We start from the raw sequence: 121,896 nt of genomic DNA, 5'->3' as shown, positions 1-121,896 counted from the left end.
TGCTAGCATGCACGTGACACCCAGCTCTCTCTTTTCCATGTGATTCCAAGGAGTCAAGGGAAACCCTTAACCGGTGTCTGGATGTGGGCTAACCACCTGAGAACTGAACCAGAAAAGAGCTATTTTGCTCAGTATGAAGTCTGGGGATAGCAAGTTCTTCTGTCTTGATGTAGGGTAGCACTCCCTGGTCTGTCATTTGGGAATGCTTCTGGGCCTGGCTTTGCTCATGGATATTCAAGTGGCAGCTGTGGCCATGGTGCTTTTGCTTAGCTTTGGCTGAGAGCACTGGGTCAGAAAGGTCTGGCTACGGTTACATATGCTTTGGTTACAGCCAGATTAAAAGTATTGCAATGCAGTCATAGGTGCGTCATAGAATCATAGGGTTGGAAGGGGCCATCGACAAGACCATCGAGTCCAACCCCCTGCTCCATGGAGGAAGCCTGATTCCCACGCAGTCTTCCATCCAAATACTAACCAGGGCTGACCCTGCTTAGCTTCTGCAATCAGACAAGATCAGGCACATCTGTCAACGTGGGGCTTCCCTTGTAGAGTGTTTGGGAATTATAACTGGTGCTAAACGCTGCTGGCAATTCAGAGCATATAATTCCAATACTTTCCCAGTGCACCAATATACTGGGTTTTGGTTAGCTTTCACGCCCAGTTCTAGTTGCTGGTTATCCTTTTAAAGCTTTTATCTGTCTTGGGCCCAGGGTATATGAAGGACAGCTTACTTCCATATGATACTATCAGAGGGCACTCTGTTCCACATCCTGCCATTAGCTGAAGTGTGTGGTGGGTACACAGTGGTACCTGAACTTTGGAATTCTTCCCTTCTTTTTAGTGGATTAAGATTGTTCTTTTTACATCAGGCCTTCTATAATTATTTGTTTTGCTTCTACCCCCTGCTCCTTAATTGCTATTTTTAATTATTGCTTTGTAATTCAATTGTTTTTATCTATATTTTAATTCTTTTGTGTGGTGCTTTGAGGGCCTCTGGGACAGGTAGAAACAGGTGACATATCCATTAAGACTGAGCACCACTGTACATAGCATATGAAGTGGTTCTCTAAAGGGCTGCCAGATTTTGCTGGAAGGGTGCCAGGGTGGTATTTCTTCACATAGGGGGTGGGAGTGATTTTGCAACACTCCGTGAATAGAAGCTGTAGGGCAGAGTCCTAGGTGCTCCTGAACAATGAGCACATGGTCAAACATGGCACGTGGGGGTAGCGGTGGCAGTACTGGTCCCATCTTCTCTACCTAAGTTATGCCTTGGCCAGGCACCTGTGCCATTAACAATTCTATGTCAAGTAAAAATTCAGATGGCTAGGCTTTTCCTGGCATGCTGATGCAGTGATGGAAATTCAACGGGTGGATATTTTCTAAATGTCTTGAAACTGCAGAGCATGGAAGGAATCCTCTGTGCTTCGGCCACCCTGCATTGGATAGGCGGTCACCTCCGACCTCAGAGGAAGTTGGAGGCGACCGTCTATCTCAATAGGATTGTGCCCTAAAAGACGCAGAAGCCCTCCCAGGGAAAAAAAAAGAAAAAGCAATAACTGATGATAGCACTTTGCACATTGCAAATACCCCCATCCTGATACCTCCAGTACCAGAGGCAGTATGTTGGGACAGATAGGCCTCTGGTCTGATGCAGCACAGCTCTTCTTATGTTCTTATCCTGGTGCACACGTTCTTGGAAGAAAGTTATACCGAACTCTAAAACGCTACTTTATGTAAGTTAGGATCAAGGTATTATAAACAGTATGACACGCCTAAATCATAGGTTGGAGCAAGTGGGCTCACATGTTGGTTTTAAAGATGTGGGATGCTGCAGAAATCTAGTTCATAATTTATGGAAGCTCAACAGAACAGCACTCAGTGGAAGGACACCCAAGCTTTACTTATACAGTTGTAATAGCATTCAAGTGAAGGTACATGTGGTAATTCATCAGAAGCAAAGAAATAACAAAGGTTTGTTCACTTTATAAAGGAAAGGTTTTTATTTTTATTGTTTTCCGTTTGTGATGATTACAAACTCATCTAAAAAAGCAAAACTGACTTTAAAATATCAATATACATTTTCTTTATCTAAAAAGCAAAACACATAAAACTGCAAAATACAAACATTTACTTTATACACAAAAAAACTAATTTTCAGGGCTGAAGAACACTCCAGGTCCTTATTCCTATACAAATAATCCTGTCTGAAACAATAAGGATGACAAACAGGTTTTAAAATGTCTTTTAAAAAATTACTTTAAAAATCATTTTTAAAAGGAGGACAATTTGGTGCCCTCTTAAATCCATGTGCCTACTCATTACAAACAGTAGTCACAACTGTGAATTTAAATAATAATTCAAAAATGCTCACTGTTTTCAGTAGAATAAAGAGGTCTCATTTTATAACCATAAAGCCCCTGGAACTGCATTCCTTTCAAAACTGCAACAGCACAATACAGCAACAACACAACAATGTCCTATTACAACAGTGAATGTATCAGAGCATTGTACTGACTGCCTGGGGTGGGTGAGGAGACATGCTGATCAACAATCTCAGGCAGCCCTTTGGCTCCCTACCATCCAAACTTCTTCTCTCTTAAAGTAGGTCTCTCTCGCACACTCACACAGGCACAGTCAGTGCTGCTGAAATGTCAACTTCTCCAATGCTTTCCTGCAGCTGATCATTAGTTGGTCACTTGGGAGCTCATCAGGCATACCGCTTCTCCAGAGAGCGCTTTTAAACTAACTTGTCTGGCTGTCCAAAGTCAGCTGCATCTTGCGCGCCATCTTGCTTCCAAACCTATCTGAGCTAGAAGAGTCCCTCCACCCCCATCTCTGCTCCTGTCCCCAGCAAAACAAGGTTAAGGCTGCAGTCCTAAAACATACTTACTAGAAAGTCAGTTCCATTGAACCTGATGTGTCTTACTTGCAAGTAAACATGTTTAGGCTGCCGGCCTATGTTGCTGGTGAAATCTTTGAGCCAAACCTCTTCTAAGTAGGTAGAGGTAAAGTACATCTTGGAACTTGGAGAGGTAAACATGCATGTTTTTAGAAAATAGGAGAGAGAATTTTTTTCTTTTCCCACATTTTGTTCTATAAAGATGTTGTGTTTCTCTTCTAAAAAACTAAATTGTTTCGTAATCCTAATTTTCAGATCTAGTCCTAAAGGTCTCAACAGAATTCCCGGGATTGGCAAGCAAAGTGAATGGCCACATTGTATGTTGGGGGCGGGGGTGGTTCTACCTTTCAGTAAACAGCCAGATCCACAACTTCATTTATGCTACAGGACCTGCCTGGACTTGTGTGGAGTTGGTACCACTGGAGTCAGTGAGGCATAACTGGCTTAAATCAAGGTACTTTGGCTTAGCTGAATTGCAGACTAAAGCTGTCAGAAGTTTTAAATGGGAGTAAGGAGTTAGAGACAGGTGGAATACACTAATGCCTGGTCACAGATGGAACTGTAAAACCAGCACGTGCTGGTCTAAAATTACATTCTTCCTGCCAAGTGATTGGTACAATTAGGACTTGCACTCTGGACTTAAGCAGACAAATAGAAGACTGCAGAGGTCGTGTCCCGGTGACTTCAAAACTCTCCTTGCTGCCACTGATGATCAATACTCCTTAATGCAAGGCTTCGAATTCTACCCATTTAGCTCTGGCCAGATTTTAGGAAGGTTCACAGACTGCTGTCTGAACTGAATATTTGGCCAATTGTGTTGCTAGAGCAGGGGTGTTCCTGGATTTCAACCTGGACTTCGTTCCAACTTGCCTCCAGTCCAATCAGATGGCATCTGAGTTTCAGTCTCTCCTATAGGACAATTTGCCCAATCCTTTTATGCTACTGCGCAGTTCTTGGAAAAATCAAGCAAGACAAGGTAGCTCAGCTTCAGAATATATATAAAGTGTTTTCTTCCCTATCTTTTCCTGTAGAGAAGAAAAGCTACTTTTGATTTGGGGTTGATTCAGTATTAATAGAAAATATTAAATAGAAGTGATGCCTCAGTGGGGATATGATTGTCTTTGAAAGCATGATTGATCTTCTCACCAGTTTCATCAGCCAACATGCTTTACTCAGTACAGCATGGAAATCACATTTGATTTTTATTAGGTCTTTAGCATGTAGCAACCATAGACTTAAAGGCTACAGTTGGAAAGGGGTTGTTAATTAAAAGCTTTGAGTTCAAGTTCTCCCGCTAAAGCAAGCTGTGAAAACATTCTTGCTTCTTTAAATTGTTTCCTGGTAAAAATTGGGAGTAGGAAATATTATGCAGACCTATGCATGTTTCCTCAGAAGCACGCCCCACTGAATGTGATGGTACTTAACTTCCAGGTAAACATGGTTAGGATCACAGTGTAAACACCCCCACCTGGTGAAATATTCTTTATGCAAACCAAAGCTTCACCAGCTACTTCGCTTCTCTCCAGGCCTGCCTCAACAGTTGCCCAGCTGTTGCTGCTCAAATAACAAATGGTCCAGGTTGTCAGTCGGTACTCACAGGATCGGTACTCTGAGTCCTCTTTTGCCTTGTGGGTTCAGTTGTACCAGATTTGGAGCCAGGAAATAATTTGGGAAGTAGGTGCAGTACTATTGGTTATGCTGTAGCTAAGCAATACCAACTAATACGATCATGGCTAATGATGAATAGATGTTGACAGTTTGGAAGATTTCATTAAGAGAAGGACACAAGTTTCTAGATAACTCCAGAATCTGCTTTGGCCAGAATGAGATCTGAAAATGCTGGCTGCAGAGTGCAGAAACATGTATGCCCAACTGATTTTAACTGGGCATTAGCATGCATTCCTTGTTCCTATCATAACATTTCTGGACTTCATTGAAATCCAGAACACAGTTTACAGAACATGCCACTTTGCAGAATCCACAAACCATTAAAGTTACACTCTCATTCTCTCCCCTGCCCCCCGCCAGCCCTTTTTGGAAATGCGATTATTTCTTTGAACAAACATTTAGGCTATTCCACCCTCCCACACCCCACATCTCCCCATCTCCAAACCAGTTCACCAACGGTTAGTCACAATACTGAATATTTAACTTTAGTTACAAATGACAGATAAAATAGGCCGCAAAGTTCTACAAAGTAAATTAGAAAAAAATCAGTATTTTTGCAATCATAAATAAGTAGAAAATACAAACAGTTGTTTACAACTTTCCCCTACCCACCCCCACCCCTTTCCCTTTCATTTGGCAGAATCTACTGTTGACATTCAGATTTACCACATTCCATTAATCAGAAGTTTTGTGATGTGGACATGTGCTCTTTGCAACAGAAAACCTAGGCATGATGGACTGAGTCTTGTTGTGTTAAATGATAATGTAATCTAGGCTTTACTTCTTTCTGTTAAACTAATCAGCGAGAATACCTATTAAGGCAGGGGTGGGCAACTTGTGCCCCTCCAGATGTTTTAGCCTTCAGCTCCCACCAGCCCTAGCAGCATAGCATGGTGAGGGATCCTGGGAGTGGTGTCCCAGAAGTTTTGGTCTACAAGTTATCCACCCCTGTTTTAAGGTCACTCTGTACATGCCTTTTTTAAAAAAAACCCTCTTTCACCTCAGTGTGGAAGTAACTGATTCAAATGGCACAGCTTAGCCTCAAAATGGGCTGGGTACTGTTTTTCTTTAGCTGGAACTGTTAACGATGCAGGACTAATTCCTTCTGGTTTGTTCTGGAAATTCATCCTCCCACAATACGTGCTTAAGAGTATCCCCCCAGTTGATAGCTTCATCTGGCTCAGCGGCTGCTCTTGAAATCCTGAACTCATTTCTTTAACAAAATATTACACCGTCTTTAGTGTAATATGCACCAGGAAAGTCAAGGGAATTAACAGTTAAACAGCCTCTGACCTAACTCATCATTGCCTTTCAGTATATGAGTGACTGAAAGTCTGACCTGTGATTCACTGAGTTAAATGAGAATCCCTCATTGGATAGCAATGGAGTTGGGCTAGAGGTGCCTTCCAGGCCTCACAGAATTTAAGGAAGATCATAGCTTCCCCTTGGCTTTCTTACTTTTTCCTGATTAATCTTTTCACGGACCGTTATACAGCAAGAAGATAACCATTTCTAAAGGGGCAGGATTTGATGATGACGCCATGTAGTCATCATATATTCTGGAAGTATTTGATTTAGAGCTCTCATAATAGGATGGTAACTGGAAAATGAAAGCATCCTGACCTCAGCCACTTGCGTTTACTGAAATCTCCTTTCCCTCACAAAAAATAAATCACAGACTCCACCTACAAAAAAACATTAGCTATACAAGACACTTGAAATAGCTGCGCTTTGGTCCTTTTTTATTTAAAGTTGTTCTTTCCATTTTATATAAAAACTAACATGACTCTGAGCAAGCATGTGCATAACCAATGTGCAGTGGCCATTGAGAGCGTAGGTCACACGTAGTTTAAGGTGTGTGTTTTTAATGCATTTAGGAATGTTTTTAAATACTGGCTAGGTTCCAGTTTAAACTACAATATCTGTCACTGACAGACTAAACTGGCTATAATTATATAGGTAAAGGCTTTGCTGCCATTTCTGGCTTGTAATCCTGCCCGTATTATATTTACTGCCAATAATAACTTAAAAGGGGGCATTCCCCCAAAGATCAATGCCCATATGGAAGGGGCTAGAGTCTTTATGCAACACCAAATGTGGAGGATAATAAAAACCAGGGCTTGGTTGAATTTGAGGTGAGTTTTCCAGAAGCAAATCCTTGTATCTGAAGAAAGCGGGAAAGTTCTTAATATTTAGTTGGCCGATGAAAATCTTGTTCAGGTGTTTCAAGCCTCATCCAAACTAAAAAGCCTTTTGTAGCTGACTTCATCTCCTTATGCTTCCTCATCTCAGACTGATACATATGATGACTCTGCTTATGCCTGCGAAGTTCAGGAGCTAAGTCTATATACTGCGTCTCTCTCTCTCTCTCATCTGAATGCCTTCCGAATATTCCTGCAGCAGAAGCTTCACCGGCAGTGGTTCTAGTGGCCAGTGTCTGACTCTGAACTGATCGATATGCAACTTATTTGACTTTTACGATACAAGCCCAACACTCCTTTTTGTGTCCTGATAACGATAAATGTTGGCAAATTTGTGATTTTAAACAAACTTCAGAATTGCACAGCACTTTTGCAGCATCCCTGTAAATGCAGCATTTATATATGCTCTTTGACTTCAGCTTAATATTCTAAGAAAATTCAAGTCAAAAAGCAGTTCATTTGTTGAGTACAGCCCATGAAAAGTGGACCACTTCCTACATTATGCTGCTCAGTCACTTGAGTGATCTGTCAAGTCACTCTCATGTTTCAGTGTAATGTAAGAAGGGTTCAGGCACATGCTGCTTCTCAGAGAAACCCTTCTACAGTGTCAACAGTAGATCAACTCAACTGTACTCATGACTGTCTACATATAAACTCTTCTCATGTTACCCTATTAGACACAGCATCTACTTAGGAGAGGATTCCTTTGATGAAGGGAGTAGCCCCCAGCCTGCCCCTGAGAGGGTACTATCTATGTCTCGCAAGCAAGCATGATTCCGCCTCTCTCTTACAGACCGTTCACACAAGCACTGTACTCAGAAATGGCTGTTGCTTGGATTGTTCCCTCGGTTCCAAACTGCTCCTAATCCCTACCTAACCCATATTGCAGCTTTTCCAATTATACACACAAATATATTCTCACATGGACCAGAGCAAACATAAAAGCATGTACCCTTTCCTGTTTTAATTCTCCCTACTTCAACCAGAGGAAGTTTCTTAAAATAACATATGCATTTTAAAAAAGCTAATTTCTCCAATGAGAGGTTTGCTTTTTCTAGGTTTTTGTTTTACCCTGTTCCCAACCACACCAGCACCTAAAGAAATCTGAGACTCATATATGCATATATTTATATATGTATATGTCAGTGCAATCCTATATATATTTACTCAGAAGCAACTCCCACTGTGTTCAATGGAGCATATTTCCAAGTAGGTGTGCATAGGATTGCTGCCTGTGTGTATTGCTGGCAAGAAAATCAACTCAAAGTGGTACAGTGTTATTATGAATAGGAGTTAGTTAGATACGTTGTGTGTGTGTGTGTGGGGGGGGGAATAGTAAATTCCTGCAGTGTGCCTAGTCTGATATGAAAGCTCTGCCTCTAAATAGAGCAAGAGGCATCCGCTGTGATTTACTTTACAAAATATTAAAAAATAAAAACCAAACACACAAAAAATAACTTTCTCTGTGAGAAATAAAAATAAATCCTAGTGCAAATATAAAGCTCTGTAAACCTGGTCCTATGAGAGATTCTATGGTTAGTAAACGGCAGTTTTAAAGCAGGCATCTTCCTCTCATAGAGAGAGCTCACATCATTGTCTCCACGATGATATGAGTTGGCTTGATCAGTTCACCGTTGGCCATTCCAGGAGGGCAGAATGGGGCAGCACTCTCTGTTTCTTTGTTCCACCGAGTAATCTCACGGGGGGCCGCCACTGCCTTCACTCTCTAGAGAGAAAATAAGATACATGGGGGTCAGAGGAAGCATTGAGGGAATTTGGTTACATTCATACTGCACATTGCTGCAAGTAATCCTAGCCTTCAGATATATACTGTTGGGGCGTGAGCTGGCAGTGTCTGACCAGGAAAGAGATTTGGAGGGTCTTGGTGGACAGTTCAATGGAAGTATTGAACTACTGCGCAGCAGCTGTGAAAAAGGTATTTTCCATGCAAGAAATCCTTAGGAAAGGGATCGATGGTAAAACAGCCAATACTGTGATGCTTTGCCACAAATCTATTCAGTGGTGCAGCCAGGGTTGGGCCTAGAGCCCAAAGTTCAGCTCCACCCACCCCAAATGACCTCCCACAGAACAGCAGATGATGAGGGCAGCAGGAAAAGGCTTTCTTTCTTAATACTTTAATATTTTAAAAATCATATTATAGTCTGGGGAGGCCAACTGGGCATTACAAGTGCTCATTTTATTATGTCTACTTTAAAATATATATTATCCTTTTCTAGAACAAAACTTTGCTTATTCCATAGTAAATGTGTTTTACCAGCAGGGGAAAAAATCCATTTTATTCCTGCAGTCATGATGGTGCCATGATTTAAGGGCATACAGAATGTGAAATTGCACATGCTCATATAATGTTGCTTTTATCGGGACTGGCAAACTGTCTTTTGTCTGCTTTTGCTCTAACATATTGGGACTGTAGAAACATGTAAAGCACGGAATGTGGGGGGCAGGGGGCAGAAATATGAATTGTGTACTTCACAACAGAAGTAATGTACATGGTTGTTTAAAGGGCCCCCCAAGACCATTAAGGCCAGGGTCTAAAATTACCAAGCTGCACCAATTAATCTACAGTGTGACCAAACGTGGATAAACTGTATGCAGTTCTGGTCACTGTGTCTCAAAAAGGCTACCATAGAGTTAGAAAAAGTTTTGAAAAGGGAAACCAAAATGATCAAAGTGCATAACTAAACTACAGAATTCACTTCCTCAGGGTGGGATGATGGTTGCCAACTTGGATAGCTTTAAAAGGGGATTAGATAAATTCATGATGAAGCTGTCAATGGCTACTAATCATGTTTACCATACACTACCTCCAGGAACAGAGGCAGCATGCCTCCGAATACCAGTTGTTGAGGAACAACAGCAGGAGCCGGCCATTACCCTCATGTCCATCTGGTTGGCTATTATGAGGAACTAGCTGGGACTTTGGTTAGATCCAGCATGGCTCTTATAACGTAGTCATACTTCTGATCACAAACAAATGTTTGTTCACATGACCAGTTGAGGCAGGATCATTATCAAGAGACCTATCCAACCACTAAGGGGTCCTGGCTTGAGCCCACAGCCCACTTACTGCCCACAAGACTGCTGGTGGGCTGGGAACAGAAAGCCGATTTCATTCCTGGAAGACAGCGTAATACGTAAAGAACAAGGAGACTCAGAAGAACGGCTCCCAGGAAAGGTTAACCCAAGTAAGCTTTCCTTGACTCAAAGGTGCTGATGAGTAAGTTTTCCACTAGGTGGCCCTCTAACTCAGCACGGCACCAGATGCACTCAGCTCCTTCTACATAGCACGTAACACAGCAGGGATGATCAGCTCTTGTGTGCAGCGGACTCATGGGAACGAGGGATGGATGGAGGGAAAAGACTGCACATGCTACATGGGGACCTTCATTTATTTATTAACGGGCAGAGCAATTCTATGGCCCCTAGGCAGAATCTGGGGGACCACTGGATAGTTCAGATTCCTGGATCCGAGGCCAGAGATAGCGCTCCGACCTCGGACCAGGAGTCCAAACACTCCTCCCCCTTGTAGCTGGTGCAGAGAGAACTGCACCAGCTGCCTCTTTGAGGTAGCAAAAGCAACCTCGGAGGGAAGAGAAAGGGGGTGTGCCGGTGGGAGGGGAGGGGACAGCTCACACCGTATCCCCAGGCCCCTTCAGCCTCCTTCCCTCCCCCATGCTTCAGCTAGACAGGCAAAAAAGCCTGTCTAGCGAAAATACAGAGTGGGAGGAGCGCGAAGGTGAGGATCTCTGAGGCTGTGCCTCCTGCACCGCTTTGGATGGGCGTAAGCCTCCACGTTCGGAGGCTTATGGCCATCCCCATAGGATTGTTCCCTAATTCCTTCAATTTATGAGTCACCCTATAGCAGAAGTTCTCAGGGCAACGTACACAGCAAAAGCAAAAATAAAAACCACACAATAAAACATTAAAAAGTATTGTTTTTAAACGCAGGAACAGACATTTAGCATTCCAGAGGTAAATAACTGAGCAGTGAAAAACATGGAGAAGATGATTTTCAATGCAGCCTTAAACATATTGCAAATAACGCAAGTAGCCTGGGAGAATAGAAAGGTATTTGCCTGGTGCCGAAAAGTCAGCACAGTAGGCACCAGGCAGACCTTTCTGGGGAGGGCATTTCACACGCTTGGGGCTACCTCAGAAAAAGCCTCTTCACGAGTAGCCACCCACTGAAACACAGTGGCTGGGGGCACTTGGACCTGTGGGTCTTTCATATCTTTATTCTACTGGTAGACACGGAAAACTTGAAATCTGATTATCAGAACCATGCTGTATAGGATTGATGGATTGATTGATTTTCTTAATCGCCCACCTGGCCGGTTACCCGGCCACTGTGCGTGATGTACAATGGTACAATTTAAAACAGTAAAAATTACACATTAATACATTATTTAAAAATACCCAAACCCACCCCAAATGCCTGCCTGAATAACCAAGTTTTCAGTGCATGGCAGAAGTACAACAGTTAGACTAAGGACAGCTTCCATTGAAATTATTTGTACTCAGGCAGAGAGACCATAGTGCAAGATAAATATGTGCTGGATCTATAATAAAGGGTAAATAGGTGGAATATTCGCCTCTGGCCCTTTTAGAAATACATGCAGATGGGAACCCTATATCCTTGCCTAGTTATTGTTCCTTTGCATTTTGATGCTAAGATACTAAATGCTTGCACACTTTCTATGTATTGCACTCATGTATTTCGTACCTGGGTATCTCCACACCGGAAGACAGTGTTGCATCAGAAGCCATTTTAAGAAATAGGGTAAGAGGTAAGCAGACTACACTTGTCTGTTGCTTAGAACATTGGTCCAACTAATGGATCAGGAACCAAAACTGGACTGCAGCCTGACTTAAGGTGGCTTGCGACAGTAGCACTACCACCATCCAAATATATGATAAAAATTAAAAAGCGTGTTTGGGACAAGAGTGCTCCCAGATCTGAAAAGATGAGATCTACTGACTTAGAAGAATCACCTGGGATAAAGGCCTTTATAGCTAAGTTCCTCTGTTTGTTTCCTATCACTTGGATTTCTAACTTCACCTCATTATGGCAGGTTTCCAACTGTCCAGTTACTGAATTTATTGTGCACCAGCAATCTTCTCCAGAATATAATAAAAATGGCCAATGACATATCTTGTTTAATGGCACTGAACCTTATTCTGCTCAACAGAGGAACTCACCTACATCCAGTTTCAGGGCCTTGTGAATTATCTGAAATATACACTGTGCCTGTGAAATAGCCTCATCCCTTGAAACATCTTTTTCAGGTGTAGGAACCCCACATGTGCAGTGGAAGAACCTCGGTGCCTGCAGCAAATCACTGAAGTTCAGGCCAGGAAAACAGCCAGTGCAAACCAGTGATTATTCTTAAGCATTTCCAGGCTTCATGGTTGTTTTTTTTACATACCTCAAGCAGAGAGCCATCTGACTGTATAATGCGGATGACCATAACCAAAGGGATGCAGATCATAGAAGAGAGGGCAAGAATCCAGCCCAGGCCGATTGCCCATTCAGGGTATATGTACACCTTGTTGTAGGTCAGTGGTGTATATTTGACCAAAGAAAAGATAAAGCACCCCTGTGCCAGGAAAGGAAAGGAAAGGGAACAAAACAAAACAAGAAAAGGACAGCTTCAATTCATGTTAGATTACTTTCGCAAACTATTTACTGCATGTATTTACAGTATCAGTGTACAATTTACAAAAAGAAAATTGAAGTTGACTATAGATAATTTCTCCTAGAGTTGAATTTTTGGTGTACTTTGCACCTTTCACCTACCTAAATCTGCACAGAGTCTCTCTCTCTCCCCCCGCCCCCCCACGGTGTGTGTACAAGAGGTTGTGGAATGAGACAGAACTGAATTTTTAAGGTTTGGAGCTATTGAACCAGAGCTTTCTCCACCTTCTAATATATAAGCCCTTTTTGGATTGAACAAACCAGATCTCATTTCATCCTTTCAATTCTGTACACCCCCGTACCACTTCCTCTGCCCCTCAAGCCACACTGGTAGAGATAAATGTGTGCATATTCATACAGTGTAGAACTTCTCTATTATGCAAGCCTAGAGACTTTCTGAGAATTACGCTGTGAAAACTTTAAACCAGCAGGAGGTACTCCAGTTTTGTTCTCCAGGTTTTTCTCCCATTCAAGTAAAAAAAGTGTTGCCTTTTGTTGTAGCCACTGCAAACAGCGATGATGTGGAATAAATTGTGAAAACCTAACTTCCAGTGCTTCCACTTTTGCATCATGTCACATGCCACACAATCCTATGCATATTTTCTCAAGAGGTGAGTCCCACTGTGTTCAATGGGGCTTTGCTTCTGGGTAACTATGCAGAGAATAGCATAGGGAAGAGCAGAGGGTATTTCCAAGTAGCGCCAGAAAGAGTGAAGCGGTTGGGCCAAAGCCGAAAGGACACTCAGCTGTGGATGTGTCTGGTGGTGAAAAGAAAATCCGATGCTGTAAAGAACAATATTGTTTAGGAACCTGGAATGTCAGATCAATGAATCAAGGTAAGCTGGAGGTGGTCAAACATGAGATGGCAAGATTGAACATCGACATTGTGGGAATCAGCGAACTAAAATGGACAGGCATGGGCGAATTTAATTCAGGTGACCATCATATCTACTACTGTGGGCAAGAATCCCTTAGAAGAAATGGAGTAGCACTCATAGTCAACAAAAGGGTGGGAAAAGCAGTACTGGGGTACAATCTTAAAAACGATAGAATGATCTCAGTACGAATCCAAGGCAAACCATTCAACATCACAGTAATTCAAGTCTATGCCCCAACCACTGAGGCCGAAGAAGCTGAGGTTGATGGGTTCTATGAAGACCTACAACACCTTCTAGAACTAACACCAAAAAAAGATGTCCTCTTCATGATAGGGGATTGGAAGGCTAAAGTAGGAAGTCAAGAAATCACCGGGATAACAGGCGGGCATGGCCTTGGTGTACAAAATGAAGCAGGACAAAAGCTAATAGAGTTTTGCCAAGAGAACACGCTGATCATAGCAAACACTCTTTTCCAACAGCACAAGAGGCGACTCTACACATGGACATCACTAGATGGTCAATATCGAAATCAGATTGATTATGTCCTTTGCAGCCAAAGATGGAGAAGCTCTATACAGTCAGTCAAAACAAGACCTGGAGATGACTGTGGCTCAGATCATGAGCTTCTTGTTGCAAAATTTCGGCTTAAATTGAAGAACATCGGGAAAACCACTAAACCATTCAGGTATGACCTAAATCATATCCCTGATGAATATACAGTGGAGGTGAGGAATAGATATAAGGTATTAGACCTGATAGACAGAGTGCCTGAGGAACTATGGACAGAGGTCCGTAACACTGTTCAGGAGGCAGCAACTCAATCCATCCCAAAGAAAAAGAAATGCAAGAAAGCCAAGTGGCTGTCTGAGGAGGCTTTACAAGTAGCTGAGGAAAGAAGGGAAGCGAAAAACAAGGGAGAAAGGGGAAGATATATCCACCTGAATGCAGAGTTCCAGAGAATAGCAAGGAGAGACAAGAAGGCCTTCTTAAATGAACAATGCAAAGAAATCGAGGAAAACAACAGAATGGGAAAGACTAGAGATCTCTTCAAGAAAATCGGAGATCTCAAGGGAACGTTTTGTGCAAAGACGGGCATGATAAAGGACAAAGAAGGCAGGGACCTAACAGAAGCAGATGAGATTAAGAAGAGGTGGCAAGAATACACAGAAGAACTATACAGGAAAGAACTTAATGTCCCTGATAGCCATGATAGTGCGGTCACTGAACTTGAGCCGGACATCCTCGAGAGTGAAGTCAAGTGGGCCTTAGGAAGCATTAGTAACAACAAAGCTAGCGGAGATGACAGTATTCCAGCCGAGCTATTTAAAATCCTAAAAGGTGATGCTGTTAAAGTGCTGCATTCAATATGTCAACAAATTTGGAACACTCAACAATGGCCGCAAGACTGGAAAAGGTCAGTTTACATTCCAATTCCAAAGAAGGGCAACGCCAAAGAGTGTTCAAACTACCGCACAATTGCGCTCATTTCACATGCCAGCAAGGTGATGCTTAAAATTCTACAAGCTAGGCTTCAGCAGTATGCGAACCGAGAACTACCGGAAGTACAAGCTGGGTTTCGAAGAGGCAGAGGAACTAGAGATCCAATCGCCAACATTCACTGGATCATGGAGAAAGCAAGAGAATTCCAGAAAAACGTCTATTTCTGCTTCATTGACTACGCTAAAGCCTTTGATTGTGTGGATCACAACAAACTCTGGCAAATTCTTAAAGTGATGGGAGTACCAGACCACCTTACCTGTCTCCTGAGAAACCTGTATGAGGGTCAAGAAGCAACAGTAAGAACCAGACATGGAACAACCGAGTGGTTCAAAATTGGGAAAGGAGTACGACAAGGCTGCATATTGTCACCCTGCTTATTTAACTTATATGCAGAGTACATCATGAGAAACGCCGGGTTGGATGAATCACAGGTCGGAATTAAGATTGCTGGGAGAATTATCAACAACCTCCGATATGCAGACGATACCACCCTAATGGCAGAAAGCGAAGAGGATCTCAAGAGCCTCTTGTTGAGGGTGAAAGAGGAGAGTGCAAAAGATGGTTTGAAACTCAACATTAAAAAAACGAAGATCATGGCATCTGGCCCCATCACTTCCTGGCATATAGAAGGGGAAGAAATGGAAGCAGTGACAGATTTTACTTTCTTGGGCTCCAAGATCACCGCAGACGGTGACTGTAGCCATGCAATTAAAAGACACTTGCTCCTGGGGAGGAAAGCTATGGCAAACCTAGACAGCATAGTAAGAAGCAGAGACATCACCTTGCCAACAAAGGTCCGTCTAATCAAAGCTATGGTTTTCCCAGTAGTAATGTATGGCTGTGAGAGCTGGACTATAAGGTAGGCTGAGCGCCGAAGAATTGATGCTTTCGAACTGTGGTGCTGGAGAAGACTCTTACGAGTCCCCTGGACTGCAAGGAGGTCAAATCAGTCCATCCTAAAGGAAATCAACCCTGAGTGCTCATTGGAAGGACAGATACTGAAGCTGAAGCTCAAATATTTTGGCCACCTAATGTGAAGAGAAAACTCTCTGGAAAAGACCCTGATGCTGGGAAAGACTGAAGGCAAAAGGAGAAGGGGACGGCAGAGGATGAGATGGCTAGATAGCATCACCGATGCAATGAATATGAACTTCAGCACACTCCGGGAGAGAGCGCAGGACAGGAAGGCCTGGCGTGCTATGGTCCATGGGGTCACGAAGAGTCGGACACGACTGAACGACTGAACAACAACAACTATGCATAGGTTTGCAACCTAGTCCAACTGCAAACACTGGCCCTCAGGCTGTTCACATTATGATACCTTTAACAATGTTTGCTTACGGCCCTCCACTGAAACAGTGCAAAAATAAAAACAGCACAGCCAGCAGAAAAGATGATAAAAACAACCAACCATTTCTAGGATCTCAACTACCACTAAAAGCATCTAGGGGTGCTGTGTGAATTCAAATGAAGATGCTCACAAAAGCAAGGGCTCCATTTGAATTCTCATGAGCCAGGCCTTGCCTGCAGCCTGCTTGCCTTACTGGTTCCCCAGCTTCGACCTTCCCAAGGGCTTATCAGCTTACCCTTGAAGCACAGGAAAGCAGCAACCTCTACACAGGCCCTGGCAGGCTGTGTTTTCGCACTGGGGAATGGGACTAGAACTACCAGCCCCAGAATCCTGGGTGCGAGAATGATGCTATTCACATTATTTCTGCCAGGAAGCAGGCCTCCCTAAGGCCACGTCCCATCTCCAGCATGAAAACAAACCTGCACTGGGGCCTGGAGAACACACGCTGCCGCCTCTGCCTTCCTATGTCCTGAAAGTTAAGCTCTTGGGATAGGGGAAGGGTGGCAGAGCACTTTGCAAGTACACACATGTGAGCCTTTTGAAAGTGCTTGAACTGAGCGCTTGCAAAAGCTCACACCCTTTTGGGGTTAGCAATGGGGTGCTTGTACATCCCTATTGAGAACAGGACAGACTTTGCCTGGTTCCAAAAAGATAATGAACACCAGGCAAGCATTTCTGGGGATGGAGTTTCATAATTTAGGCACCAAGAGAGAAAAGCTCCTTTACTTCAAAAAGGAGGGTGGCCCAGAGAAAGGCCTCTGAAGACTCTTAATTGGCAGGCAGGATCATGTGGGAGACAGTGATCTTTTAGATGCCCCAGGCAATTTGGGGCTTTAGAACAGCCTTTTGATTTGGATCTACACACAACCTGGTAGCCAGTGAAGATCTTGTAAGCCTGGAGGAATGTGCTCACACATTACAGATACACATATTTAATCTCGTTGCTCAGTTCATGAAGCCATTTTTGGAGAAAAGAAGCAGCAAAATAGCTAAGCCTACAGAAGGTGCTAAGCCATGCTTTAGCCAAGATGTTTCAATACCCACCACGCAGAGAATCGGTGTGATTAGAATCCAGCTCCATTTCATCCAGGGCCCAGGCCTGTAACCAATCATATCTTCAATGGCATCGTAAAAATTTTCAGCGCCTAGAGTTCAAGCACAAGGGAAGAGTACTTTATTAGTCCGCATGCAGTGCAAAGTGTGTTTGAGGGAGTGAAAAACAGCCCGAAAAACCCACACTTTTCACTTTTTTACACTATGTTCTATGCTATTATTTCCCCCAATCTGCTTTGGGCAATTTTTTTTTTAAAGGGCTTCTTTCTCCACCACTATGTGATGCAGCTAATCAGAGGTTACATAGTAAAAGTGATGACATCACAGAGCCACAAACCAAATCGGATTCGGCTACATGGTGGTATCAGTGGAAGCTAACAAAGCCACAGTGCCCTCCCTCTGAAACTCCAATCCAGTTGCAATTGTATCAGAACGGGCACAGACAACATCTGCACTCAGATCACACACACATGTGCTTTCCAAGGTATCTCCAGGCTGACTGGTTTCACTGCCGCAGAGCAGTGTGGCAAAGGGGAATATTGGCCCAGTGGCTGAGACAATGGGGCTGTATTCACTTGCCACCAGCTTTCCTATCCTTTCAAATGCCCCCCCCCGAAAAGCTGCTTAAAGAGAGGGTGTACTTTCAGACAGCTACGAAAATGTTCCAAAAACTTGCCACCCGCCCAGTTTAGCTCAGCAGCTCTCACAATTACTACTGTGGAGTACAAACTCCCTATTTTAAGGCTGGGATCTAGACTAACTTTCTATGTAGAAAAATCAAGTCTGCTCTCCTAATTTAGGATAATTGTAACTTTCCTGTTCACTAGCTACGTCCCTCTACCTGTTCAGAAATAAATGGGATGTCGTGCATCTGTCATCTTGTAACATTGCTTAGCGAAGCTGGCTTGGAACTGCACTCATGTGCGGTGTCCAGCCTTCTAGCTATATCACATGAATGGGGAAAAGCTAGCAAGTGACATTCACTTTTGTGTTCTTCTGGGCTGTAGGTTCCTGTGTTGCCATGTTTGATCTCCCGCTAATTCATTAGGGTTTCACTGCGATTAGATATATGTACTGGAATGCTGTGTCCTTATATAGAGGAGTCTAGGATTGATCATCTCTTAATCCAGAAAGGGTATTGTTTCTGGAAGGTAACAGCCTATAGAGTGAGATTGGGCAACACTCAAACTAGATTTCCAGTAGCCTCCACCCTTTGGAGGGAACTATTCACATACAGCCACTATTTATCTCATAGATTTACATTCTGCTTTTAACAAAGTGGCTTACAAAATATCTAAAAACAATTTAAAAATAATCGCAGTCTAAAGCTCCTGGATGAATCCCTGGGTCTCGGCAAGCAACGTAAGGAAAACAGTCCTTGCCGCTTTGGCCCATACTCTAGCTCTCCCTCCCTCCCCTATCCCCCACTCCTGGCCACTGGGCTGGTCCCCAGGAGTGTCCTCTTGGAAGGCCCTGTAGTTTTCTTAAACATGAAAATTTACTCACCATAAACCCAGGCTACAGCAATGCATTCAAAGAATGCAACCCACAAAAGGCATACACCACTAGCTGCATAGTAGTCAAAGAGTTGAAACACATACATGCCACCCTGAAAAAGAGACAAGTTAAAAAAGAGTGCTATAAAAACAACAACAAAGAGTCCCATGACATCTAAAAAACTAACAATTTTATTATGGCATAAGCTTTCATGGACACTGTCCATTTCATCAGATGTATCATCAGATGAGTGCTATTAATACACAACCACCATGATCACACACACAAAAAGTGTGAAAAGCAAGCTGACCTTCATCACTATCCTTCTCAGCTATGAATAACTCTGCAGAAAATTACCCACGAACAAATATAACTGCCAATCAAGTCTTGGAAGTTGTAAATACACACTGTTGTTCTCTCCAGAACCTGCACTCATTTCTTATATAAAAGGCATTTTGAAAGAGACGGTGATTGACCAAAATTAAGCCACTCAGCTTAATCTACTCAAATGCTATAAAGTATTTGCTTCCTACAGGATGGCATTTTAGGATGAGAATGTATAGAAATATGATGAAAGAAAACAATTGGTCTTCAACAGAAATGGCTATAATGAGACCAATATAAGAAAGCTCACCAAGGAACTTCCTAATGTATGGGTTGACATATTTCTCCCTCTCAGCATGACTTTTTTCATGCACAATACTGATCTTCTAGAAGACTCTGCTATCAAACTTTAAATATGAGAAAGATTGCAATCTGGACATAACTTCCAGCATGTTTTACAGCTGACTAACTTTGCTTCATCTATATCTACAGCACAATAGAATACAATTCCTTTTAGACTGGAGTACAGTGTCTTTTAGACCAATAGCTTTGGGGAAATACAATGCTGGATAAAAGGGACACTACTAAGCTTAAAGTGACATGGCCCTCCATTAGCAGCACGTGGTGAATTCAAAGGAACAGAGGGTTTACGCACAGGGGTTCTCTCACTTGTTTTTGCACAGTAATCCTTTGAAGAACCTGACTATTTGTCCATCTAGCCCAGTACTGTCTGCTGTGGTTGGCAGGAGCTCCTCAGGGTCTCAGGGAGAGGAGATTTTTCATGTCACTAGATCTTTTTAATTGGAGATGCCAGGACCTGAACCTGAGACCTTCCCCATGCCATGCATGTGCTCTACCACTAAACTATGGTCCCTCCCTCTTGTATTGTGCAATTTGACCCCACGGAATGGATTCATGTTGAAAAACAAAGCAAAACAAAGCTGCCAGTCTTACTTACTTCAGTCACCATAGTTAGTCCTAGAAGATAGCTGAAGAAACATATTATAGCGATGAAGATTTCCCGTCGGTAACCCTTCCTTAGGAAGGATGGGTACAGATCAACTAAAGATGTGATCTGTCCTTCAACTTCAACAAACTGGAAGAGAAGAAAAGAAAAAAACCCGCACTGAACTAATGCTAGGCATGTGTTCCATTCTTTTCTTTTTTTAAGGCATCCTAGGAAATACTGCTGGTACTCTGAGAGGAGAGGTCTAATCCATTCACTTGTTTAACCTTTCAACTAGTCAAGGTCACAGCACATGGGTGGTGTTCAGTCTGGGCCTTGCTCTCAGGACACTTGTTGATTCCTCTCCCCCTGCACCCCCATTTTAAAAAATAAACCAGTTCTTTATTGTGCATGTAAGGCTCATGGACCAAAGGAGAAAGAAAATGGGTATATTGAAGAGGTGGTTGGGGTGTGATGCAGTGTTTTTCATGATGCAGACAGGCCAGATAAAAAGGCATGCTTCTTAGAAGGAAAAATATAATTCATACAGGCCTTAAAAGCTAAGGCTATGATCTTTCCCCATGCAAGCACAGCATCTGTGTACAGAGATATTCTCATCAGTCCCTCACCAGAGCACTGTTTCTCCTTTCTCCTATCCCTTTAGCATGCACGAGGGCAGTCCAGGGAATGGAAGATCAGTGCACACTACCTTTATTCCCACCCAGCCCTGCTAATTGTAATGTAGATCAGAGCAACTCCTGTTTCTCCATGCTAAAATTGTAATATGAATTAAGGCAAGATGTTCAATGCTGGGAAAAATGCATATGTGGGTCCTTTGTAAGACTAGTTGTTTTCATTGTAAACCATCAAAAAGGGATAAATAAACACTGAGACACATTAACCATCCTGTCCTTGCATTCCGCTAATGAACAACCATGTAATAATCTAAGTGCCAAGCAGAATAGCCATTGGGAAAGAATCACCTCATTAAGAAAGTAAAATATTTTTCATGTACCAAGTCAAAAGAAACCCAGAAAAGCCACTGCTGTGATTTCCTTTTTCTTTTCTAATTATGTTTGAACTACTGCAGTAAGCTGTAGGTAGCTCAGCCTTTGAGCATGGTCTAGAAATCTTAGTTCAGAATGCAGCAGCAAGATTGCCAACTGGGACTGGGTGGTACAAGCATACCATGCTAGTGCTCTGCCAACTTCACTGGCTACCAGTCCAATTCTGGACCCAATTCGAAGTGCTGGTTTTGACTTTTAAAGCCCTTCATGGCTTGGGACCTTTAAATCTTCTTCCGAGCCCCTTCTCTAGGTACCCATGCAAGTAAGGTGCAGCAGGCTAATGGAGAAGGGATGTTTTCAGTGGTGGCACCCTGGCTATAGAATGCCTTCCCCAGAGAGGTTCACCTGGCACCAACCTTGATGTCATTTGAGCACCAGCTGAAAACCTTTCTATTATCCCAGGGCTTTTCATCCATTCCCCTTCATCTTTGTGTTACACACACACACACACACACACACACACACACTATGTTTTATTATCTGTATTTGTCAGGACCGGCTCTCCCATGAGGTCTGGTGAAGCCCCTCCCTCAGGTGGTCGAGCAGGAGAAGCAGCGAACTACACCACTCCCTGCCTGCTGCTGCCCCTAGGAGGTACTCCTGAGACTCCTGCCAGCCACTCTCCCACAGTTGCATTTGCCACAGCGAGAGAGCAGCCGGTGGGGCTCTCCAGCGCAGCCTCCCTCTGGGGCGCCACATCAGCGGAAGAAGTGGCTAGTAACATCTCTTCAGAAAGGTGGCCAGGCCAAAATGGCTGTTTCTGAGGGGTCCTTCTGCAATTCCTACTAGGTAAGAGATGGCCTTTTCCATTATTCACCCATGCATGTTCATCACTTGATGATTACAATGTAGAGTGATGACTTGTATGTGTGAAAGAACCATCAAATATCTACCATTGCAGAAAATGGTTTAAAGGTAAAGGTAAAGGTGTCCCCACCCAGTCGTGTCCGTCTCTAGGGGGTGGTGCTCATCTCCATTTCTAAGCCGAAGAGCCAGCGCTGTCCGAAGACACTTCCGTGGTCATGTGGCCGGCATGACTGAACACCGAGATGCACGGAACGCTGTTACCTTTCCTGCCGAAGCGGTACCTATTTATCTACTTGCAATTTCTTGCTTTCGAACTGCTAGGTTGGCAGGAGCCGGGACTGAAGATGGGAGCTCACTCCATCACGCGGCACTCGGGTCTTGAACTGCTGTCCTGCTGACCTTCCGGTCTGCAGTTCAGCGTCTTAACCACTAAGCCACCACCGCCCTTAGAAAATGGTTTAGTATCCTCTTAAAAGAGGGGCGTGGAACCTCAAGCTCAGGGCCCAAATCTGGCCTGCATGGGGTCTCAATCTGGCCCTCCGACATTCCCCATATGGCCACACACCCTTTCCCTGCCCCCGCTTTCCTCCAACGACTGATAATTTAGTTTCCCAGATTTTGTGCCCCCCCTTCTATAAGGTTGAAATGCCACTAAGGGTTAGTTAATGGCAGTAAAAACTTTAAACTACAATATGCTGGTATTTTTGGCATTTGCCCCACCCCTGTTGCCTTCAGCCCTGCCCACCACTGGAATGCAGCCCCCAAGAGCTTCTCCAACATGGAATTCAGCCCTTATGCTGAATGACGTTCAAAGCCCCTGCCTTAAAACCTGTCTTTTTCAAAGAAGCCAGTGCCCACGCTCTGCTGCAAGTCACTAAGTGTGACATGTAAGCATGTGTGAAATGCTTCTATATGTAAGCAATATTCCATGGCCTATGTGTTGGATGACAACTCCTACAATCCCCAGCCAGCATGTCTAGGCCATGCTTGCTGGGGATGAAGAGAGTTGGAGTCTGGAGGGTGCCAGGTTAGGGAAGGCTGGCCTATGCATTCTCCTATTAGTTTATTAAAAATGGAACACAAGCAACTTTCGTTATACACATTAAGCGTCGTATTTGTTTCTGTGAATGACCAGTACCAAGCTCTGTATGGCTAACCTGTAAGCTACTTTATTAAAAATCCTCCCTTAACCTTGGGCCTTATATAAAAAAGTGTTGTTGTTATTCTTTTTTCTGTTGCAATGTAACTATAGTCCAGCTTGCTTCTAAGCTGCTCAAGCATTCCAAAATCCTACTTGACAGTGCTCCAAAAACAAACAAAACATTAAGTGCTCCAATTAGTTTTAATTATTCGACACAGTGAGAAATGACTTAAAATTACCAGGCAACCTTCAATTTACATAAGTACTTGGTTGCAGAACCACAGCTCTGAGCATGTTTTAACATTCAATTTGGAAGTGATTAAAAGTCACTCACTGGAGTTCAAAGATTAAGCGCTAAAGAGCCATTTAGAACAAATGGAATGCTTTGCCAATTTAAGAGATCAAGTGAGTAACAACCAGAGGGAAAATTCCACTAATCTCTGCTCATATGAGAGGTTTTGAATTCAGTAAAGTTTCTGCCCCTGTCAAGTAGATTTATGTAACGTGGAAGCTACTTTCACAGAGAATAAATAGAAACTGGTTAGTTTAACATTTTAAACCACCTCAAAAAATGCCCCCTAAAACCACAGTATGGCTGTGCAATTAGCAATTGTCAAGAAATTATTAACAGATTTCCTTGCGTCACACAAAGAAGTCGGGTGGGGGAAGCAAACCCACCATTTTCCCAGGGAACAACAATGTGTACTGCACAATTAGTCCAGCTATACAAAAATCAACATATCCATTGATTTGAATGAATGGCATGGTTTTCAAAGGTGCTGAACTCTGAAAGACCTTATGAAATTGAAAGGCAATACTGTGTGGTGCTCAGTCCCTTAGAAGCAAGCTCCAAAGGGTGACTTCATCTCTCCTTTAATTGGACACACAGGGTTATCTCCAATGTTAGTCTAACTTAAGTCCCATTCATTTCAACTGGCCTACTCTATGTAGGACTGACATTGGATAAAACCCAAAGCTGCTGCCTAACCTAATTAGCTGCAAAAAGGTGCATACGGTGACATTGATTAACGTACACCACAACCTATAGACTCCATAAAACACCATTTAATTGCAAGGGTCTGGATAAGAAAAGAGCAGTTTGAGGTTAACAGGCCTTATCTTGGCTCTTGCAATGTCCCCCTACAGTCCCCCCACTCTACTTTGGATTTTGCCCTCCTTCTGCTTTGGGTCTATCTATGTGCTGTGTCAGGCAAATATAGGGCTTAAAGGGAATAAAGGCAGGAAAGGGGCAAGGAGTATTAGAAACAAACAGGATGGTCTGCCTCCCTTCTGTCCGAACCAATAAGTTCTTCCTTTGGCCACTCTGGCCATGTCCTCAACAAACTGGTAGATTTGGAGAAAGAGGGTAAGGAGGATATATACACACACACACACACGTGTGTGTGTGTGTGTGATGTATATGTCCAGATAATGGTCCGGAAGCCCCTATGGTCTGGGTGAAACATGGACCTGACCTGCCTAGAAGATTGCCTCAGAACTTCATGTATACTGCTCTGAGCACTTTGAAGGAGGAATGGGATATCGCAACATTAAAAAAATATGTTTGTATGCAGGGGAGCGATGGTGAACGGGCTGGCACTGGCCTGCCAGGCTTCCCCAACTGGCCTGCTAAGGCCGAGCCAAAGCCTGTCCTCCTCTCTGAAGCCCAATCCTCGGAAAAGGCAAGGGGAGAAGCCAGCTCCATCACGAACTGCCTGTGTGAGCACAATCCATATGTAGCTTTGGCCCCACTCCACTTTTTGTTTCAGCCTCACCTACCACTGGAATGTGGCCCTTGAGGTGAAAAAGCGTCCCAATCTCTGATGTAGGGGATGCATAATTATAGGGAAGGAAGTACACATGAATTTGTGTTTTGAATGCATCACCAACTAACTTATAATTGGCAATGAGACTCCAAATTCTAACAACATTCTTTCATCCCAGATTCTGAAAACACACTTTTAATGAACTGCTGAGGTCCTTCGTGTGTTATAGCGATGGAATCCAGTTTTTGCCTCTCTTATTTTTTAAGCAGATTTGTGTACAAGTTGCCAAATATACTCTGCCCTTTAAGTCAATAAAAGGTATTTAATACTGTAGAACCGATGGAGGAACGCCATGTCAGGAGAGAGTTCATGAACAACATCCAGTCACCTTTCTTGATTATCCTTTCCCTGCTAGAGAGGTAAGCAACCCTTTCCTGCAACATTTATGATAGGTTTCATAGAATCATAGAATAGTAGGGTTGGAAGGGGCCTACAAGACCATCAAGTCTAGCCCCCTGCTCAATGCAGGAATCCAAGGCAGAGCATCCCTGGCAGATGGCTGTCCAGCCTCATCTTGAATGTCTCCAGTGTGGGAGAGCCCAGAGCAGCAAGTGCAACTGAAACAACTCTATTTATAATATAGGTTTTCTATCACACATTAGGGATGCCTTGTTTCTGACTATGATTACTCACCTGGCTATCCAGGCCAAGCAACAGAAGCATAATAAAAAAAAGAATAGCCCAAAAAGTTGGGAGTGGCATCATGGACACAGCTTTCGGATAGGCAATAAAGGCCAGGCCTGGACCTAGAGGAATAAAGAGAGAGAGAAAGGAAGGGGGGAAAGGGAGAAGATGAAGTAAATAAGCAGCTCATTCTTAATGCAAGACCCCCTCCTCCCCAGTACGGATGCCTGGTTCCATTCAGATAAACCCAAACCCAACTGAAGATTCCACAGTGGAATTCACTCGGATCCTTTATCTGAGAAAGAAGCATGCATGGCTACAACAGGAACTCTAATAACATCCAAACGCCAATGCTTATCTGTTGTCAGCCTCACCATCTGCCTCAAGCATGCCAACAACAGGTCCAACTCTACACATATCATTTACAACGAGAGTTAAGAGGGAAGAGGGGCTATTGGGCTTCTGGAGTAAGTGAGATGTAATTATAGCATGACCAATTCCTGTGGTCTTTAAGGACAGAGAGGAAAAAGCTGTGCTCCAAATTTTCTCCTGGATTTTGAAACTCTCAGCCCATCCTTGGGCAAACAAAACCCACACCATACCTTCTAGGCAGCCTTCCCTAAACTGGTGCCATCCAGATATTTTGGACCAACTCCCATCAGCCCCAGAAAGCATGAGCAATGGCCAGGAATTCTGAGAGCTGTAGTCCAAAACATCTGGAGGGCATCCAGTTGGGGAAAGCTATTCTGAGGGTTTGGGCTTCTGTTCAGCAAGCCAGATGCTGAGCTGGTGTAAGCCTCCACAGTTCTGGCAAGGGTTCTACAAAATAGTATCTGCATACAGCAACAAAGGAAATGGCCTAACTGTTTCCATTGGAATAACGGATGATCTGAATAATCAGTCATCGGCCCTATCCTCTGGTAGGACTGGCACCCACATTATGCTAATGGCATACTGCTATTTGGCCATAAAAAATCCATTTGCAGCTAGCATAGTCACTCGACAGCCTTCGCTTATGCTACAAAGCAACAGCCTTTAATACTAAAAATATGTTGACCAAAACAAGACTAATGCTCCTCAACTAGGATTATTAATAGCAAAGTCAGTAGTAGATTATCCCATATCTTCTCTACAGAGAAGCTCACTTCTACGGCGCATAACGTTCATACGCTGCAATGAGATAATTCTAATTTAATATCGGTGCCACTTACTGAAGTGCAATGAAGAGTTGTTAAGTTATTAGGAAGCTGAAAGATGCTATTATTTATTTTGAAATGTTTGGGTAGTTTTGAACATAATGGGGAAATGTTGCATCAACACTTTTCATGCAAGCTTTTTGTTTAACAAAAGTACATTGGAGCGCTGGAATGTTCCAGAGTCACTTTGGTGGGTTTTTTTTTCTTCTACCTGTTACAAAATAGAGCAAGAGTATTCTCTCCAAGGATTAGCGCTTGGTCACTCACTGCAAATGCATTTGCTACCTTCAGTGTTCCCTTCGATTTAACAAAATGGGGAGGCGAAAGGGGGCAACAAAAATAAAAAGAAGCTAACACCCCAATCCTACAAGCATGGGCTTCAGCCCAGAGAAAGTGAGTTGTACATGTCCCACTGAAATTAATGGGACTTATGCTAGTTGTGATTAACCTGTCCCTCTGATTTCAAAGGAAATGAAGTCCAACTTATTTTCTCTGGACTGAAGCCATGGGATACAAGCCAGCTAATATTGTGCATGTTTAAGATGATGTTCTTGTAAAAGTGGATCTTATGTGCGTCATTCCCTTCTCTGATCCAACAACTGGGGCTTCATGAACAGAGCCCTTTCTAAAAAGCCAAAATTCCACCAATCAGTTCTTCAGGAAGGTAAGGAGGGAACTGAATCCAGGCCACAAAATTCTCCGGTCCTGCCAAACAATTTACTGTAAATATTTTAGCTTTTCAAAAAGACTCTACTTACATCCGCAGCTGCTTTGTGCATACAGTGTTGGATCAGAGTCATAAAGTAGTGTTATCTTGGGTTCATCTCTCATGTAACCCAATTTCTGCCAAGCTCTTTCACAAGGCCCATGCAACTCAATCTGATCAACTATCTTATTATTTATTTGTTTATTCATTCATAATGTTACCTAGGCCTGAAATCCTATCCACATATACTAGGAAGTAGGTCCTACTGAACTAAGTGGGAATGACTCCTAAGCTAATATACCTAGGATCAAGCTTTGTTACCATTTCATAAAAATTATCCTCAATGGAATGGATGAATAAGGCATGCAAAATTTACATCCAAAGCCTATGATTCCACACCAGATACACAGCAGAATCCTATGCATGCTTATTCAAGCAGAAGTAAACATTACTGGTTTGGATCCAAATTTAGTCATGCTTAGAGCAGACCTATTAAAAATAATAGGATTTGAGTTAGTTATGACTAACTTAAGTCCCATTGATTTCAATGGGTCTACTCTACGCATAGCTAAGACTGGATCCAATACTGTGTTCGGTACTGCTTACTCCCAAGTAAGTGTGCATAGGACTGCAGCCTTAACAATGCTCAAGCTGACTGAAATCAATAGAGTTAAGCGAGCTTAAATGTTTTGGATTGTAACCAAAATTATTTGGATTCCAAATATACAGGTTTATGTGCCAGGAGGTTAAGATAGGTTAATTCCCATTACCAGCTCCTTCATTTTTCTTCCTCTGCCTCGAAGAACATTATATTTTTAAAAATTAAGGAAAAATGCAAATCTCCACTGGTATTCCTTAGTACCATTAAAATGACACCATAAGAAGAAAAACCAATCCATTTGACAATATGGCATATAAATCACAGAGCTTGCTTCCCCCTGCCCTCCCGGTACCCACTTGGGTGGCCTTTATCTTCAGCTTTAGATGTTTGTTGTTAGGGTAGTCACAGCCTTTTACCGGCTTCACTCTCAATGCCGATTCACATATCTGGCCTTCTCAAGCTATGTTAGACTTCCCAAAGTGTGCACTCGCATGGAAAAATAAGATGTGTAACTTGGGCAATAATGGTTATGGCTAGCAGAAACCTTTGAGATTCCACAGGACACTTTTTACCAACTGTTGCAATCACTTGGGAGATACTGCTGCCAACCAGTCTTAGCACTACAGATTTCAGTCCGTTCGTATAGACAGCAATAAACTGAGCATCTGGCTTAGCATGCCTGAGCTTCAAAGGCATAACAACTTGAAGTTGCATCACTTGCTCAGGTGCTACAAGGACAGTCCAAAAGAATTTGCATGCTTTGTTCAAAAGTAACAGAGTTAGGGATATATTTTCCTTCCAGTACAAATGAAATTCTTTTTCAAGCACAATAAAAGAACAATTATCCCTATGTGTATGGGACAATCCACACTTGTTTCCTGCACATAGAAACGCACATAGCATACCACTCTGCAAGTGCGCAATTGGGGCCACTGATCTGAGGAATCCTTCATGTACTGGGAGGGTTGGAAGCCTGTGATGGGAGACTCAAGCTCTCTCTCCCACCCTCGCCCTGTTTCTAAGCATCCTTGTGACAAATGCCATCAGTTTCATCAAGGCTCTACGCTAAAATATACATGTTGCAATAAAAAGCAGACATTTTCTAGCATAGCTCTCATCTCTCAAGCAAACGTGGTGGGTCTATGGAGATTCCAGAAACCATGGCTATTAGGAATTTGAAGGAAAGGGAGAGTAACCACAGGGGTGGGTGGAGGTGTTTCTATCTTTACAAACTGTTTACATTTCATGTATTTTTAACTCAGTTTTGAGCGTTTCTTTTAAACTTAAGTCCATTTTATATTCCAGCACATTTTGAAAATATGTATTTTAAACTGTCACGCTCACTGAAATAAATTACACTTGGTTTCCTGAAATATTGTGTATTTTTCATTTTCAAAATCTCTCTCCCCTTTCGGTTGATTTAGTTTCTAGTACTTTGCTCACACACTAGGTGGCAGTGCCCACCATCACTGCCACCGACACCATCGTACCTGACTCTGCCACATCAGCAATGTCCACCCCTTGCTCTTGTGCCATGAAGCCCAGGACGGAAAAAATTGCGAAGCCAGACACAAAACTGGTACCACTGTTCAGGCATCCCAGCAGCAAACAGTCCCTAAGTCACACATATGTCATGGAGGAAGTTAATTAAAGAAAAAAATTGAACCCATGGTTCCCTACACATCAATTAGCTAACACACTAAAACCCCTTTGGTAGGAAACTTGCCTATAGCAGTTGTATTTATATTTATTGTAGCTCCCCAAGGAAGTCATTGCACCTAAGCAGATTGCATAGGAGAAGAAGATCTGTGTCCCAGCATCTATCCAGACCTAAAGAAAAGATGAAAGAAAGCCCATTAGAAGGTGGTATCTTGCACCAGCTCTGGCTATTATCTACTGCTAATCCAGACTATGCAACATAAGCATTTCTCCCCCAATATAACAACAAAAGAAGAGCATCTCTTCAAAATAACCTGTTCATGAACATTAGCAGTTGCTAGTAACATCACTCTGTTGCATTCAGCTCTACCACTCAATATAAATAATCGCAATATTTTGCCAACAAAAATGAGTAAAAACATTAACTGAAAAAAGGTCAACAAAACATTACATATATACAATCCCAGTTTCGTGCATCACCAGTTTGTAGACCCGAGCAGACTAATATACATGCAATATACTGTTTAATAATAATTTCACTGTTTTAGGACTCCCAGCCTTCTAAAAGGAAGTGGTGGATAGCGCTGTGATCCCCCCAACCTCTTGGTATGCTTTCTTGCCCATGGCCATGTACAATCATGTGCTCTAGTCTAGTCCATAGCCTAAAGCATCTGAAAGGGAGAAGCAGCTTTTTAGAATCCTCTTGTGCATCTCATACAACTTCAACATTGCTTTGAAAATGTTCCTGATGGATTGTGCCTAATGGCATTTTCATTTGTCTTATAACATGTACTGTCTGCATGTTATTGCTTATATCACAATCACTTTGTATTATTATATCTTACTGTTCTAAAATGTTTAATTGTTTTACGGTTTTATTGCTTTAAACTGTTGTGCTGCAGCTTGATAGCTTTTTAGCGAAATGGCAGTATCTGAATGTCAATAAATAAATTATACTGCTTATATCAGATCACCATATTCTTATTTGCATTTTTTTCATTAATGCTTTTCATTTCCCCATTAGAGCTTGTGGCTGACCAGATCATAAATGGTCATATAAATTGTAAGGAGCGGAAGTATGGTCTTATTTTTGTAGCCAGTACCATGGGGCGGGGGCAGCAGGGTAGAACTTACTAAGGGTGCTGCCTTCCAAGCAGTTGTGTAAAAGCAAGTTTCTCCAAAAAGTGTGAAAGGTTTTCATTATTTCCCAGTTTATTTTCTGTTACGGTCCTTTACTGCCCTCCCCAAGGGCGTCCATATAACATGGGCAGTTGCAATACTCACAAGTGCTTCTTACCGTTCTGTTTGCTGCTCCGTAACTTTGTTGCCTTTAAGAACTAAAGACTGAAGCAAAAATTATCTCCCTTATCTTGTCCACAGCCTAATATCAACAAAAAAGCTGAGATTCTACATTTGGACAGAGTCTACAAGCCTCAGAATCCTTCTGATATAAAAAGATATACACACACAGAAAATGCATTAACACATTAACAATAATAACCTTTTTTACAGGATGCGATGGGAAAAACAGAACCATGGAAGTAGTCTTCAATTAGGTTTTGATTGCTTACAGTTATGAAAAAATCTACTGTGCGATTGCCCCACTGCCCTCCTCAAGCTTTGTTCTACAATATAGGAAGAAAAATATCACAGCTTCCAGTTCCTAATAACCCACCTGTGGATCCGACAGGCGAGAGATGTCAGGGTAAAGATAAAACTTGATGCCCTCTGCAGCTCCAGGTAAAGTGACACCACGGATTAACAATACAAAAAGCATGACGAATGGGAATGTTGCTGTTATGTACACGACCTGGTAACAGAAAGGAAAATGTCAGTAAAAAGTCAGAACTTTAAATTGTTTACACCTGGAATTTGAGACTACAGTCAGATCCATCCCTATTTAATTCCCGTATTCCTGCTTGCTCTTCGCTTTCAGCAGCCAAGAGATCAGCAGGTTCCCTAAATGGCATCAACATGTATCCACCACGCTAGAGAAAGGAGACTGTCTGTTAAGGGCAAAGGTAAAGCTCTTTTCTGCTGACTTTAATTCTTGGCACCTTTCTCTTTAGAGTTGCCCCACGCTACCCCATGTTTTCCCTTGTAATTCTTTTTGGTTACTGCAAATCACTGGCCACCCTTGCTTGCATAGTCTCTCAGTGAAGAACTTTGAAGCTACTTGGGAATTGGTATGCACCTGAAGAAAATGAGACATAGGTTGTATCCAGTGGTGGCTTTGCACTTGCACGAGGCGGAACACCTGATTTCCACCAGTCCCCACTCCCGTTGCAGGCCCTCATGTTCCCAGAAAAGCTGCTCTTGAAAGTGGACAACACAGTGAGATGGCACAGACGGCTGCAGCCAGAGAGGCAAACATTGGGTGTCTTGCCTTGCACAAGCGGATGCTTAAAAAAGGGCTACCCGTGGATACAACCCATAAAATGTACCGAAGCTTTATTAAACTGTCAGACTTTATTAAACATAGACCTCCCTGATGGCGACTTGCTGCACCGTTTTGCAAGCTGACACACCTCATTCTCATTATACAGATGTCTGCAAACGGCATCCATCAAGCTATTGAAGCATTCAGCATCAAAGTATCATACATACGGAAGCAAATGAAACTGGAGCACTAAAGGTATTCCATGCTCACTTTTCCTTCTGAGATGTCTTATCTTCTATATATATAAAAGTCAAAAATTGTGAGTGGGTTTGTGGCTGGCTGCAGGGCCGTCTGTAACGCAGGGAATAAGGGGGAGCTGCCCTGGGTGTAATCACACTGCAGGGGCCCACTGAGCCTGTCATTTGGGCCCTACAGTTGCTGCCCCTTTTACTTCACATTCTCACTTGCCAGAGTGTATGACAGGAGTCACTGGGTTACATTATGACTTTGTTTATACTTTCCGTTACTAACAAGTACACCCTCTCAATCATGGTACAGGCCAGGTTTCTGATTTCAGCTATGAGTCATGTATTGGCCATCTTTCATTTTACTGGTCTCTCTCCCATTCACTCTGACTTCCTTCACCTTGGACTGGCTGGCTGCCGTTTGTTCCCTCCCCTTTACTCATGGTTTCTTTTCTGACTGTGCAGAGCTTTTAGTTTCTCTCCCCATTTCCTGCAATATCCAGCAAGGAAGCCTCTGTTGAACATTTTAATAGTGGTATGAGATTCAGTGTGGATTATATTGTAGTAGTGGTTACAGATTCAGTCTCTTGCATTTTTAGTAGTGTTTTTTATTCAATCTGCTCATTACAATTGTTGTGCTTTTTTTAATCAAGTCTGGTGGATTCAACTTTTCACCTTTCTTCTGGGGCCTCTCCAAGAAGCGTAAACCTACCTTAATGTGTTTCTAACAAATAGTGCCTATGACAAAATTACATTCTGGGCAACGCCGGGTATATCAGCTAGTATACTCTAAGCCTGATCAATGGAACATAATTTGAGGTAAAGTATGACATCACTTGTAGGAAAATCATGGAGTACTTCTAAGTGTCTGTTCAAATGGCCACGCCTCTCTCCCAATTTCATTAAACTCCATAACAGAGTGCATGTTGGAAGCAACTTGGAAATGAGTTGACTGAAGGGGCTAAACTGTGATCACTTTGGCACCACTATACTTTCAACAGATATGCTTGCTGAAGACAGCAAGCTTCGTTATGTGTTGAATCCCTTTGGACAACCCAGGTGCCACGAGGAACCCAAAACTCACTGGGGAGAACTTGGTCACCTGAACATACTCTGAGATGCAATAAGCCGAGCACATGGGAAGGTGATCACACTAGAAGACTGAACGAGAGAAGGAAATACGTGCGACTGTATTAGAAGTAAATGCCATCTCACTGCATGCAGGCATTGACAGAAAATGTCAGCAACCAGACTAAAAGGCACGAACATGAGAACAATTGTTAGAAAGAGCTCCAATATCACGGGGGCTGCAGACAAGCAAGCAGACAGGCCATTGTGGGTATGGTTTCTATCCTGCATTAACAATATTCACACTGTGAGCCCAAGTAGTATACAAAAAGTTCAAAAGTCCTTTTAGTGTCGTGTGTGAAAACACCAAAGGACAACTAGAACAGTAAACTGTAAGAGACACAAAACAGAGTAGAGGCTGTTGCTCTACCCTGACTTCTCATGAACCTTCAAAGACCTGATGCTACCCTGATTGTAAACTTCTGTGGCATCTAGAGCCAAGAGAGTTGGGCTAAGTTCTGGTATGATCCAGCAGAGCATAACATGTAGGGATGTCAGATGAATCTGTCTGTTGGGTAGTTTGCCAAGCTTTCAGCAGCTCGGTCCCCCGGACTTCAACTCACTTACCCGAAGCTGTCCTGACCCGATGCAGTTCGAGTCGGGCCAGCTCGTGGGCTTTCCAGGGTTTTTCCCCCCTTACAGCAACAATAAGTTTACACAAATTGCAGCCATAATATGCTTAATTTGTGCAAACTGCTCCCACAATTTTGTGCAAATTGTGGGTGCAATTTGCACCAATTAAGCATATTACAGCTGCAACTGGAATAAATTAGAGCCGAAATTTGCGTAAATGTCGCTTTAAGGGGGGGAAATCTGAGAAAACTTCCCCGATTCTGGGGAAAAGCCCATGACTCGGCTCGCAAATGCAAGCCAAACCGAGGGCTCCATGGAGATCCGGCGAACCAAAAAAAGGGCCGGATTTTCCTGCAATGGCCATCTCTATTTACACATATGTTCACCTGAAAGCAAGTAGAAGCACCATGTGATCAGGAATCCTGATAAAGAAGGTTTCCCAATTGCATGGAGTCTTCTACTTGTGTTCAAATGAACATGCATAGAAGAATAATTCCCCTTCGGACCTTCCTGCTCAGCAAGGGGAGGACAGAGGTGAGTGGGCAGGGGTAGGGGCAGTGCAACTCTCTGCCCCTCGCACACACTGCCTCTCGCACACACTGCCTTTCCCTCTTCAAGCATCATGTCTGAACAAGGCTAGAATGGCACAAGCAGACGCTTGTAAACAAGGATTCACTACAGAGTGGAATTGATGTGTGGCACTCAAATCTTATGTACTCCATAGCCAATAAGAAGCTGTTTTTTCAGATGGTAAAACATTGTCTCCAGCACAGAAAAAGGAGGAAATTGGGCATGATCCATTGAGAATGTCATAATACATATCAAATAAACAGAAGTCCATATTTAAATCCAATGGCACAAGAGATTATTCCGGCAGGATGGTACCCGTTGCTTTTCTCTGGCTGAATGTTCCCAAAAGCTGAGTGTGTGCATGTCCCCTGGGCATCTACATGATACCTACACAGCCAATCAAATTCTGATTTCACCTTTATTTCCTCCAAATAGGGTCAGATGTTTCCTCCTGGCAATTATAGCTCTGCTACTTTGTTTAATATAGTTTTGTTTTCATGAAATAGGTTTAGCCAGATAAAAGCTCCTGAGATACATCTTCTTGCCTTTTAAGTGAACCTCAGGAGAGTAACAGGCAGATATCAAAGCCTGCTGCACCACAACAACTCCTGCAGCCAGTCTGATTTGTAAATTCAATACACATAACTACATGTAATTTCATGTAATTTCCCCGCTTTCTTTGGAAAACCCATGGCATTCTCATTTTTAAAAATAATGTTATAGATAGCCTAGAAATTTCTCCTGAAGTTTTCTCCCCCAAATCTTCCATCCTTTTTAATTTAGTCCCTTTCCTGATGGCTACTAAGCATGGCTATTAAATTGTATTAACTACTATTATTTCCTTCTTGACGCCTAAGGTGAACACTGAATAATTCTATCCTTAATTGCTAATAAATTCCACTTCAAAACTAATCAGCTTTTTGACCCCATGATTATTGTTCCAATCCAGCATGTTATGCCAATGGGAATTAATTGGAAGATAAATATTTTCAGACAGTACTAACACTGAGCTATGGAAGCTACTTCATTGGGTAAAAAAATAAAAAAAAAGTTGTCCAGAAAATAAGGCAACACCATTCTTGTATTTGAGTGTTTTTTAAATCCATGATGAAATTAGAGCCAGGCAGGTAAGTATCAAAGCATCGTTGTAAATTTAGAATGACCCTAATTATTACACAACATATTCTTGAGCAATGGCATTGGAATTCTTATACTTCGTTCTTTTGCATGTGTTTAAAATGAATGGTGGTCTGGCTGTCAGTTGATAATAACTGGTAATAATTACTAGTTTGGTAAGGCTTGATCTTGTAGAAGTTGACCCTCTTGACAAAATGGAGACAAAGAGGGTTGTTCAGCAATAAAAAATAAAGGGAAAAAAATGAAGGACATGAACATTCTATGAGCCATGTACATTCAAAACTGTGACTTCAGGGAAACAACTACATACAGAAGCCACATTTTATACAGTTCTTGAACTTGCTCTGAAGTTTTCAGTGGGTCTAGCTGAAGAGTTCATAGAGGAAACTAAATAATAAATCCATTCCCAATCTTTGGATAAACAAGGAGTAAGTCGAGAGCTTTAAAATAATAATAGGGATATAACTCGTGCTAAGAAGTTAATTCAGTAATCTTAGGTTTAAGATTTGGTGTGGGTACAAAACTGCTGCTTAAAATTAAGTTTCTGAATTTCCTGTTTAGACACCTAGAGTGCAATCCTATGCATATTTGACAGAAAAAGTCCTACAACTCCCAGCATTCCCCAGCCAGCATGGGGAATGGCTAGGAAATGCTGAGAGTTGTAAGACATTTTTCTGTCTTAACATGCATAACTGAGTACCCTTTTAAAACCAGTTAAAACGTTAACTTCCAGTTGCCAGCTGATAAATCCCATCAAGGTAATTCATAAATATATTTTGATGTTTAATGAACCATTTAAATTCTTTTTAATGCAATGAATCTAATCGTTTAATTCCAGACAGAGATTACATTTTAAGATAACTATTATTACAAAAAGGGACACAGCAAGCACTTACTTTCCCAGTGGACTTCACACCTTTCCAAATGCAAAAGAAACATATCACCCAGACAAGAAGGAGACAAAGAGCCAGGTCCCACTTGACAACACCAGGCTCATCAATTCCTGAAGACAAGCTCAGTACGTTGTGCCTTAAAATGGTAAAAAGAAACAAAACAAGACAAAGATACAATAAGACAATTTAATCGATTACTTCTGAAGAACTAGTCTTTGAAAGCAGAATGATGGTATTCGCAACATTGCCTAAAGGGGACTGCTTAACCTGTTGAGTTCTTGCTAAAGTGTATGGTGTCATATCCAAACTGGATAAGTGGGTTAAATGGTATTAACTTGATTCACTATATAAATCTGTAATAATAATGATGATGACGATAAACTAAATGGGAAGGATCCATTGACATGAGTCAAGAATTATGATTCTAAACTTGTTAAAACTTTTCTCTTCATTCTGGGCACTTGAATTGCTCTCATTCCTCTACCTTTTTCCTCCCCTTCCCTCATGTGTCTCTTAGGCCTAGTTCTCAGGGCCAGACTATAAAAGATGGGCAATTCCATTATTTTCTGTTGTTGTTGTTAATAATGATGATGATGATGAAGATGAAAAGCAACTGCAGGAGGCTGAAATCAGGAGTAGATGAGCAACTGGTGGAAGACGTTACTTACCCCTTTCCCTTCCTGCTATAGATCTGCTCAAAATCACCTGCAAGTTGCTTTTCCCTTCATAAGGGGAGAAATATACAGTGTCCCCATAGCCTAGGAGTTACAATGGATGGGAAAGCAGCAACGAGAGAGCGGCCAAATGGCACAAAGGGAAAGGGGTGAGCAGCCACCTACCCCTCCTCAGCACAGAGGAGAACTGGATAGAGCCATCTCCCCTCCTCCCCACTAGTTCTTCACTCCCTATTTCAACCTTCATCAGCCCACTCGTTGTTTAAAAAAAGACACCAAAGTGACAAAGGAGACTGTCATGTGTAGTTTGGTCCACAGTGAAATGGTAAGGATCTATGTTTAAGCTGGGGAAATCACATGACTCAATGCTCCTCTATACAAAAATGTTATCTGAAGAGAGGAAGCTGATATGTCAAGACAGAAGATAACACTTTCCTCCTCGACATGTTGTTTTCTATATGGAAGGAACTGTTTTGTATGGAGAAGCATTCAATCAAGTGAGGCCCCATGTGCAGCCTGAAGTGGTACAGAGCCAGAAAATGTTTTTGCCACTTTAGTGAGAACAAGGCCTTAGACTGTAAGCCTAAGGACAGGGCCTATGTCTTAAAAAATAATAAACGGCCTAAACTACAAAAGATGTTTTATTATTATTATTAATTAGATTTCTATACTGCTCCATAGCTGACGCTCTCTGGGCGATTTACAAAAGTTAAAAGTTTAGGAATCATTGTCATCATCCTACTAGTATTTGTTGGAGCTAGGCTACTTGCAAGAATCAAGATCTGTAAGAAGACAATGAGAGTTAACTGCTCATGTTGAGTTAATACATCCCAACTCAATTTGAGTGAGATTTGAGTGAGATAATACAGTAGAGTTATGCAATGAACTTCTCCCTCAAGACTCAGGTCTCACTGCTGCCACAGATTAACATAGGGCAGGGCAACATATCCAAACGGGCCTAAAATAGATACATGGTTTGTTTTTATTTCAGAGTGTCTATTACACACTGGAATAGCAATCCAGTCATGAAAGCCCCACTGAAGCTAATGGTACTATTCTAATCCTACTCCAGAGTAAGAGGGTTGCGCACTGCAGCTACAGTTAAAAAAATAATTTAAAAAACAAAGTATTACTGATCATAGTAATTTCTGATGTGTGACAGAGATGTGTATGCACACCTCTTCCATCTTTACTATATATTGCTTCAAACTGTAAACACATTCTTTATTCTAAAATAATAATAACGAATAATAAAGATCAATTCAGTTGATTTAAAAAGCCAAATCTGGCACAAAGGGGAACTGGATATAGAATTACTTCTATATCAGCAACATGAACAATCTTCAGCTTCAGTAAGTAAACAAAACACAGAACTAGAGAGGAGTTGTGCAACTTTTAAAGGTATACTGTTTCAATTAAGATCAAGAGTTGTTTATAATAGCATGCATGACAACAAACTATCTTTGCTCAAGGTTCTCACTCCAGAGTAGGGAAGAGCAAACACATTTTGCTAATTTATGGCTGCCTTCAAGGGCATATGAGCCTAAAGCATATTTTGTTTAATTTTATTCTGCTTCCTTACATGTACATTATTTCTGCATGATTTCCCTGCATGAACCAGGTCTGCTGATTCCTAAGTACTTATAAGCTTTGGGTTGGTGGCAGGGAACAATCAAAGCCCTTATTTACTGGCAATTGTCCCCTACGTCTTACCCTTTCTGTTCTATGTTTGCAACCCTATACTATGAAATACAATCTTTACAACTGAGAAATTGAAGCATGTGATGTAATCCCAAGAGGTAATTCTCTGGAAATAAAGCCAGATTTGCTTATCCCCTATGACTGCTGCTCAAACAAGCATGAGATTTACACAGGCCATTAACTCAAATAACCTATAACGATGGCCTCCAATGCATAATCAGTAACTTTGTTAAGAAAGAGGACCTCACTAAGGGAGCAATCCTATGGCCACTAGTCAGCAGCTAGATGGCCATAGGATACATCGGGTTCTGGGAACTGACCTCAGAGCCCATGCTCCGAGGTCAGTTCCCAGAGAACCGACCTTCCCCCTGCCCCTGCCCCCCCCCCCCCCCCGCTGCCTCACAGGCAGCTCAGAACAGCCCCGGAACAGAACAGTTCGGAAGAGGAGTGCGGAGCAGTGAAAACGGGGCTTTCCTGGAGGCATTCCAGGGCAGGGAAAGCAGAAATGCCGATACAACACATCCTATGTGTTGTCCGGCAGCCACTTCCCCTGCTCCGCCTTCCCACGGCTAGACAGCCGAAATCAGCTGTCTAGCCGCAAATGTAGGGCGGGTGAAGCACGGAGGGGACAATCCCCTCCGCGCTTCTCCTGCCCTGCATTGGATAGGCAGTCGCCTCCAAGTTCGGCGGTGGCTGTCTATCCCAGTAGGATTGCGCCCTTAATGTGTGAAGGTGAGCATTTCAGTAAAGCCAACCATGCCTGAGATGTAGCCTCTTCAACAGGAACTACTGATAAGGCTGAATGGATATATCTCTCTTAGGTTTCAACACTCAACAAAGATTACTTGACTCACAAAGTAGGACAGTTGTCTTGTAAAGGTACCAAATTCAAGTGAATTTAACACATGATAAAGAGGCTTACATATTTGCAAGGTGGCATGTATTACCCCACAGATGTTAAAAAAGTTATGTAACATATTAACTAGCTCGAAGCAACGTACATAACTATAGGGTTCCTGAAAGTTTGTAAGATGCAAAGACCTTAGTTAAGTCCTCCCAGTGTAATAAGCGAACAATGCTTTTGTCACTGCTCCTCTATGTGTTGGACATTTCAAATAACATTAATTATCATGTGGTGTAGTGAAAGCTCAATATGATTTATGAATGCTGAATAGCTAGCTATTGCTAATGGCATATTTATAATACATATTCAAATAAATATAAGTTCATATCTAAATCCATTGGCACAAGAGATTATTCCAGCAGGATTGTATCCATTGCCTTTTCCTGTCTGAATGTTCCCCAAAGCTGAGCATGTGCATGTCTCCTGGGCATCTGCAGTAGACATACACAGCAAAATTCTGATTTGACTATCCCAGGCCTCAGTAAGACTAGGCAATGTTCTATAATTCCCCTTATAATTTCAGTTGGATCTGCTTTTTATCATCTATGATCTATGTTGGTCATCGGTCATAAAGTGCTGCAAACAACAATTAAATTTGCTTACTCCCAAAATTCTGTGACCGGAGAAGTGAAGTTAGTGGTATTCATTGACAACCAGAGTGTTTTGTTGTGTCTAAGAGTGTCTTCCATGCAGGCGTCTGTAGTCCACGTTTGGTGACAGAGAGACCAAGGCAGGACACTGGTAAAAGACTGGAATAGATAGTACAGTCCCCAAGCCAGGATGACGATGTAATACACATTCAAAAGCGACACAATCACGATGGAAGCATAACCTATTCCTGTTTTTAAAAAGAAAAAAGCAGAAGACAGGAACATATGAAATAATGCAGATAAGTAACAGCCTGTATTACAGACGCATAGGTAATCTTGTTACTTTAGGAACAGGTATATCTAGCGCTACAAATGCAGCAGCCTTCAGGTGTTGCACTTCACCTTCGTTGTCCCACTGAAGTAAGTATTAGGCTGGCCAAATGCAAAAGAGGGCAGGACTACTGCACCTCTAATAGCTGCCTGCTTGGGAAAGTCATGTAGAAAACAACTGTTTAGAGGTGCAGGAGCCATGCCCTCTTTTGCATCTGGCCGCTCCTGGCCATTTTGCACTCCTCAAAAAGTAGCTCTCCATGCTACATGGCAAACTGCTTTTGAAATGAGGGCGACCTTCCCAAGCAACTTATGATGTAGGATGGCAGGGGAGTCATTCTGCCACCCAGTGAAAGAATTAAAGAAGCCCACTGGGGAACCTCAAAGCCAAGATCATACCAAGTTTTTTCAATCCTGACTTGTATGCTGAAGACAGCCACTTGGCATTCAAACTGTAGGAATGCTTTAAATATATTTCTGATTATTAGGTACCAAATTTCAATCACAAGATGTGGCTATCTCAATCAAGCTCTGCTTGTGAGCTTCCCTGAGGCATCTGCTACTGGCAAACGCAGATAATGGGCAACAGCCTAAGCTAGCATGACAATTACGTATGGAATGGAATTCAGTGAAATATGCAGAGTTCCCTGGAATGCAGTTATAAAAGTATTCTACTTATGCTTCAGATTGAAGCCTATAGCATAACCCTATTCATATTTACTCAGAATGAAATTTCACTGCGTTCAGTGGGATTTACTCCCAAGAAAAGCATGGACAGGACTGCAGCCTCATGGCACAATCTGTAGCACTCATGGCACTCAGAAGAAAGCTCCACCAAGTCTAATGGGGCTAACTCCCAGGTAAGTGGGTATAAGATTGCAGCCTCACAGAACAATCCTATACATGTCTACTTAGAAATAAGCGTAACTGAATTCAGTAGGATTTACTCCCAGGTAAGTGTGTATAGGATCTGGCTGCAGCAATGGTAATAACAACAGCAACATTCCAGGTGAATAGACAACATGTTTGTGCAGGTATGACAAGGAGGTCAAAAGTTAAATGGAGAAGGTCAACAAAGAGAAAACTGTAATTTATGCACACATCTCTCTCTTGCTTCTGCAAAGGTCTCATGGCTGCTATTTGTAAAATAAGATAAATGTTTAACACCGATATCAATGTTTGACAATAAAAAAATCCCTGCCCTGTTTGTTTTCCAAACACAGGGTCACTTGCAAATGAGGTCATGTCCTCCACTGCTCAAAATGGCATGCAAGCAGCTAATGCAGTGCATACTGGTACAAGGCTTTAACTACCATCCCAATCATAGCCCCATTTACTTGGCAAGAAGTCCTCCAGATTTCAGTGGAGCTTGCTTCCAAATAAGTAGCTTGGGAGACAAAAAAAAAAAAAAGGTCTAAGCTGGCAATCCTCTTAATGAAACACCAAACTGCCCTGGAAGAACTTAATGACCTGTGAATGCACCTGTTCCTTAATAACCATTGCGCTGTCTTGGACCATGGCAGTGCACATTTTCCTGGTGCAATACCCAGCCAAGGCCTTTGAGAAACTGCTTCATGTTCATCAAAGGTCCACAGATTTAAAAGAAGGTAATCCAGGGAGTTCCTTGTGTTCTCAGAGGGGCTATTTAAAAGAACGGTAAATGCTAAAACTTCTATCGCAATCTCTTAGATTGTAGTACTGCTACTACAGTTGTGTGTGTGTGTGTGTGTGTGTGTGTGTGTGTGTATGTTTGAAGTATCAGCAGGGGTACCAAACACAAACTCTTGAGCTCATACCACCCCTCAGGTTAGCTCTTCTGACCCACTTTATCTCTGAGCTGAAGGGCAGAGGCAGAAGCATGTTGACTTGCTCTGCCCCTGCACCCAACTGGCGTTCCAAGCTCAGAGTGCCCTTCAGCCACAGACGGAAGCACGCATGCCTCCAGCTCCTGTCTCCAGCTCCAGCCTAAAAGGGACAGTTGGAAGCAAATAAGCTGGTCTCTGCCTGTAGCTCCAGCTTTTGGCTCATCTTGCTTGCCAGAGTCTGGGTCCCCTCTTACCATGGTGAAGGGGGTTAGAAGGGGGTTGTTATCAAACCCTGTGTACCCTATTTTAAAATTCTTTGATGCCTACACTTTGTAATCTAGGAAGTCCATCTTTCTCACCATTTTGCATCAAACTATAACATTAACATATAGGGAAGGATGGCTCTCCATATAGGGGAATAGATTTTAAATGTAGTCTGGTTAACTACAGAGAAGGATTTTGTAGGACTTCAGTGACTGTGCATGTTTAGTCTTCTGTTCAGGAATATTTGGTTGACATTAAAAACAGTAATGTTAATTCACGTGAGTAAGCACTTTACTGAATAGAGATGCAGAGGAACATAGCACTGAGCAGTAAGAACTGAAGAAACCAAGAAGATCTCTGGAACATCATGCCACATTACAGATAATAATTCAGTTTATGCACAGAAATAAAAATGATTCTTAATTCCTTTCAGAATCAATCATATTAGTTGACCCTTGCATTGCACTGTAAAATCCCTATCAGAGATGACAAGTAGGTTTGGCCCTCAGCGCAACAACACCCCTAAGACCAGTGCTTTACAGTCCTCCAGAAAGGTGTGTGGCAACCTTTCACTTAGATGGGAGAAAGTAAAGGGGTGTACCCAGGGACACTATTGGAGCTGAGGATAAAACCTCTTTCCTGCCCTGGCGACCCCAGTCACTGAGAATCCTGCCTGCTCTGTTTACATAGCCTTACCCCAAGGTCAGAACCTCACACAGTCTTGGGAACTAACTTGTATACAGAAAGAAGGCAAATAACTAACCGGTGAAAATAGGGCAGATCTTTTCCCAGCATGTAATTCCTCCTTCAGAGGTATATTGTCCTAGTGCCACCTCCAGGAAAAACACAGGAAGACCTCCTCCGAACAGAAAAATGAAATAAGGTATGAGAAAAGCACCTGTAGAAAAAACACAAAAGGGAGAGTAAAAATATTCTATGACAATGAAATAAAAAACAAGAGTAGCCACTGATGGTAGTAAATAAATCTCTAGGAAACGTCTCCCATGGCCTTCTATCAGCAGGTTCTGAAACTGTTACTTGACAGCAAAGATTAATAATGAGATTTTTAAATCTTACATAGAAACTTTAAATTTCTATTTTTTAAATAGAAATGTCCTGCTATTTTGAGGTTAAGAGATGGGAAACAGTAGCAAAGAGAATAGCTTCCTTTCACTTAATACTATAAGTTTAGATACAAGATTGATATCAATGTGTATAAATGCTTTTCTGTTTTGTAATATCTACATTTGTTATGATCTGGTATTTGACAAATGTATTGTAAATAACTGATGCATTTGTCTTTCAGATATTGTTATTATAATAATAATAAAAGTAAATGCCACTGTGCTTTAGTTATTAGTTAGTTAAGCTGTGCTTTCGTTCAATAACGCTTGAAACATGCAATCCTATGCACGTTTAGATAGAAAAAAGTCCTACAAATTCCAGCATTCCCTAGCCATTCCCCATGCTGGCTGAGGAATATTGGGAGTTGTAGGACTTCTTCCTGTCTAAGCATGCATAGGATTGTGCCCTAAATTGTTTTAAAAGCTTGATCACATTCACTTTCATAACAGCCCTGCTTCCCCATGCACCCCCAAAATTATGAATGCAATGACAATACTTACCTCCGCCATTTTTATAGCAGAGATATGGAAATCGCCAAACATTGCCTAATCCAATAAATCCTCCAGCCACAGACAACAGAAAGTCAATCTTGCTGGCCCACTTTTCACGTTGTGGTGGCTTCCCCTCTGCCTCATCCTCAGGCCGTGTCCCAGGGCTCTTGCCAGGGGAAGGTTTGAGAATGTCCTTGTGGAAATCTTTCAGACACTGCAGTTTCTCCTTTGTTGCCATGTTTTTGTTTTCTAGAAATAAATAAATTACAATATAGGTTTTATAAACAGGGTTACTTGATAGACTTCACTCAACAGCCACCTCTGCGCATGAACCACCTTGGCAAGCAAGTATGCAAAGTTGATAACTAAGCAATGTTTTCCTCAAAAACATCAACTTTTTCAAGCCGGTATAGAAATATACATGCACCGGAAGGATGCAGCTAATGGTTAGTCATATCTGACTCCACAAACGGTAAAAAAGAATACCAATGCCTCTTGAACACCTATGAAGGATCTTTTCACAGTATGAGTTTAGCATTTCAGGTTCCTGAACACTTTGGAAAGGCAGTCTTTATATCCTGATTCACTGCACTAACAGCGTTAGACTCACTAAGATACTTCATGGTAAAGAAGCTGCAGCACTTCTGTGGCTTTGAGTCTTAAGGAGTGTTAAAACAAGTGAAATGCAACACTGTCATGTACTGTGACATTTTCTTTTCACGGCAGCAGAAACTAAAGGTGACGGGAGGCCTCGTGGGTCTCTTCCTCTGTATGGAAGAGATGTGGGAATCTTAAGCATCTGGTGTCCTGCCACTACTGTGCTTCAGTCCCTTGCCCTATCTCCCTCCTACAGCCAACTTTTAAATAGACTATGGAAGAAGGAGAAGAGAGTGGTACTCAAACACTCATTAGGTGTCTTCATTATGCTTATTCCTAAGCCTCCCTCAGAAAAGTAGCTGTGCATGAAGGGTAAGGATGCAGAATAGGTAAGGAGAGGGTAACAGGAGCAGGTGGAGTGGTAGAACTTCTGGGGGGAGGACAGGAGTATGTGCCCTGAGGGTGAATGGAGAGAAGGCAGTGAAGGTGCTTAAAGGTGTTAGGAGAAGCAGTGTATGTTGAGGGGGGTGGGTCGCAATGGAAATGGGAAATGCCTAGAACACACCTAGATATTCGGCATGCCCTTGAATGTCCTTCCCATTCTCAGTGTGCAATCCCAGATTTTCAAGTGCTCTGCGCTTACAGTTACGAACTTAGGGCCCAACTCTAGTTTAGGCATCTAGCAGATCCCTCCATGACTTTGTGGTCAGAGTTTTACAACAGCTGGCTGACCATGTAAATGGGAGCTGAACAGTGTAGAAAATCTGCCCTCTATTATTTCATCTTTTTCTTTTCCCTGTCCAAATGTCTGTTTCAAGTCTGTAATTGTTTCCAGAATCTTTGTATTTTTCATATGCTGAAATATTAGGGATTTACGAAGAGTTATCACAGACCATCTATTAAAAGTGAAATTTTCTCACATCGTGATTTATCCTAATGAGCGGAAGGATCTGAAGCAGCAGTTTCTTTCTCTCTTTCTATTTTTATAATCTTGGTACTGATTAAAAAAAACAACCCTGCATAAATAAACCTTTCTGCTCAGTTGAGTTTTGACATACACCCCCGCCTCACTTCACTGCCACTTCAAAATCTCACTTAGATTTCAAAATAAATAGGTCTGAGTCACTCTGATGCACAATAGAATCATATTCTTTGCCATAGCAATGGCTTATTAATTGATGAAACAGCCAGGGACAAGACTTGCTTTGTACAAACCCCACAACAAACCAAACCCTCAAAGGTCACCCTGGCTAATAAATACTGCTCCCAATGTAAGTTGTATGTATAAAATAAAATATGAATTGACTTCATATTCAAAATACTTTTATATACATTGAAGATAGTAAATAAAAAGAGAGGTAAGATAAACACACACACACTTCATGCAGAATCTTTCATGCACCAAAAGTACAGATACAATCAGTTCTTTACGTGGTAGCTGTGGAAGGTACACCAACTGGCTCTGGAGTGCAGAAGTAAATGTCCACACATTGCTGCAAGCAGGTACACATACCCTGCCCTAGGTTACGCTCAGTTCTGAAGAGTCATGCTCTTGCACTTCTGCAGACAGAGCACTCCATTAATCCATCAGTCGAACACACTGATTTTTTCCAACCACAGAAAGACCCCGCGCTGGATTGTGCGCATAGGAAATTATAGGACAGATTTGCCCTTATTTTTCCAGCTTGCAGAATGATCCTGTGTGAACAACCCCACCATATGTGGTAGAAGGCTGCTGGATGAGGCAATGACTTTAAGAGCTAGAATTTTAAAAACAGAACATTGATAAAATATAATATAGCTGGCAAACATTTAAACCTAACCTTAATGATAGAAGAATTAAATCCTTGCCTAGATCATCTGACCACACAAAAAATACATTAAGCCTCTTTATTTTTACAATTGTGTTTTATTCGTGAAAATGTCCTACGTTTTCATCGGGCTAATGCAAACTAGGACATTATTTCCAAGTTGCAACCATTTTCTATTTGGTTTTTGTATGTGTCGCTACAACCATACCTCATATTATAGTACTGGAAGTCTGGAATTAATTTGCTGCATTCTGATCTGTAAACAGATTTAGCTTGTATGGCAATGACCTGAAACTTCAGCTGACATTAGGTTAGCAGGAAATCTGTAACTGGAACATGTTTCTGAGAGAGATATGTATCGATGTACCCATGCAGATGAAAACCATTCCACAGGCCATACAGGTTAGCCAAGCTAAACTGGGGAAAACAATTATGAACTTGCCTTCGTTTCTCAGTGTCTTGGTTAAACATTTTAAAGCCAGAATTAAGACAAAGTTGAAAAGGTCTTAAACTTAATTACCTGGAGAATATTGAGGGAGGGGGAATTTAAACTAACCTGTTTGAATGTACCTGAAGAGAGCATATACAATAATCAACATGAATGCCAGATAGCAGCAGGTCAATTGGTAAGTCTGCCCAACTTGCCTTAACGGTTTGGTTCAATACGGTAACTATGATGTTACAAAATAGAACTGGTAGGCTGACATATTAGACAACCAACCTATCCAATACGTAATGCAATGTTAATTACAGCTACAGCAATGGAGGTGGAGAACAGGAAACTCGAACCTCTTCCTCAAAGGTTGCTTTCAAATATCAATAGAGCTGGATCCTTGTGTTCATTTTTTTTTAAACAAATGAAAGCAGAAATGCCATAGAATGCGATAATTATGGTTTTGACCATGTAAGGGGACAATCAGAAGAAATGTTCATCGGACAAAGGAGACTGATAAAAGCAGAGCCGGAAATATTATTTTAAGTCCTTGGACATTACTAGCATATTTTTTAAAAGGTGTCCAAGCAATTTGGCACCTGATTTTCCCCTCAGCCCTGGCTATAAGCCTTCACAAATCACCAGGCCAAGAGCTCCCAGCTCTCCAGTGATGCAAGTCTCTAAGCACCACACAACACCCACCCTTGATTTGCAGGAAACTGAGAAAAGTTTCTTTGGTTGCACTGAGCTTTAGAGTAGGCAGAAGCCTCTGCCTCATCTGTAGCCCAGTGTGGCATGAGACCTCCTGTAACAAACCCAACCTGTCCCCTCTCCTTTCTAGGTATGTCTTTGAACAAAGAAAATGCCCTGAGATGACCAAGCATCTACTGGTAGCAAAATCTGCGTTACTGCACATCCATGGATGACTCTCCTCCTTCAACACCCTCACCCCTCACGATTCATCCCTTAATAAGGTACATGCAGCAATCACATAAAGGATGCATGATCAGGTCTTCTCCGCTACTGATTGATCAGATTAAATTTCAATCTCTCTCTAGGAGTTCCGGCCCTTCAGATAAATAAAGCAGAGGAAGATTTGGTGGGGCACGCATATAATGGCTGGATACTGAGTCAAGCCAAAATTCTACTGGCCCATGCTGGGGTTAAAAAAGAAGCACTTCACAGTAACTTTGACACATTAAGATTAATGCCCAAATCTGGGTTAAATTAACAAAGTTAGCAGGGCCTTGGTTAAAAGTAGAACTGATTTCAGACTGTCTAGATAGTCTTTGCTTCTTGAATAACAGGGAACAGTTATTTGTTTGGCCATAGGCAGACATTATGAGCTGTTTTCACCAAGGAGTAAATGCTTTCAGACACTACAAAACTGACTGAGAGTACTGCTTAGAACAGGGTTAATTAACCCCTTATGTGATTGCTGTGTGATTTCATGATGTAACTAAAGAAGCTCTGGAGTCTTAAAACTGTTGACTGTTTTCAAGTGTTAAGATCTGAGGACTCTGGTGTTTTAGAAGTGTTTTTGTAGTTCATGGTACATATCACCCCATAATATTCACAGCAGGCAGTATCATAATTCTAGTTTATGACATAAATGACCTTCTTAAAATACAACCTTTTATTGCACTCATATCTCGAACTTTGCTCTGTGACCCACCCATGGTCATTACTAATTGCGGGAAATGCCAAGAGAAGATGAAAAGGAGGTGGTTTGAGGTACCCCAGTATTGAGGAAAATTCCAAGACAACAGTGTTTGTTTAATGAAAGGCATTGTCCTGAGCATTAATAGGATTTGTTTAATTTCCTGCATTTTTATTCAACCGAGTGAAATTACAATGCCTTGTAAGAGATAACCATCAACAAGCTAATATATATTTGGAAGGCATTTTCCATGTTAGAACTAGAGCTATTCTTTCAATATCAGTTAACAGAGAACAAAGTATCCCAAAGACAGAAACTCTGTATTTAAATATAACTTAAATTTATGGAGAATAAAATGACTGAGCAGTTCCACTTTTGAGGCACATGCCAACTTCTGGGAGACATATGTCTGCCTTATTTTCAGAAAACAAGGGCTTGGCCCAAAACATTAAGATAGCTGAACAATGAGTCAAAGCTACCATTTATAACAAATCTGAATGCAGCCAATTGAGTGTTCCTTCCAAAAGAAAAATGAAGGATTTCCAGGCCAAATCCTGTTGATGTTTTACTGGTAAGAATCCAAGTCAATCCCATAAAATTCAGAGCAGTTTTCCAAGCTTTTCAGTGATATTATATAGAGGAACTATTACATAATCAGTCTGATATCTCTTTGTCTCCCTTTGGCTCCCCAAACACACATTCTTAGTATTAAGACATCATCTCCATTTCCAGACTCTAGACAAACCATTCACTGACCAGCAGTGCCTCACTAAACTGTAAGTCATGTGCATGAAATGCTCTGTTAAATGGAAAATTTTGTTGACTTTAACTCAAAGTCAGTTCTGGTCTTCTGCTGAACTATTAGCACTCAGCTGAAAGAAAGCAAGTCCCGTGCATGGAAAAGCCACCTCCACCTCCATGTGAAATGCAATAGATTCCTTCCACTCAATAATTCCCTCCAACATTAAATGAATAATATTTCACTCCATAAACATTTTTGTGTGCAACTGAATTGATTTGAAGTTATGTGTACACTCAAAAAGAACTCAACCCTGATTTGCCCAGTGGGCTGGATGGTTAGCCATGAGTATACTAGATACTCAAAACATTTAGAGTTGCACTGAACTGAGAGTGGGAATAAACTGAGAGCTGGTGGAGATCACAGTGGAAGCCTGTGATAACAGGATGGAATGTTATGACTGAATCTGAAGGACTACAGTCCATACTCTTGGTCATGATTTTAACTGGAGGAACAGACAGCCCACATTGGTCTCATTTGGATGCAACTCTAAATTATGGCTTAGCATTACATGAAGAAGCCTCAGGCTCATGAGCTCCCACCTTCCTTCTCCTCCAGCATGGCCACAAGAAGATTTGAAATTTTCACTTTTATTTTCAATTAACTGCAGTTTAGTATTATGTCCAAACCCTAAACTGTGGTTAATCTTAACTATGGTTTATTCATAAACCAATGTTTCAAGTTGGCTTATTTCAGTAAACCATAGTTAAGTCTAACCACAATTTGTCCAGTTTCAGGCATAACACTAAACTGTGATTAGTTAAAAATGGAAACAAAAAGTTCCAATTTCCCCCGTGTGGTGATGCTGGAGGAGGAAGCACATGAGCCTGAGACTTATTCATGCAACACTAAAACACAATTTAGGGTTGAGGCTATTGTTTGCTTGTCGCTGTTTTGGGAAAAGTAGTGATCCAGAAATTCAGTAAAGTACTCTAAAACACACAGAAGAACCAGGATGGGAGGTCTTTAAGAAATCTGCTGGCAACCTGCTGTTCCCCCTAGTTAATTTTGGGAGCCACAGTTTTAAATCAAACATAGACATTTTAAAAATTGTATACACATTAGCAAATTTATTGAAGGACATACTCCTTTCTGATATATAATAAACTGATAAATCTTGTGGGTCTTGCTGCTCTGAAAGAGTTCTTCTTTTGTTTTTCTTACCTTGCTTATCTTAAAGTACCTTCTTGCCAAATTGCCACATGTAATATTATATTGTCTTCTGCTTATCAGTTTTATTTTTCACCGTCTGCAATGAACAGATGATATTACAAAGTACAAGTGAAGGACACTCTTGGGTTTTACTGCTCCTAGAGAGCAAAGGTGGCTCATGTCACCACCATTTCTCATGTGTGCACAAGCACTGACTTCAGAGGAAAGACTTATGAAGCTTTACTAGTTACCTCTTTCCCTATGTATCCAAGGAAATGCTGATATAAATTATCACACAACATGGGAACTAAGGGAATATTCACATTAGTTATAAGGAAATGTAAAGCTTTTACATCATAAAGAACAGAATGGCGGTGCACCCTACACCAGTATCTGAGATTAGCTAGGCATGGGTAGGATCCCTTGACTTTTGTGGCAGCCTTCCTCAACCTGGTGCCCTCCCGATGTTTTGAACTACAATTCCCAGAATTCCTGACCATTCACCATGGTTGCTGGGCTTATGGGAGTTGAAATCCAAAACACTGGGAGGGCACCAGATTGGGAAGGCTGCTCTATGGCTTGGAGTCAATATCATGCAAGAGAAAGTCTGCTTGCACAACTGGACTTCCCCATCATCTCCTCTCCCCTACAGCCCCCCATGTGTCTCCCAAATTTGCTCTGGAGCATCCCCCAATCCTACTTAGCAGATTTGGGGGGCACCTGGGGGGCACGGCGGGGGAAGGAAAATGCATTCTGCCAGTAGGCTCCCTTTCACTAGTGGAACAACACCATTGGATACAACCTTATGCTTGTGTACAAGTCATTAGAGAAGGGACTAAACTCAGTGTGGCATATCTTACAGAGAAATGTGATGTCTCTTGTGCTTGAATTGACCTAATCAAACCACCTCTTTTTATTTGGCTAGGTTCTCATCACATTTTCAGCTTCAGACATTACCTGGATGCTTCTAGGATCAGCCTCGCTAATAAATACTGCTGGATCCAACCATATGCTGAATGAATAAATGAATAACTGTGTTATAAATGAGGGGACAGCAGGAAAGAAGATTGTAAAGCAGTTTTCTGCAGCAAGTAGCAGAGTCAGATGACCCTATCTTGCTTACCATGGTTAGGCTGTGATTTGCCAAAAAGTACAAAACTTCAGAAAAACCCAGGATCTTAATCCAACTTCAAACTGTGGTTTAAAATCTTGGCTTGTTCCAAAGCTAATAACCATTTTCCCATTGCAGATGAAACAGGAAACTATAATTAATAAGAGACCTCCTGGTTTAATCATAGCTGCATGCAGACAAAAGGAGATATGGTTGTTCAAACGTGGCTCTCCACAGGTGTAGCCAAACATATTTGAGCATGAGATCACAAGAATTGCTCCTGAGCAATGGTGGTTGAATTAATTAGGGAGAAACAAAATTCATAACGTACTTCATTTATGTGTTATGCAACATTTGAAGTAACATGTTTTCCACCATGAAAAGAACAGCTCTATGAAGTATGAGTGCTTGGAATACATCCTCTATGAGACGTTGCCTCAGTAACAGGCATCTCTTAATCTTGGCTTCCCTTTCATTGCTCTCCAGAGCCAAAACAACAACACTGCTTAGGCAGTAGACCTGCATTGCTTCCATAAGCTAACAGGCCAGGAAAGCAATGATGGCAGACATTTATGGAATACAGATGAGGGGATGGAAGTTGTTACATCCTGCTGTATGTACTGGTAATTGAGCAATGGGAGAAATGGCCTGGTTAAAGGTTGTTTTTGTTCACAACAAACCAAATTCTAATCTCAATTAACACCCCTGGGGGTGAACTAGCTAAAAGCCTAATGACTGACAATAATCCAGAAAGGATCACCGGCTTCCTGCTGCTTTCCCTTGGTAAACTGCTGTTTTGATTATATCATCACTCCAGATGTAAAACTGCAAAATTTGACTTCACTGTGCAGCCAAACTTTCAGACAGCTTTTCTTAACTGCACCTGAAAAGGTGTAATTCATAGGACAAAAAAGGAGCAATAATGTGAACACATGCTCTTCTGTCCTCGTATTGCTCAGATCAAGATACAGCAGTACTGCAAGTAAATCCACCACAGTTACTAGTTCTAACATTATATTACTATGTGTCGTTGCCTACACATACTTATTATTCATTTATTCATTGAAATTGAGAAAAAGTACAAGATTTTATAAAGTTTTGGAGCCTGGCCACTTTGAGGCAACAGAAGATCAGGCAAGTGGCTATTTGCAACCCTGGATATAAAGAAGGCAGGCATTCACAAATGCTCTGTGTACATGATTCATGGCACTGCCAGGAGCCCATCTAAATGTCTTCTGTTTCTTTTTTATTTAAACTTATTACATTCCACCCTCTACCATCTACATCAGTGCAGGCCAAATTGATTTGGTCTTCAGGCACTTTCCCATCCCCTTCTAGAGCAGGTCTGGCAATGATGTCATGGCATATGATACTACTCAGAATTATTGTGTTTGCCCTGAAAAGCCCAGAGGGAAATCCCAGTGACCCATCCTCTCCTATCTCTGGATTAATAACAGCAGAAAGAAATAAGTAGGCATAAAAAGCCATAACTGTGCCCTGTTTCATTCTGAGCATATTAGATGACGGTTGCTTTAGACCAGGAGTGGGCAATGTGGCCCTCCAGATGTTTTAGCCTATGACTCCCATCAGCCCAGAATGATGAGGGACAATGGGAACTGTAGGCCAAAACATCTGGAGGGCCACAAGTTTCCCATCCCTGTTTTAGACATTAATTTCCCATTCTGTTCAGGCCACTTCTAGATATCTAGCAACTCTGCCTCTATGAAGAAACACCATCACACAGTGGTCTAGAATGGGATTCCACTGCACCACTGATAATACAATCACCCCCAAAACAGGAGATACGGCTGTAGCTCAGTGGCAAAGCACACATGCTTTGCCTGGGCTCCATTCCCTGACATTCTGGGGGATGGTCATGGCAAAGATCTCAAGTAGAAAGGCAGGCTTGTGGCAGGGAGACTCATCTGAGACTCTGGAGAGATGCTTCCAGTCAGAACAGACAACATGGTCTGAGTCAGGGCACAGCATCTTCAGAGATTCGTGACAATCAGGATCCATTGCCTCACCTACCACTCAAAACATGAGTCAGCAAGGCAAATTTCAGTGTCATGGTTTTTAAAAAATAAAGGTGCAGACCAGAGCTGCTGGGATAGTAAAACAACCAGTAACACCTAATGGCTGCATTCGTAAGGTGCCTGATAAAATCTTTTTTATGAACTCAGCTACAACCCACTTCCTTATATTTGAGCTTCTTTTTGAAAAAAAATAAAATAAAATTACTGAACAGAAACTAGATTTTATCGTGTTTGAAACAGGAAATGAAGTTCTACAGTGGTTAGCAGAATGATGGGAACACACGGTGAAAGACAAAGGGACCAGGATGTTTCTACAGAGAAAATGCTAGAAGTTGCATAAGCTTGCCAGTGAGGAAGTTTACACTGAATTGCTTGTTCTGTTTGGAGTGGCAAAACAACAGAAAGAAACACCCACACACCCAAAGAAGTATGACTATCATCTGTTGGCTTCTTGCTTTTCCTTGCCTTACACACTGATGGTGAAATGGCAGCAAGGAAGACAGAGGTGTTCTGAAAACCGATTAACTCAGTGGTTCTCCCTTCTATGTTCTTCCTTCCCCACTCATTGAAGGGCTGGTGTCATAATGCTAAGTGGGAAAGCCTAGAGTGAAAGACAATTTCTCGCCCTCCATGTCTGAATTCTCCTCTGTCGCTTTAGCAAGATGGTAAATTATGCTGGCTACTCCACCCCAGCTTTAATCCACTTTAAATCAGTAGTAGTCACACAGTGACTTTTGGAGTGGCATGTGACCTGCAACTAATTTGCTTGAGGCCCTTTCCCCTCTTATTTTCACTCTCAGCAACCACTTCCCCATCCCTACCTGACAACAGCATCAAGACTCACTTAAATAAGCCCAGAAAGTCCTGTAACTGCTGGCAAGTTAACTAGCACATGAAGATGCGGCTTGGGAGAGAGCATGTCTACACTGCACACCTAGAGGGTTTTGGCATGACCTTAATGTTAAACCCATTCCAAATAAATCCTAGGAATTACACTTCTATGAGAGGACTGGAGGTCTTAAACCGCTAGCATCTGCAAAACTACACTTGGAGAAAGCCATGATACTTAAGAAGGAAGCCAGGAAAACCCATTGGGATCAAAGGAGAGAAGTACTATTTGAGACCAGGAGAGACAAAAGATGAGTGGTGAGGAAGCTATTTGTAAGGCTGGGGAAGTGGGCAGGAGTTGACAGTGCCTGTGGAAAGGAAGGACAGCTGTAGCACAGAATAGGACAGCTATAAAATAGAATAGAAACACTGTAGTAGCAAAGAAGTTGATATAAAAAAGGCCTGTGGCTCCCCTCCCTCTCCCTCTCTCTCTGTGCATATGTGTGTACATTATATATACGTGTGTGTGTGTATGGATGAAATTAAGTGTGCCTGTCTGTGTATAAGATTAGAAAACATTTATTTTCTTACAGTTAAAAATGTATCTGTAGTCATAATACATTTCGATATGGCCATAGGCCTACTAGACATCTCCTACATCCAAACCACCTAGTGGATACAGCCGATTCAGTTGTTTCATATGAATCGCTGAATACTAGGCATGCAGTTGCATTGACTTGGAATCACACTGAATCCAGCTATCTTTAAGACCATTAAAATTAAAGTCTCCGTGGATAATTCCTAACCCTTTTCCTGAAGACTATGTGATTGTAAGTTAGTTTTTAAAAGAAGAAAAATATCTTCAGCATAGCATTGCCAACAAACCTTTGAAAATCAGATGCGACAAACAGCTGGGGTATGTGTGTGTGTTTGTTTTTTGCTTTAATCCTGTTGCAAAAAATCAGATAAATGCTTAGGAAAAATCAGATAAATGCTTAAAATAAGCATTTTGCTTCTCTGTGGAAACTAAACATGCAACCCAGTTCTGTATATCATGCTCTGTACATTAGAATGCACAACACTGGCAAATGGGAGAACTTATCCTACGCTATCGACAGAACTCCACTGAGGTTCATCTTGACAAACGGAAGAAAATATTTCAATTTCTTATCTTGTCTACCAGCTCCAGCTGATTTCAGATAAGGATTTTGATGCCATTATTTATATTTAGTTTGTGTTAATTGCACACAGGCATTTTGCACTCCAGAACCATGCAGAACCATACAATTAACTTGAAGAGCATACAAATCAACCAAATCCTAAAAAAGTAATAGATAGCAACGATTATGGTCAGTTGACTGTCAGTATATACAATTTGCATTTTGGATTCCTACTGTTTTGTCTTGGGCCAGAAAATGAAATTATGATCAAGTGGAAAATGTTTGCTCTTTCATAAGTGTAAAAAAAAACCCTATAGGGAAATGAGCTACAGAAACAAAATACTAGAATGAAGATAACCTTAAAAGGGTAAATTATAAAACTAAATGTGTATTTTTTCCAGTTTGCTTAAAAGACATGGAAAGAAGGCAAGGTGTTTCTGTTTGGGGCAGGGGGAGCGGGGGGAGACAGCAGTTTAAAGTCACCACCAATTTTGTGTATTTTGCTGCTGTTTTTAATGAAGTCAAAGATGCTTCCAATCAGAATTGGGAATTAAAAAATCTGCATTTTCATAGTATTCTCATCTGACTTCAGTGGAGTTAAACCAGATTTAAAACAAATGAATCTTATTCAGTATGAAATAACAATAAATTATTATAGTGTGTTTAAAACAGAACCACATTCTACAATACTGGATCGCCGCAGATAAAATAGATTAGTGATGGGAAAGATAAACATTAACTAAATAAAATGAAAGGGGGAGCACACTCTTTGTCATGTACTAAAAAAAGCACATTACAGATTTCTGAAATTTCAAACACTGAAACCAATAAATATCTATAAAAGGCTTTTTAAAGTTTGTCTACAACAAAGAGTGGAAATAACCTCCCATTCCATTATAAAGCCAATTGAGTGCTATATGACACCCAGACAAATGTAGCATTATGTTCTATGGTAACTTTTAAAGAAATCCAGCTGATTTGTATGTAAGCAGATATCTTGCTAGCTCTCATTTTTATCACATGTGTAATGATATTTAATATTTGTCCTCTGTTCATAATTTTCAGTCATTTTGATGAGGCGAGAATCTCAGCTTTCTGCTTTTAAAATAGGTTTACAGAACACTCAAAGTTTCGGGAATACAAGGAAAAAAGAATTTAAAGGCATGAAGAGGTTAAGCAAATTTCACAAGGTGTTTTTTTGTTTTTGTTATTTTTCTCCTTATTTCCAACTAATCTTTTGGAATTATCTGAACACGGGTTTTGGACTGAAATGTAGAATACTGAAATACTGTGTTTAGTTTCAAAATGATGAAGTACAGTTTTTCAGCAAAAAAAAAAAAGTGACTGAATGTAGCAGTTCTAACTGTAAGACTGAGAACTGGGTCACATAAATTCTATAGCAGGGTCAAATTATTCACCTTGCTCTTTTTCAGCAGTTTCGGGAAGATTTTAATTTTCTCTCTCTCTCTCTTCTTTTTAACAAAGCTTTGTTGATGCTTCCAATGGTGGCAAAGCTGCAATGAACAGCCTGTCAGCGTTCTTCAGTCCTATAAAATGCCCCAATAGAAACAATGCTGTAGCTGCACATCAATGGAGCAGCTGTTAAAATATCAGCTCTGAGCATCAGACAGCAAAGGACCTGCTAAAAACAAAATAATATTGTATGTAATGTAGTGATCACACAGCAATCCTAACCGCCTCAGGCAGTTATCCAAAAGGGATTAGGATGACGTGGATATAGCCTTCCACTGGTGGACCACAGCTTTGCCAATGGGGACATGCCTACCAGAGGCCTTCCGGTATGCCTATGGATACCTCCACAGGCATAAATCTACCACCAACAGTAGTAGGAGTTAGGCCTGAAATGGGGTGTTTCAGGAGCAGATCCGGCCTTGCTCACTGGGAAGGCCCGAGGATTTGGCCCTCCCTCTATAGAGGCAGAGGTTGGCATACCCAATTCCCCCACCACTGGATGAGGGGGGGAGGAGAAAAGACGACTTGGATCCATGCAAGGAACATAAGGGTGTAAGCCAATAGGGCTTTGGAAGAGGCCTCCCGCTCTAACTGGTTACAATTGCTCTGGCTTCTCCTCTCTGTAAGCTGTATTAAAGTCCGCCCCCCCTTCATCCCCAGTGACCAAAAACCAAGTCATTAATGGAAAGATGGGTTATCTCTGTTTTAGCTTGAAAAAAATAAAGAAATCTTTCTAACTCATAGAACGGTTTTGTCCACAGCTTACTAGGTGTTTATAGTGTAAGCCCTTCTTGCCAAAGGATCCCGCTCGAGGAGATATCCAAGTCAGCTTTAAGATCACAATTTCTGTCTGGTTCACTGGAAATCATTCTGCTAGGCCAAATAGGAGCAAGTTCCAAATGTCAAGTGTGACCTTTGTAGGAGAGGTCATTCACTTGGTTTTAAGCATGCTCATTTCATCATGTGCCTTCTGATTATGTTATGCTATTAGAATCCAGACACCCCCACATACATTCAAAGATCTCGGGGGGGGGGGGAGTTGTGAGGCCAGAAGGGCTAGCCCTGCACCTGCCACACTTGGTTGTTATATCCTGTGCCATCCATGCATTGGGGGCAGATGAAAAAGGGCACAAAGTGCATAATGACACAAACACAAAGAGCTCTCTTATATTCGGGGCGGGGGAAGATCCTGGACCAATCAAGATTCCCATTTGCGTGGAGGTCTATATATGTGCACAAGGGGGATCTGAACCCCCTTGCTCTGACAGATAAAACAGCTTTTTCCTATTCACTGTTTTTGTTTTAGTCATTTGTGGGGTTTGCTATCTTCTTGTGTCCCCACACATTTGTCCATTATGACAGGCGATTAATTTTTCAGAAGAGACTGTAGAATGGATGGCAATTTGTTAAAAAAAATAATTGTTAAAATTTAGTCAAGAAAATTATGTACTCTCTGCAGGAATATTTTTAAATAATGTGAGCAATCCAGAGGAAGTGACTCATTCTTTAAGACCCATTCAAATCTATCGGACCATGTGCGATCCAGACAAGCTTATTTGGATTGTACCCATTCTCTATATTACTAAACAGCTAGGAACACCAACACTCATTAGACTGGCAATAAAATTCTGAGAGCCAGCAATTCTGGATGCATTGATATGTCAGTGTGTACCAGAAGCACAGTGGATGACTGCCCATGGTGCAACTTTTCTGTTGATCAGTTGAGTACTGGCATTGCCAACATAGCACATTTTAGGAAAACAGAATAATATTTTAAATGCTTACGGATAACATTCCTAGAATTCTCAATGACATACGGATAAACACAAATGAGGCATCAAGCTCCATGTACCAACATGCCTCCCCCCATTTTGCAAGCATCCCACCTTCGCTGCACTCACCAGTTGGAACGTCTGTCCCCTCCTCAATGTGGATGGGCAGTGTTGGTTCCTCCATAGGGTGAGGCACTGATAGAAAGTAATGAATGATGGTAGTATTTGTCGCAAAATGATCACAGTAAGATGGTTCCTTCTTAGCATTACAGTTACAAATGAGATTGGTGATGGCAATGAGCAATCCACTTTTTCCCCAAAGGGTTCTATACTAAGAAATAACCACAATATTCCATATGCTTTACTGTATCTGGAGATACAAGCCTGACAAAAGTCAATCTCTGAGAATTCACTCTGTCTAAACAATCCAGTTCCATGATATTTGGGAAATGGGAGCACAACTACTTTTAGAAACATTTCTGTTCAAGGGCCTGCATTGCTTCCTCAAAATTAACATTGCCAAAGAGGATTTTATTTTGTCATGTAAAATAATAATAATAATCTGAAGAACTGGATACCTTTCCAAAATGACTGTACAAAACACAGACATTTTAACAAGCCTGATGTTTGACAATATTCCTGTTCAACTCTCTGGATCTCAGTTACCTCCCATCTTAAAATCCATGGTGTAGAAGTCAGAGTGCTAAGTCACATACATTAAAAAGATTATGAACAGAAAGAAATGTATCCATCAAAGGTGAGCCTTCAAAGGTTATGTGGAGACACAGAAAAGAAGCACCATTTTGACTTCCACTGATGCATGACAAAGCAGGCAGTAAAGGCCCACACTGTATGTACTGGATGCAGCCCAGGATTTGTACATAAATGGGATACATATGTGTACAAGTGGAGACCCATTATTTTTAATTTATTTTTGCAAAAGTAGTCCTACTTTTGTTCTTTTTTGTTGCACCCCACTCCCTTTTTCTGCATGTGGACGTGTGAAAAGAATTCACAGAGTTGTGGGGGAGGCTAGGCCAAGAGGAGGAAATTTGCTCTCCTGCTACCAGCATGTACATCCAAATACACAGTCAACTGCAGTTACTGCCCTTCTGCACTGCATTTGCTTTCTGAATTACTGACTTCGATGAGCATCCAAACGGACATCCCAATCCATTCAATAGTGTGCATTCAGTTGAAAGCTATGCACTGCAGATAGACAGCATCCCCACTTGGGTGTATATTTGGATGCATGTTCAATTTATACAGATAGTTCTTGATCCAGAAATGATGCATATGGCCGCCTGTTTCTGCCTATGTATCTCCTTAACTGAATTTGGGCTCTTGGCTCCACACAGCCATCCCTTGAATCACCCACTGGAGCCTCTCTATTCAAACTCAAAAGTGTCCTGCTCAAGTAGAGGGGCTGCAGGGGATTAGGCTTAGAGAATGCATACCTGAGCTAATTCTTCCCATCTCTAGTCCTTTGAACCACAAGGAGGCATTTCTCCTTGCATTTTAAAGGGTCTAAAAGGGAGGGGAGTGAGGCTCAGAGAAAGCACACCTCTTGGCATTCATTTCCTCAGGCCAATAGCTCCCCCCCCCCTGCACCCCCACCCTTTATAGTATAAGGGACATTCTGCCTTGCAGGTTAAAGAGTCCTTGCAGGCAGCAGGTTGGACCTGGAGAATGTGCTAATCAGGACATGGTATTTCCCATGGCATTCCTCTCCCACCCTTTCCAGCCACAATCCAGTTGTAAGGAGGGGGACATTCTGCCTTGTAGTTTTAAAGTAGCCTAAGGCTGGGATTGGGCTCAGAAAATAGATGTCTGGCTGGCCACTTGCCCCAGTGGCTGAGGGATCATTCCTACATGCTGCTCTAGGTTGCCAGCATTCCAAGGCAGCTTAGGACAGTGAGCATGGGCGGCCAGTCTCCAGTCAGTTTTTGAGGTTTGGAAGGGGCGGGGAGGGGGGTGTAGAGTGGGGGTTGGCTATTTTAAAAACCAAAACAATTTCCCTACATAACTCAGGGCTCCCCTGGTATGCAGGAATCCACTTCGGTCCTCTCCTTTCGTCAGATTTGTCGCCCAGCCACAAGTGGCATACCCCCATTTGGGCATGGGGATGGTGATGATTTTATATCTTTCATATATAAGGCAGTTTAGAAACTCATCTCTTGAGCACACAGAGGCCGTGCTCTTTCTGAGCTGGCACATCAGAACATCCAATGTGACCCAGGGACTGAGGTTCCATGTTATTTCTGCACCTGATTTCCTGAGGTTGCCAGTCCTGTTGGGGAAAGCCTGCTCAGAGAAGCTAGCACTTGCAGTGAAAGCAGTACAGAGATACATCTTATTGCTACTACCCTTGGCCAGAGGACAGCCTTTCTCTCTCTCTCTCTCTCTCTCTCTTTCTCATCCCCACAAGATGAGCCAGTTTTAGGATGGCTGGAGAAAGCGAGAGGAAAGAGCGATCCCCTCCTACCCACTCTTTTCCTTCCTCTTATACCCTCCATGCCCCTGTGCTTAGGAAAGAAGTAATGGGGCTGCCCCACGGCATACTGACTCAGTGGCAATGGTGGCTTGGAGGGCAGGTGCAAGGGAAGAAGGCAAATCCTTCCACACACACATGCCTAACCATCAACCAAATTGGAAGGGAACGGAATGCACAATCCGAGTGTTTCCAAGCGCCTGTGTTCTGGAGCGCTCCATCAGGTTACTGGGGAAGCCAACCAGGGTGGAAGCAGGTGTGAGAGGCTCTACAAGCAAACTAAGGCTAGTGGCTGCAGTGGTCAGGGTGGGAACTCCCCCCTCCCCCTTTCTACTGATATACATGTCATGATAGATACAAACAGATAAATAGGCAATGTATTGCTGAGTGTGTGTAGTCCACAGGGATCCACTGGCTCCCCATGTGGGATCCTTGACAACTGCTATGGATCACAGATTCTGGGCAGGGAACTGCGAGTGGTAGAAAGTCCTTTCCCCCCTCACCCTTCTGCCTTACAGCTCATCATCCAGCCCCTACCAGGACACATGTGGGTTGGAGCTGGGCTAGAGGAGAGGGTGCACACTCACTCCTCCATTGCCCAGTGGGGGCACCTGGTTTGATGATGAGCTGGGATTTGTGTTAGAGTCCCTCCTCCTCTATCTCAGAAACCATAATGCAAGCCGCTGCAGCAGAATGAGTCAGTGAAGGCCTGGTTCTCTAGGCCTGTTCCTCTTTCACTTGGAAGTGGCAGGATCTTATGGAGTTGCAGAGTGGGGCTGTCTTTCCCTACCACTCCAAATAGCTGGTACTACTAGGCAAAAAATGGAAGAGGTCTCCCAGTTCTCCCTTTTCTACCTGCTACCTAATTGACTTACTTTTCTGTGCGTTGCACTATTTTAACCTTAACCAATGCACTCACCTGCTATTATCACCATCGCTATCAGCTGTACCAGGCTGGGAAGACCCGGGATCAAGAAGTGGCAGCAAGTGGGTCAATTTGCACATTGCCTCCTCATGGAAACTCCTCGCCAAATGGTATCTGTTGGAAGCAGTGGGTCTCCAGAAGGTGGCACATGCAAATGAACTGAGCACCATAGTAGTAGGGAATGGCACAAAATAGGTTTCTGTACCCCAGTTCTGTAGTTTGGTTTAGTGGTCGATGTTGTAAGGTTGTTCCCCAAGCTGGTGCCCTCCAGATGTGTTGGACTATGACTGCCTGCTCTTTCCCATGCTGGCTAGGGATTATGGAAGTTGTAGTCCAACACATCTGGAGGGCACCAGGTTGGGAAGGACTGGACTGGACTATGGTATGGCTAACTCATACTTCCCAAGAAGCAGGGAACACCATCTCCTTCTCTGCCTGCACCACCATCATCCTTTGAGAGTAATGGGGGAACGGTCCCTGGCCCTTCCCTACCTCCTCTCACACCACAATGTTTTCCAGGTCTCCTCACATATTTCCCTATTTTAAAATGCAAAATAGCCTATTTCCTTTAGCCTGTTTTAAAATAGCTAAAGGAAAGGGAAGTTGCATATAGCGGGTGCACCTCACACTCCTTTCATTTTAAAAGCTCAGTTCTTCAGCTTTTTTATTCTAAAAGCTAATACTTCAGTGAAGAAACATTCACTACCACATAAGGTATTTGCTACATATGAACCAATTATTATGCCAAGATAATTATAGCTGGATGTTTAAAAAAAAATAAAATGAAAAGCACATTATTTTATTAGATGTCTGCCCAATGCTAATGTTCCAGGGCTTTCCATTAAGTTAGGCACAACGCACACACAGAATGTGATGTAAAACATACTCTGTACCACAAAATAATGGCATAATTTTCTTCTCCAAGCTGATTTTGCTTTCTCAAAATAATATTCTTAAAACTAAGTGAAGTCCTATCTTTTATTGAATTTACACATTTCATGTGTTATGGTCCACAAAACTGTGCAAATAGTTCAGTGTGCCCAAGGGGTCTTTGGTCTTGTGTTTCCCAAACAGCAGCCCTCCATGCTGCATGGTGAAAGTCTTTTGCACCTGAAGGGAAACTCAGAACCACTTTGTGATACGACATGTTTATTATTGTTTAAAGGACAGGGGAGGCCAAAATCCCAGTGGGTGCACCCAAACATACAGGCTCACTTAAAGGAGTTCTTTGCAACAGCCAAGGTTTGTAAGCAAGCCAAGTCTATGAGCACTGTGTAAAAAAAAAATCATGTCTTTCCCTCTTCCTTCCCCATTCCTTTTTCCTTTTGTGTCACTTAGATTGTAAAAAAGCAGGGACTGTCTTGTTTTATTTTATTGACCTGGGAGCTGCTCTGGGAGCTTTTCTGATTGAGGAGAAGGGTAGACATGCTTAAATAAATACATGTTTACCACAGCTGGATGCTCCATTTGCTCTACCTAAAATGCAAATGCAACATGAAACACTGCTGGAACTAGCTCTCTAGCACAACCTTGTGGTTGGACTCTTGCTAATTCACTCAGAATGAGTCACTGTTCCATCTACATGAATAGTTTGCTAGACCTCAAGCAGCACTGGGATGCCCTGCTGTGGCATATGGATCAGGAGACTGGCCGCTGTTGCTGGATTTGGGGTGGGGGCTGGTAGCCTTAAAGATAAGTATCAAGCCTGTTAACAAGTAATGCAAGAAATCATAGAAAGAGCCTGAAATATAAATACTACCTGAAGCCACGCACACACGCACGCACACGCGCGCACACAGAAACTTTGCAACTAGTAACTTGGATTATGTAGTAGAATCCAAGAAACACAAAGCACGTCTTACCACAGGACTGGCAGCAGGGAAAACTATGCTGAGCTCTTGCACTGATTTGTTCTATGGCCTTGAACGAATCACTTACATTGCAATTCAAAGCATGTTTACTCAGAAATAAGTCCCACTGAGTTCAATAAGACTTACTCTCTTGGATTGCAGCCTTACAGCACAAGCCAATACAGGTCTACTCACGAATATGTCCCACTGAGTTCAATGGGGCTTACAGATATATGGGTACAGGACTGCTGCCTTAATTGCTTTTCCTCACCTCCTCTTTCTAAAATGAGGGCAGTAGCACTTTACCTACATGGCAATATGAAACTGACAATTCATCAGTCTGTACACTCAAGTCAGAAGTTGCTGACTTCCTGTTGTTGTTGTTGTTGTTATTGTCAGTTATGGCTAGGCTGAGGCAAATAGTTGTGTCTCAGTTCTGTAAAATGCCAATCACAGGAACCTTACCTCACTTTCTTATTGAGACCATATGCAAGACAAAGCACTGATCCAGCAAGTGGTGATCTGTGCACACTTTTTGATGGCAAAGCACTCCACTGACAAAGGCAAGGAGAGGCTGTTGCAAATGGGAGCAGATATCCACATCCAGCAGTCCCAACTGCATATGCAGTTCTAACCCTTACCCAAAATCTGTAAGTGTAGCATCGTGGCCTATATGACAGGAAAAGATAGTACAGCATTTTGCCATCATAATAATATTAATAACAACAAAACATAACAAAAATGATAAGTTGCTGAGTATTTATCATCCCATAACTGTAGCTCCTTTTTTTTTTTTTACAAGCAGTTTATTCTCTTTCTATGAGCAGATGGTGAACATTTGAATTCTGAACATTCGGGTTGCACTGCTAATATTTTGCTATTTTCATTAACGAGCATAAATAACACTTACATGAAGAAGAGTCTCTCCAGAATGGATTTTCTCTTCCTGTTTCAGAAAAAGAAAAAAATAAAATAAAATAAAATGAACAAAATAAAAAATAAAAATAAGATGCTAACGGAGAAAAAAAATATATGAACATAATCCTTCCAGAGATAAGTAGGCCACAAACGTTTTAAAAACTCAAGATAGCACAGGCTCTGTTATCAGGCAACAGTTTCTCCCTAATTTTCCATTTTAATCTTTAATGCAATATGCTGTCATGATATTCTGGCAAACCACTTCTCAAAACTAAACAGATGACAAGGTAACATGTGTGAGTAAAAAATAAAGTTCTAACACCACTCTACCTAGAGCAAGAGAGTAAGCCTCCCTCCGCCCCCCCCCCCCCAGTTTATTGATAATTGTCTAGGATCCCCATTGAAAGGTCCTCAGTGGCTTACAGCAGGGACTCTGAGCTTTTCAGGCTTGATAACGAAAAGCTGGAAATCAGCTTAGGAACATCGGAAGCGGCCTTCTACCGGGTCAATTTGTCCATTTAGCTCAGTATTATCTGTTCTGACTGGCAGTGGCTCTTAAGAGCCTCAAGCAGAGGTCTTTCACATCACTGTGTGCCTGGTCCTTTTTAAACTAGAGATGCCAGGGACTGAACCTGGGACCATCTATATGCAAAGCTTGTGGTCTGCCACTGAGGTTTAGTTTTATCTTTTGCCCCACGCTCAAGCCTCACTTAAGATTTAGGGTGCAATCCTATGTATGTATAGACAGAAGAAAGTCCTACAACTTCCAGCATTTGTAGGAGTTGTAGGACTTTCTTTTGTCTGAACATGCATAGGATTGCGCTGTTAGAAGCTATTAGAGGTTCTGCTCTACCACAATGGGTGGATAGGTGAGGTAAGAAGGGTTTCTGGAGTCCAATTTAACTCCACAAGTGCAGTTTGAATACATTGTCTGACCCATTAACCTGCAATGTGATCCTGGGAGCAGGAAAAGTCTGTAATGATTACAAGGTAATTTACAAGTTAGCCCCTGTGGAGTAAATATTGTCTCACTTCCATTCCTCTACTGAAGGAAATGTTACAGGATTAGGACAAGGAGCTGGTCCAAGTATGAGAGGGCTGAGCGGAAGTCAGAAATTGGGATCAAAGACTGAGGACAACTGTGTTTCCTGAGGCACCAAATTTCTCTTTAAGTCTCCTGTGATCTGCAACTATGCCAGGAATCCATCACAATGTTCTCTGTCATTCCCAAGTTCTGCTACCAAGTTCTGCCTCATCTAGAACCACGAGTTCAAATTACCTATGGTCCAATCTTATGCACTCCTGTGTTGACAACATGGCACATAGTACAGTGCTCTAGGTTTGTGCCCTACCAGTGCAATCCCACAACAGATGGTGTTGCATGGTGGCCAGATCTGGCTGTACTGTCTGAGCACTCCAGTGTGTTACAGTGGTGTTTCACGTGGGAATTTGTGCTGCATTGGAACAGACGGGAGAAACAAGCAGCAACAAAGGGTCTTTTCTGTCTCAACACTCAGACTGAAAATAAGCTTCCTAGGTCTGTTCAGCTAGCTATACAGACTCTGCTGCCCTTACCAGGATAATGGTACTGAACCAGTGCAAGCCATTTCTGCAGCTACATAAGACTTAACTGCTAATTTCAATAGTGTATTCCAACTGTTATGTGCTAGCTACAGCATGGCTTGGATACATGCTGAATTGCTATAAAATAGGTTTTTACTAGATTTCAACAGAGTCCTGTATAGAAAACACCAAACCTTGAGTTAAAAATACACAATTTCGCTGTGCAAACTAGGCTAAAACTAAAATATTTTATACTGTTGCAAGTAACTGCGTGTGACTGAAAAACATACACTTCCTTTTTGCCAGGCTACAGGAATGGCTACACAGTTCTGAGAATATACAGTAACTTTAAATTCTGCGTCACCAGTTTAAACCTAGAATTGTTGAAATAAACTTGGCAGTGCGTATAAAACTAAAATAAGAATAGTTTTAACACAATGGTGACTCATAAAAGAGTCAACTAGGCTTTACTTCTTATTCTCTGGATATTTAAACTCTGGAACCAAACCTGTTTACAGTATTCTTATCTTTCCAAAAGCTACTCCTGTTTAAATATTTTGAACTCTAAGGAAATTGCAGCTCTCAGAACAACCTCTGGATTACTACCTATTAGACCAACCTACTGAATTAATAATAATTATAGTAAAATGGTGGTGGTGGTGATAATGTTGCTAAAACTAAAGTAAGAGCAATAATACAAAAAGAATACAATAATACAAAGATCCAGTATTGCTCCCTCTTGCGTACTAAACTATCTTGACTTAACTGAATTTTTAAATGTATAAAGTCAATGAAGCCTACACCAGAGAAGAATCCCCTCAACAACATGCAAGAGAGCGGAGACAATCTTGTTGTAGTCTGGCCAACCACTAGAGGACATGAGGCAGTTTCTTCCACTGAAATCAACAAGACAACACTCCTCATAACCAAAGCCACAAGTCAAGAAGAATTTAATTTTTGTACCCTAGTTTTATTCAAAGCTGCACTTAAGGCTACAACTTACATGAAGATAGCTGTCACTGTTTTTCAGATGGTTCTATTTCTCCAAATGTCATACCTGTTTTAGTACTTATTTGATATTTAAGTGTACTACATCCATTTAAAACAAACAGAAAAATTAACATGGTTAATAGCTGAAGCTCAATTCCCCAGAGCACTCTGTCATTTCAAATTCCAATCAATAGGTTATGCCACCTTTAACACTCTTGCTTCACTAAAGGAAGTGGCAGCTGCTATGTGTTGAACTTACCTTTAATACTTTCACGCCAAGAGAGTGCCACACCTGTGCATTGCACCTTGCATTAAGACTGTTTCACGCACTATGCAATGGCAAATGGAAGTTTAACACCATGTTAAACCACATCCAATTCAACGGTTCTTATACAAATGTATATGATAAAAATCAAATTTGTGAAACAGCCCAACTTAACACCAGAAAGTGAGTTTCTGTGTGATGAGACAATGGATTCTGCTTGAATAATTAGAGAAAGTCTTGTTTAGAGTAGGGAAAGGGCAGACATACAGTGCTTCTACAAAAAAAAGAGATTTGTTTCTGTCTTGCGCAAACTGCATGTACAAAGCAAGCTCACATTCACAGTGTCTACAATGCAAACAAACAATTCCTAGACTGAGGCAAGCTAATTCCATTTGGATGCAAAGAAACGGGTAAATGGATAGAGATGTCTGGATTTATGTGATTGGGCTTAAATTTGCCAAAAAGCAAAATTCTCAATCCCTGTTAAAAAAAGATTATTTACGCATGTTTCAGTTTGAAGTAGAGCTAGAAAAAGCAAGGAGAATAAGAATGGAATTGACCAATGCATAAATGTATCAGGAGGGGATGCACAGACATGTATGATGATTACACTATAGGTAGTACTTGATAGATATTTGCACATGGCCTTTAAAGCCTATTTTCGTAATGACTGCTTAACATACCTGGTGGCAAGGAAGCTGGTTAGCAGAGCTGGGGTATCTTGCTGCCAAAGCACTTTTGTATAGCCCAGTGGCTCTTGCTAGAACATCCCCACCCCTGCCACTATTCCGTGGTCTGCTTATTTCCACTCCTGGTGTGGTCAGTGGATGGAGTGCTGGGTATGAAGATATGGTACAGGTTCAAATAACTGCTGACATGATGCTGAGGTCTCCTGGCCAAATCATAACTCTTAGCCTAACCTATGCAGGTGGTTGAGAAGATAATGAAATGAGACAAGAGCTATAAATTCACTGCACAATTATGCAGGAATTATAAATGGGAGTTTTTGAGGAGTAACATTAGCTCTCTCATGTTTGTTGCAGTTACTTGAAAATATCACCTCTCTCTCTCTCTCACTCACACACACACACACACACACACACGTAGGTTAAAGAAACACAAGGGTGTGTGTGTGTGTGTGTGTGTGTGTTAACCAAGCCCAATCATTAGGCAGAGTGAGGCAGTCACCTCAGGCAACAGATGCTGGGAGGTGGCACCAAGATGTTGGAGGAGAAAGATGTATGCCACACAGCCTGCCCTGTTCCCCAAAGCTAGCCTGCTGCCCTCAGGTGTGGTGAAGGATGTGTCCCATTGCTAGTGTTGAAGAAAAAAACCCAACTATTGGTCCAGTTGGCTTTTGTTCATAGAATGGGAAGGGGCACAATCTTTGTCTTTGCCTCAGGCAGCCAAATGTCTTGTGCCAGCACTGGTTTTAATTTCCAACTCTTATAATATCAAGTATAAGCCAAGATCTAAAGATGAACCCCACATCACCCCTAGCATAGAGAAAGACTGAGTGCTTGTTGAAGTGCTCCAAATTCTCACAGAGCAACCTGGGATAGTAAGCAGATGTCTTTTATGGTCCTGATTAACTTGCAGGTGGGGTAGGAGTCAAGAAAAGAAAACCAGGCTCAGGGTGGATGCAACCTTCTCTACTCCTCCAATAGCAGAGCAGCACTTGGAGGGCTTCTGAATGAAGCTGTTACATCTCTGATCACCTTTGTGTTGGGATGCTCTCTGTGACTTGAATCTGCTCCGTCTAAAAATTAGTCTAAATACTGGGAATGTTATGTGGAAAGATGCTTATATAAATATGAGATAATGAAGCTCAGTGGTGGGTGCATCAGGCCTATCTCCCATTCCCAGCTGATTTTATCCTCCTTCCCCCCCTCCCCTTTCCTCATCCTCTGGGGTCAGGACCCTTGCCTCTATCCACTGCCTTATCTTTATCCTTACTTCTTGCCCCTGCTTCCTTCTTTTCTTCTGAGCCCATCACTGCTACAATGGTAGGTAGGGCAAAAAGGAATGTCTTAGTGACATCAACAGCCATTGTCTCAGAATTCTTTGCTCCATTCTATACATGCACAGGGAATTCTGATTTGAGGGTAGGGATTGGTGTAAAGGCTGCTGATGTCACAAAGTCACTGTTCTTAAGCAGGGAAAGCAGTCCGGTTCTATGTAGTTACTAGGGGAATGGGGCACTTAGGTGGCACTCTGTCCCTGCTCAAGATCACAGGTTACAGGAGGGGTGTGTGATGTCTGGTGAGAGTGGGTACTGTTGTAGAGCTGTTTCTTTTACAAAAATGTCAATAATAATAATTTTTTAAATGGTTGCTTTCTCTTCAACCAGCTCCGGCCACATGCAACAGGATTCTGCAATATTTGGATCTGGTCCATTGCCAATCCACCACAACACCATATGTGCCGAGTCAGTGAGTTCGATGGAGTATCTTATCTCATAACTTCAGAAGTCATGTGAGCAGCAGCAACTGAACGGCAGTCTAACGTATCAAACATTGGCAGCATTTTGAGCATTTCCATAGATTTGAATATCACTTTCATATTAATTTGCAGTCATTTCCCAAAACAATTCTTGCCATTTCAGCACTGTGTAATGGAAAAGTGTCTCATTCTCTTGAGATGTCCTGAATTTATGGTTTAATATGTTATATACAAGCTCAAACCCAGATCTATATTTGATCTACTGGCTATCAATTACTTTCCAGAGTCATATACCCTATGCCAATGAGAACAAGAATACTTTTATTCTTTTGGATATGTCAAGCAAGATTTTCAGACAGAGGGATTAGCGAGGTGTGGTGTTGGTATATGGGATGACCACACAATCCAGTTGGTCCTTGTGGGAAGCAGTTTGCAGTCATTAAAGCAGACTATGCAGATGTAGTTTCAACAGCAACAACCTCCACCCCCACCCTCAACTGGGCCTAACTCCCAATTACATAGATAACTGCATGCTATGAGCATACAGCAGGAGCAAATAGAGAGATGTCTTCAAGTATAGATCATTGTAGCAAACTGACACAGGTAGCTTGAACAAGCAAGCCAATCCATATGTTACAAGAGAAGATAATCATTTGCCTACCCCCAGGTTCACCAGCCAATCTGTCCGAGAGAGAGAGAGAGAGAGAGAGAGAGAGAGAGAGAGAGAGAGTTCATATTCCCAACTATAGTGGTCTGATCAGTTAGATCACTAAAACCAGCCTTTTTGTCAAAAACATCACAAGTCAAGTCCAAAGTGTGAGAGTGCCCATCTACTGCATTCTGCAGTACATATGCTGCTTCCGGTGGCTTAGGGTGATTTTGCCTCTAGCCTACTAATCCAGGGAGCAGGGTACAGATCTGGCTCCAACCATCCATGCAACAGGCAGACCTAACATTCCTATGGATCTCATCCACGAGTGCAACAAACTCCCGATGGCTTGTACACCTTGTGGCACCCATGATACAGGTTGGCCACCCACATATAAGCATGAAACAAACCCTATCTTAGCATTCTAGCATGTGGGCTCTACCCAACAAATGATCTCAAGTTATGGCAGTTTTTAGTGCCTCATAGGAAAGGAGGAAAATCTTGGGTGCCAAAACAAGGACTAAATCAAAAGTTACAGTGCCCACCCACCCCCACCCCCCCGGGTAAACAGCAGCATAGGATGTATGAATTTGATTGAAGAATGGTACACTGGGAAAGGGATAAACATCTACCTCCCTAGCACTGCTTCATCAATCAAACTGTTGGCCCCCCACAGCTGCATTTAATCAAAAACAAAAATAACAGAAGATCCAATCAGATTTCCCCTGTAATGTGAAGTTTGCCTCTGAACTTTCAGTGGGCCATATTTGAGATGCCCCTAGTGGTTTGGCAAACTGTCACTGAAATAACCCCCAGAAAGAGACTTCTGTCTCTTCCAAGCCCTACTAAAACAACAAGATTCTGACAGGCATATATCTCATTCCCCTATTTTTAACATTCTAATTAGGTGTTTCTTCATTTTTTCATTAATCACTTATTAGCCTCTTCTGCCCTAGCCCATTCTCCTTCTCCCATAAGAAAAGAGGGGGGGACCCCTAAATATACTTTATTCCATCATTTCAAAGAAACAGTATTAATATTCAGATGATATTACTGCAATGTAAATTACAGTTACTCCAACATATATTAGCATTAGCAAAGTTGCTCCAGCTTTGCATCAAAATATGTCCCCGATATCTCTAAAACCAAAGCTGCCCAGTTTACGATCAGCTTATAGACTAACACTTCCGGACATTTGTTCATTTCCTAATGCTCTATGCTGGCAATGCATACACTTAATATTCTTTAGACTGCACCCTACAACCACACACAGTTCTGCCCAATGCAGTGACGACCTTTCTTAAGCTAGCTGTGGCCTGATTTCCATGTTGGAATATACCAATGATGTAGTTCAAGGACAAAGCAACAACTTAAAAAGGTTATCTTCTCTCCATGCATTCAGTAAAATAATGTATTCGACTCATCTTACATTCTGCCCCTTACAGGACAGGATGTTGTTCATCAGACCTGCTTTTGATGGCTGGCAAAAGTTATGTCACTCTTGGGTGGCAATGCTATAAGATTAACTGCAGAAGAAAGTGGGAAAGGAAAATGAAAGACGGAGCCCTTGGCAAAATGAATAAAATGGGCGAAGGCTTGAAAAGCAAAAGGGAGCTACTGATTTTTTTAAAAAACCTATACAAGATATAGAAAGAAAAACTGGACTACTGCCCAATGATTTCTCTCTGCACAGTTCATTTACTAAGCATTTAACTTAAGCAAATGACACTGTTATTACAGTATATGACCAGCTCATCTCAGGTACAACCTAAAATCCATTATTTTCTACTGTAAGAGTTCAATTTGCAAGCAACCGTCTTTCAGGAAAATATATCCATCACACTCCTCTAAAGCCAAATTCTGCCAGAGAGATTATTTGTTCTTCAGCATTCACCCAAATACAAATCTAGATATACACACTCTTTTGCCAAGGACACAGAGGTTTGGCCTAGACTGGTTTGTACTTTTTCTCTCAAACATTATGCATCATCCCTCATTTTTAAAAACTTCATTCACTAAAAACACCTTTAAAAATAATAATCAAGAGTTTACAAAATCTTAGCTAGCAACACCTCCAAATTATAGAGCCCACTACATGGCTCTTGAAATAAAGCTGTTTGATTTTGCCAGCCCAACACCTGAGACAGTTTGACACACAGAGACAAGAAAGTACAGTGGTTACTAAAATAGCATATTAAGCACAACTGACTTTTCTTGGCACACTTTCTTAATGCCTTTCGTGATAGGGTTAAAAATTAGTAGCTAAGAAAAAAATTAAGAAAAGCTATCTCTCCACCTTGGCAAGGGCCACAGAGAAATTCAAGATATCAAAAGAGGCAGTTCTCTTTCTTCAGTAACACACCTGGCTTCTCATTTCACAGTATATGTCACCTTATTATTTTTAAAACAACTAAAAGAACAGCAATCATAAGAATAATTATTTGCCAGTAAGTTATATTTGAAAGAAAAGGGGGTTCTTCCCAAGTATTTAGTATTAGGCTGCAACACTAACAAGACATTTTAAAAACACACATTTTTTCATAATGTCTAGTTCAGAATGTATTCACCTTTGTCAAAAAGCAGGTTTCATAGGTAATGAACACTTTGTTCTCCAGTTAATGAAAAGATATAAAGAGCAGATTATATCCTCAATTGGCCATCTGCTGATCCTAACAGGCATGCAAAGTGGCTTCCTCCTTATGTTCTTATATGGAAATTTAGATGGTGCTGTCTCAAAAGTCTGTATGCTTCCCTTTTGTTAAATGATCATACAACAGATGACTATTCATCCCTTTAATACTGGCTTCTGATCTCAGCAACAGAGATGCACATTTACACTGAAGTGTGCCCAAGGTTCAAGTCTTGCCAGCAAACTTTCCAAGAATATCACAATCCATTTCGTTTCCTTTCTTCATCTCCCTCCAAGAAAATGAGAAAATGAATGAATAAATTTGCAAGAGGGCTACTGCAGCTCAGTTAAAGATGCACCAGCACCAGTTGTGTAGCAATGCTTGGGGTTTTTTTTCTAACTGGTTGTTTTTTTTTAAAGCAGAGAGCCGCTGCTTAAAGTATAATTTAACCGCACATTGCATGGAGGAGGAAGCAGGAGGGGTGCGGGGGGTGGAGAGACAAGCACATGTTCGCACATACAAAGGCAGAAAACGCACTAAATCAGGCGGAAAGCGTTACCACACAAGTGGCTGATATCACTTCGCTGTTATATATGTTATTTAAAAGTTAACACAAGGTATCAGGGAGTGACGCGGGGGGGGAGGAAGAGGGGGGACTGCTAAGCGAACACACACAGCCTAACTAGAAAGGTGCACATGCAGGCACATTTTTTAAGGCAGACAAAAGGAACACCGCCATGCTCTTTTAAAACACACACACACACACAAGCAATGCATCCTAAAAGTACATGGCGTTGGACAACGAATTTCAAATTTCTTAAGGCATAAACAAAACAAAAAAATAAAAGGGGAGGAAGCAGGCAAAGGGAAGGCGAGGGGCGCGCGCGGGCGCGCGGGGGGGGGTGATGCTCAGGGTGAAACCTGGCAAAAATCCTGGTGCAAGGATTTCTTCTTTCCCACCTTGACTGAGGGAAGGCACCAGAGAAGAAAGAAGCACAAGCATTCCTTTCCTTCAGCAGAGCCAGCTCTTTCTTCGGGAGCTAGCCCTGAAGAAAGGAAACGCTCGCGCTGCTTTCTACGGAGCCGGTCCCTGTCTTCAGTCAACGCCACGGGAGAGGCGATCCATATGCCTGCCTCCTTTGTTCCCAAATGCGAGGAGGGCGAGCGAGGCAAGGGGAGAGGCGGCGGTGGCCGGGAGCCCGCCTGCCCGTCCGTCCTCTCCTACACCGCCGTCAAGGAGCCTCGGGTACCTGCAGCAGCGGCTCCTCTCTGTCCAGGTAGCTGTCCAGCCCCTCAGCCGTCCGTGGGTCCGTCCTACGCGTCCCGGGGAGAGCGGCAAGGCGGACTAACCGGGCTGCGAAGGAGGAAACGGTAATTTATAAGCGCTTTCTTCCTGACCTCTCGTGTCTGTTGTCTAATGAGGGAGCGCTGAGCATCACCCATCCTGCTGAGTGGAAAAACACCAGCTCGGCCTCGTCTCCGGCGGGGGGGAGGAGGGGAGGGGAGGGGAGGGGAGGGCTCGGCGGGGGGGAGGGGCCGCGGCTCAGCCCGCTCGCTCTGCACATGCAGGGAGAGGCCGGGAGGGCCGGGCTGCGGGGGGGCGCGGCTGGCAGGCGGCCCGCGCGGCGGGGCGGGGCTGCCCGGCGCGAGGAGGTGGGAGCAGCTGCCTGGCCGGGCTGCCGCTGTTGTTCGGCCGGGAGGCGGGAAAGGGCGCCAGCCGCTCCAGGCGTGTGCCAAGAGGCGGGAAAGTTCCCCCCTTTCTGGCGTGAGGCAAATGAGGAGCGGTGTGTGTGCTGGGAGGGGGGAAGCGCGCATAGCCGCGCGGCTCGGGGCGGGCGGGCGTAATCGCGGGGCTGGGGCGACGCACAAGGAGCTGTTCTCTGTCTCTCCGGCCCGCCCGCCCCGCTGAGCGAAGGGGACGCGACGCCCGCCGAGCCCGCTCTGATGGAAGGGCTGCGGCTTAACGGAGCCGCGAGGGCGCTCGGCCAGCGACCGCGCTTCCCCGCCCCTCAGTTCCAGGTCAGGGTGGGCAAATAGAACGGAGGGAGTCGTTTCACACGTCGCCAAGATGCGAGTCCGGGTTTGCCCGCCCCCAGCGTATGTTCAGCCGCGGAGCTGCTGCAACTAGTCACAGCTCCTGGGCGACCCAATGCCTGCTCAGCTAGCATATGGGTTGTTCGTGGCCTTGGGCAAGCCTGCCGTCTCTCGGCTTGCCCTACCTCACTGGGTGGTTGTGAGACAAACGCTGTTCCGAGGTCGTTTGGGCGGTGGGGATGGGGGTGGGAGGGGTGGAAATCGGAGGACGGAAAATCACAAATGGATTAAGGGCACAATCCTATGCAGGTTTAGACAGGAAAAGGTCCTACAACTCCCAGCGTTCCCCAGCCAGCTATGTGCTGGATTGCGCCCTAAAGGTGTTACAAACTTGGAACCACAAGATGTCATTTGTGATAGGGATTAGCAGAGCTTAGGCCTGGTGGTGTCAGTTTTCAGTACCCTGGCTCAGATCTGCAATATGTGAAGTAACTGTAATTCCCATTGAATACGTGCCCAACTGAAACTTCATAAATTTTGTTCAATGTACTGAGTAACTATTGTCCACACATAGCTAAGTTCCTAGTTAGAGGGTGTGTCTTCCCGGCAGGCATGGCATCTGCACTTTACAAATGAATCACGGTTGGAAACCCCAACCCCTTTTAAACCCTTTTATCATCATTCAGTGATTTTTATTTTTCCATTTATATTCTGCCTTTTTTCCTCTTGCAAGGAACCCAAGGCAGCTTACATGGTCCCCCCCCCTCCATTTTATCCTCACAACCACCCTGTGAGGTAGGTTAGGCTGAGAGACAGTGACTGGCCCAGAGTCACCCAGTAAGCTTCATGACCTAGTAGGGACAAGAACTCAGATCTCCCAAGTCCCAGTCCAGCACTCTAACCACTACACCACTCTGGCTCTGGAAATAAAGGGCATTCTGGTATAACCCTATTCAGATCAGGCCAATATAGGGCAATGAGGAGTGCCGGAGCATCAGACTAGAGAAGGATACTTTTGGTTAGATCAGCCTTCCCCAACCTGGTCCCCTGATTTTGGACTACAGCTCCCAGCATTCCTGACCATTGGCCATGCAGGCTGGGACTAACGGGAGTTGGAGTCCAAAACATCTAGAGGTCATCAGGTTGGGGAAGGCCTGGTTAGAAGGTCTAGCCTGCATTTAAGTGTCATGAACTGGGAAGCACAGAGAGATGCAATCAGGCAGATGCAATTGTGCAACATGAAGAGGATGAAGCAACTTCCTTTAGAAAGAAATGAAACCCAATGTGTGTGATGGCTGCCAGCGCAATGGAACTTGAGGGGTATACAGAGAAAGCTTCAATTGACATTTAAAAAAAGATCTGAGATGCTGAGAGGTGCTCCCTCTAGAAGTTGCACTTAAACTCTTGCAGACCTTTGCCGGAAGAAAACTCATTGCAGCCCCACTTCATAAGGGATGATTCCAGTGCTCAAATTTGGAAGGACAGAGGTCACCTGTTCTGTGGACAGCTGCCACATGTAGTGAGCCACTGAACTGCAGGGGGGTCACTTGTTCTGTGGACAGCTGCCACATGTAGTGAGCCACTGAACTGCAGGGGGCAGATTCTCAGTGAAGTACCCTCAGCCCCTGGACTGACTCTGGTCACCCAGGCTGGCTATTGGTTCCTGGACAGGAAGGACTAGGCCTTCCTGTTGAGTGTTGCTTGAGTAACAAGGTCTTCCTGAACGCTGGTATGGTCTTGTATTGGCTTACCCCACAATCTTGCCTCCTGGTTTGTCCTTTGGTCCTGGACTGGTTTGCCCTTAGGTGCTGCCCACTGATTTGCCCCATGTGTCTGGTTTCCAGCTACTATCTCACCTCAGATTGCTGCCCATGCATGGTCCAGCCCTTACACACACACGCGTGCACCCACAAACACACCTGACTCCCTTTCCTTACACGATGGCCTCTATAGAAGACAGGTATATGGTGGAGATGTACTGGCTAAAATTGGGATGAATCAAGGATGGGAGCTTTCGTGGATTTTATTACCCACCCCCACCTTTCCCCCAATAACATGAGCCCTGTCCCTCATCTTCATCAGACCAGTGGTGTTGCAGTTAACCTTGCAGCTGCCAAAGTGCAATCAGGTCAACCAAAAACTATCTCTGTTTAAGCAGTCGATTTAGTGGGAAGGGAAGCCATGGAGATCAAATCACTAGGACCTCAGATCACCTGAACAAAGGCCTCAACCTTATGCTCTGGCACAGGAAATAGCAACATCCCCTGCAATCATGACTGCATTGCCTTTTCCACTGAAGGAGACAAAGCTTCCACCAACCCCTTGATTCCCATCTTAAGGGTCACCATTTAACAGAGGCACTAAGCTGCAACATGAAAGTCTCCTCTTCTGGGGGAAGTGTAAGGGAAAAATGACTATCAGTAGTGCCCTACATTCCTCTTGGCTTTTGCTATTTTAGTTCAGTTCTCTTGTTGAATTTGACATGCAAAGGTAAAAATAATCAGATAACTTGGGCACCAAATGCGTAAGAGGAAACAAAGATGTTTTGGAATTGAGCACATAAACAGTACCTGGAACTGACTAAAATTATTATTATTATTATCATTCTTGTATAACAAGATTGGGTACTAGTAGTCCTTGTTTTATTAAACACAACTACTCAGAAGAGTCCTTCAAGATAATAAAATGAGTGTCAAGTTACATGGTTAAGCCCCAGTCCTAACAAATGCTGTTCGTAAACATGGTGCGTCAAATCAATGAGACCTAGTACAATAAAATGCGTTTTGAATTCTGGGTGGACTATGCTTAGCTCATATTCATAGACTTGAATGCCATCAGGACATTAGGAGTAATTACTCTCATTCCTGTGGGCTTCTGTGTGCTTGAAAGGAAGAAAATGGAAACAGGAATGTCACATGTTCATGCTGGATTTAAGCTTAATGAAGGCCCTTAAACGTGTCATTTGATTAGAGTTATCAAAATCATAATATACCTCAGTGTAGACTTAGATTATCATCAGGTTGATTTGAGTTCAGTTATTAATGTCTTGGTAAATCTCCCAAACATTGTTTAAAATGTTAACAACGTAGGCTGGGAATAACTCTCACTTTAGCAGGACATCTGAATAATTTGCCACAAGTATATACTGCATTTGTCACACAAAAATTCACAAGACTCCAAATGAGGGAGAAATATTTTGAAGCTGATAATGCAGCTATGTGGTAACAGCTACACAGGTCTCAGCTTGGGCAATGACTAGTCACCATAAGATGCTCAAGTCCCCATTGCACACACAGTCATACATACATGGGAGCCGCTTCATTGTGGTATGATCTCATGCCACTGCGGGTAGAGGGATGCACAAATATTCCAGCTACATGGGTGGAGCAGATCACATGGACCTTTCCCAGCACCTGGTTGGCCAACTTCCCAAAGGGGGGGTGCTGATTTGGTAGGAAAGTTCCATGCCATCTGCCCCACCTAAATTGGAATATTTGCGCATGCGCACACATACCTCTCAGTGGCATGGGATCATATCACAAGGAAGCAGCTCCTAACCGTGTGATGGGAGCATTTATACCAGCAATGTGGGATCATACCATGGATACCTCCCATGTGACTGGGTGTATGTGGGAAGGAGGCCTGAGCTTCCCAAAAAGGAATGTATAAATAAATAGGTTGAGTGGTGCAGGCTATGTTTTCCGATGAAATATTCCAAGAACATATTTGCCACATGTGTGTATAAATGCATGCTGTGGGAGGAGAGGGAAGGGAGCTCTCAACTAGGGATGGGTGAGAAATTAGTCTAAGTTTCTTTTTTCCCAGAATTTATCTAATTCACATCCCCTGGAACCAAATGTGGACCTGAACACAATCCATGGTCTAAAGTCTACATTTCTGAGCTTGCAATCTGATTTGTGCAGTAACAACAAAATGTGTTCAATAAATGCATACATTTGAAAAATGTACAGAAAAATGCATACATTTGAAAAATCCACACAAACACTTCAGTCAATGGGAGAAAATGTGCACATTTGAAAAATGCACACAAATTATACGTATTTGTATACGTATATATACAAATATACGTATACTATATTTGGGGGAAAATGTATGTGAAATATATTTGGGGGAAAATGTGTGTGAAATTATGCACAATTCTTGTGTAGCCCCCTTCACACACACACACACACACACACACAGAGTTTGCAATTCCATACAGACATGAGTCAGAACAAGGAATGGGCTTCAAGGTCAAAACTGGAGAACCTCAACAAGCTCAAGTTTTACTGATTTGCACATCCCTACTCTCAGCCATGTGTGATCTTACGGGGAGGACATGGGCGAGTCATTATCTTTCAGCTGCAGTGCTAATAGGGGTTTTCCTCCCCATGCAAATACTAGCTTCAAAGGAGGGATTTTACTATAGCAGGAAGAAAAGAGTTAAATCCCTGCTCTGACCCAGTTCACTATCAATGCACTCCTCACAGTTAATACAACTTGCATTTTTAAAAACCTGCAGCTCAGATACAAAGACATATTTAAAGTCATGTCTATTTTGGCCTGAAGTTTCTAAATGGATCAGAAAATAAACAACTCTGCTACACCAGCTCAAGCCCTAAGTCTAAGAAGTTCCTGGCCAATGGTAGTTGTTTTGAAGGGCATGATTGATTGATTGATTGACTGATTGATTTCCAATCATTTGTACCCTGCCATTCCATTTACAAGACTATCAATTAAATAACTAGAATTTAATAACAGTAATAAGAGCAATCCAAATGTTATAAGCAGCAAGATGAAAACAAATAGACATACAACACAGTACTTAAAACACTTTGGTAAAAGAGCCCAAAGCCCATTGAAATAAAACAGCTTCCACCATCTGCCAGAAGGTAAATAAAGATGAGGCCAGGCAGACCTAACTTGGAGAGAGTTCCAGATTCTTGGTGCCACAACAGAAAAGGCCCCATCTTTGTTCCTTATTGTATTTTTATTGCATAAGCTGGGCAGGGTGGCAGCAGCAGGGAAAGGTAGATTGGGATCTATTGGTAGATCTTTGAGTGATTTGCTATAGCTTGGCAAAAGTTTCTGGCTCCCTATTGTTTAATGATAGCAACAACTAAAATGCATAGTAAGAAAATATATTAGGCTGCTGACATAAAGATAGCTTGAGGGAAAACTAGGATTTTTGTTTGAAGGAACTGTGAGCTCAGTTCTGGTACTGGAAACAAGTTCCTGGGCTAAGCGCATTCTCAGAGGCAACCTGTTATTTAATTCTAAGGGCATGTCTGCCCCGTGAGCCACTATTTTGCCCTTGGCTCTGGCTGGTAGACCTTGGAGTTCTAGTAAAAAAGCCAAAGTAGAACTCGCTAAGCCTGAATTCAGGCATAAGTAGGGATGTACGAAACTCATTTACCTTTGCTCCGTCCCTCCCCGCGGAATCCTTGCCGGGGGGGGGAGGCGATCCGGTCCTCCCCCTCAGAACCCTCGGCGGCCGGCTCCACTCTGCGCCCAGGCCGTGGAGCAGCCGGCCAGGGCCGTCCACAGCCGGATTTCCAGCCGTGGACGGCCTGGTGCGGACGCAAATGGCGGCTGCCGTAGCGGCCACCATTTGCGTCCAGCCAGAAAACTGTGATAGGCTACGTAAGGATTTACGTAGCCTATCACGGCTAACTCGGAAAAAAAAACGCGGCGTACGCAAATGGCGGTGGCTATGGCGGCCGCCATTTGCGTTCCCTATTTTTCACCCATTTCTCTTACGTAAATATTTACGTAAGATAAAACGGCAAAAAAAAAGGGGAACGCAAATGGCGGCCGCCGTAGCCGCCACCATTTGCGTACGCTGTGTTTGTTCGTTTGTTTTCAGGTTAGCCATGATAGGCTACGTAAATTCTTACGTAGCCTATCACGGTCCAAGGACGGCAATGGTGGCGGCGGCAGCCCTGCTGCGGCCGGCCAGGAGATCAGCCACCGGAGCCGCTGCCGAATCTGCCCCAGGTAAGTGCCATCCCAGGGGGATTCCGCGGGGGGGCGTTCCACCACGGATTCCGGGGGGCCGGATTCTAAAGAATCCGACCTCACTGGAATCCGTGGCGGAATTCTCCGCCATCCCTAGGCATAAGCCACCGTAAGAATTGTGGAAGGGGGTTGGGGGGAGTGTCAAAAGGTGGAATGTGAATAAGGAAGTGCGTTAACTGGAATGGACAGCTGCACATCGCCAAGTAAGAGGACATGGATTTGCATGAAATGTGCATATGCTTATATATATATATATATATATATATATACACATAAATATATATATATATATATATACACACACACACACACACACACATTTGGAAATAATGACTATAAATAGTAATATAATACATCCCACCATAGTGGTGGGATGTATTGTATTACTATTTACATACAATGACCAGGTGACTTCTGTGCCTGCCTGTTCAGTCTGTTATCCGGGTGCTAACAACTGTTGATGGGCAATTTCAAGGCCCCTGCTCTCCATTTATATTTAAACCAGACTTGGACTGGACAGCCCTTCAAATAGATGACACCTTCAAAATAGAGGACAGCCCTCTGTAAAGTAGGACTCATGGCCACAGTAAAATTCAGGGCAGGGGGCTACTTCTTGGGCTTCTCTAAGCAGAAGGGTATGTGTGGGGAATGCAGCAAATTCTTATCTAGGTAGGATCTGGCAACACTAAACAACAGAGCACTTTGTTGCAGGGATCACATTCCAGTCAGTTTAGGTGTTGATCTACCCACAGTTACCACGAAGGAACTGGTTTGTATAAAAAGTCTTCCGGCTGATTCAAGGTTTTGCACCATACAAATGTTCTTCCAAATATTATCTTAGGGCAACTGTATGGTGGGAGGGGGTCACAAATAGTTCTCAAATCCTAGGCCCAGAACAATGTTCTATTACACGTAGGAATTTCCAGTCAATTGACTTGAGGGAGTTAATGTTTTCATGGGTGAATGCAGGCAGTCCCCCAAAACATTGTTCTATGCTATCAATAGTTATTGTTTACTCCAAACTGCAGTTCTTTATAGGTCATTATAAAGATGTCCGGCTGGTTTGGAAGCTTGCCCAGTGTGTTAATTATTTTAGATTTTAAAGGCAAATGTTTTTAGCCTGAGGTAACAAATTGTGGCAATGCATTGAATTCACCATGGTAGACAGGGTTGTGCATGGTAATGTGACATATCTATCTCTTGCATAGCCAAGCCTTCTGACTTCACTTTGGAATAATATCCCCTCTCTGCCAGTCCTCCTCCCTGTCACTCTGTGTGTGTATAGATATATACATATACATACAAATACATGTACATGTACATATGCATATACATATACATTAAAACAAAGGATAACACTTAATGTATCTGATGAAGTGAGCTCTGGCCCATGAAAGCTTATGCCATAATAAATTAGTATTTATAATGCCACAAGACAACAGACTAACATAGCTATCAAGGAATGTGATACAAATTATACATGGTGTGGAGAATGTGGATAGGGAGGCATTTTTCTCCCTTTCTCACAATACTAGAACCCAGGGTCATACCGTGAAGCTAATTGGTGGGAGATTCAGGATAGACAAAAAGAAGCACTTCTTCACACAGCGCAGAGTTAAACTATGGAATTCGCTACCACAGGATGTAGTGATGGCCACCAGTTTGGATGGCTTTAAAAGCCGGCAAGACAAATTAATGGGCTAGAATGTAATAGGCCTCTGATCTCCTGAAAAAGCTTTGTTTGATGACTCTTTGCAGGTGCAATAGTGGTGGAGAAAAATTACTTTGCCATCACCACCATGACAGAGTAGACCTTCAAGTGGATGTTCAGTCAGGCTATGTTCAGTCAGACTCGTTCTGAGTTTCCCGCCAACTTTGTCATCCCATTCTTTTCATTTGTTAATAATAATGCTCTCTTACCTACCTGGGTAGAGTAAGGACTTGTGGAATCATGTTTGCAACACACTTTCACACCTGTGAGCTGTCATCCTAAACTTATGTGAAATTAATGGGAACTCTCTCTAAGGCAATGGGTGTCACCCAGAGAGCACTAGTTATGCCTGCCACATGGAATCGGCGAGGCTAAATCAGGGAGTGTTTACCTTTCCAAACTGCTGAAGAAGCGCTCTTTGCTGCTGTGGGTTGCATGGCTGCATCAGTGGAGATTGAATATTGCTGTTCTTTGCTGTGCCATGCAGAGAAGAAAGGTAGTGAGTAGTTATCCCGTTTCTGTGCATTAAATGAAGGAGAATGGAGGACACTGCCCTTGAAAGAAGCAATTGGCCCAACTGCCAATTAAAATGTAAGTAGCCATGCTCTTTCCTAGAGCCATCCAGCAGCATGCCAGCATTAAAGTGTCAGTGCTGATGCATCCTGCAAAATCTTTTTAATGGAAATATGTTTCCATGAAAATGAGATAACCTCAGTTGTTGTGGAGTTCGAATTTATTTTGTCATTTGGGCTGTGGTTTTAACTGAATGTTCCATCGTTGGTTGTTTTTATTGAATCTTCCTTCCTTTGGGCACCTGCAGTGTTGCTTAACAAAAGGCCTTGGAGCATTTTTATTTTTTATTTGTGCTACGTCTGCAGCACCAGCGGTTCAGAGTTGTACCTGGTGAGAAATGGCTTTTGGGAACAATGGTGCCATGCTTTCATTAATTCTTTTCAGCGAGCTCCATCCTGCTTTTCCCAATTTCCCTGTATTTTCCATGAATACAAGGTCACACTAGTCATCTCTCCCCCTGGGTTATAAAACTAATCACAGGACCCTGAAACTAAAGGCAGGATCTGCATGAGGAAGGAGGATTTCATAACAAGACAGAGAAAGAACCACATTGGTCAGCTTTGTTCCCTGATCATAATTCTACATAGTTAGCTGTTTGCCTAGAAGGGCGTGACTATTGAATGAAGTATTAAAAAACTGCATATTTTGTAAGATGACATTTTAAAATGTGCTGACTCCCAAATACCCGAAGTCCCTTATTTGAAAACATGATGGGAATGTTGAACCAGCTGTCACAGTGTGAGCTCCTCCCCTTACGCTTTCCACTTCCCATTCTGTATGTGCCTTTATTTAATGTTTATTTAATCCTAGCACGCTGTGTGCTCAAGCCTTGAAGTGTATTATGTTAAATCAACCTTCTCCAACATGGCACCTTCCAGATGTCTCGGACTTCAGCTCCCAGCAGTCCCAGCCAGCTGTGGCCCAACAGATTTGGAGGGTATCATGTTGGGGAAGAGTGTGCTAAATCCTGGACTCAGCAAATTACCCCCTGTTATCCAGGATCCACGATCAGAGCCTGTGATCAGTGAAAGAGGATTGGACTGGCCCCAACAGACACACATAAGATGAAGCTGGGCCTGCCATACTCTCTATCTTTGGACACTGACTATCCTGACCTGGATCCTTAGATCTCTCTCTCCTTTACACTGGAAAGGGCTTGAATGCCATATTATATACAAGTTGTTATGGTTGCCCACCAAACTCTCCTATGCACGCGCCCGCATTTTGAGGGAATGATGGATGCTGCTTCACTGTCTATGTTTCAGCATGTAGACTCGAATATCCTCTGTTAAAATATCAGCAACAATCTATAAACCCTACTCACTCTAACCGGGCAGCAAATCAAATAAACACTCCACCCATTATCAAGTTCAACAAGCCCAGCAGAGTAGAAAACAAAAATATGGGACCTACAACAGCCTCGCTTTTACACCCCTAATGTTCTACTGAACATTCATTTCCCTCTTTAAAAGGCCAAAAAAAAAAAAGAGAGAGAGAGAGAGATGTGTGCAAACAAACCTCCTCTGAGAAGTCATTCTATAACCTCAGGGCTATAGTTGTAAAGGCCTTGGCCCTTGCTGTTGACAAAGGTGAACACGTATGCATCCCCAAAATAGAGAACAAAAGGGGGCACAGATTTACATTAAATGTGCATATGCTAAGCACTTTAGAAACAATGACAATAATTTAAATAGAAATAGAGTACATCTCACCCTAGTGGGGAAGACTGTGACCAGGAGACCTGTGTGCCTACGCAACCTGCTCTCCAGGTGCTATCTTTTGACGGGCAACTTCAGCACCCCTGCTCTCCCTTCTTATGGTTCTTTATCTTTAAACCGGACTTGGACCAGACAGACTTTCAAACAGACGACTGTCCTCTGACAGCCCTTCAAATAGAGGACTGTCTTCTGTACAGGAGGACACATGCCCACTTTACATGCTGATGACCTAACTTATAAAATGAAAAGTTGAAAGAGGGTCCTGGTAGATTTTCTGAAGATGTTGGGGCATTCAAATAGGAAGAGACATTTAACTCACCAGAGAGGAGAATACTAGATTTGCTACCTCTGAACATAATAACTATTGACTTCTAGGAAGCTCATTAAGATTCTGGACTCCATGGACCTTTAGACTGATCCAGTAGGGCTCTTCTTATGGTGCAGGAAGCCCACAAGCAGGACATGAAAGCGATAGGCCTCCAACACTGTTGCCTCCTTGCAACTGGTTCTTAGTTCCAATTCCATAAATGAAGGACTCTGTGTGTGAAGAACTGCAGTCTTTGAATCTATTTTAAATCCACTATCAATCAATTTCATTCGGTGACCCCAGTTTCTAGTATTATGGGAAAGAGAAGGGAGACCTCTCTCTGTCCACATTCTTCACCCCATGCATAGCTTTATAAACCTCTATCGTGCCCCTCCATAGTTGTCTTTCTCCCCAGTTATGAACTCATCAGAGTCCTGTTATCAAGTATTTCTCACTTCAGTAAAATGGCAAGCTTTACATTCATCTTTTGTTCTTCACATCACTTCCCCTTCCTTTATTTCAAATGCAATGAACACAAACATAAATAAAGCATAAATAAACTGGGAATTATGCACTGGTACCTTAAACTGCCGCAGTGGCTTAGTGGTTAAGACGCTGAACTGCAGACCGGAAGGTCAGCAGGACAGCAGTTCAAGACCCGAGTGCCACATGACGGAGTGAGCTCCCGTCTTCAGTCCCAGCTCCTGCCAACCTAGCAGTTCGAAAGCAAGAAATTGCAAGTAGATAAATAGGTACCGCTTCGACGGGAAAGGTAACAGCGTTCTGTGCACCTCGGTGTTCAGTCATGCTGGCCACATGACCACGGAAGCGTCTTCGGACAGCGCTGGCTCTTCGGCTTAGAAATGGAGATGAGCACCACACCCTAGAGTCGGACACGACTGGTTGGGGACACCTTTACCTTTTTACCTTTTACCTTAATCTGCACAGTAGTCCTAAAATCTTCAGTGCTCTGCTGATAATGTGCACACAAGTCCACCATAAAACAAACTAATGTCTGGTGTGTAAGCAGTAATGGAGGGGGAGAATGATGAAGGGAAGAACTGTATATGTTATGATGCTTTTAGCACAAGCAGAATCCACAGCATGGAATCCATTATGAAAGCATTCTTGTGAAGTTGTACTAGCTTTAAGAAGATACTTGTTGTAAGCTGTATGAGAATGTGGAAAACCAAGTTCTCAAATTACAGGAGCTTAGCATATGGACTGCTTGTTGGATCCAAAGGACCATACACATCCAAGGCTCAAATAAGCGAATGACTGGGTGTGTCCATAATCCTAACTAGGCATTTTGTCAGTGTGATATAACTCTTCTTCAAGTTTTATGAGGCCTTTAGTTATAGCCATATCTATCACAGCTCTGGTAATTTATTAAAAAGAAGACATGGAAGCCCTTCCAAAGTATCCATTCAAATGATGGATTGCTGGGAAAACCATGCAGCTAATCAAGAATGGTTGCCATGTGTTTGTTTGTTTTTTAATCTATGTGCTGTCTGCATCTAGCCACATGCTAAAACATGCTCTTGTATTAGCACACCACATTCTATATTTTATTGGAGAATCAGTGGGGCTGGGCTGCATGGCTGCTTCCAGAAGGCTTTGAGCTTATTCCTGTCCCTGACACCCACAAACCACACAGGAACAAGCCTGGTGGTAATCCCTGCTAGTCCTAACGGCAGATCAGTGATCAACACAAGTAGCACAGTTCACAAGAATACAATTCTTGCTCTAATTTGTGTCATTTTTCTTTGGTGCTTCCTCCCCCACATCTCGTTCAACAATATAAACAGAAACCAGATTCCCATCTGGACAATCCCTGGACAATCAACTACTCTGCTAGTAGCCAGCTGTTGTAGCGAGCAACAACAAGCCTTAGTCTGACATGTTTACTGCTACCTATCAGGCCGATGATGAACATATCCTAAAAGTACCACTTATACTTGCAAATACCTTATTTCCAGGCATGACATAAGTGCAAGTTTGCCGCTGTGATCAAAGTGGGCTCCAGGTTGTATTCATACCATTCTCCTCCTCTTTTCCTAGCTATTTCCCAAAGGAAAAGGAAAAGACTTGCACTTAAAGAATTTGCAATTAGGTTTGTTTCCATTGACTTCATATGAGGGCTGTCACAGGATTAAAGAAAACTTGGTTGATTAATCAATTAGTTGATTTCATTTATTCATCAATCTATTCGTTGGTTAATCTGTTAATTGACTGATTACATTTTAATACATTTGCATATGGGTAAAAATCATAGTTTGGCGAAAAGAAGCATATTCGCTTTGCTTTTGGATGATGAGCTACACACAGGCATCATCTTGGAAGAGGCAGTCCTGTTGAGAGAAAAGGGGGAATGGTGCTTGACATCTGGAGTTTTAATAAGTACTTGAATCCAGTGATGCAGCTAGGCCTGGATCTTGGGATCAAAGTCCAGGGCCCTCCAAACTCCCAACCCAGAGAACAGCAATTGATGAGGGCAGCAGAAGCAAACTTCATTTTATTTAGGATGGTCATGTGTCTTCCGTAGTTGAATGGCTGCCAGTAGACAATCCTCTATTTTGAAGGCATCCTGTATTAAATAGACTGGACAGCCTTGCAAGTACAGTCTGTTTGAAAGGCTGTCCAGTCGAAGACCAGTTTAAAGATAAAGAGCCATCCGAAGGAAGAGCTGGGCTTTGAAGCTGCCCATCCACAGCACCTGGACAGCAGACTGAGCAAGGCGCACAGGCCACCTGCTCACTGTCTTCCACACCGTGGTGAGATGTGCTGTATTTCTATTTAAATAATAATTATTATTTCTAAATTTGCATCTATACATATAAACTAGCATATGCAAATTTTACGCAATTTGGTATCCTCTCATCTTTTTTGGTGATGCATGTTCTCTTTCCTGACAATTTACAAGTGGCCACTCTAATTTTATTCCTGTAGTCATGATGGTGTGATGATTTAAGTAAGTTTATGATGTGAAACTGCACATGCTCAAAGTATTTTTTTTAGTAGCAGAGTTGGCAAACGTTTTTGTTATTGTAACACATCAGGAATGTAGAAGCAGCTATAAAGCATGGAATGGTGGTGGCGTGGGGAGAACAGAAATGTTAGCTGTGTCCTTCACAACTGAAGTACTATACATAGCTGTCTAAAGCCCCCCTCCCCCATAAGACCAATAAGTCCAAAGTCTAAAGTTACCTAGCTGCACCACTGCTTGTATTTAAAATAAAGGGTGAAATCCAACATTGTGCGAGTGGACTTCCACTCTTTCCCCTTCCTGTGCACTCCCACATCTGCTCTGGAGAGTCCCCCAACCCTCAGGCTCAAAGGCACATTTTGGAGGGGTGTGAGGGGCTCCAGCATGGAGATGGAATCTGTTCCACCAGCAGTGGCCATTCCACTAGTGGGCAGACACAACTGGATTTCACCCAACATATGCTCATTTTCAAGAATCTCCCCTATTAATCACGAACAACCTTTTTAATTTATCAAACATTTTATTAAACAGTAAATCTAAACAATCAATTAAACATTGCATCCCTACTTCGTACAAGAAAGACCATGACGTAGAGCTGATGGAAAACTTTTATTTTAAAAGATACTATTATTAGTTTGAACAATACTTCTAATTCCAAAGCATTACTTACAGAAAACATAGTAGGCCTCCTATATTTGAATAGCTCTGCTTAACAGAGTTTTTGAACACCATAGTGCAATAATGTCCACTTCAAAAACATGGATCTAGCAGACTATTTGCAGCGTATGCTGAAACAATAGTTAGTCTTCCCATTTTTTAAAAAGCAAAAAATGTATACTCATTCTTTTATTATGAATTGTGTCATTGTACACCACCAATTAAAAATTCCTTTCTTGACTCATAAGGCTCTTTCCACATATTTTTCTTTTCAGAAGCAACAGCCAGTAATGCTTCACTGAAAAAGTACAAATCTTTGCCTTCTCAGAACTGATTTGTTTTTAAAATTGGGTACAAAAGTAATGCCATTTGAAGAACAACCTATGCAAAAATATCAATCAAACTGTGCAATACCAATTACATTAAACATTTTAAGATTTTGAATAGATTGCAAGCTTCATGGACCAGAAACCAAGTTTCTTGTACTCTGCAAACTGATGGCATCATCATTATCATCATCATCCATGGAAATGGCCGTCAGGTAATTTGCCTCCTCTTTTCTATGTTTATTCAGGAAAGCCTACATATTTAAGTGTGTGCGTGCGCCATTCACAATGCTGGTGATGTACTTGTATGCCATTTAAAGTAGGACAAGGTGTGTTTTTTTCACCTGAGTTTCAAAAGTAAAGTATGAATTTTCCATTAGCATAAGGATGGCCCCCTGTGCAAAGATAACTGAATCAAGTGTAACTAACTCAGGTTCTTCTTTTTATTTTAAAATTTGAATACGTCTGCTCTGGAGTGGAAAGTTGAAAGGATACTAGAGATTATCAGTCTTTGGTGGGGAGGGACATTAGATTATTTACTTGCCTGTATGTTCTTCTTTGTACACTGCCTAGGGGTGTTTTATCAAAGTTGGTATAGGAATGTATAGACAGACAGACAAATAGTCTGGGTATAATGCAGATTTATGTTCCTATCCTTGCAGCTCCAATCTAAGCATGTATACTCAGAAGTAAGCCCCAGTGTGTTCAACTGAGCTTACTCCCAGGAAAGTATGCACAGGACTGCAGCCCTAGTTGCTTTGTGCACTTTGCTCTTTAATTCATTGATTTTTTTAAAGGCATTAACACACATTTCTGTAATGTTTTGACATATTTTATTTTCTAGTAGAGAAACCACCTTGGTTTATGAGCCGTGTAGGCTTCTGAACACTCATGCTGCAATAAATACGATAGTTTCCAAAGCAGCACAGCACTTTTTGCCCCATCACTTCCTAGCATTGCACTGTGGGTTACTCAAGCCAGTGGCAAAAGACCCCTAGATTTACATTGCTCTGATGACTAAAAGGAATAATCCAACCCCTTTATGGAACATAGAATAAAGACATTGGTAGGAAAGCCCTAATATCACTTAACAGATCTGAAATACTGACACATTTGAGAAAAGGGGAATTCTTCCATTGGCCACCAAGCACAAATCCAAAATGTGGCTAAGGCACATATAATAGGCACTTCAAACTGTATTTCTAGTACAATCCATTAAGAAATTAACCTACAGAAACCCCAATGAAATTAATGGGTGCTGTGCTTTTCCTTGGACAAAATAGCTTTCCGGTGGATTGTGCCCATAATAATTTTTCCTTTGGGTCATATTTTATTTTTCCCAAAAGAGCACAGGTTTCTATTTCTAGAAAATAAACATGCTCCCCTGTCCTTGTTGCAACTACAAAGTGATTGCCACCAATGTGACTGCAGTTGTCTAGGATTGAAATTCCCCCAGCTGTATTTACTTTTATCCCAGCTTCTCCCAGCAAACACTTTGGGCCTTTACAAGGTCTATTGCCCATGCCCACTAGGCACAGTAATATTTCCATTCTGCTGTCAGTTCTCAAAGGTGTTACTAGAAAGTTTGATCCTTGGAGACAGGGCAAGTATCAAAATCTACAATATAGCTTTTGATAGACTATTGGGAAGATTCAAATTATGTCATGCTCCGGGGAGAGACAGTTGTCTCAGGCGCCACTGGCGCCACTGGTGAGATTGTACCGACAAAAGTATGCACGGCTGAGAGAGGCACCTGGTAATTGCTGAAAACAGGTCAGTGTTGACAGACCAAACAACACAAAAGTTTCAGGTAGCTGGGATATATTGATTCAAAAGGGTGTTCAAAGGGAACAAATGTATATACAGCTAGTTCAAACAGTGATTAAAAATGGGGCTTATTATATGGGTTATCAAGGAAGTGTATGTAACAGGAGTTCTTTTTATACCTGTTCACTGATGTATGATTGCTGTGGCCCCTTACCCCATTCAGGAACAGCAATGGTGGGTCCAGAAATTGCTAATTTCTGTAGCAATTTTTAATGTGCACAGTGCCTTACCATTACCATCTGTTTGACCTTGCCGCTGTGGTGTAGGCTACTATTGTTCTCATTGCCAGGGCCGGCCTGAGACATTTTACATTTTGTAAGACAGATGTAACATTTCAAGAGTGGACATAAGAAAGGCCCTGCAGGATCAGGCCAAAGGCCTATCTAGTCCAGTGATCTGTTTCCCACAGGGGCCAACCAGATGCCTCTGGGAAGCCCACAAGCAGCACATGAGGGCATGAGCTCTCTCCCACTGTTGCCCCCTAGTGACTGGTATTCATACCTGATGCATGGTGCCTCGGATCTTGAAGGTAGTATATAGCCATCATAACTAGTAGCCATTGATAGCCTCAAATGGTTCAAGTTCACTAAAGCTGCAATCCTTCGCCAACTTACCTGGGAGGAAACTCCACTGAACTCAGTGGGACTTTACTTCTGAGTAAGCATGCATAGGATTGCACAGTGCTGGTTCCAGGCTTTGGGGCAAGACACCCTTAATGGGTCCCTTCCCTTAGTGAGTTTACCTTTTTATTGCCATTGTCACCAGCTGCTGCCGCTCCTCCTCCTCTTTCTCATCATTGCTGTCATCAGCTTGCTTGTCAGGCAGAGAGCCAGTGAGGTAGCAGGCAGTGGCATCCGCTGCTCCTCCTCCTCACCATCCCAATGGTCTGGGCCAGAATGAGAAGCAAGTGAACAAGCAGTTTGCAGTGGTGAAGAAGAGGGGCTCTTATCAGTGGGATCCCTGCTGGAGTGTGGATCCCACTGACAAGTACCTCACCATGCCAATCCTAGACCCCAGCCCTGAATATCTATGTCTGTAACAAAAGTTCTGAAGCTGGGGTCACACAGTGGGTGAAGAACCTGCTGTAGCCACCCTTAGAATACTATGTCTATCTCCACCCTTAAATTTATTGGCATCATGTGTAATGGAACTAATTGGAAAAGATCTAGAAGGGGGAACAGTTTGGAAGGTAATAGAAGTCTGCCCAAAGAGCTTTTCCTCACTGAAGTCTGTTAAGAGCAGGCTTGTGTGAGCACCCCTAGATCTGAATAGAAGGCCTTACCTTTAATTTTAAGTCTGCAAGTGCTTTACGTTAATGAAACGCTACTCTTCAGAACAAATGCCATTCTCTGATTGGTTGATGTATCGGCACCACCATCCATCCAAGTCGCAAGTAAATGTTCCCCGAGAACTTCAGAGGACCAAACAGTAACTCGTGTGAGAAGCAGATTGCCATGTTTCTTCCCTCCATTTCTGAAATGCTTATTTGCACTTTTATTACTGTGAGATTCAATTACTATAATTCTGTATTGGCTGGCTTCCCTAATAAGACTGCACAAACTCCAGATGGCACAAAACATTGCTGTTGCTGCTAGGATTTCAGAGAAGGATAATACCACTCATTTTATAGGGGCGAAAAACTCCTTTGTCTTGACAATGTTAGACTGCATATGAATTTTAGAGATGTTCTTCCTATATATTTCACTTGACTAAAATGTTCTATGGGAAATCTTATAACCCTGCTTGAATATGTACTTAATTCTTGAATCATTCTTTTCATTTTAATAAGGCCAGGGCAAGAGAAAAATCAACAAAGACAATCAGGTATGAAACACCTCTCATGAAAGAAAAGGCTAACAAGGATTAGGACTGTTGAGCAAGTTTAAAAATACACTAAAGAATGTTTCGCACACAGAACACAGATGATCCAATGGTTCACATGAACAATGGAACTCACCATGTGTAGCAATGAGAGGAGTATGCAGGGATTTCAGAGATTACTGGCAAGAGGACTGCCCACGTTGCACATTAATCATTTTTGACAATTCGTAAATGGCCACCCTAGTTGTAGATTTTTATTTTTATTTTTTTAAAGACACCTGAAGCTTGTTAGGATGAGTGGGCAGAATTAGCTGGACAAATTTATGAACAGGAATATCAACAGGTATTTGGCAAGATGTCAAGGTATATTCATAGCATGACCAGAACTGGTACCTTTGAAGCTTCTGCAAATAGATAATTAAGATTAAAGCTGGGCCAAATATTCCTCAACCCCCCCACTGCCCTTTCCACTTTTTTGGAACCATTCATCCCCCACAAAAGTGTGTGTGCATGTGGGCGGTGGGGAGATATTTGGCCACTTCCAGGGACAGGCACATTCTTAGATGTTTAGGAGAGTGGTATTAACTTAAATAGGAGGTGGTCAAGGGTCTTTTCACTTAGTAATAATTTTTAAGAGCCATGCCACAGCTTCAAGTGGCAGCTCAGATGTTCTCAATAGCCTGGTCATGTAGTTCCCAGGGGCAATTCTCTCTCAGGCTGCTGAGAGCTCCCAAGCTACTGCTTGAAGCAGTGGCAGCATCTCTTTTCATTTTAACAGAAAGAAAGAAAGAAAGAAAGAAAGAAAAGAAAAATCCTTAGACTCGTATTTAATAGTATGATCAACTCCCTCCAAATTCTTAGAATTTGCCTAGCCCCAGAGTTTAATGCAATCTTCTGGGGATGTGCCTGCACCCCTAAAAAATACCTACAAAATCCCTGGGCTGAATAGTTGCCCCAACACTAATCAAACCATTACATTTCTAGGAGCTCTGAGTGAATTATATATACCGATATTGCCATGTTCATTTCCTGTGAAGTATCCAAAGATAAGCCAAGTGGCCATTTGGTCAAATGAGCCATCCCTATGTCCCATTAGCCATTCTTGTGCCTTGGAACGTATTGAGATGTTTGTTCTTCCGACGGGTTTGGGATCTCTTTCTCACTTTTACTTCCCCACTTCCTTCCCTCCCTCCCTCTCTTTTTCACAGCTTCATCTTTACTCTTTCTACAAAGAAGTTTTTAAAAAATCATATATATATTTTATCTGACAGTGTGACCTGGCTACAACTGACAGAGACTCTGAGGGGAGAGCACAGTATGTCTGTATGTAATATATGAGCCCTGCCTCTCATGCAGCATAATGACAGCCATTTTCCTAGACTACAGGGCCAGCCCAAGCCATTTTGCTGCCTGGGGTGATGGGCAAGATGCTCCCTCCCATTCCATGTATAAAATTCAACTGGACCATCACTTGAATCTCCAACACTGGTGATGGGACAGGATCCTCCATTGCACCAGAGGCTAGCTTAGGGGGTGCACTTGAGGCCAGCATGTCAGTTTAGGGCAGGGACGGAGAAAAAGGTCTTTGGGGGATGCAGGGCAGGGCCACAGGCAAAGGGGCAGGGCCAAAGGCAAAATTTTGTCAAAATACCAGCATATTTTAGCGTAAAGCTCTTACTGCCAGTAGTTAAGCCTTAGGAGAGGCATTTCAACTAGCACTGTGCTGAATCTTTTGACCTATTTATTTTCGACCATTCGTTGGGGGAGAGGGGGAAAAGAAACAGCACCCAAAAGTTGTGGGACGAGTTGAGAATTTTGGAGAAATTTCTCAGGGTGCAGGGCTTCAGTGCTTACCTTACTGTAAAGAGGGGGTGGGGGGTGCGCTCTTTCTTTTACTCTTCCCCACCCCCCCGCGCCCTCTTTCTGTCCTTGCAGCTTCTCCCGATGCTTGAGTTTCTTGGAAAGCCCCCTGGAGAACTTTGCCAGGCCTTCCTCCCTTGGTGCTTTCCAGTGCTATTGCCTGCTGAGTGCCTGAAAGCTGAGAGAGGAGTTCTTGTTATTCTCCTTATTCTTGCTGTTGTTCTTAAAGGACTTTTAATAAGAATAAAGCAAAAAAAATTTAAAAAATGCCCCTCTTGGTTTGCAGGCACTCAGCAGGCAGTAGCACTAGAAAGCCTCACAGGAGGAAATCCTGGCTAAGTCCTCCAGGAGGCTTTCTGAGAAGCTCAAGCAGCCAGAGAGGCTGCAGGAACAGAATGGGAGGAAAGTGGTAAAAGAAAGAGTATGCAGGAGCCCCTTTGCCACCTCCTTCCAGTAAGGTAAACGTGGTAAAAGAAAGAGCATGCAGGAGCCCCTTTGCCACCTCCTTCCAGTAAGGTAAACGTGGTAAAAGAAAGAGCATGCAGGAGCCCCTTTGCCACCTCCTTCCAGTAAGGTAAACGTGGTAAAAGAAAGAGCATGCAGGAGCCCCTTTACCACCTCCTTCCAGTAAGGTAAACGTGGTAAAAGAAAGAGCATGCAGGAGCCCCTTTACCACCTCCTTCCAGTAAGGTAAGCACTCAAAACCCCAGCGAAAGTGGCAGAAAAACAACTGCCTGTTTCACAGGGAAATGAAGAGGTTGCAAAAGGGCAGGTGGGGTTTCGGCACAGCACTAAGTTCAGCCTTTTAGAATTGGGTGGTGGGAGGAAGCTGTGCAAAAGCTGGAAAACCACCAAATGATAGGTGATCAGGGGAAAGGGGCCTGGCCATCTGGGGAACCATGGGGGGCCAGATTGAGACCCCAGAAGGGCCTGGGCATGGGGTTCCCCACCCCTGGCTTGTTGCCCCCGTTCCATGCTTGGAAGCCAAAGAGCCTTTTGCCTGAATAAAGCAAAATCAAAAAGGCCAGAATGCGCATATTTTTCTTTAATACTAGCAAACTGAAAGGCCTTCGTGCCCATTGTGAGCTTCCTGTGGATGGGCACATAGCGTGACAATGAGAGGAAATTGTGTGCTGTGGCTGTATAAAAAGGTCAGCATGAGACACCTCACTGTTTGGAAATCTGGCCTGAAATGTCCAAGTGAATAACAATAATAATTGCATGTAATGAGTTTCCATTTATAGTACCATAATATAGGAAAGAATTAAGTTCTAGGCTCTCTGGTCAAGATTCCCAGTTGAGGTAAACTGGCAAATGTCCACTAACTCAGTGGAAATTATGTTGATTTACACCACAGGAGACTCTAGCTCCCACTAAGCTATGTGTGTGTGAATTCAACTACTACACCAAGAAAAGGCAGAGCTTCCTAGGAGGGGGGAAGCTGTAGCTACTTAATGAGAACAGTACTAGTACCCCACAGAGTATGAGAGCAATCTGACTAATTGAAACTGTGGGGAAGTGTAAGTAGGGCATTGCACTTCATAATTACCTGTGTTGGAAATTAGCCAAGGAATTATGGCTAGTATTTATTCTCCATGAGACCGTGAAGGACCCAAAGCAAGCAAGATGCCCTTCTCTGCTCGTGTATGATTCCCCACCTTTTAATGTAGAAAAGACATTTTGAGGGCCCATACAGTTTGGGGGGTCTCTTCATTATACAATTGAATTAGCCCCCCGTTTCTCAAAATGTCTCTTTCTGAAAAATCATTTGTTTTGACAAAAGCATTGAAGCTGAAGTGTGGTCTTCATGAGGTACAGTAATTTGTCTTAGGACTGAAGTACATGTCATGATAAACATAGGGATGCTGCCACCCAAAATGGAACCACTCTGTGGAGTTCTCCCCACACATATCCCAGTAACATAAACTAAAACTAGCCTGTCTTAGCTCAGCCATATATGCATAATACAGGTAAGTACAGATTTAGCACAGATTACTCCAGAAACCAACCTTGGAGTCATTTGCTACAATCTGATACACAGGTGTGCACAAATCCTGCTGAATTCACTGGGATTTATACGTATGCCTGTGTGTGTGTGTGTGTGTGTGTGGTTTCAACCCATTATGGATAGCTGCCTGGAACAGAAGCATTTGTTCTAAGTATTTTGGCAGGCAAAAATGAAAACAGAATGTTAGGGATAAGTAGGAAAGGAATCAAAATAATAAAAGTGTCCTAAAGCCCTGTATAAATTATGTCAGTCATAAAACAACATTCAACCTGACCTGGCATGCATAAATGAGACATGGGTGGGGGAGCTGGGTGGGCCAGATATGATCCAGGGTAATCTGCCCGGATCCTCAGTGCAGCACCAACCCGGGTCAAGAGGGAAGGTGTTGTAGTCATCCACCAGAATTCCATCTTTCTCACCAGGAAACCAGTCTGTCTAGGAGCTGGATGTGAGGGTTTGTATCTCGCTCTGGATCAGAGACAGAACAAGGATGTTGTTGCTGTACCACCCACCTTGCTATCCAACAACCTCCCTGGCTGAGCTGGCACAGGCAATTTCCAGGGTAGCGTTAGAGAATGTTCAGCATTCATGCCGGAGTTGCCTTGATTGGCCAGCCCATGGCTTCATGGTTGCCGAGACAACCATGGGGCTGCCTCAATTTATCATGGACCCAATACAGGGAATACTCTCAATCTGGTGTTTGCTGTAGGGTGGACTGGGAGTGATCCGGTGGTGGAGGGGGTGAATATGACCCCATTGCCATGACCAGATCCCTCCCTGGTGAAGTCTGGATTGTCTGTGACTAACTTCCCCTGCAGGGGTGGGGGACTGATTTTGGACTTCCCCCAGAGATTTATGGAATTTAAAGGACTCCTGAGTGCCAAGGGGATTTTCTGGCAGACATGGTTAGCGTTCTGTCAACACCTTTGTCTCACTGTGGAATTGTGAGATGAGTAGGGCACTGTCAAGAGGGCATGCCCACTCAGTCTTAATATCTGGGCAGGCAAATAAGGGAGAAGGCCCTCCACCAGGTATCCAGGTCCCAAGCCATATAGGGCTTCATATGTCAGCACAAGCACCTTGTGCCTGGCTCAGTAGCTTATTGGCAGCCAGTGCAACTCCTTCAGGACTGGTGTAATATATTCCTGGTAGGCTACCCTGGGCTCTTTGTGAGGAAAGGTGGAATATAAGTCAGTCAAATAAACACAAATAGAATGACGCATCCTTGCGGAAATCCATAATGACAGACAAGTATCCCTAAAAGACAGCTTTTCTACCACCATTGCAATGCACAACCATAGGGATGTGTTTTGTGGGCTCTTTGATGCACAAAAGCCACATAAGAACACAAGAGGAGCCATGCTGAATCTGACCAAAGGCCTATCTAGTCTGGCATTGTGTTACCACAGTGGCCAACCACATGCCCATGGGAAGCCCACAAGAGGGACATGAGTGCAATAATACCTTCCTCCTCATGTTGCCCAGCAACTGGTATGGAGAGGCATATTGGCTGCTATTTTTTACCTCCAGTATCTGATACTGGAGGTAATAAATAGCCCTCATGACTAGCAGCCATTTTAAATCATGCAGGGTGATGGTGAGGCCCAACAGGCTTGGTTAACAGGGCCCTAAAATATGTCCTTGAAATGCACAGGGTTTCTGTAGCAATTATGCAGGCACTCCTTATGTCAATGGGAAAAGAGTGCTCTCAACCACAGTACCTGTTGAACCGCCATTCTATAAGCCATGCGTCTGTACACTTCCAAGTCAAGTTTATTCTGAACGTTTCTGTAAACAGTCCCATATTCTCTGACCTCTAGTTTCCCACTTGAGAAGGTTCTCTGCTGGGAAAAGTTAGCTGGATGCCACAAAAGTCTGCATTTTCTGTGCCCTCCTAGTCATGATGAACATCAGTAGGCAAATGACCCACAACGGTTGTTGAAAATTGCAGAGTTCTAATTGCGGCAAAGAATAAGCAGAAGCCAAGCCTCAATATCGAAGAAACTTGAGTGAATGGCTGTCCTGTTTCCATGTATTGTTTCAGTTCTTGGTATTCAGAACGGAAGAATGAAAACCCTTGTTTAGCAGAACATGCCAGTGGGGAAGTGTTTGAACTACTTACCAAGAATAATATTCATTGTACATTGAACTATTTTCTATGTCTAGATAGGAAACCATTTGCAAAGTAGTCAAATATCTTTCACATGTAGTTATTGGTCACAAGTGGTTGCTGAGAGACAGGGATGAAAATAATTCCTCTTACATAATGTTCTTCAACTACTGGCTACTGTGGCTTACCATTGCTGCTCTAGGCTCATTGTAGGCCTGTGTCCCTGGATGCAAGGATGTAAGAAAGGCTTCCAGTATGAGACAGGTGCTGTCACTAGAAATTGTCATCTGACTTCTGGAGATCGTTTCCTCAGTCGACACGAGACACAGGCCCGCAAATGGTGGGTGTTCCTAAATTTGGACTATGTTTGTGTTCTTCTGTTATTGTGGAAATTCTTTCAATATGGCCAGTATTTTAAGAAATTGCATATGCAATAAATTGCAATAAAATATGTATTTTATTGTTGTGAGCTGCCTTGGGAGGGCTTCTGCCCTGAAAGGCGCCCAAAAATATTTTAAATAAATAAATATAAAATAAATTTATCTTTGGACCATTCATTTACAATTAACTCCAGTAACTCCTCCTGATCTGACTTCAGGCTTTCTCCACAACTGCATCCAAGCAGTCCAGCGTTCATTCCGCCTAGCCTTCCGTCTAGCCTTCATTCCATTCCCACAGTGGCCAGTCAGCTGCCATGGGAAGCCCACAACCAGGACATGAGAGCAATGGCATCCTCCCATGCGTATTCCCCAGCAATGGGTATTCAGAGACATGCTACCTCTGATACTGGAGGTAATATGCAGCCTATTATTATTATTATTATTATTGTTATTATTATTTACATTTACATTCGTATTCTGCCTTTTTTCTTCTTGCAAGGAACCCAAGGTGACTTACATGGTGCTCCTCTCAATTTTATCCCCATAACAAACCTGTGAGGTAGGTTAGACTGACAGTCAGTGACTGGTCCAAAGTCACCAAGTGAGCTTCGTGGCCAAGTAGGAACTAGAACCCAGATCTCCCAAGTCCCAGTCCAAAACTTTAACCACTACACCACAGTCTCTCAACCTCAGCCCCTTCCACCTGCAATATCAGGATAATAATACTGACCTATTTTACAGGACTGTAAGGTGTTTTTTTTAAGATGTATATGTGAAAAAGCATGTTGAACACTCAGTAAAGTGAGCTATATAAATACTAATCATTAAATACTGTCTATTGAGATCCTTGGGACATGGGCACCAAGTTTCATTGCTTGTTTCCTTTCACTTCATTGATGTCATATGTTAGATTTGGACATTGCATGGCAACATCTAGGGAGGAAATACATAAGTCATGCTTCCTCTTTTCTGCTTCTGGCATACCTTGTGAAGAGAGATGTGCGAGCTGAATTTGCATCTCTTACAGGGAAGAAGCAAGAGTTCTTTACACCTTACACCAGAAGCATTTTAAAGAAGAAGCAGATGCAGCAGCAGCATAGCCTACTTGCACTTCCTCTGTTTGTGTTTCCATGCAACATCCAACTTGGAGTCAAACTAGATGTGACATGGAAAATCTTGTTAATAATCCCAGATCCGATCAGGGCCATGGTGCTGTGTTAACTTTTTCCCCTTTGCCATTTTCCTGAGCGCCTCCTCCGATGCTATTGGCCCCACAGAGGAAAACATGCAGGTACATATGGGAACCTGTATGTTTTCCCTACATAGCAGTTTTGGCAAAAGGCCAATTTTAATTGGAAAGAATGGCATTGGGTGTGTTGAAAAGCCACATCGATTTTCCTGCTGCTTCACCAAATGTAACACAACACCACAGGTTATCTTACCTATGTTCCCTTTTAAAAAATGGTGGTTTAGATCTATTAAGTTCTGTGTCACAATTTTTAATAAAGTTTAAGATTATACTTCACAGATATGGAATGCTATCTCAACTAAAAAAAACTAATTGCTACCACCAGAATAAACCCTTTGTACTTTGCAGACAGTGGTGGCTGGTTCGCACAGGCACTGGTAGGGCTGATGGCAGGTTCACCAGTGGTACAGCCAGCCAAGGGGTCACCAGAGTTGGCGCTGTCTTTTAAATCCCCAGCAGCCCATACCACAGAAAGGGGAAAATGAGGCACATGAGCTTTAAGATCATGAATGCAAAGCACGGGATGGGGAGGATCAACACAGCCACACAAAAGCTCTCCTTTGAATCCACATTCTCCTGTTCCAGCAACAAATCCCATTGCACAGAGAATCAATTGACTTTAAGATCCTGAGTGCAAAAGTGTGGGGAGGAGGAAATCCATACACATCATCATAATCCATTATAAAACGGGATACAGATAGCATGCCTGCAAAATTAGGTGTGCAGGGGATGGGATGATGTTGATAAGAACTACTACTACAACAACACAGAAAAGCTATCTTTGCAACCAGCAGCAAGTTCTAAGAGCAATCCATTCCTTTGTATGTCCACCATAAAGTAAACTAGTTCATATATTCTCAGAAGGCAACAGTGAGAAGGAGCACAGTACAAAAATCCAGTCTATGCATGTCTACGCAGAAATACGAAAGACTGGATTACTCAGGAGTACACATGAGGGAGCATACTTGCAAAACTAAGCATGTGGAGTGAGATAATAATACAAATTTTGGGAATAGATTTAAGAAAGAAGTTGGCCAAAACACAAAAGGGAGGTTTAAGAAAAGGTTAAAAAAAATCCAAAAAGGAGTTTACAAAGCCTTTAAAGCAGGGGTGTCAAACCTCTTCCAGCTCAAGGGGCAAACTGAGTTTCGGAGAAGTTCTCACAGGCTACATTCCAGTTAGGCATACATACAGATCTGAGATGAGGGTAGGAATTGGAATAATGGCTGCTGCTTTACAGAGGCATTGATGCCTCCTTGAAGTAGTGTTATTCCCCTGTGTATGCTTTGGGGAAAAGAGGCTCTCTCCAAAGTGAAAGTTTACAGGTTCTCCAAATATAGTCTATTGCTTTCCCTTTCCCATCAGCTTTCAGACAGTACCTCTAAAAGTATAGTACGTACTATACTAATGTGCAAAGGCAGGTCAACAAGTGATGGAGAGGGTTGTGCTGAACTCAAGAGGGAAAATGGAATATGGGTAGAGAATAAATATCTGAATGCCACTATCTTAAACCTGTGTGCTGCCTGGCTGTGCACTTTTACAGTTGTTCTGCCAGATTTAGCAGAAGGAACAGCCTTGACAATCAAAGGACAAAAGGGATAAGAGGGGGAGGGGTTATCAAATAATGCTGATCTTACCTGCATTTTGTTATGAAGGTACTATCAGAATTGGGAAAGCATTGATAATCCTTCACATTAGGAGCCAAGTGAACCACCAGACAAGTCAGCACTAGTGCAGATTTATAATGCTCCTGTCGAAGGGCCAAGGAACCAGCCTCTAATTTGCCACATAGCTTGGGATATATTTGGAGTGAAAGGCAATCTGTAATCACAAACCATTGCTATCAGATTCACTGTCATATCAATTGATTTGTGTTAGTGATTACAAAGAGGCTCTGCAGGCTTACAGCCTGACCTTGAAACTACACTATTAGTGCCATGACATAAAAATGAATGGGTCCTAGGCTGGCAGAACATTTTTAAGAACCATGGTGCTTATTTACAGACATCAGTACAACTGTGTAAGCAGAAGAGCATGTACAGAATATGATTCAGGATCTCATTTCTCTCTAAGGATCTTGGAGAGTGGGATACACTGCACCCCACTTCCAAATGATCTGATTTAAATGATCTGATGATACCATACATTCTGTATGACTTCCTGTGCTTCATAAATAATCACATCTCTGCACTGCTGATGACTTAATTTTTATATAGTTCTGGCTGGAGTAATGCTTGGTTACATCGTTAATAGCAGTCAGCACTACAAGGAGTTCCTTAATTAGTACAGAAAGTTGACAAGGAAAGATTCTTACAGTGAATGCTTAGGGCATATCAAAACTGCAAATGTATATCAGTATTATACCACATTTAATTCCCACACTTTCCGTCAAAGAATCCTGGGAATTGTAGATTGGTGAGAGTGTTGAGAATTCTCTGTTAGAGATTTTTTGAGATCCCTACCATCTCTATCAAGACAAGAAATCCTAGAATTTCCTGGGTAAAAGGAATGACTATTCAAAAGCAGTTTAAGTCTATGGTCAGTTATGACCTTAGCGTGAAAGTTGAATTCCACATACATTTAGCTTTAAAATGTACAGCATTTTGTGGCAACTATAACTGATTATTGAGTAGCTGAGTTCTTAAGGGAAGTAAATAATGGCATTTTGGGGGATTCAAACTTTTTGGGAATTGTTATAATTGTCTCTGTGATTAAAGCCACTGCCTCTTGATTGGTAAACTAGCTTAATGTTATATTTTAAATTTGTATCCCTCCTTTCCACCATTAGCTCAAGGTGACTAATAGCAATAATTCATATACAATACAATAATAAAATACAATAAAGCATTATTATTATAATATCTCAGAATATTGTGATATCTCAAAATCTAGGTATAGGACAAAAATGAAATACTTGGGACAGGCTCTACTTTGAATCATACAATCTAATGGCAATCTCCATAACAGATATGATAGATATAGAAATTTGTATTAGGGTGCAATCCTACAGGGATAGGAAGTGGCATAAGAGCTGCTTTAGTGATGGAGCAGGAAGCCTGTAGGATGGAGAGCTCATATGCCACCAGAAGCCCCTGGTAAACTGCAGAAAGCTCTGCTGGTGAGAATGTCCCATTGCTAGTGTTCTGCGGGCAGTACGGGCTGAAATGGGGTATGGCAGGGGCCTGTCAGGGGCAGCTGAGGATCCGCAGGACCCCAAGCCCCCTTGTTTCCCTGACATGCCCCCCAAAAGGTACCTGGGCATAGTGATTTCCCTACCATCAGAATCAATGGGAGGGGAAATAAAAACCCTATCTCCAACTCCTGTCCAGACTGCAGCAAACCAGCAGGGTTTATGAAGGGGCAATAGCTCTGCCATGGAACCCCTGGCAGCACCACAGGGCTGCTCTGCCAGCTAATTTGATGTGATTGTTCTGGCCTGTAAGACACAATCCTATGCATGTTTAGACAGAAAAAAAATCCTACAACTCCCAGCATTCCAAAGCCAGCATGCCTAGGATTGTGCTCTTACTGTATATTTCAAAATGCAAATATTATGATAACTTATAAATAATAAAACATGGTGATTTCCCCCTACCTCCTTTGGATAAGTATATTTTGAAAATTAAAATTACAACCTGCATTTGATTGTTTGTTTGTTGTTTGTTTGAGCTTAGATGGTACTTAAAATCAGCCAGCTCTTACCCAAGAAAGATGGGCAGAGCAATCCTATCCTGGAGGGAATGGGAAGATCCCATGACAGAGCAACACCATATGCCCTGCATAGACCTTCCAGCCAGGGAAGGTGGGTGGGGAGAATTTTTCATTTTTCCTCACGCTGACTTAAATAGGAGGGAAGTAACTATCCACAAAATGAATGAAGAGACCCAATCATATACAATTAGCATGTGCATGGTACTAGTATGAAATAGAAATATACATATAGAGCTTCGGCTATTGTGCACTCATAAAGCCCACTGACAGGTATCCCTTTCTTCTCATCCATGTGGGAACAAATGATACCGCCAAGCGGAGCTACGAAGAAATCACGTCAGACTTTGAAGCTTTAGGAAGGAAACTCAAGAACTTTGGGGCCCAGATAGTTTTCTCATCCATCCTTCCAGTAGTTAGAAGAGGGATAGAAAGGGAATGAAAAATACTCCGGGTGAATGACTGGCTATGAAGGTGGTGCCGACGAGAGAGATTTGGATTCTGGGACCACGGGCTATACTTCCTGGAAGATGGGCTGTTGGCAAGGGACGGGTTGCACCTCACAAGGGATGGGAAGAATGTGTTTGGCCACAGCATGAAGAACTTCATCAGGAGGGCTTGAATCCTACGGGGAAGGGAGATGTAATGTTGGGGGTAACAATGGACGTAGGCGCATGCACTGCAACGGAGAGAACAGCTCTGATAGCGCCCAATAATAGTCTTCAGACACATGTAGGAAGAAAGCCTACTATGTACAGGCTGAAGGGGCAGGACTGCAGCTTGAAATCGATAGGCAGATGGTCAAGGAACACCTAATGACTTTGAATGAGTTCAAATCTCCAGGGCCAGATGAACTGCATCCTAGAGTAATAAAGGAACTGGCAGAAGAACTCTCAGAACCGCTGTCTATTCTCTTTGAAAGACTATGAAGCACATGGTCTTCGATGTCTATATACTAATGCCCAGAGTATGGGAAACAAACAGAACAAACAGGAACTCTTAATACAGGAGGGAAATTATGACTTGATAGGTATAACTGAGACTTGGTGGGATGACTCTCATGACTGGAATACAGCAGTTGAAGGATATAACTTGTTCAGAAAGAACAGGAGGAACAGAAAGCGAGGTGGGGTTGCACTGTATGTGAAAAATACGTATCTTTGCACAGAAATACAGGAGGATGAGCTTGGTAGCGCCATTGAGAGCATCTGGATCAAAATAAATGGAGTAAAGAATAAAAGGAACCTGGTGGTCGGAGTCTACTACCGGTCACCCAACCAAGGAGAAGACGAGGATGAAACTTTTGAAAATTAAATAGCCAATGTTTTAAGGAAGCATGATGTAGCAGTAATGGGGGACTTCAATTTCCCCGATATTTGTTGGGAGACAAATTCTGCAAAACATGGCCCCTCCAGGAAATTCCTGACTTGTGTGGTGGATAACTTCCTCCTACAGAAAGTAGAGGAAGGAACTAGAGGATTGGCTATCCTTGACTTGATCCTAACCAACAGAGATGACTTAGTGGATAAAGTAGCAGTTACAGGAACTCTGGGGGAAAGCGACCATGCTGTACTTGAGTTCTTGGTTCTAAGGGAAGCAAAAGCCGAGTGTAGTCAAACACGTACCCTGGATTTTAGGAAAGCTGATTTTAATCAACTCAGAACAATGATCAGTAAGGTCCCATGGCAAGCGACGCTAACGAGAAAAGGAGTCCAAGATGGGTGGGAGCTTTTAAAAAAGGAAATTCTCAAGGCACAATTACAAACAATTCCAACAAGAAGAAAAGGTGGAAGACAACAGAAGAAGCCAATGTGGCTTCACAAAAAGCTTAGGGATGACCTGAAAACAAAAAAGGACACATATAGGAAGTGGAAAGAAGGCCAAGTAACAAAGGAAGAGTACAGGCAGGTAGCACAGAATTGCAGGGATGGCGTCAGGAAGGCTAAAGCTGAGAACGAGCTGAGGTTAGCGAGGGATGCTTAAAAACAACAAAAAGGCTTTCTTCAGCTACGTGCATAGTAAAAGGCAGAGGAAAGAAATGGTGGTTCAGCTATTAAATAAGGATGGCAAAACGATAACAGATGACAAAGAAAAGGCAGAGGTGCTCAATTCCTACTTTGGCTCAGTCTTCTCCCAAAAGAGGGTCTATGACCCCCCTGGCAAAGGCGAAGTACAGGCTGAAGGGGCAGGACTGCAGCTTGAGATCGATAGGCAGATGGTCAAGAGACACCTAATGACTTTGAATGAGTTCAAATCTCCAGGGCCAGATGAACTGCATCCTAGAGTAATAAAGGAACTGGCAGAAGAACTCTCAGAACTGCTGTCTATTCTCTTTGAGAAATCTTGGAGGACGGGGGAAGTGCCAGATGACTGGAGGAGGGCTAATGTTGTCCCTATCTTCAAAAAGGGTAAAAAGGAGGAACCTGGGAACTACACACCAGTCAGTCTGACATCAATCCCTGGGAAAATTCTGGAGCGGATGATAAAGCAATCCATCTGGAAGCACCTTGAAAACAATGCAGTGATTACTTGAAGCCAACATGGATTTGTCAAAAACAAGTCCTGCCAGACAAATCTGATTTCATTTTTTGTTCAAGTAACCTCCCTTGTAGACCACGGGAATGCTGTAGACATGATATACCTCGACTTCAGCAAAGCTTTCGACAAAGTGCCCCATGATATCCTGATGAGCAAACTAGCTCAAAGTGGGCTAGATGAAACAACGATCCAGTGGATCCACAGTTGGCTACAGAATCGGACTCAAAGAGTGCTTATCAATGGGACCTTCTCAAACTGGGGAGAGGTAAAGAGTGGGGTACCGCAGGGCTCAGTCCTGGGCCCAGTGCTCTTCCACATTTTTATGAATGACTTGGAGGAGGAGGTGCAGGGAATGCTGATCAATTTGCAGATGACACAAAATTGGGCAGGATAGCTAATACTTTGGAAGACAGAAACAAAATTCAAAGTGATCTGGATAGACTGGAGCGCTGGGCAGAAAACAACAGAATGACATTTAATAGGGATAAATGCCAAGTTCTGCACCTAGGAAAAAGAAACCAAATGCAGTTACAAGATGGGGGATACGTGGCTCAACAACACTACAAGCGAGAAGGATCTTGGAATTGTTGTCAATCACAAGCTGAATATGAGCCAACAATGTGATGTGGCTGCAAAAAAGGCCAGTGCTCTTTTGGACTGCATTAATAGAAGCATAGCTTCCAAATCCCGGGAAATACTAGTTCCCCTCTACTCAGCACTGGTTAGGCCTCATCTGGAGTACTGTGTCCAGTTCTGGGCACCACACTTTAAGAAGGATGCAGACAAACTGGAGAGGGTTCAGAGGAGGGCAACAAAGTAGGGATGTACAAAAGTCACTTACCGTTTCGCGGATCTGCTTCACGGTGGGGGAGAGGCACTCTGTCCCTCCCCCCGGAATCCTGCCCGGCCGGCTCTGCTCTGCGGGGATTCTGCAGAGCCGCCGGCCGGCTCCGCCAGCAGCTGGACATCCGGCCACTGGGGAGCAGGGACGCAAATGGCAGCGTCCATAGCCACCGCCGTTTACGTCCCTGCACTTAACCGTGATAGGCTACATAAATATTTACATAGCCTATCACGGCAAAGTAAAAAAAAACACATATGCAAATGGCGGTGGCTACAGCTGCCGCCATTTGCGTTCGTTATTTTTCGCCATTCTAGCCTACGTAAATATTTACGTAGGCTAGAATGGCTAAAAATAATGAATGCAAATGGCGGCTGCTGTAGCCGCCACCATTTGTGTACGCTGCACCCAGCCGCGGCCGGCCAGGAGACCAGCCGCTGCTGCCCCCGCCGCCCCCGCTGCCGCAGCCCCTTCCGCTGCCACCCCTGCCGCTGCCGCCCTCACTGCCGCCGCACCTTCTGCCGCCGCCGCACCTGCCCCCCCCCGTTGCCGCTGCACGTGCTGCCCCCGCACCTGCTGCTGCCGCACCACCGCCGAAGCTGCCGCCGCATCCACCACATCCGCACCAGGTAAGTGCCGTCCCGGGGGGTTCCGCGGGGCAGGCGGGGGGGCAGGAGGCCGTCCCGTCATGGATTCTGGGGGGCTGAATCCATGAATGCATTTGGCCTCACTGGAATCCGTTATGGAATCCTCTGCCATCCCTACAACAAAGATGATCAGGGGACTGGAAACAAAGCCCTATGAAGAAAGACTGAAAGAACTGGGCATGTTTAGCCTTGAGAACAGAAGACTGAGGGGAGATATGATAGCGCTCTTCAAGTACTTGAAAGGTTGTCACAGAGAGGAAGGGCAGGATCTCTTCTTGATCATCCCAGAGTGCAGGACACGGAATAATGGGCTCAAGTTACAGGAAGCCAGATTCCAGCTGAACATCAGGAAAAACTTCCTGACTGTTAGAGCAATATGACAATGGAACCAATGACCCAGGGAGGTGGTGGGCTCTCCCACACTGGAGGCATTCAAGACGAGGCTGGACAGCCATCTGTCAGGGATGCTCTGACTTGGATTCCTGCATTGAGCAGGGGGTTGGACTCGATGGCCTTGTAGGCCCCTTCCAACCCTACTATTCTATGATTCTAGGAGTCTATTGGGCGGTATAGAAATGAAATTAAATAAATAAATATTGTATGCACATACAAAAATGACAATAACATGAATAGTATAAATCACCAAAACTACTGATCACGTGTTCAAAAGTTGGTTTTAAACTATGAGTCTTTATCAAGTTCACCTAGGGAAATCACAATGCCAACCCCAATCCTGACATAGTTTTGGGCTACTTTTGTGGGTGAGTCCAGGAAAGAGGGGGATTTAGATCCATGGTGTTCCATGACGTGCCACTGGAATGCCCCTCTAATACTGGTGGGCCACCAATGGTGGGACATCTCCGCCAGCAGAGCTTTCTGTGGGTGTCTTGGTGGGACTCCAGTAGCACAGGTGTCCCTCCAATAGCACAGGTGTCCCTCCAGTGGTGCAGGTGTCATCTCTCCAGTAGAACTCTCTCTCCGCCAGCTGAGCAAGACACGACTTCGGATGGTTGCTCAGTTAGCTTCCTGACAAAGCTAGGATTGCACCCAAAGCCTGGAGAGGTTGGAGAAAAGTGAGCAAGCTGTATGTTAAATGCATACCTTCAGCCTTGAATAAAGCATCACTAAATAAAGATTGAAGTATAGGTTTTCATGTGTGCTCATGGGTTGAACTCATTATGCATAATTATGATTACTTTTTAAAAGATGACAGTAATTAGCAGTTTGCCCCAGGCAGTGTTGGGTTACCAGCGAAAAAATGGAGAGCCAATTATTCTCATTCATTCTTTGCTTACAGTAAAATACTGAATGGCTCCATGAAAGTCACTGAGGTTACACTGGAGTTTCTCCAGTGTAACTGAGACAGAGCTAATGCTGTTCCTTTTTTCACTTTGATAGGCAGGGAAAGCTCACATTGAACATGCAACTGGTGAAATCCTGACCTCCTTTCTCATGCTGACTTTTGGCTTCAGCATGTCAGCAAGATTTGTTTACGTTGACACTCCAGTGTTATTTTGGGAGTGCTTTCAAAATATCCAAAGGGGCAAGTTAAGATCAAAATTCAGTTTTCATGTCTTTGGTTTCCAATCTGAAGACTTGCCAAAAAGAAAATGAAAAAGACCTCCCCCCTGCCCAATCTATACCATTAGAAGCAAGCTGCCAACATCTTCATTGTATACATTTAGACACCAGTAAATGTTCCTCTTTAACCAGGCATTATTAATCTTACTGCCAGCTTGACAATTTGCATCATTGTTTTAAATACTGCATTAAATACTTATGAAAAAAATATAAAGAATTGTCATGACAAAAAGTACAGAAATGTATTTACAGTAAAGGAAACTTTTGTGGATTGAATTGCCATCGCTCTTTGTAACGTCACATTAAAAAATGTATCATTATATTTGACAAACAAGAACGAATGTAAGGAAAAGGCAGAGATGTGGGGGAAAGATTTGTATTATTCACATACAAATGCCTCGTTATGTCATGTGGTTTTCCAATATGTGGAAGCAGAACAATAACATGCAGGTCTTTTGTATAACACCACATTCTCCAGAAAGAAGGAAGCACAGAAAGCCCCTCTGTACAAACCCCCTGCATGCTAGTTCTACATACTGTAGCATGGTTGCAACCTAGCAGAGCCTGCTGTCGATAAAGAACGTCACTTAGAGCTTGTTCCTGAGCGAGAAATACAAACTGAATGTAACCAGCCACCTTCAGCTCAAGGAATAACCGACTGAATAGAACATATTGCATAAAGGCTCATGTGCTTATGCTGCACTCATTGCCTTGGCTGTTCTTACACAGCTACATTTTAAAATTGAAAAGCACAAACTGGTTTAGTGGGGCTTTCCAACAGCGACAAGATGGAGTTATGTCTCAAACAGAATCTGGGCAAAAATCACATCCTTCAGGTCAGATGGTAGCATTTTTATGGCTTCCTTCTTTCTGAGGGAAGGCCACCTCACCTTCTTACTAATGGCCTTCCGCAAGATGGTAAAAAACTCCCTTTTTAGACTGTGGTCTTTGAACTGCTGTCTTACTGACTTTTGTTTTTCACACTGTCTGGTTTTTAAATAATTTTTGCTGCTGTTTTCTGTTCCTTTTTGCTGCCCTTTTAATATTTTTAATGCTTTAATGTTATATTGTAAGGGTTGCTTTAAATGGTTAAGTAACGGTTTGCCATTGTTGTTAGCTGCCTTGAGCTTGCTGCAGGAAAGACAGGGCATAAAAGTTCAAAATAAATACAATAAAACAAATAAATTGATTTCCAGAGCAGGTCAGGACCCACTAGTTTCTACTGCAGCCTTCTCCATGTTTTGGGCTACAAATCTCAGCATTCCTGACCATTGGCTGTGCTGGCTGGGACAGATGGTAATTGAAGTCCAAAATGTCTGGAGGGTGCCAGGCTGAGAAAGCCTATTCTTCTGGGTTTCAGGCCCATTCCAGAAAGGAGAGATGGGTGCAGGATGGCCCAAGCCCCAACAATGCTAATATAACTTCTGCCATTACACTGAACCAAAATGGTCCAGTGCTTACAGCGGGGGGGTGGGCAACTTGTGGGCCTCCAGATGTTTTGGCCTACAACTCCCATCAGCCCTAGCCAGTGGTGAGGGATGCTGGGAGCCACAAGTTTCCCACCCCTGGCTGGCAGTGAGAGAAATGGATCAAAATGGAGGCAAATCAAGATTTGTCTCCTTGTGCATCCATATACTCAGTGGGTGGCCTTGGGCAAGTCATTGTCTCTCGGCCTCAGTTTTCTGTCTGTAAAATGGGAATTCGAAGGATATACCTCATAAGGTTGTTGTGAGGGTTACTGAAATCAGGACTGTAAATCACTCTACACGCTACGTATGCCACATACCTAATTACTAATACTATTGAACATGCAATTGGAAGATATAGATCTGTGCTCTTAAAAACGTTAATCAAGAGGGTTGACATATAGTTTAATAATATATGAGCAGCCTATTGCTTTTCCTAATGCTGTGTGTACAATTGCTACAGCAGCATTAAATACATTTGTTTGCTTTTTTGTTTCTTCTTTCTAAATGGCCCAAAGTGGTGGGCATGATCACTGAAAACTTTCCATCCCTTTAAATGTTCAAAGAGTGGACATTTTGGCAAGATTAGATTGCAGGGAGGTGCTCAGTGAAAGGTTCTAAAGCCATGTAAAAATGAAAGTGAGAGAAAAGTGAACAAAGAAAAATGTTTATTTATGTGGTACAGCACTTAAGACATAATGAAGCAACAAGCGCATTCAGTAAATGACTAATAGGTAGGGGTTGTTTTGCAGCACTATCAGGATGAATGTTGAAATATTAAAGGAAGGAAAAGGAAAAAAAGATAAACGTCACTTTCAGAAAGCACTTAAGATCATGCTAACCTGGAGCCAATCTACATGGAAATGGATTTTGAGGCGTTTCTGTTTAAATATAGATTTTCATGAAATCAGGTTAGCCAGTAATGCGATGTATACATTAAAATAATCCATTTGCATGGGGCAAATGGGTAGAACTGATGTCATCAAATGGGTACATGCGGGGAAGCAAGGAGGCTTCACCCCACCCCGGTGAAGCTTTTAAAATCAGCAAGGCTTTGCATACCTTTGCACTTCCATACATAACAGCCTCGTTATGCTCTCCTCCTCACTCAGTGAATATTTAAAAGGTCAGGCAGCAATTGAGCACAGGATCGAAAAAGTGTCCTTTAAAAGCAGCTCCCCACTCCTGTATTCAGTGAATATTTAAAGGGGCAGGCAGTGATTGAGCGCAGGGTCAAAAGAGCATCATTTCAAAGCAACAGGGCTGACTCCCATCCCCAAGGGTTACTTCCTGGTAGATATAAGCCCCTGCCCTATGCAACTCTTCCATTCCGCAAATCAGTGCCTCTTCCACCAGCCCACGCTAGGGATGTTAGAGAAATCCGCTGTGGATTCAAATGAAGCCGGATTTGTTGGAATCCAGCCTCCGGAATCCGCAGCGGGACGGCCCCACTTACCTCCGCTGCAGGAGGATTCTGTGCGGAACAGCTCTCGGCTGCTTGCTTAACCAGAGCCGTTCGCCTCCGCACCGACTGCCAGTTTTTTTTAAACGGCGATCAGCACGATGTGCCCATAGATTTATAAGTCTATACGCTTATATGCAAGATTCATGGCTCTATTTTGCATATAAGTCTATTGGCACATCCTGCCGATCGCTTTTTTTAAGCAACATGGCGATCGGCACGGAGGCAAACAGGTCAGGTAAGCGGCCCTCAAGCTGGTGGCTCTGCGGAATCCTCGCAGAGTGGAGCCACTCCAGAGGATTCTGGGGGAGGGGGGGAGAACGGATCGCCTCCCCACCCCTCCGGGCGGATTCCCCACCGGAACAGACAGAGGGGGATCCGTACATCCCTAGCCCACCCTGAAGCCAGCTGAGGTCACATGGACTCCCAAACTGCACTGAAGCCGCTGTGACTGGAAAATCCGCCACAAATAAGGCCCCACCTACACAAGCCATGTCCTCCGGAGTGGCTGCTATTCAAGGTTCTTTGGGACATACAACACAGTTGCCACTTCACAGACATCTCTGGTTTTCACCTGGAAAATACCAATTTCCAAAGAGGTGTTTTGCTGTGATGTTTTTGGTTTGCTGCAAGTTTCTCGCAGTTGCAAGCTGTCTGTCCCTTCCCCAAACCGACTTGGCATGTTGTGGTGGGCGTGTTGTAGTTAAGGAGGCTTAGATCCCCGCCCCAAAGATGCGACTCAACACTGTGTGGGCTTCAGGTGATGGACCCATTGTCCCATACACCATTATAACCAGAACATACCAAAAGTAAAAGCCATTCTCCACTTTGTAAAGGAGCATTGGTGGCATGTGGGGGTTTTTGTGAACCGCCCAGAGAGCTTCGGCTATGGGGAGGTATAATAAATGAAACTGAAATCAAATGTTGACTCATAAATATCAGACATTCAAAGGCACAGAAGCAAGCAAGCTGGGAGCTTAATTTTATTCATACACAATGATTCATCTCACCGTTTCTAACAGAAAAATATCTCCATCTGTGCCCTGTTCATAATGAAGAAAAGAGGCATGATATTTGCTGTAAGATTTTGCATGGGGGGGTGATGGGGGGGGGACTTAGTGATGCTTCCTGTCCCTTTGCATTGCCGTGTTTCAACACTGCAGCTGTATGTGATACTGCCCTCACCTGGCATTTATAGCTGGGGTGGGGCCACTGGTATCCCTCCAGATGTCGTTGGACTAATGCCCATCAGCCTCAGCCAGCATGGCCAACGGTCAGGGATGAGGGGAGTAGTAATCCAGTAACATCTGGAGGGCACCAGATGCCCCCTCCTCTGGTTTACAGGATCATTGGCCAACTTACTGCACAGGAAAGAAAAGTTTGTGGCAAATTGGGACAACAGCGAAAAGACTGATGGGTGTGACTATGGACTGCAATTTCCATCATTCCCAGCCAGCATAGCCAATGGGAATAATGGGGCTGGCAATCTAACACATGTGGAGAAGGGCATCAAGTCAGGGAAAGCTGGCATAGATTGACGCAGACACTCCTGACTGCCCCTCTCCAGTGCTGCATTGCAGCCCTGCTCCCGGCTCAGCAAACTGGTTGCTAAACCACCACAAGGTGAGAAGGCCACACATCTAATGCATACTAGAGCGGCCGACGTCCATACTGTGACATGCTCCCCACTCCCCCAAGTGATGAGAAATTCCAGGGGCAGTGCTTGGCAGGGGCTGGCTTCCTTTTGGCGGGAGAGATCACTGGAGACTTCTGGGGTTTTGTAACTAATTTATTAACAAATACTGCCTTGTAAATCAGACCACAAAAACTACTAGCCTACGAAGAGGGCAGTAGGCTGCGTTTCCACGCTGGCAGAGGAAGGGGAGTCCTGTCCTCCACAGCCAGTCCAGAAATGCAGGCCACTGGCCTCTTAGCAAGCTAGTGCCAAAAATAAAAAAGCCTTCTATCAAGCAGTCTTGTGGAGGAGAGACAAGAGCGATCTATTCTTCCTCAACCAGTCTGCTTGGTTTCAATGCTGGGAGCAGGGGAAGGGGATTTCCTTTCTCTATGGCTAGCAAGGAAAGCAAGTGGACTGGCGGAGGAAGGGCAGCCTCTGCTTCTATGCTTGCCTGCAGAGAGTTCCTGGTTGCCTATGGCAACTGGGGGGGGGTGTTTCCACCAGCAATTTACTCCGAGCTGGCTGCCTTTGAAGGTTGTTAGGGATATATGACGTCATGGCCATCCAGCAGCCACCCCGGAGCTGATCAGGGAAAGAATGGATTTCCTAAGACTGCTTAAAGTCCAATTCTTTTCCTTAAGTCGGGTTCTCCCCGGTATAGTTGCTGTGTGCCCCAACCCCCGCATTGACCTCGGGTATGCTAGCCCTGCCCAGGGGTGTGCCTTCCACCATGATCCAGGTCAAGGGGTGTTTCCTGTGGGTTTCCCGTCCCTGCACAAACCAATTAGTTTCTCCTCAGAAGTAACTCCCATTGTGGTGAATGAGGCTTGCCCTCCGAATGCCCACATCAGAACTTACAGAGATCCCCCTCAACTGACATGGCACAGTTTAAAGCCCAATTCCCTAAGTGCGGTAAAGCGCGATCTCGAGGCTCCGATTCTCCATTGTTTGGTTTATTGCCTTAGGAAGTAACTACTTTGACCCTTCGTTATAGAGATCCTTTGGGTTCAAATGGGGGCTGGTTTCTGTCTTTGTGTTTACTGCTCTCTTTCCCACAACAAACCCATTGGTGTCTCCTTAGAAGTGACTCCCCTTGTGGTCAATGAGGCTTGCCCTCTGAATGCCCACAGAATTTACAGAAATCATGCCCTCAATTGACATGGCACAGTTTAAAGCCCTAAGTGCGGTAAAGCATGATCTCAAGGCTCCGATACTCCCCACACGGGAGTATGTTTTGTGAAGCGCTTTTTACTGGTGCGGAGCACTTGCTTGTGAAGCCCTGCATGGACCAAAGTGCAGCAAAGCTGATTCCTTTTAAAAAATGGTACTCCTCAATTTGCTTCTCCTTCCGTTGTCGTGGAGACACGGGCCAGGTGAATTGTTAAATACAAACAGTACAGATATGTGCAGCATGTCGGAGGCAAGCAGCATAGCAGTTCTAGCACGGCAGCAGACTTGCTACCTCCACAGATTCCCAGAGAGAGACAGAGAGACCTACACCTCAAGACTCGCTTGGAGCTCACCACTTATCCATTTCAAAAACTTCATTTTTTTTTCCTCACTGTCCTCAAACCTGCCTCTGTTGTTACCTCAGACACACTGCCCCCTCCCTATAGCTGGAGGGATGTGCATTTCCCCAAATGGATGGCTCTCTCCATTCTGACCATTCCAGAGAAATCTCCAACTCCTTCTTAGGCATCGCCTCCCATTGGGGGCCTCTGATATTCTTTTCTCAAATCTCAGACTCTGACCAGATATGGACTTAAGGCAGGGGTGGACAACCTCTGGCCGTTGGGCCTTATGCAGTCCCTGGACTGAAAGTGATCAGTTCAGACTCCCCAGCAGGTCCATCGACAGGGAGGGAGGGAGGGGAGAGAGAAAGGGGTGTCAGAGAGAGAGCAAGTGTGGCAGAAAGAAAGAAAGAAAGAAAGAAAGAAAGAAAGAAAGAAAGAAAGGAGAGAATGAGAGTGAGAGAGAGAGAGAAAGAGAGAGAAGGGTTGCCACACCCATTTCTGGCTCTAGGCCCAACCCTCTCCCGCATACACCTACCAAGATCTTATCCCTGAGGGAATGCGACTCTCCGCAGCAAAAGGTCCCCCACCCCTGCCTTAAGGACATGAGGTGAACCCTACAGGATTACAACGAAGGCCTATATCTAGTCCAGCATCTTGTTCCCACAGTGGCCAACTAATGGGAAGCCCACAAGCAGGACCTGAGTGCAGTAGCACCCTTCCACTTGTGTTATCCAGCAACTGGTATTCCGAAGCATATTGCCTCTGATACTGGAGGTAATATAGTCCAAACCATGCATGCGGGGAGTTGTAGGCCTTTTTTCTGTCTAAACATGCATAGAATTATGCCCTTAGTGACAGTTCCACAGATTGTAACCAGACAGCAATTTCACAACAATATTTTGAATTTGGCTTGTGGCACACTTCCTGAAAAGGTTCTCCGCCACTTATTTATTTCAGATATGATGGGGATGAGGATGATAAGGATGACATTTGTATCCCATCCTTCCTCCCAGGAGCTCAGGGGATTGCATACACACAGGTTATTCCATTTTATCCTCACAACAACCCTATTAGGTAGTTTAAAAGTGTAATTGAGAGTCACCTAGTAGGTTTCATGCTTGAATACAGATCTGAACCAGGGCTTCCCCAATCCAGTTTGCCATGCTAGCCACCACACCATAATGACATCCATTAAAAAATGAACCATGTGACAATAGTGAAAGTGTGGAATCCCAGGAACTGTGTGTGTTAACCTGAGCTCATGTGGGGCTCTGGACTGGGATGGGTTTTTGTTGTTGTTGTTCAATTCCAGTTTCCTATTAACACAACAGGAGGTGCATCCAGTTTCATCGGCACAGATTTTCATTGCTTTAGGTTTGTTCTATGTTGCAGCTGGAGTCATGCTGTAAAAGCAACACTATGTTGAAATCAACACATATTGTAACAAATATTGTAGTATATTTGGCCAGCTAGCAGAATGTTTTTGAAAACTCTATGGTATTGTTTGATTTTTAGCTTGAATCTCTTAATTACTGAATGTACTTCTTCTATTTCTTAGTTTAAGATATAGGCTCTTTAAAATTATTGATAATGGCACACACACACAAAACAAATAGAAAGCAAAACCAATTAATGTCATTTTAGAACCATTGCAATAAGCATGTTCGTGTTATGGTGCTGTTAAAGTGTGTGTGTGTGTGTGTGTGTGTGTACACACACATACAGGGCACTTAAAAAAATAACAATCTGGTGTGCATGTTACCTGAGCCTGTGGCTAAGGGCTGAACAAACACAATTTTGCAGCAAAACCAGTCTCTATCAGAGTCTCTGCTCTAACTTGGATCTTACTTCATGTGCACAAAATTATAGTTGTTGTTGCTGTGGAACCTTTAAAAGTATAACCAATCTGCATGCAAGTAAATGGAACATTTGGCTTCTGCATTCAACTGAGGTCCGGATTTGGCTTTGAGGGAGGTCTAGGGAGGCAATTTAAGCTGATTGACTTTTGCTGCAATCTGGGTCTAACAGGGATCTAATTCCTCAGGAAAACACTTCAGGGTTGTTGTAATCTGCTCAGAGCCTGACCTGCAGTATTCATAAGCCATGGCCCCTTCCAACCTGAAATATGGGGGCAATAAACTGCATTTGCTTTAGAATTTGCATTAGCAAGGCAATTTTTTGAAATCTTTCACACTACGTGAGAGCTGAATGAGAAAAAGCAGGAGCTCTCTTTGCTCACCACACTCCATCTTCATTGTACTTGTTCCCTACTCCCACCCCCTGGTTTGGTTTGGTTTTTTCTAAAGAATATTTTTGCACTTGTGCAAACCTTGGGGTTCCTCTCCAAGCATTGATGGTGCTGTTTTGGCTACAAAAGGTGATGGCACTCAGAGAACTGAATCGGAATTTGAATACATTCCGGTATTGTACACATTTTTTGTTGTTTATTCGGTCAGTCGCTTCTGACTCTTCATGACTTCATGGACCAGCCCACGCCAGAGCTTCCTGTCGGCCGTCATTGTACACATACGCACTGATTTTCTGCAACACTATGCAGCTATTATTGGCCATGTTTGAATGTGAAATGACCTCTTCATTCAGGATGCTAGACCCAGGAATGATAAATGGAAGCTCAGGCATCCACATTCACTGTATCCCAGCTGTGGTGGAACTTGAAAGTGAGAATATGAGGTGCTGAGTGTTTTGCTACATATATGTCCTCTTTTTAGCATCTCTGTGCTTTGCCTCCCCCTCCTTTTTTCTCTTCAAGTACCCTCGTTACTATAGAAACCAAGACGTCATTGAAAAGGGCAGAACTTAAGGTAACCACAATATCAAATGAATGCAATTTATATAATCTTTTCCTACCATAAATTGAAGGTGGTGATGGGGTGATTATACTTGAGCACACACGTGTGTGTGTATGCTTAGGGTTGCAAGCCAACCTACCAGAATGTCAGCAGACCAGCTAGAATTTCATCTTTCTGACCAATAGCCAGAAAAGGACCATTCAAAGAAAAGGGGGATGCATGTTGTGCATTTTAATTGTTATTTCCTTTTGATGCATTTTCCATAGATTTTTAAAAAAATACGTTGCTTCCCATCAGAGGGGAAAGGAAATTCTACACACGCCTCAGAGGCCCTGTGTCTTTACTTGCACTGTTTCAAACAGAATCCATTTTCTCTTCACAAAGGAAGGCTCTGCAAATACTCAGAAGAGCTTTGTCCTTAGGTACTTATGAACAACAAAGTCGTTTTCCTGGGAGGAGAGGGTCGATGCGTGTGTGTGGAGGCACATGCTCACCCTCAGGTTCCAGAATTTTGGCAAACAAAAGTTGGCAGCCTTCACTTCTGCACATCTATGCATGCACACCTATATGTTAGGCTTGAAAGCTGTAATCTCCCCAATCCAATATGAGGGGTGGCGGCGTAATAGCAGGCTTTGTGGTCTTGTGCTGTCGTAGGTTTGGTGCTGGCACATTCCATTCTAAGCACACATGCACTGCACAGCAAATCTCGAGATGAGTCACAAGACTGTGCTTGTCAGTTGCACACACCGCCTCCATCAGCACAGGGTCTCTTTATACAATGTAAGCTACACAGGTTTGGTCCTGTAAGTTGTCTGGTCAGGAGGCCACCTTGGAACCATATACAATCCACTTTGAGCTCCGCAGAAGAGGAGTGGAGTAGGAGTGTAATAGATAAACAGTTGTCCTCATTTGCTTCATATATCTCAGCCCCTCTTTAAATCAAGATATTTGTGCTGGTGAAATGCGGGGGCCGGGGGGAGAATACTTGTGTCACTGGCCGAGATGAGTCTGCTGTTTCACAGATCATTGAAAGAGGATCCAGCAAAGTCAGTCAGGAAATCCAGAGAGTGCTGCAATCCAATTGGCTCCATAAGTATCTGGAGGAAGACAAACCTAATCCCTGGAGGAAAAGGCTATCAATGGCTACTAGCCCTGATGGATATATGCTACCTGCCAGTATCAGAGGCAGTATGCCTATGTACACCATTTTCTGGGGAACATGGGCAGGAATGTGCTGTTGCACTCGTGTCCTGCTTGTGGGTTTAACATTAGCAGCTGGTTAGCCACTGTGTGGACAGAATGCTGCACTAGATGGACCTTGGTCTGATCCAGGACAGCTCTTCTTACTTTCACATGTTCTTATCTGGTCCAATACACCTGCAGGGGAATAGGAGGGCAGAGATCTATGTCTCCTACAGTTAATTACCTGATGATAACAATGGTGTCTTCTCAGCATCCTGAATTGTGAAGCTAACTCTTTCCAGGCTGATGCAAAACACCAAGTTCAAGTGTTGGGCCAGCTTTTATTTGAGACAGACCCATGGCTGTCATGGAGGTATGCAAAAACAACAACAACAACAACAAAACCACCACCATAAGCTTGAGTCTTCCCTAAAGAGCCAGCCACAACGTGTAAGGTGCTTTTGCTGAAGCCCAATGAACCCATCAGACTTCTGCTGAAGATCCAGGACCAGCTAACTAGGCTGAGGAATCTGCTAAGCAGGGGGGAGGTCAGTACCCCAGCAGAATCCCTAGATTTATCCTGGGCCTTCAGCACCAGCATCACACATTTAGTGTTGGACAAGCTACCCGTTTGACAGCCTCCCTATGCTTTTGCGTATTTATTCCCAGGGCTGGCAACCCAATTTTGGAGGCCTACGTGCAAGATGGAAACTGAGCCCGCAATCTATTATTAAATAAGTTGTCTGTAATGAATTCATTACAGCGTTGAGTGAGTTCCAAACTGAAACATTTCAGGAAATGTTTCCTTTTAATCAAGATCCTAATTCTGGCTTAAATCCAGTGTTGTACGAGTGGACTT

General features: G+C 43.0%; 1 protein-coding gene across 4 annotated transcripts; it reads right to left on the bottom strand.

Annotated features, from left to right (window-relative positions):
• Positions 1-1,978: 1,978 nt before the first annotated feature.
• SLC6A6 (solute carrier family 6 member 6) lies at positions 1,979-75,915 on the bottom strand. 4 transcript variants are annotated; one of them, XM_084840218.1, is made up of 16 exons: positions 75,276-75,500; positions 65,479-65,514; positions 44,480-44,719; positions 43,618-43,752; positions 40,469-40,703; positions 36,590-36,722; positions 31,336-31,470; positions 29,728-29,831; positions 29,492-29,616; positions 25,508-25,620; positions 20,046-20,183; positions 18,773-18,875; positions 17,258-17,358; positions 12,216-12,386; positions 8,358-8,494; positions 1,979-3,924 (listed from the first exon to the last, which is right to left on the bottom strand). In XM_084840218.1, the coding sequence occupies exons 3-16, from the start codon at positions 44,706-44,708 to the stop codon at positions 3,915-3,917; spliced, it is 1,869 nt and encodes a 622-aa protein (XP_084696344.1). In that variant the 5' UTR covers positions 44,709-44,719; positions 65,479-65,514; positions 75,276-75,500; the 3' UTR covers positions 1,979-3,914. The 4 variants fall into 4 exon arrangements, with proteins under 4 accessions (XP_084696344.1, XP_084696342.1, XP_084696343.1 ...); XM_084840216.1 differs by having other exon boundaries at positions 1,987-7,075; positions 75,276-75,509; XM_084840217.1 differs by lacking the exon at positions 65,479-65,514 and having other exon boundaries at positions 1,987-7,075; positions 75,276-75,915.
• Between the last annotated feature and the right edge of the window lie 45,981 nt (positions 75,916-121,896).

The sequence above is a fragment of the Heloderma suspectum genome, chromosome 2, assembly GCF_057233095.1.
Source record: "Heloderma suspectum isolate Gila_16-S chromosome 2, 16-S_ref, whole genome shotgun sequence".
NCBI classification, from domain to species: Eukaryota; Metazoa; Chordata; class Lepidosauria; order Squamata; family Helodermatidae; genus Heloderma; species Heloderma suspectum.
The sequence above is the reverse complement of the archived record's forward strand: the minus strand, read 5'-3'. Positions and strand labels throughout refer to the sequence as shown.

Bases quoted from the DNA above. Each gene is read 5' to 3' on its own strand.
- SLC6A6 (XM_084840215.1), bottom strand. The intron at 43,753-44,479 runs GTAAGTATTGTC...TTTTTTCTACAG, and splicing joins CTGCTATAAAAATGGCGGAG to GTGCTTTTCTCATACCTTAT. The intron at 36,723-40,468 runs GTAAGCAAATTT...TACCATTTTAAG, and splicing joins CCGGTCACAGAATTTTGGGA to GCACAACGTACTGAGCTTGT.